This window comes from Prionailurus bengalensis, chromosome B3, assembly GCF_016509475.1.
Source record: "Prionailurus bengalensis isolate Pbe53 chromosome B3, Fcat_Pben_1.1_paternal_pri, whole genome shotgun sequence".
In the NCBI taxonomy this organism is placed as follows: Eukaryota; Metazoa; Chordata; class Mammalia; order Carnivora; family Felidae; genus Prionailurus; species Prionailurus bengalensis.
Genome location: NC_057355.1, coordinates 24,132,444 through 24,235,509, shown reverse-complemented (window position 1 = coordinate 24,235,509; position 103,066 = coordinate 24,132,444). Strand labels below are relative to the sequence as shown.

The following is a 103,066-nucleotide window of genomic DNA, read 5'->3' as shown; positions in this document are numbered from 1 at the left end:
TTCTCAGCTCATTCTAGCATTCTAGTTATGTCTGTTACACTTTTGTTCAACAGCTCTTGGATGTTATGATCTGGCTTTCCATTATTTTCTTCTCTTTGCATTGCATTTTGTTAAATTTCTATTAATTATTATTCAAGCCCACTGATTTTTTCTTCTACAGTGTTGAGTCTAGTGATGGGCCTGTTAAAGCATTCTTTATTTAGGTTACAGTGGTTTTGAATTTTTTTTATTCGTTTATTTATTTTTGAGAGGCACAGAGAGACAGCATGAGCTGGGGAGGGCCAGAGAGAGAGGGAGACACAGAATCAGAAGCAGACTCCAGGCTCCAGTCTCTGGGCTGACTCGAACTCATGAACAGCAAGATCATGACCTAAGCCGAAGTTGGGCACTTAACCAACTGAGCCACTCCTAGATTACAGTTATTTTGATCTCAAGTATTTACTTTTGGTTCTTATAGTTTTCATCTCTCTGCTTACATAACTTATCTGTTCTTCTATTTTGTCTTTTTCCGTAAGAGCCCTTAACATATTAATCATAGTTATTTTAGGTTCCCTATTTGATAAATCCAACATATGTGCCCTGAGTCTGGTTCCACTAATTGCTTTGTCTCTGCAGACTGTTTTCTCCCCTCATCACATGGAATGAGTTGTATTTTTGTTGTTGCTTCTTGTTTTTGAGTTGTATCTGGTATCAGGGATTGAGATAAATAACCCTTTAGTATGATATTTATTGTAATCTGACTAGGAGTTTTTCTGTTTAATGGTTGCTGTTGGTAGAGGTATCAATAATGTCAAACTCCTTTAGTGTGTTCTTTCTTTCTCTCTCTCTCTCTTTCATTCTGGGCTCCTCTGCTTTTTCTGAGAGAGTTATTTTTCAGTTTTTTCAACTGTAATCCACTGTTATGCTGAAAACTGTGGGATGGTAAACTGTGGGGGAATTTAGTAATCCGAAACTTTTTTGAATAAGTCTGTTTTTGTGCACCTGTGTGTTTTGGTTGTGGCCTTCATGAGTATTTCTCCAGTATCATATCTGTTTTTCTTCTTGTCTTCTGTTTTCCCTGACTCTAGTGTCCCCATCCATTTCCTCAAAGCACTAACCTCTGTTGACTTGTGTATTTGTGTGTGTATGCATTTTCTGATTGGTAAGATAGGATGGCTAGAATAAGATGGAGTGAGAGGAATACCCTTCCCTCAACTGGGATAAGAGTTTTCCCAAGTCTTTCTCCTGGATATTAGACTTTTGTTGTGGAAAATTCTCTGGGTATATGTCACAATAATTACTCTTCTCTTCATCCCAGAGTCATTAAGGGGTCTTTATCAAATCTTTACCATTGTAAACTTGTGGGGTTCTTGTAGGTAAAGTCCCCAGAAGTGTGGAAATTCCCAAAAGTCTTTCCTTTTAATTCTAGTCCACACTCAGTCCACCTACTTATCTAAATTGCCATTTAAGTTTTCTTATCAATTTGTGGCTTCCATTTTGACAAAGAATACCTCACCTATATCTCAGAGGGTGACTGTATCTCCAAATTTTGGGGTGTTGGTTTTCCCTGCAGCCTCAGGTCTCTGATAGATCCAAGGGAAGTATTGGTTTTTCAGTTTGTTCACCTTTAACTGGTTGCAAGGACAGAAATGGTGGCTTACAGCTCTTCACATGTTAGAGTTGAAACCAGAAGTCTTGAATAATTTTTTTAACATTAAGGAAATATTTCATTACTTAAGTAAACCCAAAATGGCTCTGATGCATTTAAAAATATTTTATTTAATTAATGTGTAATATTATTGCATTTCAGATGTTTGCTTCTGTATTCATAGTAGCCATATTCTATAAATTTAATTTTAACAGTGTTATTTTCTGGTTTGGTTACTAGAATTAAGCTAGTCTGAGAAAATGATAGTTAATATAGTTTTTCTTGGGGAGCCTGAGTGGCTCAGTCGGTTGAGCATCAGACTTTGGCTCAGGTCATGATCTCACAGTTCATGAGTTCCAGCTCCACCTCAGGCTCTGTGTTGACAGTTCAAAGCCTAGAGCCTGCTTCGAATTCTGTTTCTTCCTCTCACTTTTCCCCTCCCCTGCTGGCTCTCTCTCTCTCTCTTTCTCCCCCTCAAAAATAAATAAAAATATTTTTAAAAAGTAAAAAACATAGTTTTTCTTAAATACTTATAAAAATTCCCTAGAGTATTTAGGTCTGGAATATTCTTGTTTGGAAAGATGTCTTTGTCTTTAACAGATATAAAATAATCTATATTTTCCATTTTTTAAAGTTTTTATTTAAATTCTGGTTGGTTAACATATAATATTAGGTTCAGGTGTATAATTTAAAGACTCAACACGTACATACAACACCTGGTGCTCATCACAACAAATGCACTCCTTAATAACCATCACCTATTTAATCCACCCCACACCCACCTCCTCTCTGGTAATCATCAAATGGTTCTCTTCCATTTCATTTTGTGATTTTTTCGCTAGTTGTATTTTAATTCCCCCCACTTTATTAATGATTTTTAAATAACTGGGAAAAATTCCTCTTCAAATTTTCTTTATGTTTTAAAATTTTTAAGTTAGGAGATTTTCCAATAATCTACAAAGACAAATAGATCATCGAGATGACTATGAACATTGTTCTGTGTTTTTTACATTTTACCAGGTTTTGATAGTGAGATGAAAATGCCACCCTTGACTAAAAGACATTATACATACGTACAAAATTAGCAAATTCTGCTATCACCCAAAAAACAGGATTTCCCAGTACTCAGGAAGCTACTAAAAAGGTCAAAACTTGTTTTAGAAAAATCCCACTGCAATCAGCAAATACTACTTTAACTGACCTACTATATAATTGTTTCAATTATCTCCATTTGCCTTCGATGAAATAAAACCAATCTAATCAGCTCCATCCTTATCTTACCTAACCAAAATACTGCTTATTATAAATTTAACCTAAATTCCACACTTTCTCAGGATTCTATATAATATTGCTTCTTTCTTCAAGAAGCAAGAAGTTGAAATTTTTCTTGCAGTTTCTCCCTTACCTGATCAATAAGTTGAACTAATTTAGCTCCTGATTTTCAAAGTTGAGTTAATTTTTATTTCTTTTGCAGAGTCAGGAAATTGGGATTCATGCAGGAAAAGTAACAGTCCAAAATCTGTATTCTAAGCATGCTTACACTCTAGTACAAGTAACCAATAAGTTAAAAATATTAAATATACTTTATACTAGATGATTAGAGTCCAAAGTCATGGAAAGACATATAAATAAACTTAGGAAATAAATAGAGGATTTAATATGCAAATAAAAACTAGAATGAAAACTTGTGACATTATCAGATCTCCTACAACTCACTAAACATATTGAAAGAGTTTTATAATACAAACAAAATCAGAGATCAAACTACACCCTCCCATTCCAGACAGTTGTAAACACTAAGTACACTGTAAAAATAATTTGTCCTGCATTAGTTGAAAATCTAAAAGAAAAAAATGAAATAGAAAATCTAGGGGCGCCTGGGTGGCACAGTCGGTTAAGCGTCCGACTTCAGCCAGGTCACGATCTCGCGGTCCGTGAGTTCGAGCCCCGCATCAGGCTCTGGGCTGATGGCTCAGGGCCTGGAGCCTGTTTCCGATTCTGTGTCTCCCTCTCTCTCTGCCCCTCCCCCGTTCATGCTCTGTCTCTCTCTGTCCCAAAAAGATAAATGTTGAAAAAAAAATTAAAAAAAAAAAAAGAAAATCTAGGTGCTTAAATCAAGAACTTAATTATCCATTGTATCTTAAAAGTCAAAAGAAACTTTATTATTAAAGTAAAAAAACACTTTCTTTAAATATTAGAGGATAAATTTACAATTTTTCCAGTTGTATGGGTGCCACAATGTTAATTTTAAAAACCCATTATTACTCTTCTTCCTCAGAAATTACAAATAATTTAGGTGGTAGATTTATCCAATAATCCTCAGCTGTTCCCCATGTCCCAGACTATCAGAAATTACCCTCAGATTTTAAATTGAATTATTTTATTATACTGTAATACCATAACTACTTACTTGATAGGTAGGTGCTTACTGTGAAAATGGAATTGCAAATTAAACACTCTGGATGGTATAAGACTTTGAAGACTCCCTTCTTCATAAAAAGTCCCTAGATAATTGGCAATTGATTTACTACTACTTTTGTATCTAAATCAATCCCAAAATTACGATCTCCAGGAACTGGGGTGCCTGGGTGGCTCAGTCAGCTGAGCATACGACTTCGGCTCAGGTCATGATCTCACAGTTTATGAGTTCGAGCCCCGCATCAGACTCTCTGCTTCAGCGCAGAGCCTACTTCAGTTCCTGTCTCCTTCTCTCTCTGCCCCTTCCCCAGCTCGTGGTTTCTGTCTCAAAAGTAAATAAAAATACCAAAATAATTTAAAAAAAAATAATGAAAAAAGATCTCAAGGAAATACTCAATATTTTTGTGCACAAAAATTTCTAATAATATAAGTAGGGTTATCTGGAATAAACACAATAAGGTTTAGATTTATCTATATAAACTGCTACCCAAACTTGCAAAACATCATCTATAACCTGGAACTAAAAGGGACTAAAAACAAAAGCCAAAAACTTGTACCAGTTCTTATAATACTTTTACTCTCCAATTTCAAAAACCCATTAGGTGGATACATTGTTCCAGACCTCATAACCATGTGCAAAAATAGTCATTTCCTGTTTCCCTACATCACACCAAAATACCATTTTATTTTCAGTCGCTCCTTGAGGCTGTACACGCTATAGTGGTAGATTTGTGTTCTACTTTTTTTGTTAGTTTCCCTTTGGATCAAAATAGTCTATACTTGTTTGTAAATCCAGGAAAATCAACAGTATATTTGTACTCAAAGGAAAATCTTCCCAGATGGCAGAAATCATTGCACTCCACAAATCTGGTCAGAGATAAGAATGTTAAGTATACTTTGACTGTAGTCCATGGTTTTGGAATGCTTTGTAAATAAACACTGTTTTTCTCTCAGGAGAAGATTCAATGAAGAATAGTCAGCAAATCTACAATAGCCAAATTATGGAAAGATCCCAAATGTCTATCAACTGATGAATGGATAAAATGAGTGGTATACACACACACACACACACACACAATGGAATACTACTCAGCGATAAAAAAAAATGAAATCTTGACATTGGCAGCAATGTGAATGGAACTAAAGTGTATTATACAAAGTAAAATAATTCAGAAAGAGAAAGTCAAATATCATGATTTCACTCATATATAATTTAAAAAACACAACAGATGAACATAGGGGAAACGAAGGAAAAATAAAAACAGGGAGGGAGGGAAACCATAATAGACTCTTGAGAACAAATTAGGAGTTGCTAGAGGGGAGCTGAGTGAGGAGATGGGCTAAATCGTTGATGGGAATTAATGAAGGCACTTGTTGGGATGATCACTGGGTGTTTATGTAAGTGATGAATCACTGGGTTCTACTCCTGAAACCAATACTACACTGTATGTTAACTAACTTTAATTTAAATAAACTTTAAAAAAGAATGGTCAGCAAAATAACCTTTTAATCCTCTGAAAGTTTCTGAAGAATTGGCTATAATAAAAAGGAAAAATTCATAAAAAGGGATACCATGAAAGCTAAAAAAAAAATGCCCCACCAGGTACTAAGACCCATTCCTCATTATTAAATATTTTGAGAGGCTCAAACGGGTTATTATAGAATACCATACATTGGTTCAAGTGTCAGTAAAGAGTTACCAGAGGTAAATTACATGAGAATAACTTCTGATGCTTAGTAGTGCCAGAGGACTTCAAATGGAAAATTGCAAAAATTTAATATAAACTTATTCCCCATAGCAAGGACAAGTTGGCTATTGTGCTCGGTCAACATTGGTGGATAAAATGTACTAAAATTACTAAAAGTGTGTGTGGTGTATGTCTCATGTGTCATTATTTATAAAACTGTAGAGGTGAGACATGGGCAAGAGCTAAATACTCCGGGTTCTTTGAACACTTGCAGATTTCATAAATACCTTCTGCAATGCATTTTGATTATATGTTGTAATTGATTCTTTGGGGGGGTGGGTGGATTAAAACCTTGTTGGAGACTTCTAGATTTGCTAGTATCAATATATTACATTGGATTTTGTGTTCCCCAAATATCCTTATAATAGTGGGCACAAGCACAACCATTTTACTGAGACTATTATTAGAGAGTTCTGTACAGCTCTACCAGTCATATAGTAACCTTATTGTCCGTACCACTCAAATCTTCATGAAAGGTAGAATAAACAGAAGTCTTAAGCTCATATTCACAAAATTCTCAGAGACTCTCAAACTCCCATTGTCTAAGATTTGCTTAAATGGCAATAAATGTAACTTCTGGACTTCATTGAAGTTTTCCTTTTGAGTTAATAACAGGACAACCTATGAGTCTTGGAATACTACCTCTGCTTCTAGACTCTGCACTATTCTAAGTAATCTTGGCCATATATCGCAGGCAACTTAGTCAACCATCCAGTTGTAATTATAAAACTTTCTACAAATTTGTAAACAAGCAATGTGGATGAAGCTCTTGGTGTTATGACAACTTTATTAGAATTCTCAGAGACCAGCTTACTAAAGTATCTGTTTTGACTCAGTGGCAATAGCCACAGTAACTAAAATAGTGAAAACTGCTGGCTTGATTTTAGATTAGGACCTCCTATAAAACCATGAGGTACAAATAGCCCTTCCTCAATATTCTCCTGAACAACGATTAAATTTTAAAGATCTGGTTTAAAACTTAGGAGAAAAAAAGCCTTCAAACTCCGAAAGGACCAATTAGGCATGGTTAAAACTAGTTCAGAAGTAAAATTTCATCAGGCTGTTAGATCAATGTCTCTCATTCAAAGAGGGATACACCATCTTAAATCATTGCTGGAGGCTTCAAGCTGAGAAATCTTAGGAAGTAGATGGTCTTTGGAGGAAAATGACTTTTACCTAAGACCTTGAAATTGAGTAGATGATTGTATGAAATGTAGACAGTTTCCACTCAAGACCCACAGAACAGTATTATAAATTGACATGTTTTAATCTGCATTCTTTCATTCTTTTCTTATTTATTTTCAGGTTACATTTAACTATGTTACTTATAAAACATTTGTTATTTATATTTTATTTATTTTGCATTTTAGTTACTTTTTAGTATAAGTCTAATGATTTATGATTTATGTATGAAGTGGTTAATGCATGCAATAAATTGACTGTTGGGTTTGTACACATTTTCCTTTGTGAGACACCTAATTTCTCTTTTTTCCAATTCCTGAAAATAAATCAGTAACTGAGGCTTAACAAATATATGGCAAGGCAAACACAACAACATGATAGACAGAAATTTAAAAATGCCTATCTTATACCTGGAAAATAAGTTTCTTGTGTCTACCTAAAAGTACTGGATGATCTCTGGTGGAAGTCAGTTTTTGTAACTAAACTTTCACAGAACTAGAACTTGCATGAGAACTTGAGAGCAGATAGTATTTATATGGAGGTATCTAAATTTCTCATTTATAAGATCCACTGCAATTTCTTTTGTTTTAGATCTACAAATGGTATTGACAAGATAAATTTTATTGTCTGGCACTAAACTATTCTTGACAAATAATACTGAAACATTACAGCTTTACAATCCATAGAAATACTTTGGTTTTAAACAGATCATTGGGTAACTCTGAAAGACTTATACTGGATTAGTGAAACAAAAGTCTTCTGGGCTATGTCCTCTACTCTAGCATATGTGCTGCTTAAGTGAGCACATATGTCCTGTACTCTGCACTGGAGCTTGTTACCTTGGTAAATTAAAGTCTGCCTTCACGGGTGCTTGGGTGGCTCCGTTGGTTAAATGACACTGGATTTTGACTTAGGTCATGATTTCACAGTTGTGAGATCAAGTCCTGCCTTAGGCTCTGCGCTGACAGCAAGGAGCCTGCCTGGGATTCTCTCTCTCTCTCTCTCTCTCTCTCTGCCTTTCTCCCACGTGCCTTCTCTTTCCCTCTCCCTTTCCATAAATAAATAAATAAATAAATAAATAAATAAAAAGTTTTTAAAAAGTCTGCCTTCATTATAGTCTCTGACATCACCAAAGTTCTATTTTGGACAATTAATTTCTCTTTTAAGGAGAAGAGAGCCTTATATAACTTAATTCTAGAGAAGGAAAAATTAGTCCTTAATGTGAGATCTGAAGACCTACCATTCAAGGGGAATTCTGTATTTTTTCTTTTCTCTTCAAGCCCCTCCATCCCTGCACCCCAAATGAAAGACCCGCCTTCAGTGAACCTTCAAACTGTGCATTCTTTTTTGATATACTGTTGGGACTCTGCCAAGGTGGACTTTCTCTTGCTATCAAAAGACAGCATTGTACTTTTGATGATATTTTTCAGGAGCCAGCATTTGAAATACATAACATAAATAATTATTTTTAAATGTATGTTTCCACAAAGAGTCACAAGTAATATTTATTGAACACATAATGCACCAGATACTGTTCTAAAATAAATCTTTCACCAACAGACCTCATTTAATTTTGGTAATTGTTAACAAATCTCACCTCTCACCACAGAGACAACAAGGAAGAGATGGTAAATGGGATTTTGAATCTAGACAATGCATTCTAGTATCCATTTCCTTAAAAGTATGCATTTGCATCTATTAATACATTTTATTTTCATGATTACAGAGAGTCTTACCCTTTTGCCCATGCTTTTTTCTCCACTGACTAAAAAAATTTCTGTCTCATACTACAGTATCCACAAATACTTTAGGGTGAATAGATTTAAAACATATTCCATGTAGGTACACTTAGTGATATCTGAGAACACAGATTTGAATCCAGTAGACAAAATTAGACTAATACGTATGCTACTTAGTAATTATCTTGTTTTTCTTATATTTTTAATGAAGGAAACATTTAGGTTCATGCTAAAGTTTATATGGCAGAATTACACAAATCAGCAACCACAAGTACTAGAATAGACTTGCTACCATAAAGTTGTCGTTGATGATAATGATGATGATGATGATATTATTCTTATATCACTTTCACCCCAGTTCTTTTCTTTCCTGTATGATTTATTAAGTGGTATATTCCCTAACTTTCTTCAGCTTGTTCCTGGTTACTTAGTAACATAAAAAAAATCTGTATTATGGTTTTAGTTTTGTTTCTTTTTTTTTTTAATGTTGAAAGTTGTTCTCTGAGTTTCTGGAGCTTATAAATAAACACTAAGTGTTTAATACATCTTACCCAGAAGTAGAAATTAAAAGGGAAAAGGAAAAGTAGGTAGAGTTTATGAGGGAGTAAAATCATATTATTATTCTAATGGGAATTCTTCTCAAATGTTGGAGGTAAGCTTATCTGCCACTAGGTCAAACTATGTTCCAGATCAACTTTTTTGATCTCTAAATATTGGAGTTTTTCTTTAATTAGATGAATTTAAGCCCTGTGTGTGTGTGTGTGTGTGTGTAGATAGATAGATGATAGTGGATGATAGATAGATGCATATTAGAAAGATGACAGATGGGGATAAAGTATGTGGCTGGTACAGGACCTCAACAAATGGTAATAATAGGATAGTTAGTATTATCACATTTACCTCTGCATCTATTTGCTTATTCAATATAGAATATAAACCAAACAATAATCAAATTAATAATAATTAAACAATAGCAAAAATAAAATAATTGCGTCAGTTTAAGCACACATAGTATTATGTTTTCAACTTTCTTAACTTATAATTGGTTAAAAAAGATCCATTTTTGGCTTAAAAATCAAGTCTCATCATGATTTTAGCTATGGTCTCTCTCCTGATACAATTCTTTCTTTCATAATTATAATAAATATGAGAAACTTCAAGCGGAAGGTAGGCAAAAAATTATTTTGCCCATTTATTCAATCATTTATATATTTTTGGTGATTAATTGAACAGACAAACATTGCTGTAGCATCTCTTCTATGTCTGGTATTGTACCAGACACAGGAAGAATACAACTCTTTCTCTGGCTGCTTCCATGGAATTTAGAATAGTGTTGATAGCCAATATGAAGCTGTTGATGCCCTTTTACTCTATACATCACTTGCATCTCTGATACTCACTCCAGGTAAGTTTTTTTATTCTATCTTTTGAACTTACACTTTTATGCATACTCACTAAAACACCAAAGAATGGAATATATATATATATATATATAGCAATTGCACATTTATGAATTTCTATACAGCTTTTTATTTGTTTGTATGTATAATATATATTACTGAATATATATATTATAAATAATTTTATATATATAATTATGTGTATGCAATTGCCCATTCCTTCAATTATTCAATAATAAATCATCCAAAGTACTGAAGTTGCATTTATTAAGAACATATCATGATCACAAAATGTGGGAAGCACTTAGAATGAAAAAAGAATATAAAGAAAGCTTATAGATTACCTAAGATGATAAAAATGTTGACAGTAATTTAAATAAAAAAATGACAACTGGGTGAAATTACAAACAGCTCTAAAAATAATGATTTGAATTTTTCCTGAAGTTTTATTTACAGGATATATTTCTAATTTTTAAAAAAAGTTTTATTTGCTTATTTTGAGAGAGGGAGCATAAGCAAGGGAGTGGCAGAGACAGAGGGAGAGAGAGAATCCCAAGCAGGATCCATAATGTCAGCCGGAAGCCCAACATAGGGCTCAAACTCATGAAACATGAGACCGTGACCTGAGCTGAAATTAAGAGCCACTTAACCGAGTCACCCAGGTTCCCAAATATTTTTTTTAAATTTATATCTTTAATTTTGTTAATAATGAATGTAATTTTTCTCCAAACCAGAGTAGAGGAAGGTTAGTCCTTCCCAGAAGAGTGTGGAACATGGTGAAGTGAGTTTCCCATGGTCTCACAACAGATATTGATGTCTTTTACAGAATTTTCAGGAGAGGAAACAGAGACAAAAAATACTCAGCAATACCACTTTTAATTGTATAAATAAAACATTCAATAATGCCATTTCCCATGTGGCCAACCCAGGACACAAGTAACTCCTTCAAGTTGAAACTTGCTAATGTTGCATTTATATGCCTGCCACTAAAATTTTAAAACCTATACTCTACAATTAGAGAAATGGATGAGGCCCCAATATTTTTCTTTAATTGGTACTGTTTTCATTTATATGTATGAAACCCTTCCATTTGTAGTACAGGCTAATAGAATAGCCTATTTATTTTTTAAAAATTTTTAAATATTTATTTCTCTTTGAGAGAGAAAGAACGTGAGTGGGGGAGGGGTAGAAAGAGAGAGGGAGACACAGAATCTGAAACAGGCTCCAGGCTCTGAGCTGTCAGCACAGAGCCTGACATGGAGCTCGAACCCAGGAATGGAAAGATCATGACCTAGGCTGAAGTCAAATGCCCAACCGACTGAGCCACCCAAGCACCCCACTAATAACCTATTTCTATATCAGATATGTGGTTTCCTTCTCAAATTCTTTCATTTTAAGTGTTAGAATATGAAATGGTAATTTAATTTTACACACACAATTCTACAACTGCCTGAAGAGTATCACTGAAGTGGAAAATGGGGAGATATCGGGGCTCACATAATTAAATGCAAAATAATCAAAGGACAGAATAATAATTTATGTGTCTCATACACATTATTTTCTTCACTCCTCTCATTCAATTGAGGAAGTTCTACCATATTCTAATATCCTATGTCTAACTGAATAGCCTTTCCAGTGGAAAACTGGTAATTATTTTGAAATAATGCCAAGCAGTGCATTAATATAGCTTTTTGGATATTCATGGATTGGGGCCTTAGAGTCTTTATCAAAATATATAATGTTATTAAGGGTATGTTAACTATTCATGAGGGTGCTGACATGAATAAATAAGTGTCATTCCAAGTTGCTTTTCTAAATTCAGACAATAGCATACAAATTTCTGGAGAAGCCTTTTCTTTCTACAAAATGTAAGAAGCCTGAGAACCAAATGGTCATGGAGATAGAAAACTTTCAGTAGACATATTCTTCCCCAAAAGTGAGATTAGAAATATTTATCAATATCTCCCTATACATGATCCTTTCTTTAATGGAAGGTATACATCACTAGCCCTTAAAACAGTCCACTTAGTAGGTCATTGCCCCAGAAATAAAGTGATGTTTAAATACTATCCTTTATTACCCATTTCTGCACCCTGAGACCAAGGCAGAAAGAACCACTTTCTCTCTAAAGATGGAGTCATAATTTAAGCACCATCATTGGTAGTGGTGCCTAATGATGTTTTCTATCCCAAGGTGTTCCCTCAATCAAACCACCCATTAGCCTGGAGCTGTAAGGGAATTGTATATACAAATTAGAAACCTAAAGCCTAACCACAAAAGAATATCAATTCCTTGATTCATTGATAAAATGAATTTCTAAGTCATTATAGTACACAAAGAAGGAACTCTCTACCACTGTCACTATACATCTTCTAAGCCCACTAGAAAACTAAGTTCTTCCCCCAAGGCAAGACAGGGACATCTAGATTAATTGACCAATTAATTCATTTCAGTTGAAATTCATTGCTGTTGTCCATCAGGCTATAATGAATATTTGGTGGTATGTGGATTTGTTTGATCATGTAAGCTGGTAGTAATTATTAATGTAATGTATATGGTCACAAAGGCTTGTATTGAGCACTTGGCACACTAATGGTTGGTGGTGGCACTTATACACTATAGTTGCCCGATCATGTTTACAACTCACTTCCTTTCCTTTTCTGTTAGGGAACATTCTTTTCCAGACTATGAAATACTGCTAGAGAGCTGATAATCATGGGGTGCCATACCTCTGCTGGGGTTATGACCAAACTACGCAGAGTCAGTAAATATCTTTCTGAATCAATCTAGGTCCATTCCTCCATTCTTGGACTTCTATATAGTGAAGGGAAGAGAAAAGTTCACATTTTACTATGCTTACAAAGATAACTAAACCTAGAGCTTCAAATTGCTTTTCCAATAAGATAATTAAAAAAAATACTGTAGGATTAAGCAAAGCCAAGAAACATAGAACTAAGAAATGGAAAGAAAGCACAAGGCCAGATTATTCTTTAGATCAAACTCCTGTATTCCTCTGAGACTGAAGATAGACTCAGTATGGTTAGAAAAACTTATGAGCTCCCTTGTCCTTCTTTAAGATACTGGGTTGTATATCTTTCATTAATAACTGAGAGATATGAATGATAAAACAATTATGAGAAAAAACAAAGTGGTAAAAATATTAAAGCTTAAGAATGTGTTATTTCCAGAGTTCTCCTTGAACAATTTTTACTTAGAACATCATACTGGTAATAGAGAGAGAGAGAGAAAGAGATAAAATAGTGATATGAAGGTGGTACCATAGAGCAAGAGGAGACAATCAAATTCTCTTTGATATGTAATTAATTGTTGATCATATGGTATCTAGTGCTGCGAAACAGAATCAGATGAAATAATTTTAATAATTTAACTTTGTGTAATTTAATGTAGTTGTACAAATAACTGAATAAACTTGTACAAATATAATATGTGACCATGGGATTAAACTTTCTATTTATGCCAACAAAGAGAAACTAGAGTGTGGACAGCATCAAGGTATAATGATTAGGTCAATAGTTCTTCAGTTAAGATATATATAGATAAAAATATTGCCTCAACCAGTTACTATAATAACTATCATTATTGCTGCCATCCCCAGCATCTGTTCGCAGCCGCATTATGTCCCAAACTTTCTAAGCTGCTTTATTTACATAAAGTAATTTACTATTTAAAAGAGCAAATGGTGGTATGAGTGTCCTCATTATTTAGCCATATATAAAAACATGTATATGGTATCAAATGTATAGTATTGTAATATATATCTTCTGGGATAATTGGAAATCTTTTTTTAGTTTTTTTAACTTGTATTTATTTTCACTTATTGATTTTATTATTACATTACATACACCAATATTCAATTACAAATAGTGATAATGTCGATATCTTTGTTTAGTTTTTTAGTTATTTTTACTTATTCAACTTCTGCCTAGTTATGAGTCACAAAAGACAATTATGTTTTTAAAATTATATTTAATGTCCTTTGTTCTCTAGAGCTTGAAACATACAAATGTACTCAAAAGTTTCTGTAGCATCCTCATGCAAATATTTAATTTAGAAACATCTTTGTGGATTCACTTTTTTTTAAGTGAAATTTATTGTGAAATTGGTTTCCATAAAACACCCAGTGCTCATCCCAACAGGTGTTCTCCTCAATCCCCATCACCCACTTTTAAAATGCAAGTTTTATAAACATTTAAAAGCAAAGAATCTACCAGTTTTAAGTGTGCCACAAAAACATTTATCATACTCATTATTACATAAATAAGGAATTTGTAGACATGTGCTATTTCCTTCTTTCAAACAAGGAAGCCTCTATGAAGTTGATCAACTAAAAAATTTGTACAGTGAAGGAAACAATGAACAAACTAAAATGTAGCCTATGGAATGGGAGAAAATATTCGCAAATGACATACCTGATAAAGGGTTAGTATTCAAAATCTATAAGGAACTTATCAAACTCAACACCCCAAAACCAAACAACCCAGTTAAGAAACAGACTGAAGACATGAATAGACATTTTCCATAGAAGCCATCCAGATGGCTAACAGAGACATAAAAAGATGCTCAGCGTCACTCATCATCAGGAAAACACAAATAAAAACCACAATGAGATACGACCTCACACGATTCAGAATGACTAAAATTAACAACACAGGAAAAAAAATAACTGGTGTTGGAGAGGATAGAGAGAAAGAGGAGTCCTATTGCCCTGTTGGTGGGAAGCAAACAAGTGCAGTTACTCTGAAGAACAGTATGGAGGTTCCTCAAAAAAAAAAAAAAACACCTAAAACTAGAACTACCCTATGATCCAGAAATTGCACAGTTAGGTGTTTACCCCAAAGATACAAAAATACAGAGTCAAAGGGATACATGAACCACAATGTTTATAGCAGAATTATCAATGATAGCCAAACTATAGAGAGAGCCCAAATATCCATGGACTGATTAATGGATAGAGAAGTTGTATATATATACAATGGAATATTAACCCTCACAAAGAATGAAACCTTGCCATTTGCAATGATGTGGATGGAGGTAGAATGTATAATGCTAAGCAAAATAAGTCAATTAGAGAAAGACAAATACAATATGACTTCACTCGTATATGGAATTTAAGAAACAAAACAGATGAATATATGTGAAAGGGGGACATAAAAAAGACTAGAGGGAAACAAATCACATGTGATGATTAACAATAGAGAACAAACTGAATGTTGATGGAAGGTTGTGGGTGGGGAATGGGTTAGGTGGGTGATGGTTATTAAGGAGGGCATTTGTTGTGATGAGCACTGGGTATTGTATATAAGTGATGAGTCACTGAATTCTACATATGAAACCAATATTGCACTGTATTTTAAGTAAATGAAATTTAAATTAAAAAAATAAAATAATAAAAAAGGAGCAAACAAACATTGTTTCACCATATAATTTAAAGGCATGTAAGCAGCCTAATCAAAACACACAAGCAACATATTTTCTTTTTTATTTTTCAACGTTTATTCATTTCTGAGAGAGAGAGAACGTGAGCAAGGGAGGAGCAGGGAGAGAGGTTAGACACAGAATCTGAAGCAGACTCTAGGCTCTGAGCTATCAGCACAGAGACCAATGTGGGGCCTAAGCCCACAAACCTGAGATCATGACCTAATCTGAAGTCGGATGCTTAACTGACTGAGCCACCCAGGTGCCCCAAGGAACCTATTTTTTAAATGAATAGAATGGAGGAAACGTAAGTTATATAAAAATAATCAAAGTGAAATGAAATATCACAAACCACTTAAAAATAATTATAAAATGGCAAATGCAAATAAAAATAATATCCCCTATTACATAAGAATAATAAGTTATGTAAAAATCATATTAAATAAAAAAACACAAAAAATGTTTTATTAAAAAAAGACAAGTCTGAGACTAACAGGATATTTAAACAGAAAAATAAGATACTCTTGATAAAAGGTATAATCAAGAGTTGCCATCTTGTGTCCCTGTAGGTGTGCACCTAATCTCAGCTAGTCTGCCGGTGACACACTGAGCATCAATCCTAGCCCCTTCCTCAGTTCCATTTCCACTCCAAGATGAAAGAAACTATCATGAACCAGGAGAAACTCCCAAACTGCAAGCACAAGTGTGCATTGGTGGGAAGGGAACTGCTCCCCCAAAGAAGAAGGTGGTTTGTAGAACAGCTACAGCAGATGATAAAAAACTGCAGTTCTTCTTACCTTTGTTAAGGTTAAGTCATTATGTTCACAACCTAAGGATCCACTTTAACAACCCTAAAGTTCAGGCATTCCTGACAGCAAACACTTTCACCAATACATGCCATACTGAGACAAAGCAGCTGACAGAAAAACTACCCAGTATCTTAAGCCAACTTGATGCACACATTCTGTCTAGTTTAAGAAGACTGGATGAAACTCTACTCAAAAAAAATCCATGGATGGAAAAGCAACACTTGCTGCCAGAAAGGATGTTGATAATGAAGTTCTAGATCTTGTGGAGAATTTAGATAAACCTTCTAAGAATGAAACAAACTGAATTAAGTCGCCTTCTGAAGAAGATAAAAGTTGAAGAAGTTACTGGGAGCTGCTATTTTATATTATGATTGATTTTTAAATTTTTATTAATGAATCTGATAAAATCTAGATCTTGAATATTTTTAAACCCACACCCCTTGGACACTGCAGCTCATGGCAGTTTTTGCTTATACACATTTCATTCTTCGTAGGTACTTAAGCTGAAGAAGCCTAGGAATAAAGCTTGAATCAAGGTTAATAAAGTTCTTTGCCTAGCATATAGTTTTATTTTTTAAAATTTCATTGACACTGATTTGTGCAGAGATTGCAAAGTTGTTTATAGGAAGCTAATCACAGCATGCAATATGTCTAGTAAACTTTGGTGACATTTGATTAAAGATTTTATAACTTATTTTTAAGTTTATTTATTTGAGACAGACAGAGAGAGTGCAAGCAGGGGATGGACACAGAGAGAAGGAGAATCCCAAACAAGTTATTCACTGTCAGCACAGAACATGTGGGATTCCCTCCCATGGACCATGAGTTCATGACCTGAGCTGAAACCAAGAGTCAGTCACTTAACTGACTGAGTCATCCAGGCGCACCTAATTAAAGATTTTGAATGGCAGTATAATGTAACAAAGGTGGTATAAAATTCTCATATTTTAAAACTTCTCTCCAGAAGTCCTCAGGCTATTGTGGTTTATCTAATGAGTATAATTATAAAATGACAAAAAGGTATGGACAAAAAGGTATAATACACACACACACACACACACACACATACACACACACAAAATTACTGACCCCATTAAAGATAAATATTATACCATCAAATTCTATAGAGCAAAAATTGCAGAAAATCCATGGTATTTAAGTAAAACAACAGAGAAAATTTAAAACACTACTCAGTTTTTGACCAATCAAGGAAATTACAAACAAGAGTATAGTTAAAGTAATTATCACTATAGTTTGCTTTAGGGCCACCATGTTGCTATTTGTTTTCTATAGATCCTTGTATATTTTGTTCCTCCCTTTATTATTTTCTGATTTAGTTTTGGTTAATAAATTATTTTTATCCTTATATTTTAATCCTGCTATTGGCTTTTTAGCTATAGTTCTGTACAATTTTTTGTATTTGTTTATGGGTATAGTATGCATATTCAGGTTATCAGGGTCCGCATAGAGTTTATGTAGTACAGCTTTATGTAAAGTATGAGAAACATGCATTACTATAGTTACATCATCCTTGCTCTATCTTATGTACTATTGTGATGCAGATTGTATTTATATATTTTACAACACCCACAAGCCATTATTATAATCTTAGGTTTTAATGATAGTAATAACATAGTTTTAAAATATTGAAAGAAAAGATAAAAACATGTATTTTATTAACCAACATATATCTTAAATTATTTTTCTCCTTCCTTTTCCCTTTTCCCAAGATTCCAATGACATTTATGTCAATAGTAAAATATCTAAGATGGCTCAGATGTGGTATTAACAGATAAGGACTTTAAGCAACTCACTAAAATGTATTTAAATATTTGAAGGAAAAGATTCTCATAATGGATTAATATATAGGAATATAAGCAGAGAAATGGAAATTACAAAAATGAACAAAATTAATATTCTAGAACTAAAAAAGAAAAATACAGAAGTAAAATATTTAAAGTAAAATTGGAAAATGGATAATAAATAGACTTTTATTTCTAGTGAAGCAGAGAATAGTGAACCAGAGGCCAGATCAATAGAAATAACTGAGTTGGAAATTTCAAATTTTTTTAAAAAATGAACACAATATTTTAAATTCAAAATATTTAAATTCAAAATATTTAAATTCAAAATATTTAAATTCAAAATATTTTAAAAAATGAACACAATATCACTAATGTGTGCAAAAATAAAGTAATATTCTAACATAGACATAGTTGTAGTCCACAATGAGAAGAGGGCCTGGTAAGGGGGAAAAATACTGGAAAAAACAATGGCTGAACGTATCTCAAATTTCAAGAGGAATATCAGTCTACAATCAAAAAGTTTGGTGAACACCAAACAAGATAAATACAAAGAAACCCACACTTAAATACAAAGATAAAGAAAAACCTTAAACAGATACACAGGAACACAGATACAATAAATAAACATAAATAATGATTCAAGGATGAATGAATTCTCAAAACATCGGAGGCCAGAAAGCAATAAAATGCCATGCTTAAGGTGCTAAAAGAATAAAAAAATGTCCAACTATAACTGTATATTCAATAAAAATGATATTAAAATATTTTTCAAACAAATAGTAGGTGAGAAAATTTGTTGTTAATACACTACCACTGCAAGAATACTAAAAGAAGTTCTTCAGGCTGAAGAAAAAGAGAAGATGGAAACAGAAAAAAAAAGAAAAAGTAGAAATGACAATCATATAAGTAATTACAAATATATTCTCAATTCACTTAAAATACTGACTGCAGAAAGGAAAATTTTAATATATAGATTTGATAGCATATGTAGACATAAAATATGGTGAGAACAAAGGACAAAGGAGTACTAAGTATAACTACTTTGCTGAAAAGTTTTTTATACTTTAAATTATACACTTTAAATATTATACAATATTAACTCTAAGACTAACATAAGTTAAGCTACATATTATAATCCATATGGGAACCCCTAAACAAAAATACATAAAAGTAGAGCTAAAATATAAGAGACTCATGTCATCTATGAAGAGTGAAAGTTTGACTTATTTACCAATTTGTATGCCTTCTATTTCTTTTTGTTGTCTGATTGCTGAGTCTAGGACTTCCAGTAATATATTGAACAACAGTAGTGAGAGTGGACTTCTCTGTTATGTTCCTGCCCTGCTAGAACTAATATATGAATTCAGCAAATTCACAGGATATAAAATCAATGTACAGAAATTGGTTACATTTCTATACACCAATAATGAAGCGGCAGAAAGAGAAATCAAGGAATCAATCCCATTTACAATAGAACTAAAAGCATAAGATACCTTGGAATAAACCTAACCAAGGAGGTAAAAGATCTGTATGCTGAAAACTATAGAGAGTTTATGAAAGAAATTGAAGAAGACACAAAGAAATGGAAAAACATTCCATGCTCATGGACTGGAAGAATAAACATTGTTAAAATGTCTGTACTACCCAAAGCAATCTATACATTCAATGCAATCCTATCAAAATAACACCAGCATTATTCACAGCTAGAACAAACAATACTAAAATTTGTATGGAAACACAAAATACCCTGAATAGTCAAAGCAATATTGAAAAAGAAAAACAAAACTGAAGGCATCCCGATTCAAGATTTCAAGTTGTATTACAAAGCTTTAATCATCAAGATAGTATGGTACTGGCACAAAAACAGACACATAGATCAATGGAACAGAATAGAAAACCCAGAGATGGATCCACAACTGTACAACCAACTAATCTTTGACAAAGCAGGAAAGAATACCTAATGGAAAAAAGTATCTTCAGCAAATGGTGCTGAGAAAAGTGGACAATGACTTGCAGAAGAATAAAAGTGGATGGTTTTCATACACCATACACAAAAATACATTCACAATGGATGAAAGACGTCAGTGTGAGAAAGGAAACTATCAAAATCCTAGAGAAGAAAATAGTCAGCAACCTCCTTGACCTCAGCTGCAGCAACTTCTTACTTGACATGTCTCCAGAGGTAATGGAACCAACAGCAAAAATCAAATATGAGACTTCATAAAGATAAAAGCTTCTGCACAACAAAGGAAACAATCAACAAAACTAAAAGCCAATCGATGGAATAGGAGAAGATATTTGCAAATGACCTATCAGATAAAGGGTTAGTATCCAAAATCTACAAAGACTTTACCAAACTCAACATGCAAAATTCCTCCAAATAATCCAGTGAAGAAATGGGCAGAAGACAAGAATAGACACTTTTCCAAAGAAGACACCCAGATAGCTAACAGACACGTGAAAAGATGCTCAACATCATTCATCATCAGAGAAATACAAATCAAAACCACAATGAGATACAATCTCATACCTGTCAGAATGTCAGCATGTCTAAAATTAACAACTCAGGAAACAACAGATGATGGCAAGGAGTTGGAGAAAGGGGAAACTTTTGCACTGTTGGTGGGAATGCAAACTGGTGAAGCCACTCTGGAAAACAGTATGAAAGTGCCTCTAAACATTAAAAATAGAACTAGCCTATGATCCAGCTATTGCACTACTAGGTATTCAAAGTATACAAAAGTGCTGATTTGAAGGGGCACATGCACCCCAATGTGTATAGCATCACTATCAACAGTAACCAAAGTATGGAAAGAGCCCATGTGTCCATCAACTGATGAATGGAGATATATATGTATATACGTATACACACACACACACACACACACACACACACATACACACACACATATATATATAATGGAATATTACTTGGCTATCAAAAAGAATGAAATCATTCCATTTGCAACAATGTGGATGGAACTAGAGAGTATTATGCTAAGCAAATTAAGGCAGTCAGAGAAAGTCAAATATCATATGACTTCACTCACATGTAATGAATGTAAGAAACACAACAGTTGAGCATAGGGGAAGGGAAGGGAGAGGGAGACAAACCATAAGAGACTCTTAAATACAGAGAACAAACTGAAGATTGCCAGAGAGGAGGTGGGTGGGAAGATGGGCTAAATAAATGATGGGCATTAAGGAGGGCATGACACTGGGTGTCATATGTAAGTGATGAATCACTGGGTTCTACTCCTGAAACCAGTACTACATTGTATGTTAACTAACTTGAATTCAAATAAATAAATTTTAAAAAGAAAGAAGTAACAGGTAAATAGAGAAGTTGATATAGAATACTAATATACATTCCATTAGTTCAATAATTTTGTAATTATTTAATTATTTGCAAAAAGAAGGAAGCAAAGCAGGGAGAAAGGTGTAAACTAAAAGGGACAAATAGGGGAGAAAAGTAGGTAAATAATAGGCATAAATCCAAATATATCAACAGGCATATTTAATGTAAATAGACCAAAAGATTTCAAAAGATTTAAAAGACATTGATGGTTAAACTAGATAAAAATTAAGACTCAGCCATATGCACTCTACAAGAGTTACACTATAAATATAAAGACACAGATTAAAAGTAAAAAGGTGGAAAGACATATCAGACAAGTGATAATCATAGGAAAGTTTGTATTACTATTCTAACACAAAGCAAACTTCAAGACAATGAATATATCTAAAATAAAGGGAAACATAATAACAAGAAAAAATACATTAAGAAGTCATGATAGTCATAAAAGTGTAATAAATAAAACGTCTTCAGATACATACGAAGCTAATGAGACTTCTTACTATAAAACGTCCCCTGTGGCAAGGGAATTAGAACAAAAATAAACTATTGGGACTTCATCAAAATAAAGTGTCTGCACAGCAAAGGAAAAAATTCAACAAAACTAAAAGGCAACCTATGGAATGGGAGAAGATATTTACAAATGACATATCAGATAAAGGGTTAGCATCCAAAATATATAAAGAATGTATCAAACTCAATACCACAAAAATTAATAATCTGATTAAAAATTAACAGAAGAGACAGACATTTTTTCAAAGAAGACATACAGATGGCCAACAGACATATAAAAAGATGGTCTCATCATTTATCATTAGGGAAATAAAAATCAAAATTACAATGAAAAATCATCTCACACCTGTCAGAATGGCTAAAATTAACAACACAATAAACAACAGGTTTTGGGAAGGATGTGGAGAAAGGGGAACACCCACACTTTTGGTAAGAATACAACCTGGTAGAGCCACTGTACCCACTGTAGAAAAAAGCATGGAGATTCCTTGGACTACCTTACGACCCAGCATTGCACTACTAGGTATTTACCCAAAGGATACAAAAACACAGATTCAACAGGACACTCTGATGTTTATAGCAGCATTATCAGCAATAACCAAACTATGGAAAGAACCCAAATGTCCATCAATGGATGAATGGGTAAAGATGTATTGTCTGTGTGTGTGTGTGTGTGTGTGTGTGTGTGATGGAATATTACTTAGCCATCAGAAGTAATAAAATCTTGCCATTTGCAATAACATTGATGGAGCTAAAGTATATTATATTAAGTGAAATAAGTCAGAGAAAGACAAACACCATATGATTTCACTCATATGTGGAATATAACAAACAAAACAGATGAATATAGGGAGAGGGGGGAGGAGAAAGAGGGAGGCAAGTAATAAGACTGTTAACTATAGAGAACAAACTTAGGGCTGATGAAGGGATGTGGGAGGGAGATGGGCTAAATGGTTGATAGGTAATAAGGAGGGTAGTTATGATGAGCACTGGGTGTTACATATAAGTGATGAATCACTAAAATCTACTCTTGAAACCTATACTACACAATATGTTAACTAACTAGAATTTAAATACAAACTTGAAAATAAATGAATAAATATAAACAAACGTGGAAGAAAAAAAATACATTAGGGGGTTAAGAAGGTGGAGGAGTAGGGAGACCCTAAGAATGTCTCATCCCTTGAACACAGCTAAATAGTTATCAAATCATTCTGAACACTTAATAAATCAATCAGATGTCTAAATGAGCAAAAACTTTGAGACTACATATAGGAAGGAGACCATCATTTGGAAGGTAGAAAGTGTAGAGCGTTTACAAGGGAATATATTACTCTGGATGCAGCTACCGGGAGGGAGCCTGCTTACAGAGGCAAAGTAGTAAAAGCATCTGAGTACTTCTACTACTTTTCTTCTGCATTTCTCTATTAGTGGGAAGTGCCAGGCATAAAAGTGTTCAAGTGGTAAAGAGGTGTAGAATACCAGGAGTGACAGCATGGTCTGAGAATCCCTTGAGTCACAAGAAAGATGGGATATGCCAACATGCTGTGCTGTTTCCAGGGATAAGAGAGGGGACTCATTCTGGCTGACAGCAGTAAGCAAGTGTGTCGGCCTTCTTCTTTGTTTTGACTTAAACTCTGAACAGCCACACAGGCCCACCACTGTTTTCACTTGGTCAGGCAAAAGTATGGCAAGACTCTTCCCAAGAGGAACAGTGTGGGTCTACACTGTGGGAATCCCTAAAATTTGGAGTTTTGAAACTCAGACATGCTCCTGAGATTTAAAAAAAAAAAAAAGCTTGGACACAGGAAAGGTGAATGTGGGGTTCTGATGAAAACTGGGGACACAAGAGGGGTAATTAATTGCTCTTCTGTGAGGACTTCCTGACTGTGGATGGTGCTAACTTCCAGCTCCAGAGATATAGAGCAGGGCACAGCCAAAGTCATTCTGCCCTTCAGAACTGAAAGCCTTCAGGGAGCAAAATGGCACCACCTAGTGTAGGCAAGAGCCACTTAAGCCAAGCCCTGCCCCACCTGCACCCAGGAGGCACATTTCCACTGATACAAGACAGCCTGAAAATCAGCATCCCACAGAAATACATCCCTCCTGCAGAAAAGCAGCAGAAATAATTTGCATTCACCAAGTCTACTGATAATAGACTTCAGCTTTAGGGGAAATAGGATCTAACTTCTGTTTTACTTTTATTCTTTATTTTTTTTTTTTTACTATTAGTTTTTCACTTATTTTCTTAGTTTTTTTATATTCCTTTTTTTTACTTTCTACTATTATTATTTTTATTTTATTCATTATTTTATTAATTGTACTTATATTTTATTATTTATTATTGTTAATATTGCTTGTATTTATTATTTCATTAATGTTGTTTTAATTTTAATTTAATTTAATTTAATTTAATTTAATTTAACTTTATTTTATTTATTTTTGGATCTAGAATCTTTTAACAAGCAGACCAAAACACACCCAGGATGTAGTTTTGCTTTGTTTTGTTTGTTTCTTTGCTTTTCGTTTGTTTCATTTTCCTTTTCTTTCTTTGCTCTTTTCTTTTCCCGAAAAAATGATCAGATGGAAAAACTCATTCCAAAAGAAAGAACAGACAGAAGAACTCATGGCCAGGGATCTAATGAACCCAAATATAAATAAGATTTCTGAACTAGAATTTAAAAGCACAATTATGGGGCGCCTGGGTGGCGCAGTCGGTTAAGCGTCCGGCTTCAGCCAGGTCACGATCTCGCGGTCCGTGAGTTCGAGCCCCGCGTCAGGCTCTGGGCTGATGGCTCGGAGCCTGGAGCCTGTTTCCGATTCTGTGTCTCCCTCTCTCTCTGCCCCTCCCCCGTTCATGCTCTGTCTCTCTCTGTCCCAAAAATAAATAAACGTTGAAAAAAAAAAAAAATTTAAAAGCACAATTATAAGAATACTAACTGGGGTTGAAAAAAAGCATAGAAGACACCAGAGAATCTCTTCGTACAGAGATTAAGAACTAAGATCTAGTCAGGTTGAAATTAAAAATGCTATAAATGAAATGCAATCTCAAATGGATGCCATAACAGCAAGGATGGATGAAGTAGAGCAGCAAATCAGTGATATAGAAAATAAACTTATGGAAAATAATGAAGCTGAAAAGGGAAACAAAGGCACAAAGGTCACAGTACAAGGCCTAGAGAACTCAGTAACTTATTAAAGAATAACATTTGTATCATAGGAGTCTCAGAAGATAAAGAGAGAGAAAAAGTGGCAGAAGGTTTATGTGAGCAAAGTAGAGCTAAAAAACTTCCCTAATCTTGGGAAGCACACAGATAATAAAATCGAAGAAGCACAGAGACCTCCCATTAAATTCAACAGCAGCTGACCATCACCAAGGCATATATCATGGTCAAATTTACAAAATACACAGACAAGGAAAGAATTGTGAATGCAACAGGGGAAAAAAGTCTTTAACCTCCAACGGAAGACAGGTCAGCTTTGCAGCAGATCTGTCCACAGAAACTTGGCAGGCCAGAAGGGAGTCACAGCATATATTCAACGTTCTGAATGGGAAATATACAGCTAAGAATTCTTTATCCAGCAAGGCTGTAATTTAGAATAAATGGAGCGGTAAAGCATTTCCACTAAACTAGCTTTGCAAGAAATTTTAAGGGGAAATCCTTGAGTGAAGAAAAAAATAAAACAAACAAAAAATACCAAAAGCAAGAAAGACAAGACCAGAAAATATTAACATTACCAGAAACACCAACTCTACAGGCAAGACACTGGCACTAAATTTATATATTTCAATGTTCGCTCTGAATATAAATGGACTAAACACTCCTATCAAAACACATAGGGTTTCTAAACTGATAAGAAAGCAAGATACATCTATATGTGGCCTACAAGAGACTGATTTTTGACCTCAGGGACCTGCAGATTGAAAAGTGGGGAGATGAGCAAACATATATCACACTAATGGATGTCAAAAGAAAGCTGTAGTAACCATACTTACATCAGACAAAGTAGACTTTAAAACAAAGATTGTAACAAGAGATGAACAAGGGCATTATATCATAATTAAGGGGTCAATATCTAACAATTGTAAATACTTATGCCCCCAATTGGAAAAGCCAAATGTATAAATAAATTTTAAAAATAACATGTAGAAATTCATTGATAATAACACAACAATAGTAGGTGACTTTAACACCCCACTTACAGCAAGGGCAGATCATCTAAACAGAAAATAAACAAGGAAACAATCTCTTTGAATGAAACACTGGATCAGAAGAATTTAAGACATACATTCAGAGCATTTCATCCTAAAGCAGTAGATTGCACATTCTTCTCAAGTACACATGGAATATTCTCCAGAAGAGATCCCATACTGGGTCACAAATCAGCCCTCAACAGGTACAAAAAGATCAAGATCATACCATGCATATTTTCAGGTCACAACATTATGAAACTTGAAATAAACCACCAGAAAAAAATTTGGAAAGCCCTAAAATACATGGAGATTAAAGAACATCCTACAAAAATGAATGGGTTAACCAGGAAATGAAAGAAATTGAAAACTCATGGAAGCAAATGAAAATAAAAACACAAAAATCCAAACACTTGGGGATGCAGCAAAGGCAGTTTTAAGAGGAAAGTATATTGAAATACAGGCCTATCTCAAGAAGTAACAAAGTTCCCAAATACACAACCTAACCTTACACCTAAATGAGGTAGAAAATGCCAGCAAATAAAACCTAAAACCAGCAGAAGAAGGGAAATAATAAAATTGGAGCAGAAATAAATGATATATAAACAAAAAAAATACAGTAGAAAGTAAGAGCTTGTTCTTTGAAAGAATAAACAAAATATATAAACTTCTAGTCAAAAAGAAAAGAGAAAGGACCCAAAAAAGAAAATAGAAAGGACCCAAATAGATGTAATCATGAATGAAAAAGGAAAGATCACAACCAACACCACAGAAATACAAACAATAATAAGAGAATACTATAAAAAATTATATGCCAACAAACTGTGTATCTGGATGAAATGGAAAAATTCCTAGAAACTCACAAATGACCAAAACTGAAACAGGAAGAAATAGACAATTTGAACAGACCCATACAAGCAAGAAATTGAATTAATTATAACAATTCTCCCAACAAACAAGAGTCCTGGGCCAGATGGCATCCCAGGGGATTTCTACCAAACATTTAAGGAAGAGTTAATACCAATTCTTCTCAAAGTGTTCCAAAAACTAGAAATGGAAGAAAAACTTCCAAACTCATTCTATGAAGCCAGAATTACCTTGATTCCAAAACCAGACAAAGACCCCACGCAAAAGGAGTATTACAGGCCACTTTTCCTGATGAAAATGGATGAAAAAATTCTCAACAAGATACTAACAAATTGAATTCAACAGTATATTAAAATAATTATTCACTATGATCATGTGGGATTTACTCCTGGGCTGCAGAGCTTGTCCAATAGTTGCAAATCAATCAACATGATACACTACATTAATAAAATAAAGGATAATAACCATATGATACTCTCCTGTCAAAAAATGCAGAAAAAAAGCATTAAAACCCTCAAGAAAGTAGAGATAGAAGGAACCTATCTCAACATCATATAGGCCATATATGGAAGACCCATAGCTAATATCATCCCCAATGAGGAAAAACTGAGACCCTTTCTCCTGTGGTCAGGAACAAGACAAGGATGTCCATTCTCACCATTACTATTTAACATAGTACTGGAAGTCTTAGCCTCATCAGTCAGAAAACAAAAAAAATAAATAAATAAAGGGAATGCAAAAAGGCAAGGAAGAGGTAAAACTTTCTATTTCCAAATAACATGATATTCTATGTAGAAAAACCAAAAGACCACTCCAAAAAATTGCTACTACTAAGAAATGAATTTAGCAAAGTCACACGATATAAAATCAAAGTGCATAAATTTGTTGAATTTCAATACACCAATAACGAAGCAATAGAAAAAGAAATCAAGGAATCAATCCCATTTACAATTGCACCAAGAACAATAAGATACCTAGGAATAAACCTACCTAAAGAGGTAAGAAATCTGTATGCTGAAAACTAAAGAACACTTATGGAAGAAATTGAAGAGGACATAAAGAAATGGAAAAGATTCAATGCTCATGGATTGGAAGAACAAATATTATTAAAATGTTTATACTACCTAAAGCAATCTACACATTTAATTCAATCCCTATCAAAATAACACCAGAATTTTCACAGTTAGAACAAAAAATCCTAAAATTTGTATAGAACCACAAAATTCCCTGAATAGCCAAAGCAATCCTGAAAAAGAAAACAAACCTAGAGGCATCTCAATTCTATATTTCAAGCTATATTACAAAGCTGTAGTCATCAAGACAGTATGCTACTGGAACAAAAACAGACACATAGATCAATGGCACAGTACAGAAAACAAATGGACCCACAACTATATGGTCAACTCATCTTTGACAGAGTTGTAAAGAACATCCAATGGAAAAAAGACAGTCTCTTCAACAAATGGTGTTGGGAAAACTGGACAGCGACATGCAGAAGAATGAAACTGGACCACTTTCTCACACCATATACAAAAATAAAATGAAAATGAATGAAAGACCTAAATGTGACAGGAAGCCATCAAAATTCTAGAGAGGAAAACAGGCAGCAACCTCTTTCACCTTGGTCATAGCAATGTCTTACTAGTCTTGTCTTCAGAGCCAAGGGAAACAAAAGCAAATATGAACTATTGGGACTTCAAGATAAAAAGCTTCTGCACAGCAAAGGAAACAATCAACAAAACCAAAAGGCACCCTACAGAATGGGAGAAGATATTTGCAATATATCTGATAAAGGGTTAGTATCCAAAATCTATAGAGCTTATTGGGACACCTGGGTGGCTCAGTCTTTTGCATCCAACTTCAAGTCAGATCATGATCTCGCAGTTTGTGATTTTGAGCCCCACTTCAGGTTCTGTGTTGACAGCTCAGATCCTGGAGCCTGCTTCAGATTTTGCACCTCCCTCTCTCTCTGCCCTTCCCTTGCTTTCTGTCTCTCTCTCAAAAATGAACATTACAACTTTTTAAAAAAGAGCTTATCAAACTCAACAACCAAAAAAACCAAAATAATCCAGTTAGGAAATGGTCAGAAGACATGAATAGACATCTTTCCATAGAAGCCATCCATATGACTAACAGACCCATGAAAATAGACTCAACATCACTCATCATCAAGGAAATACAAATCAAAACCACAATGAGAAGTCACCTCATACCTGTCAGTATAGCTAAAATTAACAACACAAAAACAATGGGTGCTGTCAAGAATTAAGAGAAAGGGGAACCCTCTTGTACTTTTGGTGGGAAGCAAACAGTTGCAGCCACTCTGGAGATTATTATGAAGTTTCCTCAAAAAACTAATATAGAACTACCCTATGATCCAGCAATTGCACAATTAGGTATTTACCCAAAGGATGCAAATACAGATTTGAAGGTGTATATACACCACAATGTTTATAGACAAATTATCAACAATAACCTAACTACAGAGAGAGCTCAAATGTCCATCGACTGATCATGGATAAGGAGGATGTGGTATATATATCAATGGAATATTACTCAGCCATCAAAAAGAATGAAATATTGTCATTTGCTATGACATGGATGAAGCTGGACTATATTATGCTAAGTGAAGTAAGTCAATCAGAGGAAGAAAAATACCATATGATTTCACTCATCTGAGGAATTTAAGAAAAAAAACAGATGAACATATGGGAAGGAGGAAATAAAAGAGAAGAAAGGTAAACAAACCACAAGTGATGATTAAAGATAGACAAAAAACTGAGGGTTGATGGAGGGATGTGGGTGGGAGATGGGTTATATGGGTGATAGGTATTGAGGATGGTGCTTGTTATGAAGAGTACTGGGTTTTGTATGTAAGTGATGAATCACTGAATTCTACTTCTGAAACCAATATTGTACTGTATATTAACTAACCAAAATATAAATAAAAAGTTAAATTTGGAAAAATAAACAGAAATTTTACCAAGAAGATTTATACCTGGCAGCTAACTTCATGAAAAATTGTTTATCTTTTTAAGTGACCAAGTTGAAAATTGAAGGCACAATAAGATACCACCTCACACCCACTGAAATAGGTAAAACTTAAAAGAATAAGAATATTTAATTTTAATAGTGATGGATATTAGCTGAAAATATCACAGACTGTCTGAAAGTCTAAAATACTTCCAAATATTTAATATACATTTTGGCAGTTCCTTATGAAGTTAAACAAAATCTATCCTGTAATCAATCACATTCCATTTTTAGGCAATTACGGAAGAGATCTGCTAATATATTCAAAGTAGCTAAAAACTGAAAAAAACCCACAAATGACCATCAACAGGAGAATGGGTATGCAAATTGAAATATGCCCATTCAATGGAATGTTTTTCTGCAATTAGAAAGAAAAATTTAAAAATCTACTGATACTGGGAATAACATGGATGAATTCCAATATGATTATGATGAGTGGATGGAGCTAGACACATACTGTGTGTTTCCATTTATATTAATCTCAAGAACAGATAAAACTAATGTATAACACTAAAAATCAAAACATTGTTTCCTATGAGAATTAAATGTGGCTAGAAGGAGGCAATAGGGGAGGTTCTCAAGTAATAAAAATATTCTACCTCCTGAATAAGGTACTAATTACATGGGTATATAATTAACATGAAGACACTTTGGCAAACTATTGATAATGGTGGAACCTGGGCTCCTGGTGCAAGTTTATCATTCTTTTCTCCTTATACTCTGCATGTTTCCCTGTGTTCACAGTGAGTAGTTTTATAAAATTCACAATAGAACATATCTTCATTACAAAAGAAAACAAGTGAATAAATGGATTATACGTGTTTAAGAATTTATTTAGAAAACGCAAAGAACTACAGAAAAATATATAAATAAATTAAAACTGTTAAAAAAACACACTGATAAGTTGTATCAACAAGCTGATTGGGGGAGAAGAAAAGGATCAACTAATGATGCTAAAAATCCACGAGTCAGACTTACTTCATTTAAAAAAAAGGCATAGCAAAACAAACAAAAACTGGAATGAAAATGGGTATCAGTTGAAATGAGAAATTAAGAGAGTGATGAAAGAACCCTTTGTATAACTTCACGTTACTTTGTTGGAAAATCTGCTTGGATTGTGATGTTCTAGGATAAACCAAGTTAAATATAAGATGCAAGACATAAAGCAAACAGTCACTATAGAAAAAAGTGAGAAAATTTTATAGATAGCCTCAGTTCTACTTCAAACCACCAGAAGAAAGGACAGTTCAGATTATTTAATTGATGTTCACTTAGCCATTCATATTAATGCTAAAGGTTTTCAACCCATTCTATAGCACAGAATATCCTCAACATTAATTTAACACAACCAGAAAATCTGATATAAAACCATGACAAAAATAGGACAGAAAATTATGGATCAACTTCATTTAATAGTATACTTGCAAAAAGTCCAAATCAAACTAAGATATGCATAATTTAGTAGTAAATTTAGAGCAAAACATTTTTTACCAAAACATTTTTACCAAATTATTAATTCAATGAATAAAATAAAGTTTCAATAATATAATTATTTCACAATAATAAAAGTTTAATTGAAGAATAATACAATTTTTTTAGGAAAAAACATTTATTACATTACCACCTGGTTTTGATGAAGTTTCTTAAAAATATAAAAGGTGGGAAACTTACCTAATATGATACACAAAAATATCTCAAATTTAAAATTCAAATATTGCATTAACGATTGAGACCACCTAAATAAAAATAACTTACCTATTAAGTTTAGGACCTGATACCACCCCTAGCAGAGTCCTATACACAAGATAGAACTACAAACCAATAAATACATTGACAGTTTTCCCATCTAAACTATAGCTCTTCTATTATTGAAAATATCTTACTCATGTAGGCAAACAGCTTATTTATCAGACAAAAATTTTGATTATCTACACTCCCATCAAGGACCTCATGTTACTCTTTTACCAATCTTAAACTATTGTATGCCAAATTTTGTCCATTCTTAACCATTTCCATTTTTTGAAAAACCCACCTCAAACCACATCAACCCAGACCCCAAAGCTTACTTTTAAAACACTACTAAACGTTGTCAAAGTGGTGTTTTCCCTTGCTGCAGTAAGTTTACTTAGTCACTCAGCTTTTCTTGATCATCGTTCTTTCTTGCAGTCTTTTTGGTTAATAGACCAGCAACAATATACTGGTCAAACCCAAGGTTTGATTAAATCAAGGGTGGGTAAAAGTTCCACATTTGTTTAAGTGCTCTGAAAGTACCAGTCAGTGAACATTATCAACATAATTAAATCAAGATCACTTGGAAGGAGCAAATCAAAATGATCAGTATTTGCAAATGATTTGGTATGTACTTTGACAAAATCTGAAAAGTCATGAGAAGAGTAAGGTGACCACCTTCCCCCCCAAAACAAAATTTTCAGATTTAGAAAAAATATCAAGTAAGAAAGTAAACTTAAAAAAAAAATCACAAATTGAAAATGCTAACAGTAATTAAAATTGCTGAATAAAAAGAAAGACATACCTTGTCCTTGGATAGGAAGACTTATATTACTAAAAACCAATTCCCCCTAAATTAATTTACTTAAGTTGATGAAACTGCAGTCTAAACTGTAATTTCTTCCAACGAGAAGACACGTGAGACAGGAGGCAGAAGAAGAGACACACATATCCACAGAAAAAAAATGGTGCCAGTCACAGATGAAATACAGCATATGTGCAAGATGGCATTACATATAAATGGGCAATTATTGGCAAATAATCGCAAGTAATGGCAAATAACTTGGCAACTTTAAGATTTCAAATCAAAAAAATTTCTCATGATTTAAGAATTTGAATAAAAGAAACACAAAAGAATAAGAAGTTAACATAGGTGAACGGTTTTATGAAATCAGTATAAATATTTTTTCCAAAATGACATGAAACTCAGAAGCCATAAAAGCAAACATGGTTATACTTGGACATATAACAATCATACACATTCTTACAACAAAAATGAAGTATAAAAGTGCATAAAAATATCTATAATGCTTCACAATCCAAAGCTTATTCTCCCAGTAATAAATGAGCTCTTCAAAACCAGAAATCTAAACCCCCACCCCCAAAATTGGACATAAAGAGGAAATTAAAGAATACAGATGGCTAATAAACATGAAAAAATGATCAAACTCAAAAACAAAAGAAATACAGTTTAAGACAATAGTTTGGGCTATCACATTGGCAAAAAAATTAAATATTTATAAAATCCATTATCTGTGAAGTTGTGGGGAAAGCTGTCAATCTCATTCATTGCCATTTGAGGATAAAGTTGTCACCACATTTTAAGGAAATCTTGTAATAATTTGAAATGTGCATATCCTTAATCCCAGTATTTGAACTGCTAAGTAATTTATTATGATATAATAGACAAGTGCAGAATTATTGATAGGGAGTTTCATTGCACAGAAATTTGGTGCTAACATAAATATCTATGAATGAGAAATGCTTATAACATTTAATTATATTTCACCTACAAAACAGTCATGCAGTCATTCAACAAATGACACAGATGTGTATTACTGAAATAGAAAAGGGTATTAAAACTGTTAAATGAAAGACAATTTGCAGAAGAATGTGTACAATATGGCCCTACTTCCAGAACCCCTCAAAATAGTTTGTGTGTATGTGTCTGTGTGACTGTATGTGTGCATCTATCCACTTAAAGAATGCACACAACTCCTTTAATAGAAGAAAACTTTGGGGGGGTAGAATTGGGAGGGAGGAGGGAACTTAATTTATATATTAGATATTTAGATACACTTTGAAGTTTTGAAAAAAAATTGTGTAGTTTCTTTTCAATATATCCAATATTTAAATTTTACCATATGGCAAATGGAAATTATAAATATATTTATGGGAGCACTGAGCAATTCCATCATTTTGAGATTCTTGTGCAATAATATTTCCTCTACTGAGGCTCCTGGGATTGAGTCAAGTGGCAGCAAGGGAAACAGTCACCATGCCCAAATTAAAGTCTCATCGATGATATCCCAACATGAGCATTTCTCAGTTAAGCATTTCTTATCTGCAGGAGGTGTCCACTGCAACACAGGAAAGAGACGAGTCTCCAAGCATAAAGAAGACTGTATCATTGTTTTGGTGAAGCTTGTAGTAGAAGTAATGGCACCCTCAGTAATAAATCCACCTCACATTTGTGGTCATCACCTGCAAGGATACAGGAGGGAAAATTGGCAAAGCTGTGGGACTTTTCTAAGGAGCTTATTGGGGGCTATGAAATTCTTATATACTCTACCTGTACATATCCTAGAATGAATCTACCCAGGGGACACACAGAAAGCCACATTTTCAGCTGCTGGGTCCACATTGGCCAGACAAATTACTTTAAATCTCCCTAAATCAAACATCAGTGCTACTTTTTCTTCCTTGCTGGGCTAAAAAGTGATAGGCACCTCCAACTATCTCAGATTTTTATCTCTTTCCCTCTGTATTGGCTTCTTAAAGTTCTAGGTCACTCATTCATTTGACCAATTATTTCAGAAGAAAATAGTTGTCTTCCCTCCAGTCTAATGGTTTTTGAGAACGACTGAATCTCATGAAACTGACTCTGTTAACACATTGGATCCAGCCAATTAGGAGCTTAGTTTATTGGATAAGAAAAGTTAAGAAAATCTTTCTTATTAACCATAACTATACTAACTGAAATGTAGAAAATCTATGAATGTATATAAGAAAAGCTGTATCTCTTAACTCACTATGCATTCTGGCCCTTGAAGTCAACTAGAATATAACCAGAAGTCAATAATCTTCAGAAAATTAACATCTAAGTTTCTGCCCAGACATGGTTGCCCCTAGAAAGCAAGGAATATTCTGAAAAAAAACCTTACCTTCAGAGGGTAGCATTTGGACAACAGCCCCTTTGTCTGAAGAGTCTTGTTTCAAGGATTTACTGGTATCATTCACTTCAAATGAACTCCCAAGAAGTGATCTTCTGAGGGGAAAAAAATGAAAAATTACACTTCCAATGAAAAAGGTAATTCAGCTGGAGGCTGGGAAGTTATTCTTTGGTACTCTTTAATGATTTTATTTGGAAGCTGCTTCTTAACTCTCACACAACTCAGAAACTATAGCTAGCTGCACCATAGCTCTATACATTTCAGTATAAGCATATTATGTCAGAGCCCTTATCTCTTGTGCATTTCCAAAATTGACTGGATTGCCTGAATCCCACTGAACATTATGTCTCTTTTTCCCCCATCATTTATTATTTTCTGCTTATTTGGCCAGGCTACTTACAAAATCACTCAGTATAATCTATTTATGTATCTATTCTCAGTAAAAGTTTATTGAGAACATATTCCATGCCTGGAAATCTATAATTACTTGTACCACAAAAGTAAACTAAAAATGTCGGGCCATAAGAAATTAAAAGCCCATTTGATGAATCAAGCACAGAAATAAAGACCTGAGAAGTAACTTAGTAAATGGTCTCATAGAGGTAGATACAGTTTTAGGACTGTTGAGGGTTTAGAGTTGTTGAGAAAGTCCTCCATTTAGGGATACCTGTTATTACCCACAGCTGTAACTCCTAGTTACTGTAATGCCCACTATTAACTGGATATTAGATGGGCTTTTAATAATATTTAGCTACAACCAAATGTTATCAAGCTTAAGAAGAGGGAGATCTATCAGATCCTATCTATCTTGGGCTTTTTTCCAGTAAACATGATGTCCCTGATAATACAGTCATACCTGCAAGGGTGTCCAAAAGACCACAGGTAGGAATGGAGAATCACTGACTTAAAATTAAGTTGTTATCTTACTCTCTGGAGATAGAATTCAAGAAAGGCAAAGGCATAGACAATTTCTCTTCCCTTTTAGGCCCCATCATTACCTGGCAGGGGGAAACAAGAGGAAAAATAACATTTTAAGACAAAATATGCATACATAGTATAAATTTTACCTATATGTACATATAAACTATATATATTTTTAAATATTACACAAACGCATGTACATGTAATCTAATTTAACAATAAAACATGCACAAATTGTGGGTATAGTGCTATACAGACTGGAAAGAGTGGATATTGCTAAGTTCTTGTGTGTCACATGCACAGCCTTCAAACATGCATTGCTCTTCCTTCCACCTGACATTGAATAGACCCAAAAAATGGCTGGCTAGTAATTATTTTATCAAGGTAAAATATTCTTTTTCTATTAAGGCTAAATGTTATCAAACATACACACACACACACACACACACACACGTGTGTATATATATATATATCTCAATAAAAACATGGTTTTTCTATTACCATCTCATGAAGTCCAAGAGAAGCTCCCACAGTTCCATTGGCAAAAGAAAATTGTTTCTAGCTTATCAATTTTCACAAGACCATCTTTAAAAGAAAATATGCATGTCAATAATATCTAAATATTTGGAAGGATTGGATTAAACTAAATATCTCTTTTATAATAACAGTCTAATATTTACTCCAAAGCAATAATCTCGTGAAAGGATACATTCCTGTGCAAGAATCATAAATGTTCTAACCACTCTTCATCTAAAAGAATTCATAAATACAATATTTTTATCTATGATTGTGAAGAAAGCTCATACTGTAAATCATCAGTTTTAAACAACTTCAATAAAACAATAAAGTATAGGTGTTATAAAATGAAGAGTACACTTCATTAATATATTCAGAGTATCCTCAAAATTGCACAGAACAATGGCTTACATTTGATTTTCTGATCTCAAATTTGCTGATTACTCAGTAAAAAATAAAGAATTGTGTGTATCCTAAAGCAATGTCCTAACAATGTCTTTCTGAAGTCATCTGCAGAACACCATATCTCAACTTTAATCAAATGTATTTAGGTTTCTTTTTCATCATGTCAACCATTAAAATATCTTGAAATACTAGCTTTATGTAAAGGTATAAAATTTTAAAATTTATATTAAAGAAAAAAGTAGGCAAAAATCATAATTGTTAAAACATGCTTTTGTCTTCAGAATATAAACATGCTGATGTAATATTGTCTTATTTCATTTTCTGTTTCCTGACAAGTTTAGAAACATTTATCATAATGTAGCAGCTTATACTTCTATTTTCAAACACATTTTCCCCAAAATAATCTTACCTAAATTTTCAATTACAGATATTTTAAAGATGCTATTTTTATAAGATCTACATATTTCATCATACATTGGCATACATGTTAGTAGCTCTAGATAATTTGTTTCCAATAGAACTTTGGCTCCTGCTGAACTAAGGTTTATAAATCCTGGGGCCAGAGTAATAGTATATCACTGTGCATACATAATTCTCTCGTCTAAGAGTAAATTTGGTCCCGAAAATTGCTGTTGGAAAATGCATGAATATGGACGTTAGAGTTTTCTTAAAGTCCTAATGGAAGACAGTAGACTTTCCCTTCAAAGGAACCATAGAGACACAGTTCTTCAAAAAGTATTAATATCTAAGTTAGGATAATGTATCATGGAAGAGAAAGATATTAGGTGAGTCTAAATGGGAAAAGAAACACAATCTTCTAAAATTACTGTCTCTGCAAAGCCTGTTACTACTGAGGGAATCTTGGCAAAGTATAGCAACTGCTCTGGCTTCTATTACACTTGATTCTTACACAGTTAGATGACAGAAATATATTAATTTCTTTAGACTTGCATGACAGTGTGTCTCAACCTTTTTTTATTATCATGTGATTGGATATCCTTTTTAGACATTTTCCCCTAGTTTTCAATCCTCCCCCCCCCCACCAATTTTAATACCACAAATATTCTGTATATCTGCTTATTTGTGTATGTGCATGGTGACTGTTTGGAGGGCCATAAACCACTATAATATTTAAGATTTCTTTTGCTCCCAAGAATTACTTTTCACCTCAGAAGTATGACATCAACTATGTTGAGAATCATGGTGTATAGTAATTTGAGAAAAATAACTAAACAGGTAGGAAGCATATAGAGTCTTCCAGCTTATCATGAAATGTGTTTGGGGTAGTTTCCCATTCTCTTCTAATGCTCATACTCAACAGGACACACTACTGAGGGCTCAGAGATGTTCTCTCAATCCCATATCTCACTTTGGTCCAATATAATCTTTATGCCCGAAAAAGGAACTATGCCTTTATGCTTTGGGCTAAGCACATAAATGTCAAAAATTCTAGAATACACAGGAATGAAAATCATGGAGGACTCACCATATTATTAATGTATACATGTGATGTGATTACAAAAGTTCTCATAAAATAGATTAAATTATTGGCTAGTTAAATATTGTCTAAAAACATAGATAAATATGAATGAGTGATATTATATTGTCAAGGGAACTTCTGGAAGATTTGCAGAGATAACCATTGTTGATGATGGAAATCTAAGTATCAGTGTTTAGTTGCTGAGTCTTAAGTGCAACTAAAACCTTGGATTCCTCCATATCCATCTCCCTTCAAGAAAACACGAGACATTTCTAATGGAGTCCACAGTCAGTAGTGATGCCCCTCTTTCATTCCTAACTCTAGTTATTTATGTCTTCTCACTTTGTTTCTTGTTCAGTCTAACTAAAGGCTTGTCAGTTTCATTAATCTTTGCAGAAATCCAACTTTTGGTCTCATGGGTTTTCTTCCTAGTAATTCTGGGTTTTGTTTTTATTTCATTGATTTTTGCCCAAATATTTATTATTTACTTCCTTTCACTTGATTTTCTAGTTTAATTTTTTTCTTATTTTTTAAAGCGAAAGTTTAGGTTATTTATTTGATGTTTTTATATTTACTCTTTTCTGATAGTCATTTAAAACTATAAATTTTCTAGGGCACCTGGGTGGCTCATTTGGTTAAGCCACCAACTTGATTTTGGCTCAGGTCATGATCTCACGTTTTGTGAATTTGAGCCCTGAATCAGTCTCTGCACCAGGCTCTGCACTGATGGCACAAAGCTTGCTTCAGATTATCTTTCTCTTCCTCTCTCTTCCCCTCACTTGCTCGTGCTCTCTCAAAATAAATAAACTTAAAACAATTTTTAATGTTTATTTTTGACAGAGAGAGAGGCACAGAGTGTGAGCAGGGGAGGGTTATTTTTGACAGAGAGACAGGGAGACACATAATCCAAAACAGGCTCCAGGCTCTGAGATGTCAGCACAGAGCCCAACGTGGGGCTCGAACTCATGAACCATGAGATCATGACCTGAGCCAAAGTCCGAAACCCAACTGACCGAGCCACCCAGGCACCCCTTAAAATTTTTTTTAAAACTATAATTTTCTTCTAAGCATCTCTTTTTATGTATCCCATTCAATTCTAAATGTTTTCTAGGTTTTTTTTTTTCATGATTTTATCTTTGACCAATTGGTTCTTTGAAGTATGTTAATTTTCAAATATTTGGTGATTTCCCAGATTTATTTGTTTTGATTTCTAATTTAATTCCCTTATGGCTATAGACCATACTTTACATGATTTTAATATTTTTAAATTCATTGAGTCTAGTTGTATGATGTAGCATATGGTCTATGCTGGAGAATACTCCAGATGTTTTTGAAAATAGTTTGTTTTCTGCTGTTGCTGAGTGTGTATATGTGTGTGTGTGTGTGTGTGTGTGTGTGTGTGTATCAGATCAAATTTATTGGTAAGATTGCTCAAGTATGCTATAACCACACTGATTCTCTAATTGGTCTGTCAATTATTAAGAAGAAGGTACTAAAGTGTCCAGTTATTATTACTGAACTATCTACTTATCCCTTCAACCATGTCTGTTTTTCCTTTGTTATTTGAGGCACTGTAGTTAGCTGATTATGTTTTATATCTATCTATCTATCATCTACCAATCTATCATATATCTGATTAATTAAACCATCTATCACTATATAATATTCTTTTTCATTTCTAATAATAGTTTACATTAATGTCTGTTTTCTCTGATGTCAGAATAGCCATTCCAGTTCCTTTTTAGGTATTCCTTGCGTAATACAGCTTTATCCATCATTTTAGTTTCAAACTGTTTTTGTATTTCATTCTAAATTGTATCTTTCATAAATAATATATAGCTATTTAATTTTTGATGGAATCTTTCAGTTTCTGTCTTTTAAATTTAATATAATAGTCATAGGGTGGGATTTATGTTTGCCATTTTTCTTTTTTTGATGTCTTACATCTTTTTGGTTCCTATGTTCATTCTTAGCTGCTTTCTTTTGTTTTAAGTAAGTATTTTCCTATTACACTGTTTAAATTCTTTGTACTTCTTTTAATATTTTTGAGTTATTATTGAGGACTCATCCTACTCTTTATAAAGTATATTTTAAATTATCAGAATTTCAGGTTAGCAGTAACTTCGTTATATAGCATTTATATGTCTTGAACTCAGTTTCAGAAAAGTGCTTCTGTCACTCATGTTTTCCATATATTCCAACAGATAAATTACTGATGCTATCATTTATCCAGGCATGTTTATAACCATGACTATGAGCATGAAATAGGTGACATAAACTAAACACTAAGGATTCTGACATCACTGGACACTGTGATCATGTTTTGAAGTCAGAGAGACCAGCAAACACAATCAATAGCTGGCTAGCATAGACAGAATCTCACTGTCATTTGGATCATTATAGTTCCTTAAAAGAATATCAGTATTCTTGGGACAAAATGCATACCTACTGCTTAATTTTCATACATTTGTTATCACATAACATAGAAAAGAAAGGCAAAAATCCATAATCTCTTTTAATTTTGACCATCTAACAGCCCTCAAGGAATCAATAATCACTGAGAAAATTATGCAGCTCAGACAAATGTGTAAATGGCTCATGTGTAGGTACAACCATTTCTCAAATTTTCAGAACTACCATGAGAGTGCATCATTGCATTTCTTCTCAGATAAGAGAGCTGGTAAAAGTGACAAAACCAACTGTTCTTTGGTGAGATGGCAAGAATTCCATGAAATTACTATCTTAACTTCCAACCTACAAATCACAAGGACAATCAGAGGAGCTGAAAAAGAAAAACTTTTATATTCAGTGTTTATTGATAAGAGGTTATAAGTAATTACATACATTCATTGACCATGACAAGAAAAAAGTATACTTGTTCCATGGAATAGAATAGTATACAAAGTTATTTGTGCTGAGACCTAGTCAAAGTTTCTCCAAAGAATTCTAAGCATCATTCATCAAAACTAGGATCTCCCTTTAAACAGAAATGAACAGACCAAAGTAATATGAATATTAACGATTAAAATTATAAGAACTTGAAATGCAATAATTTCACCATTAAAAATATTTAATGCAGGGGCACCTGGCTGGCTCAGTTGGTTAAGCATCCAACTTCAGCTCAGGTCATAATCTCATGGTTCATGACTTTAAGCCCCGTGTCAGGCTCTATGCTAACAGCTAGGAGCCTGGATCCTGCTTCAGATTCTGTGTCTCCCTCTCTTTCTGCTCCATTCCCTGCTTCCACTCTGTCTTTCTCTTTCAAAATATAAATAAACATTAAAAAAATTTAAAAATATTTAATGCAGTATTACTTGACTCCATCACTCAAATGTCTAGAAAAATTCTCTTTGGGTGACAAGAAATCAAACACTATGAATTCTTGTGACTGGATTAACAAGCAAATTAAGATACTCTCTGAGACATTCTCATACATAGAAACCATTGTTCAGCTTCCATTATGTTTCCTTTATCTAAAAAAATAATTGGTAACTAATGACTTAATATCTTTTGAATTGACTATCTAATTTACCTCAATGGACTATGCCTTACAAGATTGCAGCATATAAGGAAATCAGGTGAATGGCTTAAGGGTAGACAAAAACATAACTCATTGGTCTCAGTACTCATGTGCTGGTCCCCCAGTGTCTGATTATCATGAGTCTATGGTTGCTGCCAGCCAAGCATTCACAGAGTACCATGTCATTCCTAAATTAGATATTTATAGATCTCCGTACAACTCAATCAGCTTAGGTTTCAAATACCACAGACCTGGCTTGTACTACTACCTGACAAATATATGTATTTGCCTTACAGGATCCTTCAGCAGACTTCAACTCACAGAAGTGATTGTCACTCATTTTGTTCAGATTCCACATTTATAAAAGGGACGTTGATCCTAAGATATGTGGTAGACACTGAGTACTCCAGATTCCATCTCCCTGGGACACACCTATACCATTTAATCATGGAGACTGGTCATCACAGTCAATGACTCAATCTCACAACTGATTAGTACAATCAGAGTTTTACTGTCATATGAATGTTAGAATGTCCTAAGAGGAATGCCAGTATTTTCAGGACAAAATACTAATGTTAGAATTCCTGTTGGAATTCTTTCAAGAAAAGGGAATAAACTCATATGAGACCCAGCTAGTGTTCTTGTCAACCTGTGGAAACAGAGTAAAAATATGGAAAGATGTGTATACACATCCTTTTGTCAAACATTCATAACACAGAAAGGATTATAATACACCTTAATATCAAAAGAACTCATGTTACTTAACTAGGACGTTTCTGTTGTTATTCAAAAAGAGAAGTCATAAAAATCTTGGAAATAAAAGAGACAAAATATTGGATGGCTCACTGATAATTAAGAAGTCACATTGGATTAACAGCTACTTCACAAAACCAATTATCTACTTAATTACAGATAAGTATTTTACTTAAAAAGCCATAAAAGTACATTTATTTAAAATTGATTATAACCCTTGGAGTGCATTGGTTTGTTCCATTCCAGAGAAAAGGAACAGATAAAAATGACAAAATCAGCACTTCTTTGCTACAATGGTGAGTATTCTATGACATTCATAAAATTATTCCATTCTACAAAAGCACAGAGGAAATTTAAAAAGTTGTGAAATAACCTTCCCAGTTGAATGGTTACTGATGAGAGGTAGTTAAGGAATTAACCATATATTCCCTTGACTACATAACTAGAAAAATTATGCTTTTCCTCAGAAAAGGTGGTAGAGAAAGTCAAATTTCTAATACATCGGTCTCAAGGTATTAGATCCAGAGCACCCCCAGCATTACTCACTACGATTATAACTTATCTTTATGCATATAAACCCATTGATGGAATATAAACATTATCCAATTATATCAACATAAAACTTAAATAATTAGAAATTTAATAATTTCATGTTAAAATGTTTAATGAAATACCTAGTTTAATCTATCATGAAATATCTAGAAAATTTCTTCCTGAGTGACAAGAAAAAGAAAAAAAAAGTTCTAATCCCTGCGACTGGGCTAGCAGGCAAATTAAAACATATAAGATCATCCAATAAATATAATCTATTCTTCAATTTTCCCATAATTATTCTATTTAAGAGATAAATGACTAGCAAAAAATGAATAATTTCTAATTGACTATCTAATAAGGCCTAAACATGTTGATTCTCACAAATGACTATGACTAAAGAAATGGTGTAAATAGCTCATGTGTAGGCACAACTATTTCTCACAGTGTTCACTATTCATGTGCTGGTTCTCCACAGTCTGTTTACTGTGGGCTTATGAAGGCTACCAGTCAAGCACTCAGAGTTGGCATGTCATTCCATAATAGTTATTTATTGCCTCTGTACAATTCATTTCCACTAGCATTCATCAGCATGCTAGTTTTCCAATGCTATAGTCTTTTTTATTTGGTACTATGTCCTGACCAAATTGAATTCTCCTCCACATTTTTTTTTTCTGTCTAGCATTATGGTCCCTGTGCTGGACCTCAGCTCACAGAAGTGATTTTGTCATTCATTTTCTTCCGATGTCAACAAGACCCATTTTTGAAGTCATCACTGATCCAAGCACATTTGCAAAAGGGATTTTGATCCTGATATAAAAAGGCAGACATTAAGAAATTAGGATTGTCTCACTAGGACACACTGAATCATACTATTCAATTATGGAGACTAGCCACTACTGTCAAGGACCCAGCCTCATTACTAACTAACTTAGCCAAATTCTTATCATTAGAGTGTTATAATTCACTGAGAGGAATGCCAGTATCTTCGGGGAAAAATGCTTACCAGCAAGAAAATTCCCACTGACGCTTAAGGATGGGAGGCAGAATTTTTCCTAACACTTTTTTCATTTCATGTCTCAAGGGGAAGAAATAAAAGATTTTATATGAAACTGAGTTCTTAGTCCATGTTGATCTGTTAGCATAGAATAAAATTAGGGAAAAATGAGAAGCATACATATCCATCTGTATCATGTACAACACAAGAGGTTTAGTATACATAAGTATATATAATACTATCTTTCAAGTAAGATCTTCTGATATTATTTAATAGAAGAAGCATACAAATTCTGGGGGCGGGGGGAAGTACACAGAATCCTCAGATGACCAAGGTTATAAAGGCCTCACATTGTTTGTATTAACAGATTCTCAAAATCATTTGTAATTTTGTTTGCTAAAGATAAATCATAGAATGTAAATAATAATAAATAATAAATTTTATTAAACATGCAATGTTACCTCTGGAGTGCACTATTCTGATTATTCCCATAGAAGTGAGCTGGTAACAAGTAACAAAATCAGTAGTTCATTGGAGCAGTAATAGGAATTCCATCCAATTCCACTATCACCTCTAAATCTATAAAAAATATACAGGGAAATTAGAAACTTTGACAAACAAAACCACCATAATTGGAAATTTATTAATAACAAATTATAAAAAATAAACTATAGTCACATGACTATCTATGTAACAACAAAATTTATGCTCAGTACTTGAAACAGGGAAGCATTGAAGGTCATAAGACCTTGGTCTCAAAGTTTCCCCAAATGGCCTCCATCAGCATCAGGCATTAAAACTAGGATGTCCCCCCATCTTGCACTGTTGGTAGGAATGCAAACTGGTGCAGCCACTCTGGAAAACAGTGTGGAGGTTCCTCAAAAAATTAAAAATAGACCTACTCTATGACCCAGCAATAGCACTGCTAGGAATTTACCCAAGGGATACAGGAGTACTGATGCATAGGGGCACTTGTACCCCAATGTTTATAGCAGCACTCTCAACAATAGCCAAATTGTGGAAAGAGCCTAAATGTCTATCAACTGATGAATGGATAAAGAAATTGTGGTTTATATACACAATGGAGTACTACGTGGCAATGAGAAAGAATGAAATATGGCCCTTTGTAGCAACGTGGATGGAACTGGAGAGTGTGATGCTAAGTGAAATAAGCCATACAGAGAAAGACAGATACCATATGTTTTCACTTTTATGTGGATCCTGAGAAACTTAACAGAAAACCATGGGGGAGGGGAAGAAAAAAAAAGAAAAAAAAAGAGGTTAGAGTGGGAGAGAGAGCCAAAGCATAAGGGACTCTTAAAAACTGAGAACTGGGGCGCTTGCGTGGCTCAGTCGGTTAAGCATCCGACCTCGGCTCAGGTCACGATCTCACGGTCCGTGAGTTCGAGCCCCCCGTCGGGCTCTGGGCTGATGGCTCAGAGCCTGGATCCTGCTTCCGATTTTGTGTCTCCCTCTCTCTCTGCCCCTCCCCCGTTCATGCTCTGTCTCTCTCTGTCTCAAAAATAAATAAACGTTAAAAAAAAAACAACTGAGAACTGAGGGTTGATGGGGGGTGGGAGGGAGGGTAGTATAGGTGATGGGTATTGAAGAGGGTATCTTTTGGGATGAGCACTGGGTGTTGCATGGAAACTAATTTGACAATAAATTTCATATAATAATAAAAAAAGAGACCAAAAAACCCAAAAAACCCAAAAATAAATAAATAATAAAACTGGATGTTCCCTTCAATGTTAACTATGAAGCTTACTAACAAAATATGAATATTAGGCAGTAAAATCTACCTAAAACACCAAGAATTAAAAATGTAATCATTTTATAATTAAAAATGTTTAGTGCAGCATCTACTAAGGTCCACAGCCCAAATGTCTATTAGGGTGACAGAGGGAAAAATGTGCTGCAATTCTTGTGATTTCATAAGCAAGGAGATTAAAACATGCTTTAAGAAGTTTTGACAAATATAAACTACTCTTCAATTTACACATTTCTTTTACTTAAAACATAAATCAGTAAACACACATATCCTTTATGTTAATTACCTAGTTGATCTCAATCAACTTCTCCTCACTCTGAAGATTTTGGCATGTAAGAAAAATGTGTGAATGGCTCAAGGGTAGGCATAACCACTGGTCTCTCTCCTCACATTCTGGTTCTCCAGGGTCTGGTTACTATGAATATATGGATGCTGCCAGCCAGGCACTCAAAGAGTTGTCATGTTATTCCTAAATCAGAAATTGATAGATCTCTGTATAGTTCATTATCCTTAATGTATGCAATCAGGATAGAATTCAATTACTATAGGCCTATTAGTAACACCAGCTGACCAAACTGAACCCCTTCCCACATTTTTGCCTAGTATGGTGTCTTGTGCTGGACTTCAGTTCACAGAAGTGACTTTCTCACTCATTTTGTTCAGATTCCAATTAGAATCATTGTTCCAGGCACACTTAAAAAAATCTTGATCCTGACATATATGACAGACATTGAGTACCCCAGATTATTTCACCCCGAGACACACTAAACCATAGTATTTAATCATGGAGACCAGTCATCACAGTTAATGATCTGGCTTCATGGCTGACAAGCACAGGCAGAGTCATAACGTAATAGGAGTGCTACAGTGTATTGAGAGAAGTGTCAATATCTTCAGGACAAAATGCTTACTGGTGGTAGAATTCCTACTGGTTCTTGAGGATGAGATGGTAGAATTATTCCCAATACTTTGTTCCTTGTCACATCTCAAGAGGAAGGAGATACTTTTTATTCATATGAAACCAAGGTTTTGGTTCACATTAACCTGTGGAAATAGAGTAAAAATATGGAAATATTAGAAGTATACATGTCCATTTGTCAACCGTGGAAAAGACTGGATGGTTCATCATGTACCTGCATGTAAAATATACTAATTGATTACTCTACTAGGATTTTTCTGATATTATTAGAAATGAGACAGAAGCCTCAGATGACTCAGCAAGTTATTAAGCCTCACATTTGTTGGATTCATAGAGTTTTTGCAAAACCAATTACATTATTGATTAGTTAAAAAGTGTTTTTAAAGGAGTGCACTTGCTGCAATGAGCACGGGGTGTTGTGTAGAAGTGTTGAATCACTATATTGTACACCTGAAACTAATATCACACCATATGTTAGCTAACATAGATTTAAATCAAAAGTTAAAAATAAAAATGATTCATGAAAAATAAATTTATTAAAAATTGCAATGTTAACCCTGAAAATCAGTGTTCTGAACATTTCCAGAAGAGGAAATTTGTACAAGTAACAACATCAGCAATTCAAATGGTGTGGCAGGAACAATTTCAAGCAATTCCAATGTAATTTCCAACCTATTATGCTTGGAGTAAATTATGGAAGTTGAAAATAAAAACTTCCTAATTGAAAGTTTACTATTAACAGGTTACAAGGAATTAACCATAGATATGCACGTGACAACCTACATTACAAGAAAATTATAGTCACTCCTGAAGCAGAAGTCATCTTTTATTTAGAAGATACTGAGGTCAAGGTTTTGCCAATTATTCCCCTTAGGATCATTCATTATAACTATAATCCATCTTTATTTTTTAAATTTAAATTCAGGTTAGTTAACATATAATGTAGTATTGGTTTCAGTAGAATTCAGTGATTCATCACTTGCATATAACACCCAGTGCTTATCCCAAGTGCCTTTCTTAATGCTCATCATCCATTTAGCCCATTCCACCACCCAACCCCCTCCAGCAACTCTACGTTTGTTCTCTGTATTCAAGGGTTTCTTATGGTTTGTCTCCCTCTCTGTTTTTATCTTATTTTTTCTTCTTTTCCCTATGTTCATCTGTTGTGTTTCTTAATTTCCACATATGAGTGAAATCATATATTTACCTCTGACTTATTTCACTTAGCATAATACACTCTAGTTCCATCCATGATGTTTCATATGGCAAGATTTCATTCTTTTTGATCACTGAGCAATATTCCATTACACACACACACACACACACACACACACACACACCTTTATATGTTCATAAGTCTATGGATATTTGAGCTCTTTCCATAATTCAGCTATTGTGGACAGAGTTGCTATAAACATTGGGGTGTATGGGCCCCTTCAAATCAGCATTTTTGTATCCTTGGCATAAATATGTGGTAGTGCAATTGCTAGTTTGTAGGGTAGTTCTATTTTTTTAATGTTTTAAAATTTATTTTGAGAGGGGGAGGAGCAGAGAGAGAGGGAAAGAGAGAATTCCAAGCAGGCTCCATGTTGTCTGTATAGATCCTGATACAGAGCTTGATATTATGAACTGTGGGATGATGACCTGAGTTGAAACCAAGAGTCCTGAGCCACCCAGGTGCTCTGGGGTAGTTCTATTTTTCATTTTTAAAAGAACCTCCATACTATTTTCCAGAGTGGCTGCGCCAGTTTGCATTCTCACCAACAGTGCAAAAGTTTTCCCTTTTCTCTGACTCCTCGCTATCATCTGCTATTTCCTAAGTTTGTTTTAGACATTCTGACAGGTGTGAGGTGCTATCTCATTTTGGTTTTGATTTGTATTTCCTTGATGATGAGTGATGTTGAGCACCTTTCCACATGTCTATTAGCCATCTGGATGTCTTCTTTGGAAAAGTGTCTATTCATGTCTTCTGCCCATTTCTTCACTGGATTATTTGGGGGTTTGGAGGCTGATGAGTGTGATAAGCTCTTTACAGATTTTGGATACTAACCATTTATCTGATAGGTCATTTGTAAATATCTTCTCCCATTCCATCACTTGGCTTTTAGTTTTGTTGACTGCTTTGTAGTGGAGAAGCTTTTATCTTTATGAGGTCCCATTGTTGATTTTTGGTTTTGTTTTTCTTGCCTCTGAAGATATGGCTAGTAAGATGTTGCTGTGGCTGAGGTCAAAGAGGTTTCTGCCAGTTTTCTCCTCTAGGATTTTGATGGTTTCCTACCTTACATTTAGGTCTTTCATCCATTTTGAGCTTATTTTTGTGTATGTGTAAGAAAGTGGTCCAGTTTCTTCTGCATGTATCTGCCCAGTTTTCCCAGCACCATTCGTTGAAGAGACTTTTTTCCACTGGATATTCTTTCCTGCTTTGCTGAAGTTGGCCATACATTTGTGAGTCCGTTTGTAGGTTCTCTATTCTGTTCCTTTGATCTATGTCTGTTTTTGTTCCAGTACCATACTGTCCTGATGATTACAGCTTATGGTTTGCCTCCATATTGTGATGCCTCCAGCTTTGGTTTTCTTTTTCAACATTACTTTGGCTCTTTGGGGTCCTTTCTGGTTCCATACAAATTTTAGAATTGTTTGTTCCAGCTGTGAAGAATGCTGATGTTATTTTAACAGAGATTGCATTAAATGTGTAGATTGCTTTGGGTAGTATAGATATTTTAACAATATTTGTTCTTCCCATTCCTGAGCAAAGAATGTGTTTCCATTTCTTTGTGTCTTCTTCAATCTTTTCATAAGCTTTCTATAGTTTTCAGCATATATATCCTTTACCTCTTTGTTTGGTTTATTCCTAGATATTTTATGGCTTTTGGTGCAATTGTAAATGGGATCAATTCCTTGATTGCTCTTTATGCGACTTCATTATTGGTGTGTAGAAATGCAATGGATTTCTGTATATGGATTTATATCCTGTGACTTCATTGAATTCGTGTCAGTTCTAGCAGTTTTTTGGAGTCTTTTGGGTCTTCCACATAGAATGTCATGTCAACTATGAAGAGTGAAAGTTTGGCTTCTTCTTTGCCAATTTGGAAGCCTTTTATTTCTTTTTGTTGTCTGATTGATGAGACTAGGGCTTCCAGTACTATCTTGAACCACAGTGGTGAGAGTGGACATCCCTATTGTGTTCTTGACCTTAGGGGAAAAGCTCTCAGTTTTTTCCCTTTGAGGATGATATTAGCTGTGGATCTATAATCCACATTTAAATACATATAAAATTGGCTGGGGAAATATTAGCAAATGAAATCTACCTTGAATACCAAGAACTGGAAATTAATTATTTCATGATTTTAAAATGTTTTATGTAGCATATACCTGAATGCTTTACTCTAATGTCTAGAAAATTGCCTCCTGGCTGATAGCAAAAAACAACTATTCCACTTCCTGTGACTACAACATCAATCAAATTAAAACACTCTAAAACATTCACAGGAATAAAACCAACTTTAAAATTACCAATTGTTTATTTTATTTAAGAGATAAATGCCAAATAAGAGTCATAAGTTCTTCAAATAAGCTATCTAATTGACATCAATAGACTGCTTCTTATTAAGCATATTGTAACATCTAAGTAAATAGCATGAATGTCCTACATAGGCACAACCATTTTCCACTGAGATAATTACTCATGTGCTTGTTTTACATGGTCTGTTTAGTATGAGTATATGGATGCTACCTGTGAAACAAATAGAATTTTATCATTTTACCCAACAATTAGATATTTATAGACAACTATAATTAACTGCAATTAACTTTGCTTAATATGTAGTCAGGTTAGCTTTCAAGTACCCTGTTGGTACTACTACCTGACCAACTGAATTCTTTACACAGTTTTAGCCTTGCATGGTCCCTATTCTGGAGCTCAGCTCATAGAAGTGACTTGTTATTCATTTTCTTCAGATTTATATAAGATCCACTTTTTTTGAAGTCTTTATTGATATGGGCATATTTATAAAATAGATCTTTAGAATGGATATGTGACAGACACTCAAGAACTCAGGATTCTATCACCCTGAGAAATGCTTACCCAGCCCCATGGCTGACCAGAGTAGCCAGTATTATTGGAGTGTTACTGAAGTATTATGATTCCCTAAGAGAAATGTCAGCACTTTCAGGACAAAATGATTACTGATGTTAGAATTCCCACTGGCCCTTGAGGATGGGAGGCAGAATTATTCCCAACAGTTTCTCTCATGTCATACATCAAGGAGAAGGATTAAACTCATATATATGAAACCTAGTTTTTGGCCCACACCTACCTTTGGTTAAAAAGTATAAATGTGGAAATATGAATGGCATATATGACCATTTGTCAAAGTTGCATTAGGCAGGAGTACTCACTATGTACCTTTCTGTAAAAATACACTAATTTATTATTACTATAGGATATTTCTGGTTATTCAAAGTAGAAGAAAGAGTAAAATCTGAAAAATAAAGGAGACTGAAACTTCACATATTCCCACAATTATTAATGCTAATAATAGTTTGTATTAACCAACTATACACTAATTGAATTAAATTTGGATTACTTAAAAAATAATAAGACAACAGAGATACGTAAATTTGCTACAATTTTGGTGTTAAAATTAGGAGTATATTGTTTTTTCCCTTCCCAGATAAGGGGTCACTTCAAAATCAGCACTTCATTGGTGCAGTGATGAGATTCCATGGAATTCTGATACTACACTCTATCTACAAAGTATATAGGAAGATAGAGAAGTTGCAAAACAAAATTTTCCTAATGGAATATTTAGTTATAAAAAATTATAAGAATTCTTCATGGATATTCATTGGGTCATCTGATGACAATTGTTATGCTCACAATTTTGATCTCAACGGTACAGAAATAATTTTTTCTAAGATATTTGCCTAAAAATTTCCCCAGTAAATTCACTGAGAAATGATTTATTATAACTATGGTGTTTGTCTACACACATTAGAAACCCATTTATGATAAATGAAAGAGGATAATGTAATTCATGTAAGAATACAAGAATTTAAAATATGGCTTTCACATATAAAAATGTTTAATCTACCATGTAGTTGAAGCCATCACTCAAAAGTATATGAAATTTCTTGCTTAGATCATAGAAAAAAACAAAGAAAACAATATGTAATCAACTGTTCCAATCCTAGTATGTGGGTTGACAAGGAAATTAAAATATACTGTGAGGATTCAACATAGAGTGCCTACTCTTGAAACACACATTGTTTTACTTAATAGAAAATGATAAGTAAAATTTCATAATATCTTTGGATTTTGACAATCTAAGCTCATTAAAGACACCCATCATCACTCAGAAGTTTCCAGCAGCTCAAACATGTGAATAACGTAAGTGTAGTCACAAACATTTCTCATGGGACTCATTATTTATGTGGTGGTTCCCCAGGGTCTACTTATGACACATGTGTAAACACTGGCAGTCAAGTACACAAAGAGTAGTTATATCATCCCACAGTTGGTTATATACATCTTTTTACAACTCATTTCCTCTAGACTATGCCAGCATGTTTGTTTTACAATACCATAGCATTTTTTAAAATAACATTTGCTGACCAAACTGAATTCCTTTCCACATTTTTACTCAGCATGATTCATGGACTAGACCTCAGCTCATAAAATTAATTTTTGTTACTCACTTTGTTCATATTCCAACAAAATCCATTTGTGGAGTCATCATTTATCCAGGCACACTTATAAAAGGGACCATTATAATGAGATACATGGCATACACTAAGAATTCAGGATTCTGTTATACTAAGAGACATTGATCAACACTAAATTAATCATGGAGACCAGAATCACTGGTGACCACATTTCTGAGTAGAATAACCAGAGGCTCATTGTCACTGAAGTGTTACAATACCCTGAGAGGTATTCCAGTATCTTCAGGACAAAATGCTTACCGATGTGAGAATTCCCACTGGCCCTTGAGGATGTTTTGGCCTAACTATGCCTGAAGTGCTTCTTCATGTCATATTTTATATGAAACCCATCTCTGTCCACCTTGAACTATATAGTAATAAAGTGTATATATATATATACATATATATATACATATATATATATACATATATACATGTATATATATATGTATATATATATGAGATAATGACTATTTTTCAACCAAGCAAAAGATGGTAAGATTCACTGTTTACCTAAATTTAAATTTAACTTTATTAATTAATTTGCTTGGATAGTTTTAAATACTATATTAAGAAGAAAAGAGAAAAAAAATTCTGGAAATAAAAAAAGACAGCATGAATGGCTCACCAGATTATTAATGCTCCACAGTATAAATAGAATGAGAACATAAAATAAACATATACCAATAAAAGATTAAAACAAGGATTTAGTTGTCTAACAAGTATTTAAAATTAGTGATGATAAACATGTTCATATTATAACTAAAAATATGTGGAACAAAATAAAATTAAGCCAATGTCACATAAGTAATAAGAATCTTAAAAAAGAGAGAGAGAAACTTTATAAATGAAAATGATATAAAAATCTCATAGGATAGTCTCATTATTAGTCTTGACATAAGAGGAACATATTAAGTGAACTTAGTATGAATCAATAGATTTTATTCAATCTTGAAAAAAAAGAAAATAATCTAAAAACACTTGGGGTATCTGGGTGGTTTGGTTGGTTAAGTATCCGAGTTCGGCTCAGGTCATGATCTCACAGTTTGTGGGTTCAAGCCCCATGTCAGGCTGTGTCCTGTCAGCTCAGAGCCTGGAGCCTGCTTCATATTCTGTGTCTCCCTCTCTCTCTGCCTGTCACCAACTCATTCTCTCTCTCATTCTCTCTCTCTCTCTCTCTCTCTCTCTGTCTCAAAAGTAAATAAACGTTCTAAAAATTTTTTTTAAAAATGTATAAAATCACAGTGCAGAAGACGGTGGTGTAGTAGGGGGACCCAAATCTAGTCTCATCACTTGAACAGAGCTAGATCAACATCAAATCATATTGGACACCTAAAAAATTGATTTGAGGATTAAGAGAACATTCTGCACAATTTTAGGGAGACAATGTGGCAGGTATATGGTGCAGAGAAGGGAATTGGGGAAGAGAAAAGGTGTGGTGCTGTAGAAGGGTAGGAGCCATTTTTGCAGAGAGGAGAAGGAAACAGAGTGAGAGAGAGCAATGCATTGAGTTTTCACAAGAAAAGCACTCCCTCAAAACCATTGATGGGGGAATAGTGAAAAACTGACTATTACAAGCTTTTATAAACAGTGAAACTCAATTTCTGAGTTCTTAAAAGTCTGCACCATTTGTTGGAGTGTATCCAGGCTGGTTGTGGTTTTCCTGGGGAGAAAAAAGGGGAAGCCCAGGAGTGGATATCAGACAGTGTGGTGTGGGGATCCCTTTGGTTGAACTGGGGGAGAAAGTTACCCTTCTTGGAGAGCATTTGAAAGAGGGTATAATGCCTCTCCAAGGACAAAAGACTTGGCTGGTGCCTTTAAGTGACCATTCAACCACAGGGTACACAGGTGTGTGCAGAGGGCAGATAAAGTGGCTGTAGCTTTTTACTGTGTTTCACCATAATCTCCAGGTACCTGTGTGGCCATGCAACGGATTTTCTGAGACAGAACAGTGCCAAGCACAGTGCTGTAGGGATCTCCTCTGGAGGGTAGAGTGGGTCCATGTCTTTCTGGGTCCCATGCCTTGCTGGGTCCCAGATTGGGGTGTTGAACCCTACCACTGCAAGCAAGGAGGATATCTGCAGAGGACTGACCAGTCGGGAAGAGCAGCTAAAACACATCAGCAGAGCACACACAGCATGCACCAGAAACACTTCCTGAACTGACAGGCACTGGACAGTGTATAAGCCATTTTTAATATAGCAGTGCTCTCAGGTGCAGGAAACATAACAAGCATTAAAAACATGCAGACACAGAAATTTATAAAAAAATGACAAGACAGAGAAATTCTCCCCCAAAAGAAAGGTCAAGAAAAAAAAAAAACATCCAGGGACTTGCTCAAAACAGATGTAAGTGATAAATCTGAATAATAATTTATTTTATTTATTAAACAATTAATGTTTATTTTTGAGAGAGAAAGAGAAAGACAGAGTATGAGTGTGGGAGGGACAGAGAGAGAGGAAGACATAGAATTCAAAGCAGGCTCCAGGCTCTGAGCTGTCAGCACAGAGCCTGACGTGGGGCTTGAACCCATGAACCACAAGATCATGACATGAGCTAAAGTTGGACACTTAACCGACTGAGCCACCAAGGTGCCCCAAATCTGAACAATAATTTAGAACAAGTCATAAGACTGCTACCTTGGCTTGAAAAAAACATAGAGGGCACCAGAGAGTCACTTGTTACAGATATCAAAGACCTAACAACTAGTCAGGAAGAAATAAAAATTGCTAAAACTGAGATGCAAAACAAACTGAATAAAGTGACGATGAGGATTGAAGAAGCAAAAGACAGAATAGGTGATATGGAAGATACAATTATGGAAAATAATGAAGCTGAAAAAAGAGGGAATGGAAATTATTAGGTCACAAAGGGAGAATTAGAGAATTAGGTGATTCCATGAAATGAATTGATATCCATATCATAGGAGTCCCACAAGAAGAAGAGTGGGAAAAAGGGGCAGAAGTTTTATTTGAACAAATTATTGCTGAGAAGTTCCCTAACCTGAGGAAAGATACAGGCATTCAAGTCCAAGAGTCACAGAGAATTCCCATCAAAATTAACAGAAACAGGTCAACACTATGATATATCACAGAGAAACTTGCAAAATACAAAGATAAAGAGAATTCTGAGAGCAGTTAGGGACAAAAAGTTCCTTAATCTATAAAGGTAAACACCTAAGGTTACCAGCAGACCTATCTACTGAAACTTCGCAGGTCAGAAGGGAGTGGCAGGAAATATTCAATGTACTGAATAGAAAAATTATGCAGCCAAGTATTTTTTACCTAGCAAGGCTGTCATTCAGAATAGGAGCGGTAAAGACTTTCCCAGACAAATGAAAACTAAAGGAGTTTGTGATCACTGAAGCAGCCCTGCAAGAAATTTTAAGGAAGATTCTCAGTGGAGAAAAAAAAAAAGACCAAGGCAACAGAGACAATAAAGAACAAGAGAAAAGCACCAGAAACACCAACTTTATGGGCAACACAATGGCACCAGCTTCATCCTTCAATAACCATTCTGAATGTAGATGGACTAAATGCTCTAGTCAAAAGACATAAAGTTCCAGAATGGATAAAAAACCAAGGTCCATCTATATTGTACCTGAAAGAGACTCATTTTAGACCGGAATACATCTGCAGATTGAAAGTAAGGGGATGGAGAACCATCTATCATACTAATGGATGTCAAAAGAAATCATAGTAGCCATACTTATATCAGACAAACTAGACTTTAAAACAAAGACTGTAAAAAAGACAGTCTCTTTAACAAATGGTGCTGGGAGAACTGGACAGCAACATGCAGAAGGTTGAAACTAGACCACTTTCTCACACCATTCACAAAAACAAACTCAAAATGGATAAAGGACCTAAATGTGAGACAGGAAACCATCAAAACCTTAGAGGAGAAAGCAGGAAAAGACCTCTCTGACCTCAGCCGTAGCAATCTCTTACTCGACACATCCCCAAAGGCAAGGGAATTAAAAGCAAAAATGAATTACTGGGACCTTATGAAGATAAAAAGCTTCTGCACAGCAAAGGAAACAATCAACAAAACTAAAAGGCAACCAACGGAATGGGAAAAGATATTTGCAAATGACATATCAGACAAAGGGCTAGTATCCAAAATCTATAAAGAGCTCACCAAACTCCACACCCAAAAAACAAATAACCCAGTGAAGAAATGGGCAGAAAACATGAATAGACACTTCTCTAAAGAAGACATCCGGATGGCCAACAGGCACATGAAAAGATGTTCAACATCGCTCCTTATCAGGGAAATACAAATCAAAACCACACTCAGATATCACCTCACGCTAGTCAGAGTGGCCAAAATGAACAAATCAGGAGACTATAGATGCTGGAGAGGATGTGGAGAAACGGGAACCCTCTTGCACTGTTGGTGGGAATGCAAATTGGTGCAGTCACTCTGGAAAGCAGTGTGGAGGTTCCTCAGAAAATTAAAAATAGACCTACCCTATGACCCAGCAATAGCACTGCTAGGAATTTACCCAAGGGATACAGGAGTACTGATGCATAGGGGCACTTGTACCCCAATGTTTATAGCAGCACTCTCAACAATAGTCAAATTATGGAAAGAGCCTAAATATCCATCAACTGATGAATGGATAAAGAAATTGTGGTTTATATACACAATGGAATATTACGTGGCAATGAGAAAGAATGAAATATGGCCCTTTGTAGCAACGTGGATGGAACTGGAGAGTGTGATGCTAAGTGAGATAAGCCATACAGAGAAAGACAGATACCATATGGTTTCACTCTTATGTGGATCCTGAGAAACTTAACAGAAACCCATGGGGGAGGGGAAGGAAAAAAAAAAAGAGGTTAGAGTGGGAGAGAGCCAAAGCATAAGAGACTGTTAAAAACTGAGAACAAACTGAGGGTTGATGGGGGGGAGGGGTGGGAGGGAGGGGAGGGTGGGTGATGGGTATTGAGGAGGGCACCTTTTGGGATGAGCACTGGGTGTTGTATGGAAACCAATTTGACAATAAATTCCATATATTGAAAAAAATAAAATAAAAAAAATAAAACAAAGACTGTAACAAGAGATGAACAAGGGCATTATACCATAATTAAGGGGTCTATCCATCGATATCTCACAGTTGTAAATATTTATGCCCCCAACTTGAAATACCCAGATATATAAATTGATTAATAGTAAACATAAAAACCCATTTATAATAATAATACCATAATAGTAGAATACATTAATATCTCACTTATAGCAATGAACAGATCATCTAAGTAGAAAATAAAGAAGGAAATAATGGCTTTGAATGACATACTGAACAATATGGTCTTAACAGATACATTCAGAAATTTCATCCTAAAGCAGAATACACATTCTTCTTTTTTTTAAAAAAAAATAACGTTTATTTATTATTGAGAGACAGAGAGACAGAGCATGAGTATGGGAGGGGCATAGAGAGGGGGAAACACAGAAACTGAAGCAGGCTCTAGGTTCTGACCTGTCAGAACAGAGCCTGATACAGGGATTGAATTCACAAACTGTGAGACCATGACCTGAGCCGAAGTCAGATACCCAACTGACTGAGCCACCCAGGCATCCCTTGAATACATATTCTTCTGAGGTACACATGGAACATTCTCAAGAATAGATCACATACTGGGTCACAAATCAGCCCTCAACAGGTACGAAAAGATCAAGATCACATCATACATATTTTCAGATCACAACACTATGAAAGTTGAACTCATTCACAAGAAAAAATTTGGAAAGCCCTCAAATATATGGAGGTTAAAGAGCATCATACTAAAAATGAATGGGTTAACTAAAAAATTAAAGAATAAATAAAAAATACATGGAAAGCAAATGAAAATGAAAACACGACAGTCCAAACCCTTTGTGATATATCAAAGTCAGTCTTAAGAAGAAAGTACATTGCAATCAGGCCTATCTCAAGAAGCAAGAAAGATCCCAAATATACAACTTAACATTATGCCTAAAGGAGTGAGGAAAGGAGCAGCAAATAAAGTCCAAAGCCAGCAGAAGGAAATAATAAAGATTAGATCAGAAATAAATGATATAGAAAGAAAAAACAGTAGAATCGATCAATGAAAGTAAAAGCTGGTTTTTTGAAAGAATAAAATTTATAAGCCCTTAGCCAGAATTATTATAAAGAAAAGAGAGAGGACCCAAATAGATAAAATCATGAAGGAAAGAGAGATCACAACCAACACACAGAAATACAGTTATAAGAGAATACCATGAAAAAATTATATGCCAATCAACTGGACAATCTGGAAGAAAGGGAAAAATTCTTAGACACTCACACACTACCAAAACTCAAACATGAAGAAATATATAATTTTAACAGTCCCATAACCAGCAAATAAATGGAATCAGTTATCAAAAATCTCCCAACAAACAGAAGTCCAGGGCCAGATGGCTTCCCAGAGGAATTCTACCAACCATTTAAAGAAGAGTTAATATGTACTCTTCTCAAACTGTTCCAAAAAAAAATGGGGGGAAAGCTTCCAAACTCATTCTATTAAGTCGACATTAACTCGATTCCAAAACCAGAAAGCGACTCCACATAAAAGGAGAATTATGGGCTAATATCCCTGATGAACATGGATGCAAAAATTCTCAACAAGATACTAGCAAAAAAAATTCAACAGTACATTAAAAGAATTATTCACCATGATCAAGTGGAATTATTCACCATGATCAAATAGGATTAGGTCTCTCATGCCCCTATTCCATGAGCCATTCTCATGGCAATGGTTTCCCTGCTTTCCATGAGGTGGTGCCCACTGCCTTCCAGCAGAAAATCCCTTCCCTTAGGGAAGTGGATTGGGATGGCTACACAAACGAAACCCAACTCTCCCCAAAACACCTTCAGCCCCACACCAATGGGAGGCAGGTGGTGGGGAGGGAAAGGACATTTGTTCACAGAATCAACCTGCCTGTTGGATCACAGCCAGGCACCATGAAAGCAACTGCCTGCTGGTGTCATCTACACCCACAATGAAACAATTCACACCCCAAGATAATAAGCATCCTGCGTGATCGTCATTGAACCTACATCAGGGATCCTTATCTATTATGGGCCTCCCATCAGGGAAAATCTGGGACAGTGGAAGAATCACCCACCCATCCTTCCCTGAGGAGCCATACAGAAACCTTCCTGAGAAGTGTCTAGCCATATCCATCTCTGCCTCAGACTGATAACATCACCCCTGGCCATAGCCCCATGATGTCACTCCCATGTCCCTGTAACCACGATCATGGCCACCTCCTATAGGACCCTCTCTCCCAAAAGGTTCAGTCAGCTTAGTTGGTGTCAACCTCCCAAGACCCAAAGCTCCCTGAGTCTGCCCAACTGACACAAGAAGCTACCTGTCCTAATCTCAGGGAGAAGCTGTGAAGGGGGAGTTGTCTGGGATTGGCCTCATACCCTTCTCTTATCTATATAAACCTTCTGAGCCCTTAAAAGGACAAGGAAATAAAGCGGTGGGGATAGGCCCTCAATGGCTTAAAGGCAGCCCAAATGCGGGCTAGTGGGTAAGCTGAACTGTCATATGTACCCTCACCAGCTCCTCTAAGGGGTGCCAGATGTGTGCACTCTGATGGCCTTGGTTCCCCCAGATAATCCCTTATAGATGGGAGCAGGGTCTCCCCCTGCCAGTGAGCCTTTCCTGCCTAAAGGGGGCCACTTGCATACATTATACACACTCGCAGCGGCCACCAAAGCTAATGAACGGCATGTGTCCCTCCTGTGTGTTCACTGTCAGACTCACATGCTAGACATCAGTTTCAATGAGGGTGATGGTAAGGATTCCTTACTTATTTTGTTCAAATGTCCAAAGGATGCATATCATCATCAATCCAAGCACATTTAAGGGCATTGAACATTTAACATTGCTGGACTCCACCCAAGGACAGCTGAGGAGTTCAAACATGTTGGCCCTTGGGGGAACCCCAGGGCCAAGCCCCCGGGGAACAAGAGGAGTCAGGCCCAGGAATGGGTAGGCAGCTTGGTGTGCCCTGGAAAGAAAACCAGTAGGATTTGGCAGAGAAGCACTGTTTAACACCACGATGACTGTGCCCACATGACCACACAAAACATGCCCTGTGCCTACTGGGGAGTCATGGCTGGCTGGCATCACATTTTACACAGTATAGGCCTAGCTGACTATCCCTGATATCTGCATCCTGCTTATTCCACCTGTGAAGTGATGAGAAGAGACAACACAAGCTTCAGAAAGTCACACAGGTCCATAGGCATCCAGGGGAGTGACACCCACTGGGACCACTCTCTCTATCTCTCCCTATGATTCGTGGGCTCCTTCCATGCATGTGGGGCACATGTCCAAACATGGATGTATCCAGGCATGGGTTTGGGCTGATGCACCAATCCCGGGCAAAAGTGCTGTACATAGAATCTATTCCTATCCTCACACACCACATATTGGCTCCCGAACCCAATACCCAAGGCCCAATGTGGACCATGTCTACCTTGTCCTCCCATGGGATGTTCCCCAGACCAGAGCCCCTCTACCCAAAAGCAACTCCCCTCCAAGGAAGTACCTAGCAACTTGCATAACCAAACAGGAAACATTTAAACAGCTTCGGGGCATAAAACCAGTCAGCTCTTTCCCCCAATCTGAAATTTCTCATGCCACCATTTTAAGAGCCTTTCTCATGGCATTGAACTCCCTAATTTCCACTTCCCCACTGCCTTCCAGTGGAAAATCCCTACTTTAAGGGAACTGGATAGGGATTGGCAACACAAACTAAACAATTGTCTCATCAAAACACTTTCAAGTCCATGTCAATGGTAGGCATATGGGGGGAGAGGGGAAGAGTGGAGGAAAAGACATATGTCCACAGAATCAACACACTACTCAAACCACAACTGGGAACCATGAAGATGATCACGTCCTGGTGCGTATACCCACTGTGAAACACTGTACACCCCAAGATAACAGGCAGCCTGCATTATTTTCACTGAACACACACTAGAGATCCATGTCTATTACAGACATCCAGCCATGGAATGCCTGGGACAGAGGCAATTCACACAACATTCCTAATAGAGGAGCAATATAGGTATATCTTACCCAGATGTGTCTAGCAGTCTCCATATATGCCAAAGTCTAATTGAATCACCACCAACAATAGCCCTGTAATATAAATCACATATACCTGTAACCATCAAGATGGCTAACTCCTTCAGGAACCTCTTTCAGAAAATGTGCAGGCTTCCAACATACCCTCTGTGAGAAAAAAAACAAAACACTACATTTGCCCAACCAAAAGCCAGTGTAAAACTCGACTGAACCCAGGGCTCATTCCACACAGGGAACTGACATGGCCACAGGAAGCAGGTTTGGGAGCGCCAACCTGGAAGGAAACATGCAAAACCTTAGCTTCTTGGTCCACAGGAGGCTGCTCATGCCTACACCACAGGCCCCGCTAGCACTCTCCTCAAAATTGACTCCTACATTGGGGGCAGGATCCTTCAGCTAAGACAGCCACCAACACTTTGGCCTTTGCAGGGATCCAGCCTGTGGCATGCGATGTGGGCTCTGTCCTGCCAATAAGTAACATCAGCATGGCCCACACAGAGCTCAAGGGCTGCAGCCCCACAGGCGAGGCACAATGATAGGAGAACACATCTCCTTCACAAGGAAATGCGGACCTTCTCCAAGTTCCTGGTACGGCTGGGGCACTGAACCTCTCGGGAGATCACTCAGGTACCCGTCCTGCTGGTAGGCTCCCAGGAGAGACGTCTCCACCCCACCCAACAAGATGTGACACACCTGTGTCTGAGTCCAACGGACTGTCCCAGAGTAACACTTGCACCTCGCCAGATCCCTGCGTGAGGAGAAAAGATCTCCAAAGTAAAGTTTGACTGAGACACCTGGAGCAAAACCAGCCAGATATATGTTTTCAGCTAGCCCCAGTTTCAGGCATGAAGAACACCACCACTGACCACCATTCCATGGGAACACAGATGCCAGGAGCACACACAAGTCAGGGACCTCTGCTCCATACATATGCAACCTGAAGACCTGAGAAGGCACCTGAGAAGGCACCTGAGAAGGCACCTGAGAAGGGTGGAGAAATCGCATTCACGTGTGAGAAACATACCCAGGTCCTCAGCTTGCCACACCGGGAAGAATGAATTTGTGACTACACCTTGTGTCTGCCTGTCCTGTCCCTCTGTCCCTTTGGGCTGCCTTCAGATGGGCAAGAGGCCACATATACAGGGGACTATGTGAGCAGGTGCATGTGCCTGTCTGTGAGTTTGGGTGTGTGTGTGTTTGTGTGTGTGAGTGTACGGGTTGTGTCTGAGTCTGTTCAGTGGTGTGGTTGAGAGAGGGTGTTTTTGCTCATCTAGGGAGGTCTCCATGCATGCAAGAGCTTACTCGGTGTGCAAATCCATAACTTGATGTCCTGCCACAAAACAGCACAAGACATATTTCCTTGCAAATCAGAGTTCACCTTTGATCTCTAGGGGTGGCTGAAACTGGCCAGTGATTCCCTCTCTTAAAGCACTGTTGCCAGGCATAGCACACCAGTATCTACACCCCTCCTCTCCTGCCGCTGGTAACCATGACAACGTGGAATGTGGAGGCCAGCAAGCCATCACACTGGAAGCACACTTGAATGAACCTCAGCAGTCAGTGGAAAACCGAAACATCCCAAAGTAAGGCTGGCAAACCTCCGGTGCGGGCAACTAGGCAGAAGCCTAGGCATAGCCATGTGAGGCGGCCAAAGGATTATAGGCCAGGTGCCCATACTTATCCATTTTGACAAAACACCCTCTGCAGCAACGAAGCACATGCCTTCCCCACCAAATGTCAGTATACAACCCCAATGAAACCAGGGTGCAATCCCAGCCAGAGAACCGGCATGGCCAAGGCCAGTGGACTTCAGGGCCTAGAGCTGTGAAGAAACGAGAAATCTATTGGCTGCCTAGTCCAGAGAAGCCTGATCAAGCCTACATGGATAGTCTCTTCAGCACTTCCAAAAAACAGACCCACACATTGGGGGCACAATTCTTCAGTGAGGAAAACCACCAATGCATTGGTCGTTGAAAGGACACAGGCTATGGCATAAGACGTGCGCCCTCTGCCTACGACCAGGAACAGTGGAATGGCCCTCACAAAGCTCAAGTGCTGCAGCCCCGCAGGTGAGAGGTACACTGCACTTGTTGGAAGATAACATGTCTTCTTCAGAGGTGGGGGGACCTCTCCGAAGATTCCCATCCAGCAGGGGCATTGCGCCTAGCATCACAGAACATAAGCCCCCAGTGTGCTGGTAGGTTCCTGCAGAAAAGTGCCCACTCCACCTAAAAGTATGGGAGACACCTGTGCCCAAGTTCAACAGAAACTCCCAGAGTAACAGTGTCATGTCAGCAGCATTATAACAAAGGAGACATTGTCACAAAGGCAGGACTGACCAGAGATAGGTCTTCATCCAATGCCACACTTACACTCATGAAGAACACCACCAATGAACGCAGATCTTTAGGGCACAAAGGGAAAGGAGAGCACACAGCAGAAGGACTACAGTACAAAAATCATGTACACTGAAGCCGGGACATTGAGCCATGGTTTGTCATCCATATCAAAAGCCAGATTTCAATCAGGAAACCAGGAAGGAACTGGGAACAAAATGTGACACTAGTAAAGTGAAGGCAGATAGAATCACCAAGAATGTGGGACTCTGCTTTCCCTACCATTAGTATCCAGGCAAAGGGCATAACAAAGACATGACGGGAACCGGAGGCATTAAGAAGTGTGGAGAAACCTGAAACAGATTCCCAAGAAGTAACCAACGACAAGAGTGTCTAAAGACATGTCCCAACAACGGAGATGTAAGCTGCTCCGGGTACAAGAGGGAGAAAAAGGGCTCGCCCAGGGATCACGCTGGTTCACACTGTAGTTCACAGGCAACCCACGGCTGCCAGGCTTGCAGGATCGACCCTCAACACACACCGCCGGGCGCTTAGGCCCGCACAGCCATCCGGGCCCTCGCAGGCCCCAGCCCTCGACTCCCAAGGGCCGGTGCCACCAGACCCGCCGTTGAAGCCCTAGGCCTTGGGGACCGGCTGCCCCACTCGACCCCAGTCGCCAGCCACCGCCCGTGGGCCCTGCCAGCCAGGTCCCTGCCCGCGGCTCCCAGGGCCCGTGCCACAGACACGCCTGTGAAGTCCTAGGCCTTGGGCACCAGCTGCCCCACTCGACCTCAGATGCCGCTCATTGCCCTCAGGCCCTGCGAGCCGTGGAAAGCCTGCTAAGGCGGGGAAACGGCTCCCTGACCCGGAGACACCCCGCGAGCCTCTCCCAGGCGCAGGCCGTGGGTGCTGGTGCTTGAAGCAGTGCGGCCAATGGGAAGCCTGCTGTCCCTGACGCTTACCTTCCCTGGGGCGGGCAACGTGCTGGACCTCAGTTTCGATGAGAACGACGGGAGGGAGTTCTCACTCATTTTGTTCAGCTTTTCCAAGGAATGCTGTTGAGGGAGTCATCATCGATCCGAGCACATTCAGGGCCGCCTGGCCGGCTGACCCAGGCGGGGGCCGGGTGGCTCAGCGGGGCGAGCCGAGGGACTCAGGGTCCGCCCGGTGCCCGGGCCGTGCAGAGCCGCGCCACTGAGCCAGAGGAACGGACAGGCCCCTCTGGGAGCAAAACCCCACACGCCCAGCGGGCCACCTGCACTGGCGGCCTCTCGGGCAGCCCCGGGAAAGCCTAAAGCCAGGGGCACTAGCTGACACCCAGGGAAGGCTTACCGTCCGGACGCTCCCGTCAGCAAGGTGCCCGTTCCGGGCCACACTTCTTCCGGCCGTACCGCAAACCACAGGCACTCGGGGGCCGGGGAGGCCTTCTTCTCTCGGCCGACCGCGAGCCTGGCGTGGCCACTGCACCTGAGAGAGGGGGAGCAATCGCCCGCGGGCGTGACCAAGCTACCCAGGGGCTCCGCTCGCCACGCCGGGCAGAACGAGTCCGTGACTACGCCTTGCGTCTGTCTGCCTGTCCTGTCCCTCGGCCCCTTGGGGCTGCCTGCGGACGGGCAACAAGCCACGGGCGCAGGGCGCTGTGGCAGCAGGAGCGCGTGCCTCTTCGTGCGCACGGAGGGTCGCGTGGGCTGGGAGGCTGGGTGGGCTAGGGGGTGTAGGGGGCTGCTGGGCCGGGCGGCCTGGGTGGTCCCTGCAAGGGCATGCGTGCCTGGTGCGCAGGTCCTGGCCCCGGCGTCGCGCCAAGCGACGGCACAGGCCCGGAGGCCTGGCACCCCAGGGAGCCGCGCTGGACGCCCCTGGGCCACTGACGTTGGCCAGGCTTTCCCCCTCCCAAACACTCTCTGGCCACGCGGTGCCCACCGACCTCCACGCGCATCCGTTCCCGCCGCTGCCCACCCATTCCACGTGCACCGTGGAGGCCAGCACTGGATGGAACCTCAGGGGTCCCAGGAAAACCCAAAAACTGCCCACAGGGAGTCTGGCCGCCCTGGCCCGCAGCCTACGGGGCAGAGGACGAGGCAGAGCCCTCCCAGGCGGCCACGGGACAAACGGTGCCCCCACCTCTCCACTCTGCCACAAGGGCCGGGGCGGCTAGGCTGCACGGGCCCGGCCCCCAACTAACGCCGGCGCCAAAGCCCACCGAGCCGCGCGCGCGTTCTCTACCAGGGTGGCGGCGCGGCCACGGCCCCTGGGCGCCAGGGCCCCGGCCCGCGAGGGAACGAGCATTCCCTGGGCGGCCCGCTCCGTGGGAGTGTGTTCCCACCTGCATGGAAATTCCCTCCCGCGAACTCTGCCAAATGGACCCCGCCGCCGACGGCCGGAAGCTGCGGGGAGGGCAGCCGCAGACAGGCTTTGACCTTTGCGAGGTTGCGGCCCGCGGCAGGCGACGCACGTGGCCCCCGCCCACGGCCCAGGAACACCAGCGTGGCCCTCACAGGGGACACAAGGGCTGCAGCCCCGCAGGCCAGGGCCACAGCGAGAGGAGATCACGTCGCCCTCGCAAGGGGGGACGGACCTCTGCCAAGCGGCCCGCGGGGCCGAGGCACCGCGCCTGGCCTCAGGGCCCGCAGACCCGCGCCTGCCTGCCAGGTCACCGCAGAGGAATCTGCGGCCCACCCGAGAGGACGGGAGACACACTGTGCCCGACTCCAAGGGACAGTCCCTCCCGGGGTGTCACTTTCGCCTCACCAGCTCCGTGCCCGAGGGGACGGTGCCTCCGTGGCAGGCCCTGCCCGGGGCGGGGGGTAGCTTCTGTGGCCGGGGCCCTGTGGGAAGCCCCTGTTGAAAGGCCACCACCCCTGGGCGCCCTTCCTCCGGAGACCAGAGGCCAGGAGGGCCCTGAGGAGGGGGAGCGCCGTGCCACACCGGTGCACCCTGAAGCCGGCCCTGGGAGCCCCCAGCTTGGCCATCGACGGGAGGAGGCCGCAGGCCTCCGCGTAACCCACGACTGACGTGGGAACGCAACGAGGCACCGGGGCTGAGCAGGCCCGGGCACTCCCCCAGGGCGCGGTCCCCTCCGGACCGTGCCATTACCGTTCTGGCCTTCGGCCGGCACGCCATGCCGACTTCGCCCTGGCCCCGAAGCGCCGGCGCCACGCGCCGCCTTGTGTGGCCGCCGGGCAGGGCCGATGTTTCCAACCTGGCCGGTGCCGCAGCCCGGCCTCTTGCCTTGGCCCAGAAGCCCGAGCCAGGGGCCGCTCCACGTACGCCAGTGAGAGAAAGGGCTCGTCCGGGGATGGCCGCCGCCTCGGGCTGGGGCTCCCGCGCCCCCCACGGCCTGCCAGGCTTGCCACGCTCGGCCCCTCAACACACACCGCCGGGCGCTTAGGCCCGCACAGCCGTCCGGGCCCTCGCAGGCCCCAGCCCTCGACTCCCAAGGGCCGGTGCCACCAGACCCGCCGTTGAAGCCCCAGGCCTTGGGGGACCGGCTGCCCCACTCGACCCCAGTCGCCAGCCACCGCCCGCGGGCCCTGCCAGCCAGGTCCCTGCCCGCGGCTCCCAGGGCCCGTGCCACAGACACGCCTGTGAAGTCCTAGGCCTTGGGCACCAGCTGCCCCACTCGACCTCAGATGCCGCTCATTGCCCTCAGGCCCTGCGAGCCGTGGAAAGCCTGCTAAGGCGGGGAAACGGCTCCCTGACCCGGAGACACCCCGCGAGCCTCTCCCAGGCGCAGGCCGTGGGTGCTGGTGCTTGAAGCAGTGCGGCCAATGGGAAGCCTGCTGTCCCTGACGCTTACCTTCCCTGGGGCGGGCAACGTGCTGGACCTCAGTTTCGATGAGAACGACGGGAGGGAGTTCTCACTCATTTTGTTCAGCTTTTCCAAGGAATGCTGTTGAGGGAGTCATCATCGATCCGAGCACATTCAGGGCCGCCTGGCCGGCTGACCCAGGCGGGGGCCGGGTGGCTCAGCGGGGCGAGCCGAGGGACTCAGGGTCCGCCCGGTGCCCGGGCCGTGCAGAGCCGCGCCACTGAGCCAGAGGAACGGACAGGCCCCTCTGGGAGCAAAACCCCACACGCCCAGCGGGCCACCTGCACTGGCGGCCTCTCGGGCAGCCCCGGGAAAGCCTAAAGCCAGGGGCACTAGCTGACACCCAGGGAAGGCTTACCGTCCGGACGCTCCCGTCAGCAAGGTGCCCGTTCCGGGCCACACTTCTTCCGGCCGTACCGCAAACCACAGGCACTCGGGGGCCGGGGAGGCCTTCTTCTCTCGGCCGACCGCGAGCCTGGCGTGGCCACTGCACCTGAGAGAGGGGGAGCAATCGCCCGCGGGCGTGACCAAGCTACCCAGGGGCTCCGCTCGCCACGCCGGGCAGAACGAGGCCGTGACTACGCCTTGCGTCTGTCTGCCTGTCCTGTCCCTCGGCCCCTTGGGGCTGCCTGCGGACGGGCAACAAGCCACGGGCGCAGGGCGCTGTGGCAGCAGGAGCGCGTGCCTCTTCGTGCGCACGGAGGGTCGCGTGGGCTGGGAGGCTGGGTGGGCTAGGGGGTGTAGGGGGCTGCTGGGCCGGGCGGCCTGGGTGGTCCCTGCAAGGGCACGCGTGCCTGGTGCGCAGGTCCTGGCCCCGGCGTCGCGCCAAGCGACGGCACAGGCCCGGAGGCCTGGCACCCCAGGGAGCCGCGCTGGACGCCCCTGGGCCACTGACGTTGGCCAGGCTTTCCCCCTCCCAAACACTCTCTGGCCACGCGGTGCCCACCGACCTCCACGCGCATCCGTTCCCGCCGCTGCCCACCCATTCCACGTGCACCGTGGAGGCCAGCACTGGATGGAACCTCAGGGGTCCCAGGAAAACCCAAAAACTGCCCACAGGGAGTCTGGCCGCCCTGGCCCGCAGCCTACGGGGCAGAGGACGAGGCAGAGCCCTCCCAGGCGGCCACGGGACAAACGGTGCCCCCACCTCTCCACTCTGCCACAAGGGCCGGGGCGGCTAGGCTGCACGGGCCCGGCCCCCAACTAACGCCGGCGCCAAAGCCCACCGAGCCGCGCGCGCGTTCTCTACCAGGGTGGCGGCGCGGCCACGGCCCCTGGGCGCCAGGGCCCCGGCCCGCGAGGGAACGAGCATTCCCTGGGCGGCCCGCTCCGTGGGAGTGTGTTCCCACCTGCATGGAAATTCCCTCCCGCGAACTCTGCCAAATGGACCCCGCCGCCGACGGCCGGAAGCTGCGGGGAGGGCAGCCGCAGACAGGCTTTGACCTTTGCGAGGTTGCGGCCCGCGGCAGGCGACGCACGTGGCCCCCGCCCACGGCCCAGGAACACCAGCGTGGCCCTCACAGGGGACACAAGGGCTGCAGCCCCGCAGGCCAGGGCCACAGCGAGAGGAGATCACGTCGCCCTCGCAAGGGGGGACGGACCTCTGCCAAGCGGCCCGCGGGGCCGAGGCACCGCGCCTGGCCTCAGGGCCCGCAGACCCGCGCCTGCCTGCCAGGTCACCGCAGAGGAATCTGCGGCCCACCCGAGAGGACGGGAGACACACTGTGCCCGACTCCAAGGGACAGTCCCTCCCGGGGTGTCACTTTCGCCTCACCAGCTCCGTGCCCGAGGGGACGGTGCCTCCGTGGCAGGCCCTGCCCGGGGCGGGGGGTAGCTTCTGTGGCCGGGGCCCTGTGGGAAGCCCCTGTTGAAAGGCCACCACCCCTGGGCGCCCTTCCTCCGGAGACCAGAGGCCAGGAGGGCCCTGAGGAGGGGGAGCGCCGTGCCACACCGGTGCACCCTGAAGCCGGCCCTGGGAGCCCCCAGCTTGGCCATCGACGGGAGGAGGCCGCAGGCCTCCGCGTAACCCACGACTGACGTGGGAACGCAACGAGGCACCGGGGCTGAGCAGGCCCGGGCACTCCCCCAGGGCGCGGTCCCCTCCGGACCGTGCCATTACCGTTCTGGCCTTCGGCCGGCACGCCATGCCGACTTCGCCCTGGCCCCGAAGCGCCGGCGCCACGCGCCGCCTTGTGTGGCCGCCGGGCAGGGCCGATGTTTCCAACCTGGCCGGTGCCGCAGCCCGGCCTCTTGCCTTGGCCCAGAAGCCCGAGCCAGGGGCCGCTCCACGTACGCCAGTGAGAGAAAGGGCTCGTCCGGGGATGGCCGCCGCCTCGGGCTGGGGCTCCCGCGCCCCCCACGGCCTGCCAGGCTTGCCACGCTCGGCCCCTCAACACACACCGCCGGGCGCTTAGGCCCGCACAGCCGTCCGGGCCCTCGCAGGCCCCAGCCCTCGACTCCCAAGGGCCGGTGCCACCAGACCCGCCGTTGAAGCCCCAGGCCTTGGGGGACCGGCTGCCCCACTCGACCCCAGTCGCCAGCCACCGCCCGCGGGCCCTGCCAGCCAGGTCCCTGCCCGCGGCTCCCAGGGCCCGTGCCACAGACACGCCTGTGAAGTCCTAGGCCTTGGGCACCAGCTGCCCCACTCGACCTCAGATGCCGCTCATTGCCCTCAGGCCCTGCGAGCCGTGGAAAGCCTGCTAAGGCGGGGAAACGGCTCCCTGACCCGGAGACACCCCGCGAGCCTCTCCCAGGCGCAGGCCGTGGGTGCTGGTGCTTGAAGCAGTGCGGCCAATGGGAAGCCTGCTGTCCCTGACGCTTACCTTCCCTGGGGCGGGCAACGTGCTGGACCTCAGTTTCGATGAGAACGACGGGAGGGAGTTCTCACTCATTTTGTTCAGCTTTTCCAAGGAATGCTGTTGAGGGAGTCATCATCGATCCGAGCACATTCAGGGCCGCCTGGCCGGCTGACCCAGGCGGGGGCCGGGTGGCTCAGCGGGGCGAGCCGAGGGACTCAGGGTCCGCCCGGTGCCCGGGCCGTGCAGAGCCGCGCCACTGAGCCAGAGGAACGGACAGGCCCCTCTGGGAGCAAAACCCCACACGCCCAGCGGGCCACCTGCACTGGCGGCCTCTCGGGCAGCCCCGGGAAAGCCTAAAGCCAGGGGCACTAGCTGACACCCAGGGAAGGCTTACCGTCCGGACGCTCCCGTCAGCAAGGTGCCCGTTCCGGGCCACACTTCTTCCGGCCGTACCGCAAACCACAGGCACTCGGGGGCCGGGGAGGCCTTCTTCTCTCGGCCGACCGCGAGCCTGGCGTGGCCACTGCACCTGAGAGAGGGGGAGCAATCGCCCGCGGGCGTGACCAAGCTACCCAGGGGCTCCGCTCGCCACGCCGGGCAGAACGAGGCCGTGACTACGCCTTGCGTCTGTCTGCCTGTCCTGTCCCTCGGCCCCTTGGGGCTGCCTGCGGACGGGCAACAAGCCACGGGCGCAGGGCGCTGTGGGAGCAGGAGCGCGTGCCTCTTCGTGCGCACGGAGGGTCGCGTGGGCTGGGAGGCTGGGTGGGCTAGGGGGTGTAGGGGGCTGCTGGGCCGGGCGGCCTGGGTGGTCCCTGCAAGGGCACGCGTGCCTGGTGCGCAGGTCCTGGCCCCGGCGTCGCGCCAAGCGACGGCACAGGCCCGGAGGCCTGGCACCCCAGGGAGCCGCGCTGGACGCCCCTGGGCCACTGACGTTGGCCAGGCTTTCCCCCTCCCAAACACTCTCTGGCCACGCGGTGCCCACCGACCTCCACGCGCATCCGTTCCCGCCGCTGCCCACCCATTCCACGTGCACCGTGGAGGCCAGCACTGGATGGAACCTCAGGGGTCCCAGGAAAACCCAAAAACTGCCCACAGGGAGTCTGGCCGCCCTGGCCCGCAGCCTACGGGGCAGAGGACGAGGCAGAGCCCTCCCAGGCGGCCACGGGACAAACGGTGCCCCCACCTCTCCACTCTGCCACAAGGGCCGGGGCGGCTAGGCTGCACGGGCCCGGCCCCCAACTAACGCCGGCGCCAAAGCCCACCGAGCCGCGCGCGCGTTCTCTACCAGGGTGGCGGCGCGGCCACGGCCCCTGGGCGCCAGGGCCCCGGCCCGCGAGGGAACGAGCATTCCCTGGGCGGCCCGCTCCGTGGGAGTGTGTTCCCACCTGCATGGAAATTCCCTCCCGCGAACTCTGCCAAATGGACCCCGCCGCCGACGGCCGGAAGCTGCGGGGAGGGCAGCCGCAGACAGGCTTTGACCTTTGCGAGGTTGCGGCCCGCGGCAGGCGACGCACGTGGCCCCCGCCCACGGCCCAGGAACACCAGCGTGGCCCTCACAGGGGACACAAGGGCTGCAGCCCCGCAGGCCAGGGCCACAGCGAGAGGAGATCACGTCGCCCTCGCAAGGGGGGACGGACCTCTGCCAAGCGGCCCGCGGGGCCGAGGCACCGCGCCTGGCCTCAGGGCCCGCAGACCCGCGCCTGCCTGCCAGGTCACCGCAGAGGAATCTGCGGCCCACCCGAGAGGACGGGAGACACACTGTGCCCGACTCCAAGGGACAGTCCCTCCCGGGGTGTCACTTTCGCCTCACCAGCTCCGTGCCCGAGGGGACGGTGCCTCCGTGGCAGGCCCTGCCCGGGGCGGGGGGTAGCTTCTGTGGCCGGGGCCCTGTGGGAAGCCCCTGTTGAAAGGCCACCACCCCTGGGCGCCCTTCCTCCGGAGACCAGAGGCCAGGAGGGCCCTGAGGAGGGGGAGCGCCGTGCCACACCGGTGCACCCTGAAGCCGGCCCTGGGAGCCCCCAGCTTGGCCATCGACGGGAGGAGGCCGCAGGCCTCCGCGTAACCCACGACTGACGTGGGAACGCAACGAGGCACCGGGGCTGAGCAGGCCCGGGCACTCCCCCAGGGCGCGGTCCCCTCCGGACCGTGCCATTACCGTTCTGGCCTTCGGCCGGCACGCCATGCCGACTTCGCCCTGGCCCCGAAGCGCCGGCGCCACGCGCCGCCTTGTGTGGCCGCCGGGCAGGGCCGATGTTTCCAACCTGGCCGGTGCCGCAGCCCGGCCTCTTGCCTTGGCCCAGAAGCCCGAGCCAGGGGCCGCTCCACGTACGCCAGTGAGAGAAAGGGCTCGTCCGGGGATGGCCGCCGCCTCGGGCTGGGGCTCCCGCGCCCCCCACGGCCTGCCAGGCTTGCCACGCTCGGCCCCTCAACACACACCGCCGGGCGCTTAGGCCCGCACAGCCGTCCGGGCCCTCGCAGGCCCCAGCCCTCGACTCCCAAGGGCCGGTGCCACCAGACCCGCCGTTGAAGCCCCAGGCCTTGGGGGACCGGCTGCCCCACTCGACCCCAGTCGCCAGCCACCGCCCGCGGGCCCTGCCAGCCAGGTCCCTGCCCGCGGCTCCCAGGGCCCGTGCCACAGACACGCCTGTGAAGTCCTAGGCCTTGGGCACCAGCTGCCCCACTCGACCTCAGATGCCGCTCATTGCCCTCAGGCCCTGCGAGCCGTGGAAAGCCTGCTAAGGCGGGGAAACGGCTCCCTGACCCGGAGACACCCCGCGAGCCTCTCCCAGGCGCAGGCCGTGGGTGCTGGTGCTTGAAGCAGTGCGGCCAATGGGAAGCCTGCTGTCCCTGACGCTTACCTTCCCTGGGGCGGGCAACGTGCTGGACCTCAGTTTCGATGAGAACGACGGGAGGGAGTTCTCACTCATTTTGTTCAGCTTTTCCAAGGAATGCTGTTGAGGGAGTCATCATCGATCCGAGCACATTCAGGGCCGCCTGGCCGGCTGACCCAGGCGGGGGCCGGGTGGCTCAGCGGGGCGAGCCGAGGGACTCAGGGTCCGCCCGGTGCCCGGGCCGTGCAGAGCCGCGCCACTGAGCCAGAGGAACGGACAGGCCCCTCTGGGAGCAAAACCCCACACGCCCAGCGGGCCACCTGCACTGGCGGCCTCTCGGGCAGCCCCGGGAAAGCCTAAAGCCAGGGGCACTAGCTGACACCCAGGGAAGGCTTACCGTCCGGACGCTCCCGTCAGCAAGGTGCCCGTTCCGGGCCACACTTCTTCCGGCCGTACCGCAAACCACAGGCACTCGGGGGCCGGGGAGGCCTTCTTCTCTCGGCCGACCGCGAGCCTGGCGTGGCCACTGCACCTGAGAGAGGGGGAGCAATCGCCCGCGGGCGTGACCAAGCTACCCAGGGGCTCCGCTCGCCACGCCGGGCAGAACGAGGCCGTGACTACGCCTTGCGTCTGTCTGCCTGTCCTGTCCCTCGGCCCCTTGGGGCTGCCTGCGGACGGGCAACAAGCCACGGGCGCAGGGCGCTGTGGGAGCAGGAGCGCGTGCCTCTTCGTGCGCACGGAGGGTCGCGTGGGCTGGGAGGCTGGGTGGGCTAGGGGGTGTAGGGGGCTGCTGGGCCGGGCGGCCTGGGTGGTCCCTGCAAGGGCACGCGTGCCTGGTGCGCAGGTCCTGGCCCCGGCGTCGCGCCAAGCGACGGCACAGGCCCGGAGGCCTGGCACCCCAGGGAGCCGCGCTGGACGCCCCTGGGCCACTGACGTTGGCCAGGCTTTCCCCCTCCCAAACACTCTCTGGCCACGCGGTGCCCACCGACCTCCACGCGCATCCGTTCCCGCCGCTGCCCACCCATTCCACGTGCACCGTGGAGGCCAGCACTGGATGGAACCTCAGGGGTCCCAGGAAAACCCAAAAACTGCCCACAGGGAGTCTGGCCGCCCTGGCCCGCAGCCTACGGGGCAGAGGACGAGGCAGAGCCCTCCCAGGCGGCCACGGGACAAACGGTGCCCCCACCTCTCCACTCTGCCACAAGGGCCGGGGCGGCTAGGCTGCACGGGCCCGGCCCCCAACTAACGCCGGCGCCAAAGCCCACCGAGCCGCGCGCGCGTTCTCTACCAGGGTGGCGGCGCGGCCACGGCCCCTGGGCGCCAGGGCCCCGGCCCGCGAGGGAACGAGCATTCCCTGGGCGGCCCGCTCCGTGGGAGTGTGTTCCCACCTGCATGGAAATTCCCTCCCGCGAACTCTGCCAAATGGACCCCGCCGCCGACGGCCGGAAGCTGCGGGGAGGGCAGCCGCAGACAGGCTTTGACCTTTGCGAGGTTGCGGCCCGCGGCAGGCGACGCACGTGGCCCCCGCCCACGGCCCAGGAACACCAGCGTGGCCCTCACAGGGGACACAAGGGCTGCAGCCCCGCAGGCCAGGGCCACAGCGAGAGGAGATCACGTCGCCCTCGCAAGGGGGGACGGACCTCTGCCAAGCGGCCCGCGGGGCCGAGGCACCGCGCCTGGCCTCAGGGCCCGCAGACCCGCGCCTGCCTGCCAGGTCACCGCAGAGGAATCTGCGGCCCACCCGAGAGGACGGGAGACACACTGTGCCCGACTCCAAGGGACAGTCCCTCCCGGGGTGTCACTTTCGCCTCACCAGCTCCGTGCCCGAGGGGACGGTGCCTCCGTGGCAGGCCCTGCCCGGGGCGGGGGGTAGCTTCTGTGGCCGGGGCCCTGTGGGAAGCCCCTGTTGAAAGGCCACCACCCCTGGGCGCCCTTCCTCCGGAGACCAGAGGCCAGGAGGGCCCTGAGGAGGGGGAGCGCCGTGCCACACCGGTGCACCCTGAAGCCGGCCCTGGGAGCCCCCAGCTTGGCCATCGACGGGAGGAGGCCGCAGGCCTCCGCGTAACCCACGACTGACGTGGGAACGCAACGAGGCACCGGGGCTGAGCAGGCCCGGGCACTCCCCCAGGGCGCGGTCCCCTCCGGACCGTGCCATTACCGTTCTGGCCTTCGGCCGGCACGCCATGCCGACTTCGCCCTGGCCCCGAAGCGCCGGCGCCACGCGCCGCCTTGTGTGGCCGCCGGGCAGGGCCGATGTTTCCAACCTGGCCGGTGCCGCAGCCCGGCCTCTTGCCTTGGCCCAGAAGCCCGAGCCAGGGGCCGCTCCACGTACGCCAGTGAGAGAAAGGGCTCGTCCGGGGATGGCCGCCGCCTCGGGCTGGGGCTCCCGCGCCCCCCACGGCCTGCCAGGCTTGCCACGCTCGGCCCCTCAACACACACCGCCGGGCGCTTAGGCCCGCACAGCCGTCCGGGCCCTCGCAGGCCCCAGCCCTCGACTCCCAAGGGCCGGTGCCACCAGACCCGCCGTTGAAGCCCCAGGCCTTGGGGGACCGGCTGCCCCACTCGACCCCAGTCGCCAGCCACCGCCCGCGGGCCCTGCCAGCCAGGTCCCTGCCCGCGGCTCCCAGGGCCCGTGCCACAGACACGCCTGTGAAGTCCTAGGCCTTGGGCACCAGCTGCCCCACTCGACCTCAGATGCCGCTCATTGCCCTCAGGCCCTGCGAGCCGTGGAAAGCCTGCTAAGGCGGGGAAACGGCTCCCTGACCCGGAGACACCCCGCGAGCCTCTCCCAGGCGCAGGCCGTGGGTGCTGGTGCTTGAAGCAGTGCGGCCAATGGGAAGCCTGCTGTCCCTGACGCTTACCTTCCCTGGGGCGGGCAACGTGCTGGACCTCAGTTTCGATGAGAACGACGGGAGGGAGTTCTCACTCATTTTGTTCAGCTTTTCCAAGGAATGCTGTTGAGGGAGTCATCATCGATCCGAGCACATTCAGGGCCGCCTGGCCGGCTGACCCAGGCGGGGGCCGGGTGGCTCAGCGGGGCGAGCCGAGGGACTCAGGGTCCGCCCGGTGCCCGGGCCGTGCAGAGCCGCGCCACTGAGCCAGAGGAACGGACAGGCCCCTCTGGGAGCAAAACCCCACACGCCCAGCGGGCCACCTGCACTGGCGGCCTCTCGGGCAGCCCCGGGAAAGCCTAAAGCCAGGGGCACTAGCTGACACCCAGGGAAGGCTTACCGTCCGGACGCTCCCGTCAGCAAGGTGCCCGTTCCGGGCCACACTTCTTCCGGCCGTACCGCAAACCACAGGCACTCGGGGGCCGGGGAGGCCTTCTTCTCTCGGCCGACCGCGAGCCTGGCGTGGCCACTGCACCTGAGAGAGGGGGAGCAATCGCCCGCGGGCGTGACCAAGCTACCCAGGGGCTCCGCTCGCCACGCCGGGCAGAACGAGGCCGTGACTACGCCTTGCGTCTGTCTGCCTGTCCTGTCCCTCGGCCCCTTGGGGCTGCCTGCGGACGGGCAACAAGCCACGGGCGCAGGGCGCTGTGGGAGCAGGAGCGCGTGCCTCTTCGTGCGCACGGAGGGTCGCGTGGGCTGGGAGGCTGGGTGGGCTAGGGGGTGTAGGGGGCTGCTGGGCCGGGCGGCCTGGGTGGTCCCTGCAAGGGCACGCGTGCCTGGTGCGCAGGTCCTGGCCCCGGCGTCGCGCCAAGCGACGGCACAGGCCCGGAGGCCTGGCACCCCAGGGAGCCGCGCTGGACGCCCCTGGGCCACTGACGTTGGCCAGGCTTTCCCCCTCCCAAACACTCTCTGGCCACGCGGTGCCCACCGACCTCCACGCGCATCCGTTCCCGCCGCTGCCCACCCATTCCACGTGCACCGTGGAGGCCAGCACTGGATGGAACCTCAGGGGTCCCAGGAAAACCCAAAAACTGCCCACAGGGAGTCTGGCCGCCCTGGCCCGCAGCCTACGGGGCAGAGGACGAGGCAGAGCCCTCCCAGGCGGCCACGGGACAAACGGTGCCCCCACCTCTCCACTCTGCCACAAGGGCCGGGGCGGCTAGGCTGCACGGGCCCGGCCCCCAACTAACGCCGGCGCCAAAGCCCACCGAGCCGCGCGCGCGTTCTCTACCAGGGTGGCGGCGCGGCCACGGCCCCTGGGCGCCAGGGCCCCGGCCCGCGAGGGAACGAGCATTCCCTGGGCGGCCCGCTCCGTGGGAGTGTGTTCCCACCTGCATGGAAATTCCCTCCCGCGAACTCTGCCAAATGGACCCCGCCGCCGACGGCCGGAAGCTGCGGGGAGGGCAGCCGCAGACAGGCTTTGACCTTTGCGAGGTTGCGGCCCGCGGCAGGCGACGCACGTGGCCCCCGCCCACGGCCCAGGAACACCAGCGTGGCCCTCACAGGGGACACAAGGGCTGCAGCCCCGCAGGCCAGGGCCACAGCGAGAGGAGATCACGTCGCCCTCGCAAGGGGGGACGGACCTCTGCCAAGCGGCCCGCGGGGCCGAGGCACCGCGCCTGGCCTCAGGGCCCGCAGACCCGCGCCTGCCTGCCAGGTCACCGCAGAGGAATCTGCGGCCCACCCGAGAGGACGGGAGACACACTGTGCCCGACTCCAAGGGACAGTCCCTCCCGGGGTGTCACTTTCGCCTCACCAGCTCCGTGCCCGAGGGGACGGTGCCTCCGTGGCAGGCCCTGCCCGGGGCGGGGGGTAGCTTCTGTGGCCGGGGCCCTGTGGGAAGCCCCTGTTGAAAGGCCACCACCCCTGGGCGCCCTTCCTCCGGAGACCAGAGGCCAGGAGGGCCCTGAGGAGGGGGAGCGCCGTGCCACACCGGTGCACCCTGAAGCCGGCCCTGGGAGCCCCCAGCTTGGCCATCGACGGGAGGAGGCCGCAGGCCTCCGCGTAACCCACGACTGACGTGGGAACGCAACGAGGCACCGGGGCTGAGCAGGCCCGGGCACTCCCCCAGGGCGCGGTCCCCTCCGGACCGTGCCATTACCGTTCTGGCCTTCGGCCGGCACGCCATGCCGACTTCGCCCTGGCCCCGAAGCGCCGGCGCCACGCGCCGCCTTGTGTGGCCGCCGGGCAGGGCCGATGTTTCCAACCTGGCCGGTGCCGCAGCCCGGCCTCTTGCCTTGGCCCAGAAGCCCGAGCCAGGGGCCGCTCCACGTACGCCAGTGAGAGAAAGGGCTCGTCCGGGGATGGCCGCCGCCTCGGGCTGGGGCTCCCGCGCCCCCCACGGCCTGCCAGGCTTGCCACGCTCGGCCCCTCAACACACACCGCCGGGCGCTTAGGCCCGCACAGCCGTCCGGGCCCTCGCAGGCCCCAGCCCTCGACTCCCAAGGGCCGGTGCCACCAGACCCGCCGTTGAAGCCCCAGGCCTTGGGGGACCGGCTGCCCCACTCGACCCCAGTCGCCAGCCACCGCCCGCGGGCCCTGCCAGCCAGGTCCCTGCCCGCGGCTCCCAGGGCCCGTGCCACAGACACGCCTGTGAAGTCCTAGGCCTTGGGCACCAGCTGCCCCACTCGACCTCAGATGCCGCTCATTGCCCTCAGGCCCTGCGAGCCGTGGAAAGCCTGCTAAGGCGGGGAAACGGCTCCCTGACCCGGAGACACCCCGCGAGCCTCTCCCAGGCGCAGGCCGTGGGTGCTGGTGCTTGAAGCAGTGCGGCCAATGGGAAGCCTGCTGTCCCTGACGCTTACCTTCCCTGGGGCGGGCAACGTGCTGGACCTCAGTTTCGATGAGAACGACGGGAGGGAGTTCTCACTCATTTTGTTCAGCTTTTCCAAGGAATGCTGTTGAGGGAGTCATCATCGATCCGAGCACATTCAGGGCCGCCTGGCCGGCTGACCCAGGCGGGGGCCGGGTGGCTCAGCGGGGCGAGCCGAGGGACTCAGGGTCCGCCCGGTGCCCGGGCCGTGCAGAGCCGCGCCACTGAGCCAGAGGAACGGACAGGCCCCTCTGGGAGCAAAACCCCACACGCCCAGCGGGCCACCTGCACTGGCGGCCTCTCGGGCAGCCCCGGGAAAGCCTAAAGCCAGGGGCACTAGCTGACACCCAGGGAAGGCTTACCGTCCGGACGCTCCCGTCAGCAAGGTGCCCGTTCCGGGCCACACTTCTTCCGGCCGTACCGCAAACCACAGGCACTCGGGGGCCGGGGAGGCCTTCTTCTCTCGGCCGACCGCGAGCCTGGCGTGGCCACTGCACCTGAGAGAGGGGGAGCAATCGCCCGCGGGCGTGACCAAGCTACCCAGGGGCTCCGCTCGCCACGCCGGGCAGAACGAGGCCGTGACTACGCCTTGCGTCTGTCTGCCTGTCCTGTCCCTCGGCCCCTTGGGGCTGCCTGCGGACGGGCAACAAGCCACGGGCGCAGGGCGCTGTGGGAGCAGGAGCGCGTGCCTCTTCGTGCGCACGGAGGGTCGCGTGGGCTGGGAGGCTGGGTGGGCTAGGGGGTGTAGGGGGCTGCTGGGCCGGGCGGCCTGGGTGGTCCCTGCAAGGGCACGCGTGCCTGGTGCGCAGGTCCTGGCCCCGGCGTCGCGCCAAGCGACGGCACAGGCCCGGAGGCCTGGCACCCCAGGGAGCCGCGCTGGACGCCCCTGGGCCACTGACGTTGGCCAGGCTTTCCCCCTCCCAAACACTCTCTGGCCACGCGGTGCCCACCGACCTCCACGCGCATCCGTTCCCGCCGCTGCCCACCCATTCCACGTGCACCGTGGAGGCCAGCACTGGATGGAACCTCAGGGGTCCCAGGAAAACCCAAAAACTGCCCACAGGGAGTCTGGCCGCCCTGGCCCGCAGCCTACGGGGCAGAGGACGAGGCAGAGCCCTCCCAGGCGGCCACGGGACAAACGGTGCCCCCACCTCTCCACTCTGCCACAAGGGCCGGGGCGGCTAGGCTGCACGGGCCCGGCCCCCAACTAACGCCGGCGCCAAAGCCCACCGAGCCGCGCGCGCGTTCTCTACCAGGGTGGCGGCGCGGCCACGGCCCCTGGGCGCCAGGGCCCCGGCCCGCGAGGGAACGAGCATTCCCTGGGCGGCCCGCTCCGTGGGAGTGTGTTCCCACCTGCATGGAAATTCCCTCCCGCGAACTCTGCCAAATGGACCCCGCCGCCGACGGCCGGAAGCTGCGGGGAGGGCAGCCGCAGACAGGCTTTGACCTTTGCGAGGTTGCGGCCCGCGGCAGGCGACGCACGTGGCCCCCGCCCACGGCCCAGGAACACCAGCGTGGCCCTCACAGGGGACACAAGGGCTGCAGCCCCGCAGGCCAGGGCCACAGCGAGAGGAGATCACGTCGCCCTCGCAAGGGGGGACGGACCTCTGCCAAGCGGCCCGCGGGGCCGAGGCACCGCGCCTGGCCTCAGGGCCCGCAGACCCGCGCCTGCCTGCCAGGTCACCGCAGAGGAATCTGCGGCCCACCCGAGAGGACGGGAGACACACTGTGCCCGACTCCAAGGGACAGTCCCTCCCGGGGTGTCACTTTCGCCTCACCAGCTCCGTGCCCGAGGGGACGGTGCCTCCGTGGCAGGCCCTGCCCGGGGCGGGGGGTAGCTTCTGTGGCCGGGGCCCTGTGGGAAGCCCCTGTTGAAAGGCCACCACCCCTGGGCGCCCTTCCTCCGGAGACCAGAGGCCAGGAGGGCCCTGAGGAGGGGGAGCGCCGTGCCACACCGGTGCACCCTGAAGCCGGCCCTGGGAGCCCCCAGCTTGGCCATCGACGGGAGGAGGCCGCAGGCCTCCGCGTAACCCACGACTGACGTGGGAACGCAACGAGGCACCGGGGCTGAGCAGGCCCGGGCACTCCCCCAGGGCGCGGTCCCCTCCGGACCGTGCCATTACCGTTCTGGCCTTCGGCCGGCACGCCATGCCGACTTCGCCCTGGCCCCGAAGCGCCGGCGCCACGCGCCGCCTTGTGTGGCCGCCGGGCAGGGCCGATGTTTCCAACCTGGCCGGTGCCGCAGCCCGGCCTCTTGCCTTGGCCCAGAAGCCCGAGCCAGGGGCCGCTCCACGTACGCCAGTGAGAGAAAGGGCTCGTCCGGGGATGGCCGCCGCCTCGGGCTGGGGCTCCCGCGCCCCCCACGGCCTGCCAGGCTTGCCACGCTCGGCCCCTCAACACACACCGCCGGGCGCTTAGGCCCGCACAGCCGTCCGGGCCCTCGCAGGCCCCAGCCCTCGACTCCCAAGGGCCGGTGCCACCAGACCCGCCGTTGAAGCCCCAGGCCTTGGGGGACCGGCTGCCCCACTCGACCCCAGTCGCCAGCCACCGCCCGCGGGCCCTGCCAGCCAGGTCCCTGCCCGCGGCTCCCAGGGCCCGTGCCACAGACACGCCTGTGAAGTCCTAGGCCTTGGGCACCAGCTGCCCCACTCGACCTCAGATGCCGCTCATTGCCCTCAGGCCCTGCGAGCCGTGGAAAGCCTGCTAAGGCGGGGAAACGGCTCCCTGACCCGGAGACACCCCGCGAGCCTCTCCCAGGCGCAGGCCGTGGGTGCTGGTGCTTGAAGCAGTGCGGCCAATGGGAAGCCTGCTGTCCCTGACGCTTACCTTCCCTGGGGCGGGCAACGTGCTGGACCTCAGTTTCGATGAGAACGACGGGAGGGAGTTCTCACTCATTTTGTTCAGCTTTTCCAAGGAATGCTGTTGAGGGAGTCATCATCGATCCGAGCACATTCAGGGCCGCCTGGCCGGCTGACCCAGGCGGGGGCCGGGTGGCTCAGCGGGGCGAGCCGAGGGACTCAGGGTCCGCCCGGTGCCCGGGCCGTGCAGAGCCGCGCCACTGAGCCAGAGGAACGGACAGGCCCCTCTGGGAGCAAAACCCCACACGCCCAGCGGGCCACCTGCACTGGCGGCCTCTCGGGCAGCCCCGGGAAAGCCTAAAGCCAGGGGCACTAGCTGACACCCAGGGAAGGCTTACCGTCCGGACGCTCCCGTCAGCAAGGTGCCCGTTCCGGGCCACACTTCTTCCGGCCGTACCGCAAACCACAGGCACTCGGGGGCCGGGGAGGCCTTCTTCTCTCGGCCGACCGCGAGCCTGGCGTGGCCACTGCACCTGAGAGAGGGGGAGCAATCGCCCGCGGGCGTGACCAAGCTACCCAGGGGCTCCGCTCGCCACGCCGGGCAGAACGAGGCCGTGACTACGCCTTGCGTCTGTCTGCCTGTCCTGTCCCTCGGCCCCTTGGGGCTGCCTGCGGACGGGCAACAAGCCACGGGCGCAGGGCGCTGTGGGAGCAGGAGCGCGTGCCTCTTCGTGCGCACGGAGGGTCGCGTGGGCTGGGAGGCTGGGTGGGCTAGGGGGTGTAGGGGGCTGCTGGGCCGGGCGGCCTGGGTGGTCCCTGCAAGGGCACGCGTGCCTGGTGCGCAGGTCCTGGCCCCGGCGTCGCGCCAAGCGACGGCACAGGCCCGGAGGCCTGGCACCCCAGGGAGCCGCGCTGGACGCCCCTGGGCCACTGACGTTGGCCAGGCTTTCCCCCTCCCAAACACTCTCTGGCCACGCGGTGCCCACCGACCTCCACGCGCATCCGTTCCCGCCGCTGCCCACCCATTCCACGTGCACCGTGGAGGCCAGCACTGGATGGAACCTCAGGGGTCCCAGGAAAACCCAAAAACTGCCCACAGGGAGTCTGGCCGCCCTGGCCCGCAGCCTACGGGGCAGAGGACGAGGCAGAGCCCTCCCAGGCGGCCACGGGACAAACGGTGCCCCCACCTCTCCACTCTGCCACAAGGGCCGGGGCGGCTAGGCTGCACGGGCCCGGCCCCCAACTAACGCCGGCGCCAAAGCCCACCGAGCCGCGCGCGCGTTCTCTACCAGGGTGGCGGCGCGGCCACGGCCCCTGGGCGCCAGGGCCCCGGCCCGCGAGGGAACGAGCATTCCCTGGGCGGCCCGCTCCGTGGGAGTGTGTTCCCACCTGCATGGAAATTCCCTCCCGCGAACTCTGCCAAATGGACCCCGCCGCCGACGGCCGGAAGCTGCGGGGAGGGCAGCCGCAGACAGGCTTTGACCTTTGCGAGGTTGCGGCCCGCGGCAGGCGACGCACGTGGCCCCCGCCCACGGCCCAGGAACACCAGCGTGGCCCTCACAGGGGACACAAGGGCTGCAGCCCCGCAGGCCAGGGCCACAGCGAGAGGAGATCACGTCGCCCTCGCAAGGGGGGACGGACCTCTGCCAAGCGGCCCGCGGGGCCGAGGCACCGCGCCTGGCCTCAGGGCCCGCAGACCCGCGCCTGCCTGCCAGGTCACCGCAGAGGAATCTGCGGCCCACCCGAGAGGACGGGAGACACACTGTGCCCGACTCCAAGGGACAGTCCCTCCCGGGGTGTCACTTTCGCCTCACCAGCTCCGTGCCCGAGGGGACGGTGCCTCCGTGGCAGGCCCTGCCCGGGGCGGGGGGTAGCTTCTGTGGCCGGGGCCCTGTGGGAAGCCCCTGTTGAAAGGCCACCACCCCTGGGCGCCCTTCCTCCGGAGACCAGAGGCCAGGAGGGCCCTGAGGAGGGGGAGCGCCGTGCCACACCGGTGCACCCTGAAGCCGGCCCTGGGAGCCCCCAGCTTGGCCATCGACGGGAGGAGGCCGCAGGCCTCCGCGTAACCCACGACTGACGTGGGAACGCAACGAGGCACCGGGGCTGAGCAGGCCCGGGCACTCCCCCAGGGCGCGGTCCCCTCCGGACCGTGCCATTACCGTTCTGGCCTTCGGCCGGCACGCCATGCCGACTTCGCCCTGGCCCCGAAGCGCCGGCGCCACGCGCCGCCTTGTGTGGCCGCCGGGCAGGGCCGATGTTTCCAACCTGGCCGGTGCCGCAGCCCGGCCTCTTGCCTTGGCCCAGAAGCCCGAGCCAGGGGCCGCTCCACGTACGCCAGTGAGAGAAAGGGCTCGTCCGGGGATGGCCGCCGCCTCGGGCTGGGGCTCCCGCGCCCCCCACGGCCTGCCAGGCTTGCCACGCTCGGCCCCTCAACACACACCGCCGGGCGCTTAGGCCCGCACAGCCGTCCGGGCCCTCGCAGGCCCCAGCCCTCGACTCCCAAGGGCCGGTGCCACCAGACCCGCCGTTGAAGCCCCAGGCCTTGGGGGACCGGCTGCCCCACTCGACCCCAGTCGCCAGCCACCGCCCGCGGGCCCTGCCAGCCAGGTCCCTGCCCGCGGCTCCCAGGGCCCGTGCCACAGACACGCCTGTGAAGTCCTAGGCCTTGGGCACCAGCTGCCCCACTCGACCTCAGATGCCGCTCATTGCCCTCAGGCCCTGCGAGCCGTGGAAAGCCTGCTAAGGCGGGGAAACGGCTCCCTGACCCGGAGACACCCCGCGAGCCTCTCCCAGGCGCAGGCCGTGGGTGCTGGTGCTTGAAGCAGTGCGGCCAATGGGAAGCCTGCTGTCCCTGACGCTTACCTTCCCTGGGGCGGGCAACGTGCTGGACCTCAGTTTCGATGAGAACGACGGGAGGGAGTTCTCACTCATTTTGTTCAGCTTTTCCAAGGAATGCTGTTGAGGGAGTCATCATCGATCCGAGCACATTCAGGGCCGCCTGGCCGGCTGACCCAGGCGGGGGCCGGGTGGCTCAGCGGGGCGAGCCGAGGGACTCAGGGTCCGCCCGGTGCCCGGGCCGTGCAGAGCCGCGCCACTGAGCCAGAGGAACGGACAGGCCCCTCTGAGGAGCAAATACCCCACACGCCCAGCGGGCCACCTGCACTGGCGGCCTCTCGGGCAGCCCCGGGAAAGCCTAAAGCCAGGGGCACTAGCTGACACCCAGGGAAGGCTTACCGTCTCGGACGCTCCCGTCAGCAAGGTGCCCGTTCCGGGCCACACTTCTTCCGGCCGTACCGCAAACCACAGGCACTCGGGGGCCGGGGAGGCCTTCTTCTCTCGGCCGACCGCGAGCCTGGCGTGGCCACTGCACCTGAGAGAGGGGGAGCAATCGCCCGCGGGCGTGACCAAGCTACCCAGGGGCTCCGCTCGCCACGCCGGGCAGAACGAGGCCGTGACTACGCCTTGCGTCTGTCTGCCTGTCCTGTCCCTCGGCCCCTTGGGGCTGCCTGCGGACGGGCAACAAGCCACGGGCGCAGGGCGCTGTGGGAGCAGGAGCGCGTGCCTCTTCGTGCGCACGGAGGGTCTGCGTGGGCTGGGAGGCTGGGTGGGCTAGGGGGCATGTAGGGGGCTGCTGGGCCGGGCGGCCTGGGTGGTCCCTGCAAGGGCACGCGTGCCTGGTGCGCAGGTCCTGGCCCCGGCGTCGCGCCAAGCGACGGCACAGGCCCGGAGGCCTGGCACCCCAGGGAGCCGCGCTGGACGCCCCTGGGCCACTGACGTTGGCCAGGCTTTCCCCCTCCCAAACACTCTCTGGCCACGCGGTGCCCACCGACCTCCACGCGCATCCGTTCCCGCCGCTGCCCACCCATTCCACGTGCACCGTGGAGGCCAGCACTGGATGGAACCTCAGGGGTCCCAGGAAAACCCAAAAACTGCCCACAGGGAGTCTGGCCGCCCTGGCCCGCAGCCTACGGGGCAGAGGACGAGGCAGAGCCCTCCCAGGCGGCCACGGGACAAACGGTGCCCCCATTTCCTCTCCACTCTGCCACAAGGGCCGGGGCGGCTAGGCTGCACGGGCCCGGCCCCCAACTAACGCCGGCGCCAAAGCCCACCGAGCCGCGCGCGCGTTCTCTACCAGGGTGGCGGCGCGGCCACGGCCCCTGGGCGCCAGGGCCCCGGGCCGCGAGGGAACGAGCATTCCCTGGGCGGCCCGCTCCGTGGGAGTGTGTTCCCACCTGCATGGAAATTCCCTCCCGCGAACTCTGCCAAATGGACCCCGCCGCCGACGGCCGGAAGCTGCGGGGAGGGCAGCCGCAGACAGGCTTTGACCTTTGCGAGGTTGCGGCCCGCGGCAGGCGACGCACGTGGCCCCCGCCCACGGCCCAGGAACACCAGCGTGGCCCTCACAGGGGACACAAGGGCTGCAGCCCCGCAGGCCAGGGCCACAGCGAGAGGAGAATACATCTCCTTCCCACGGGGAGGCAGATGTCTTCCAAATAGCCCATGGGGCCGAGGTACTGGGCTTGCCCTCAGACCTCGCAGGCCCGTGCCTGACCGCAAGGCCATCGCAGAGTAGTCTGCAGCCCACCAGAGAGGACATGAGACACACTGTGCCCGAGTCCAAGTGAGAGTCCCTCCCAGAATATCCCTTTCACCTCACCAGTACCGTGACAAGGAGACAAGGTGCCTCCGTGGCAGGCCCTGCCCGGGGCGGGGGGTAGCTTCTTTGACCAGAGCCCTGCTGAAAGCCCCGAGGAACACAACCACTGAGTACCCTTCCTCAGGACTCAAGAAGCCAGGAGGGCCCTCAAGAGGGGGACCACCGTGCCACACCCATGCACCCTGAAGCCAGCTCTGGGAGCCCACAGCTTTGCCATCGTCAAGAGGAGGCCTGAGGCCTCTGCAGAACCCATGAAAGACCTGGGAACGCTATGACACACTTGAGCTGAGCAGGCTCATGCGGTCTTCCAGGGCTCAGCCCTTTCTGGACTGTGCCATTACTATCCAGGCAAATGGCCAGCACAGAAACTTGTACTTCTGCCCTGGGCACGAAGTGCTGGCGCCACGCGCCACCTTGTGTTGTCGCCTGGTAGGGCTGAGGATGCCACGCTGGCAGGTACTGTAGCCTGGCTTCCTGCTTTAGCCCACCAGCCAGAGTAGGTGCCTGCTCCACATACGTCAGTGAAAGAAAGGGCTCATCCAGGGATTGCTGCTGCCTCGGGCTGGACCTCTGCACCCCCACCCACAGGCCAGGCAAGCTTGCCATGCTTGGCCTCTCAACACACACTGCCGGGCGCTTATGCCTGTGGGGCCATCCTGGCCTACACAGGTCCCAGCCCTCGACACCCCAGGGCTGGTACCACCAGACCCGCCGTTGAAGCCCCAGGCCTTGGGGGACCGGCTGCCCCACTCGACCCCAGTCGCCAGCACACGCCTGTGAAGTCCTAGGCCTTGGGCACCAGCTGCCCCACTCGACCTCAGATGCCGCTCATTCCCCTCAGGACGTGCATGCCTTGGAAACCTTGCTCAGGTGGTAAATGCCTCCCTGACCATGAGTCACCCCGTGAGGCTCACCTAGGCAGAGGCTGTGGGTGCTGGTGCTTGAAGGACTGTGACCAAGGGGAAGCCTGCTGTCCCTGACCCTTACCTTCCCTGGGGTAGAAAACGTGCTGGACCTCAGTTTCGACGAGAAAGACGGTAGGGAGTTCTCACTCATTTTGTTCAGCTTTCCAAGGAATGCTGTTGAGGGAGTCATCATCGATCCGAGCACATTCGGGGCCACCTGCACAGCCGACCCTGGTGGGCCAGATGGCTCAGCGGGACAAACTGAAGGACTCAGGGTCTTCCCGTGGCCCAGGACGTGCAGAGCCATTAAAGGACAGGCCCCTCTGGGTTCAAAACCCCACATGTCCTGCCAGCAACCTTCCTTAGTGGCCTTTTGGACAGGCTTGTGAAAGCCTAAAGCCAGCGGCACAACTGATACGGAGATGGCTTACCGTCTTCTCGCTCCAGTCAGCAAGGTGCCCGTCGCAGGCAACACCTCTTCCAGCAGTCCCGCCAACCACAGGCACTCGGAGACCAGGGAGGCCTTCTTCTCTCCGCCAATGGTGAGCCTGGTGTGTCCACTGCACCTGAGAAAGGGGGAGCAATCACCCGCGGGCATGACCAAGCTACCCAGGGGCTCCGCTCGCCACACAGGTCAGAAGGAATCTGTGACTATGCCTTACGTCTGTCTGCCTGTCCTGTCCCTCGGCCCCTTGGGGCTGCCTGAAGACGGGCAACAAGCCACGGGCGCAGGGCACTGTGGGAGCAGGAGCGCGTGCCTCTTCGTGCGCACGGAGGGTCGCGTGGGCTGGGAGGCAGGGTGGGCTAGGGGGTGTAGGGGGCTGCTGGGCCGGGCGGCCTGGGTGGTCCCTGCAAGGGCACGCGTGCCTGGTGCGCAGGTCCTGGCCCCGGTATCCTGCCAAGCAATGGCACACGCTCAGTGGCCTTGCACACCAGGGAGCCATGTTGGATGCCTCTGGGCCACTAACGTTGGGCAGGTTTTCCCTCTCCCAAAGCCACTCTGGCCAAGCAGAGCCCTCTGGCCCAGACACGCATCCTCTCCCACCACGAGCCACCCTGTCAACGTGGACCGTGGACGCCAGGACAGGATGGAAACTCAGGAGTCAAAGGAAAACCCAACAACCACCCACAGGGAGTCTGGCCGCCCTGGTCCTCGGGCTACGGGGCAGAAGCCAATGCAGAGCCCTCCAAGACGGCCACACGACAACAGCTGCCCGCTTCTCTTCACTCTGCCAGTATGCCCTGAGTGGCTAGGCTACACCGGTCTTGTCCCCACTGAATCCAGTGCCAATCCTGACCAAACCACAGGCGCTTTCTCGCCCGGGGTGTGGGCGAGGCCAGGTCCAGTGTGCGCCAGGGTCCCAGGCACAAGGGAAATAGCATCCCATGGGCTGCCCGGTCCAGGGGAGTGTTTCCTGATTGCACAGAAAGTCCCTCTGGTGCCCTCCACCCAACACAGGCCCCTGTCAGTGGCAGGATGCTCTAGGGAAGGCAGCTGCCCACAGGCTTTGGCCTTTTCAAGGATGTGGCCCTCTGCAGGTGACGTGGCCCCTTCCCACGGCCCAGGAACACCATTATGGCCCTCACAGAGAGTGCTAGGCTACAGCCCCACAGCCCAGGGGCACACTGAGAGGAGAACACATCTTGTTCCCAAAGGGAGGCTGACCTTTTCCAAGCGGCCCATGGGGTCAAGGTACTACACCTGGCCTCAGAACTCTCATGCCCGCCTGGCTGCCAGGCCACCACAGAGGAATCTGTGGCCCACCCAAGAGGACGTGAAACACACTGTGCCCGACTCCAAGGGAGAGACCATCAAAGAGTATCACTTTTGCCTTACCAGCAAGGTGCCAAGGAGACAAGGTTTCTGTGGCAGGCCCAGCCAGAGTAGCTTCTTTGGCCAGGGCCCTGCTGAAATCCCTGAGGAACACCACCACTGGGCACCCTTCCTCCGGAGCCCAGCAGCCAGGAGGGCCCTCAGGATGGAGACCGCCGTGCCACACCAGTATACCCTGAAGCTGGCCCTGGGAGCTACACTTTGCCATCCACAAGAGGAGGCCGCAGGCCTCCATGTAACCCACGACTGACCTGGGAACGCAACAAGACACCAGGGCTGAGCAGGCCCAGGCACTCCCCCAGGGTGTGGTCCCCTTTGGACCGTGCCATTACCTTCCAGGCCTTTGGCCAGCACGGCATCCTGACTTCCACCCTGGGCCTGAAGCACTGGCACTGTTTGCTGCCTTGTGTGGCACCTGGCAGGGCTGATGTTCCCAACCTGGTAGGTCCCACAGCCTGGCCTCTTGCCTTGGCCCAGAAGCCCAAGCCAGGGGCTGCTCCACGTACGTCAGTGAGAGAAGGACTCATCCAGGGATTGCTGCTGCCTCGGGCTGGGGGTCCCGGGCCCCCCATAGCCTGCCAAACTTGCCATGCTTGGCCTCTCAACACACCCTGCCATGAGCTTATGCCCTGGGGCCATCCTGGCCTACACAGGACCCAGCCCTCGACACCCTGGGCCAGTGCCACAGACATGCCTTTCAAGTCCAACGCCTTGGGGACCAGCTGTCCCAATGACTCCAGTCATGCGGCTCATTCCCCTCAGGACCTGCATGCCTTGGAAACCCTACTCAGGTGGTAAATGCCTCCCTGACCATGAGCCACCCAGCGAGGCTCTCCCAGGCGGAAGCCATGGGTGCTGGTGCTTGAAGGACTGTGACCAAGGGGAAGCCTGCTGTCCCTGACGCTTACCTTCCCTGGGGTAGACAACGTGCTAGACCTCAGTTTTGATGAGAAAGACGGTAGGGAGTTCTCACTCATTTTGTTCAGCTTTTCCAAGGAATGCTGTTGAGGGAGTCATCATCGATCCGAGCACATTCGGGGCCACCTGCACAGCCGACCCTGGTGGGCCGGATGGCTCAGCGGGACAAGCCGAAGAACTCAGGGTCTGCCCACCGCCCGGGCCGTGCAGAGCCTTGACACTGAGCCAGAGGAATAGTCAGGCCCCTCTGGGATCAAAACCCCACACGCTCTGGGGGCAACCTTCATTAGCGGTCTCTTCGACAAGTTCCCGAAGTGTAAAGCCAGCAGCACAGCTGACGCTGGAGATGGCTTACCGTCTGGGTGCTCCTGTCGGTAAGATTCCCATAGCAGGGCACACCTTTTCCAGCGGTCCTGCCAATCACAGGCACTTGGGAGCCAGGGAGGCCTTCTCTCGACCGACGGCGAGCGTGGCCTGTCCAATGCACCTGAGAAAAGAAGAACAATCGCCCATGGGAGTGAGCAAAGTACCCAGGGGCTCCCCTCACCACACAGGATGGAATGAATCCATGACCAAGCCTTGTGCCTCTCTGCCTGTCCTGTCCTTCAGTCTTTTGGGGCTGCCCGCGGATGGGCAAGAAGCCGCAGGCACAGGGGACTGTAAGAGCAGGAGCGTGTGCCTGTTCCTGTGCATGGAGTGTCAGTGTGTGCTGGGAGTTTTGGCTAGGGGGCATGTGTGGCCGCTCTACCGTGAGGGCCTGGGGCCTTGCAAGAGCACCCGTGGTGCACAGATCTTAGTCCCAGTGTCCCGCCAGGCAACGGCACAGGACCAGTGGCCTTGCACTCCAGGGAGCCATGTTGGATGCCTCTGGGCCACTAACATTGGGCAGGGTTTCCCTCTCCCAAAGCCACTCTGGCCAAGCAGCACCCACCAGTCCAGACACGCATCCTCTTCCGCCACTAGCCACCCTGTCAATGTGGACCATGGACACCAGCACAGGATGGCAAAACCACCCACAGGGAAGCTGGCTGCCCTGGCCCACAGGCTACAGGGCCGAAGCCAACACAGAGGCCTCTGAAGTTACCACACAACAAGAGCTGCCCACTCCTCTCCACTCTGCCAGAATGCCCTCAGCGTCTAGGCTACACGGGCCTAGCCCCCACCGAATCAGGTGCCAAACCCAACTGAACCACAGGCACTTTCTTGCCCGAGGTATTGGTGAGGCCAGGGCCAGTGGGCACCCAGGCCCCGGCCCACAAGGGAGCGAGCATTCCCTGGGCTGCCTGGTCCATGGGAGTGTGTCCCCACCTGCATGGAAAGTCCCTCCAGCGCCCTCCATCCAATGGACGCCCCCATCAGGAGAAGGATACTCCAGGAAGGGCAGCCTCCCATGGGCTTTGGCCTTTGCAAGGATGTGGCCCTCTGCAGGCGATGTGGCCCCTTCCCACAGCCCAGAAACACCAGTGTGGCCCTCACAGAGAGCCCTAGGCTGCAGCTCTGCAGGCCAGGGACACACTGAGAGGAGAACACATCTCCTTCCCAAAGAGAGGCAGACGACTGCCAAGCGGCCCATGGGGCCGAGGCAAAGCGCCTGGCTTCAGAGCTAGCAGGCCACTGCCTGGCTGCCAGGCCACCACAGAGGGGTCTGCGGCCACCCGAGAGGATGTAAGACACACTGTGCCAAATAAGGGACAGAATATCCCAGAGTATCACTTTCACCTCAACAGCTCTGTGCTGAGCAGACAAGGTCTCCGTGGCACACCCAGCCAGGGTAGCTTCTTTGGCCAGGACCCCACTGAAAGGCCCAAGGAACACCACAAATGGGTGCCCTTCCTTGGGAACCCAGGGGCCAGGATTGCCTGCAGGAAGGGGAACGCCATGCCTCACCTGTGCACTTTGAATCTGGCCCTGGGAGTCACGTGTTGCCCTCTGCAATAGGAGGACTGATGCCTCCGTGGAAACCATGAATGACCTGGGAACTCAACAAGACACCTGAGCTGAGCAGGCCCGTGCGGTCTCCCAGGGCGCAGCCCTCTCTGGACTGTGCCATTACCATCCAGGCAAATGGCCAGCACAGCAACTTGTATTCCGCCCTGGGCATGGAGTGCTGGCACTGCTTGCTGCTTTGTCTGTTGCCGGGTAGGGCCGAGGATGCCAAGCTGGCAGGTGCCACAGCCTGGCTTCCTGCCTTAGCCCACCAGCCCAAGCCAGGAGCCCACTCCATGTATGTCAGTGAGAGAAAGGACTCATCCAGGGATCTCCATTGCCTCAGGCTGGGGCTCCACGCCCCCACCCTTGGACCAGGTAAGCTTGACATGCTTGGCCTCTCAACCCACACCTCCACGAGCTTATGCCCGCAGGGTCTGTTCTGGCTTAGTCTCCAGCCCTTGGCTCCCCGTTCTGGTGCCACAGACATGCCTTTGACTCCGAGGCCTTGGGGTCCAGCACCCCACTGACCCCAGACACCAGTCATTGCCCTCAGGACCTCTGTGCCTTGGAAACCCTGCTCAGGTGGTAAATGCCTCCCTGACCATGAGTCCCCCGCAAGGCTCACCTAGGCAGAGGCCATGGGTGCTGGTGCTTGAAGGAGTGTGACCAAGGGGAAGCCTGCTGTTCCTGACGCTTACCTTCCCTGGGGCAGACAACGTGCTGGACCTCAGTTTCGATGAGAAAGACGGTAGGGAGTTCTCACTCATTTTGTTCAGCTTTCCAAGGAATGCTGTTGAGGGAGTCATCATCGATCCGAGCACATTCGGGGCCACCTGCACAGCTGACCCATGTGGGCCGAGTAGCTCAGCAGGACAAGCCGAGGGACTCAGGGTCCACCCGCAGCCCGGGTAATGTAGAGCCACACCACTGAGCCAGAGGAATGGGCAGGCCCCTCTGGCATCAAAACCCCACACGCCCTGCTGGCAACCTTCACTGGTGGCCTCTCGGGCAGGCCCGCAAAAGCCACGGTACAAGCTTAAACTGGGGAAGGCTTACCGTCTGGTCACTCCTGTCAGCAAGGTGCCCATAGTGGGGCACACTTCTTCTGGTGGTCCCGCCAACCACAGGCACTCGGGGGCCAGGAAGGCCTTCTTCTCTTGGCCAATGGCAAGCCTGACATGTCCACTGCACCTGAGAAAAGGGGAACAGTCACCCATGGGAGTGAACAAAGTACCCAGGGCCTCCACTCGCCACACAGTGCAGAAGGAATCCATGACCAAGCCTTGCGCTTCTCTGCCTGTCCTGTCCCACGGCCCCTTGGGGCTGCCTGCGAATAGGCAAGAAGCCATGGGCACAGGGGACTGTAGGAGCAGGAATGTGTGCCTCTTCTGTGTGGAAGGTCAGTGTGCGCTGGGAGGTTGGGCCAGGGGTGTGTGTGGCTGCTCCGCCGTGCAGGCCTGGGGCCCTCCACGGACACACCTGGTGCGCAGATCCTGGCCCCGGAGTCCTGCCACGCAACAGCACAGGACCGGTGGCCTTGCACACCACGGAGCCTCCTTGGACAATTCTGGGCCACTAACATTGGGCAGGGTTTCCCTCTCCCAAAGCCACTCTGGCCAAGAAGCGCCCACCGGCCCAGACACCCATCCACTCCCACAGCTGGCCACCCTGGCAACTTGGACGCCAGCACGGGATGGAAACTCAGGGGTCAAAGGAAAACCCAAAACCTGCCTGCAGGGAGGCTGGCCGCCCTGGCCTCCAGGCTATGGGGCAGAGGCCAACGCAGAGCCCTCTGAGGTGGCCACATGACAACAGGTGCCCACTCCTGTCCACTCTGCCAGAATGACCTGAGCAGCATGGGCCTTGCCCCCACCAAACACTAGTGACAATCCCGACTGAACCACAGCCGCGTTCTAGACCAGCGTGTCAGCAAGGCCAGGGCCAATGGGTGCCAGGGCCCTGGCCTCCAAGGGAACGAGCATCCCCTGGGCTGCCCGGTCCATGGGAGCATGTTCCTGCCCGCATGGAATTACTCTCTGGCACCCTCTGCCCAACAGACTCCCCTGTTGGCCGCAGGATGCTGCAGCGTGGGCATCCGCAGACAGGCTTTGGCCTTTGCAAGGATGCGGCCTGCTGCAGGCAACATGTCCCCTTCCCATGGTCCAGGAACACCAGTGTGGTCCTCACAGTGAGCACAAGGGCTGCAGCCCCACAGGCCAAGGGCACAGTGAGAGAAGACATCTCTGTCACAAAGGGAGGCCAACCCCTTCCCAACTCCATGTGCTGCCATGGCACTGTGCCTGGCCTTGTAGCTCTCAGGCCCCCGCCCGGCTGCGAGGCCACCACAGAGGAGTCTCCAACCCACCAGAACAGACATGGAACAACTGTGTCAAGTCCAACAGACAGAACCTCGTAGAGTAACTCTTTCACCTCCCCAGCTCTGTGACCGCAGAGACAAGGTCTCCATGGCAGGACTGGCTGGCAATAAGTTCTTCATGCAGGGCCCACTGAAAGGCACTGCTGCTGGGTGCCCTTCCTTGGGAGCCCCAGGGCCAGGAGTGCACACAGGAGTGGGACTGCAGTGGCTAATCTGTGCATCCTGAGGCTGGCCCTGGTAGACATGCTTCACCCCCTGAGAGGAGGCCTGAACCTTCCCAGGAACCCACAACTGACCTGGGAACACCATGAGACACTACATCTGAGCAGGCCTCTGGAATCACCCAGGGTGCAGTCCTCTGCAGACTGTGCCTTTACCATCCAGTCCAATGGTCAGCACAGCATCTTGACTTCCACCCTGGGCCCAAAACACAGGCATTGCTTGCCAAATTGTGTGTGGACCGGGATTTATTCCCAAGGTGGCACGTGTTGCAAACCAGACTTATGCCTTGGCCCACCACCCCAAGCCATGGGCCACTCCACATACGCCAGCGAGGGAAGGCGCTCATCCAGGAATCCCATCTGGCTTGAGCTGGGGTTCCCCGCAAGGCTAGGCAAGCTCCCATGCTTGGCAACTCAACACTCTCGGCCATGAGCTATGCCCGAGGTGCCATCCTGGCCCACACAGGTCCCTGCCCTCGGCTCCCAGGGCTGGCATCAAAGTCATGCCATTGAAATCCTAGTAGGCCTTGGGGACCAGTTACCCCACACGACCCCAGACACTAGCCATCCCCCTCAGGACCTGCGAGCCCTGGATGTCCCAGTAAGGTGGGGAAACAGTTCCTGGACCGTGAGCCCTCAGGAAACCTCTCCCATGCTGAGGTCCTCGGTGATGGTAGTTGAAAGAGTGTGACCCAGGGGAAGCTGCTGTCCTCACGCTTATGTTCCCTGGGGCAGATAACGTGCTGGACCTCAATTTCGATGAGAATGACTATAGTGAGTTCTCACTCTTTTTGTTCAGCTTTCCACGGAATGGTGTTGATGGAGGCATCATCAATCTGAGCACATTTGGGGCTGCCTGGCTAACTGAACCAGGCAGGCTGGGAAGCTCGGAGAGATAAGACTATGGCCTCAGAGTCTTCCAGAGACATGAGCCAGGCAGAGCCACACCACTGAGCCAGTAGGACTATCAAGCCCCTCTAGGAGCCAACTCTACACACGTGGAGAAAAATCCTTGGGATTCTCTCTCTCCCTTTCCTCTTTCCCTTCTCATGTACATGCTGTTACTTTCACAAAATAAATAAATCAAGTTTAAAAAAATTAAAGATGCCCTAAATAAATGTAAAAGAGATATCATAATTATAGACTGGCAGATTCAACATAGGAAAATTGTTCATTATACCCACAGTTTTCTAAAGATCTTATGCAATAGCTATTAAGATTAGAGTAGAATTTTTTGTAGATATAGGCTGATTTAAAAAATATATATATATTTGCATATATATATATATATATGCAAAGGTATAACCAAAGCAGTTTTTGATAAGGAAGAATTATGTTAGAGAAATCAAACTATAGTTAAAAAAAATATTATAAATATACATTAATCAAGGAGTAGGCACAGAGATGTATAGGACAGATTTCAGAAACGGATCCATATAAAATGTCCATTTGTTTTTTCACAAAAATACAAGAAGAACTCAATTTGCTTATCAGCAAATGGTGTTAGAATAATTATCATACAACACCAAGGACAAAACAAAAACAAAAAATCAAAACAAAGCCTCAAACTAATCCTCACACCATATACAAAAATTAACTCAAGATAGGCATGCCTGAGTAGCTTGGTAAGCTAAGCATCCAACTTTGGTTCAAATCATGATTTCAAGGTTCATGGGATCGAGCACATCAGGGTCTATACTGACAGCTCAGAACCTAGAGCCTGATTCAGATTCTGTGTCTCCCTCTCTCTCTGTCCCTCCTCCACTTGCACTCTGTCTCTCTCTCACACACACAAATAAATAAACACTGAAAAATCAATTCAAAATGAATATAGGTCTAAATTATACACCTTTATGAAACACTAAACTATAGGAGATATCCTAAGAGAAAATCCTTATGACCTGGAGTTAGCTATTAAACATGCAACCAAAAATATAAACCTATCCTGTGAGAAATACACTGTTAGAGGATGAAAACAATAAGCCGCAGACTATGAAAAAATACTTAGAAATCACGTATCTAACACAAAAAACTTTCATGGTATATGGCGAACTCTCTAATTTCAGCATAAGAAAATAACAATCCTGTTAGAAAAAGAGCAAAAATATAAACTGAAACTTAAAGAAGATACATGGGTGAGAAGCACAAAATGAATGTCCAATATCATTATTCATTAGAATGGTGCACACATTTTTTATTTTATTCTCAAATTATTATCTAAATTCTAGTTAACATGCACTGAAGTACTGGTTTCAGGAGTAGATTTCAGTAATTCCTCACTTACATACAACAGCATAATAAGTGCCCTCCTTAATACCCATCACCCATCTGGCCCATCCTCCTCAACTTCTCTCCATTAACACTCAGTTTGCTCTCTAAGAGTCTCTTGCAGTTGCTTTACCTCTCTCTTTTTTCTTCACCTCACCTCCCAAATGTTTATCTGCTTTGTTTCTTAAATATCACATGAGTGAAATCCTGTGATACCCGTCTTTCTCTGACTTCACTTGCATAATACATTAGTTCCATCCACATTTTTGCAAATTGCAAGATTTCTTTCTTTTTGATGGCAGAGTAATGTTCCATTTTACACACACACACACACACACACACACACATTCATTCATTCATCTTTGGGCTCTTTCCATAGTTTGACTATTGTTGAAAATGCTGCTATAAACATCAAAGTGTATGTACACTTTTAAATCTGTATTTTTGTATACTTTGGGTAAATAGTAATGCAATTGCTATGTTGTAGGGTGGTTCTATTTTTTTTGAGGAACCTCCCTGTTTGAAAGTGGCTGCACCAGTTGGCATTCCCACCAACAGTGCGATAGGGTTCCCCTTTCTCCTCATCCTCGCCAACATCTGTGGTTTCTTGTGTGGTTTAATTGTGGCCGTTCTGACATGTGTGAGGTGGTATTGCATTATGGTTTTGATTTGTATTTCCCTGATGAGCATCTTTTCATTTGTCTGTTAGTCATCTGGATGTCTTCTTTGGAAAAATGTCTATTCATGTCTTCTGCCCATTTCTTAACTGGATTGTTTTTTAGGTTCTGAGTTTGATAAGCACATTATAGATTTTGCATACTAGCCTTTATCAGATAGGTCATTTACAAATGTCTTGTCCCATTCTGTAGGCTGCCTTTTATTTTTGTTGATTTTTTTTCTTGACTGTGTAGAAGCTTTTAATCTTGATGAAGTCCCAACAGTTTATTTCTCCTTTTGTCTCCATTGCATCTAGTGATGTGTCTAGGAAGAAGTTGCTATGGCTGAGGTCAAAGACATTGGTGTCTATGTTCTCCTCTTGATTTTCATGCTTTATGGTCTCACATTTAGCTTTCACCCATCTCGAATTTATTTTTGCGTATGGTATAAGAAAACAGTCCAGTTTCATTCTTCTGCTTCGTGCTGTCCAGTTTTCCCAAAACCATTTGTTGAAGAGACTGTCTTTTTTTCCATTGGATATTCTTTCCTGCTTTGTTGAAGATTACTTGAAAATATAGCTGTGGGTCCATTTCTGGGTCTTCTATTCTGTTCCATTGATGTATATGTGTCTATTTTTGTGCTAGTACCATACTGTCTTGATGACTACAGCTTTGTAATATAGCTCAAGTCTGGAATCATGATGCCTCCAGCTTTTCTTTACCTTTTCAGGATTGCTTTGGAAATTTGTGCTGTGTGTGTGTGTGTGTGTGTGTGTGTGTGTGATTCCATACAAATTTTAGGATTATCTGTTCTAGATCTGTGAAAAAATGTTGGTGGTATTTTAATAGGGATTGCATTAAACGTGTAGATTGCTTTTGGTAGTATAGATATTTTAACAATGATTGTTCTTCCAACCCATGAACACAGAATGTTTTCCATTTCTTGATCTTCAGAGAGTGTGGGTAGCTCAGTCAGTAGAGCATCCAACTCTTGACTTTGGCTCTGGTCATAATCTCAGTTCATGAGTTCAGGCCCTACATCAGACTCTGCACTGATAGTGTGGAGTCTGCTTGGGATTCTTTCCCACACCAACCCCCGCTCTCTGCCTCTTCCTTTCTTTCTCTATTAACTAATTAAAAAAATACAAAGTACAGATCTTCTACCTCTTTGGTTAGGTTTATTCTTAGGTATCTTATGGGTTTTGATGTCATTGTAACTGGGATTGATTCTTTTATTTCTTTTTCTGCTGCTTCATTATTTGTGTATACAATTCAACATATTTCTTTTTTATTTCTTTAACATTTATTCATTTTTGAAAGGCAGAAGAGAGACAGAGCGTGAATGGGGAAGGAGCAGAGAGAGAGAGGGAGACACAGAAACAGAAGCAGGTTCCAGGCTCCGAGCTATCAGCACAGAGCCCAACGCGGGGCTCGAACTCACGGACCATAAGATCATGACCTGAGCCGAAGTCAGCCACTTAACTGACTGACCCACCCAGGCGCCCCTAAAATTCAACATATTTCTGTATGTTGATTCTATATCCTGTGACTTTGCTGAATTCAAGTGTTAGTTCTATCAATTTTTTTGGTGGAGCCTTTTGGGTTTTCTACATTGAGCATCACATCATCTGCAAATAGTGAAAGTTTGACTTCCTCCTTGCCAATGTGCATCTCTTTTATTTCTTTTTGTTTGAGTACTGAGGCTAAAACTTCCAGGACTATGTTAAATAGTACTGGTGAGACTGGACATCCCTGCCTTTTTCCTGACCATAGGGTTCTTATCCTTTATTTTACCAATGTGGTGTATTACACTGATTGATTTGTGAATATTGAACCAGCCCTGAAAGCCCAGGAATAAACCTCACTTGACTTTGGTGAATAATTCCTCTAATGTACTGTTGTATTTGATTTTCTAGTATCTTGTTGAGAATTTTTGCATCCATGTTCATCAGGGATATTGGCCTGTAATTCTCCTTTTTAGTGGGGTCTTTGGTTTTGGGATCAAGGAAATGCTAACTTCATAGAAGACTTTTGGATGTTTTTCTTCCATTTATATTTTTTGGAACAATATGAGAAGAAAGGTATTACCTATTCATTATTTTTTATTAATTTATTTTTTTAAATTTACATCCAAGTTAATTAGCATATAGTGCAACAATGATTTAAGGAGTAGATTCCTTAATGCCCCTTACCCATTTAGTCTATCCCCCTTCCCACAACCCCTCCAATGACCCTCAGTTTATTCTCCATATTTCAGAGTCTCTTATGTTTTGTTCCAGGTATTACATCTTCTTTAAATGTCTGGTAAAACTGCCTTGGGAAGTCATTGGGCCCTGACCTTTTGTTTATGAGGAGATTTTTTTAAACATTTTATTTATTTTTGAGAGAGAAGAATACAAACAGGGGAGGGGCTGAGAGACAGGGAGACAGAAGATCTGAAGCAGGCTCTGCACTGACAGCAGCAAGCCTGATGTGGGGCTCAAACTCACAAACTGTGAGATCATGACTTGGGCCAAAGTCGATACTCAACCAACTGAGCCACCCAAGGGCCCCTATTGGGGGATTTTTGATTACTGATTCAATTTATTTGCTGTTTATGGGTCTGTTACAATTTTCTATTTCTCCTATTTCAATTTTGGTAGTTTGTATTTTTCTAGAAATATTCCCATTTCTTCCAAATTGCCCTTCCAAAGTTTATTTGTATATAATTTTTTTATAATATTCCCTTATGATCATTTGTATTTCTGTGGTATTTGTTGTAGTATCTCCCCTTTCATTTGTGATTTTAGGTATTCGGGTCCTTTCTCTTTCCCTTTTGAAAATTCTGGCAAGGGGTTTATCAATTTTATTAATTCTTCATAGAACCAGCTCTTAGTTTCATTGATCTGTTCTGTTTTTTGTTTGTTTGTTTCTATATCTTTTATTTCTGCTCTAATCTTTATTATTTCACTTCTTTGGCTGCCTTTAAGCTTTATTTGATGTTCCTTTTCTAGCTCTTTTAGGTATAAAGTTAGATTGTGTATTTGATACTTTTCTTCCTTATTGAGGCAGGCCTGTATTGCAATATACTTTCCTTTTAGGACTGCCTTTACTGCATTCCAAAGATTCTGGACTGCCATATTTTCATTTTTATTTGCTTCCATGTACTTTAATTGCTTCTTTAATTTCCTGATTGACCCATTCATTCTTTAGTAGGATGCTATTTTTTTATGTTATTTATTTATTTATTTTGAGAGGTGGGGGGGTTGCATAGGGAAGAGACAGATAATCCCAAGCAGTCTCCACACTGTCGGCACAGAGCCCAACATAGGGCTTGGTCCCAAAAATCACTAGTTCCTGACCGGAGCCAAAATCAAGAGTCAGGCACTTAAATGACTGAGCCATTTTAGCCCCTAGCTTCCATGTATTTGTGGTCTTTCCAATTTTTTTCCTTGTGGTTGACTTCCAGTTTCATAGTGTTGTGGTCTGAAAATATGCACAGAATGATCTTGATCTCTTTGTACTGGTTGAGGGCTGATTTGTGACCCAGTGTGTGATCTATTGTGGAGAATGTTCCATGTGCACTGGAAAAGAATGTGTAAGAATCTGTTTCTTAGGATAAATTGACTGTAGGGGAAAAGTTCTTATTTTTTCCCCACTGAGGATGATATTACCTGTGGGTCTCTCATATATGGCCTTTATGATGTTGAGGTACCTTCCCTCTATCCCTACTTTGTTGAGGGTGATTATCAAGAATGGATGCTGTATGTTGTCAAATGCTTTTCTTGAATTTTCTTGTATCTGTTAAGTACCTCTGGTCCAGTGTGTCATTCAAAGTCACTGGTTTCTTGTTAATTTTCTGGCTAGATTATGCACACACATTTTAAAATGGCTAAAGTAAGGGGTGCCTGGGTGGTTCAGTCAGGTAAGCATTTGACTTCCACTCAGGTCATGATCTCACAGTTCATGGGTTTGGGCCCCACATCAGGCTCTGAGCCATCAGCACAGCCTGCTTCAGATTCTGTCTCTCCCTCTCTCTCTGCCCCTCCCCTCACTTGCACTCTGTCTCTCTTTCAAAAATAAATAAATACTAAAAAATGTTTAAATGGCTAAAGTAAAACATATTGACTCATAAAGTGCTCATAAAGATGCAGAGCAACAGGATGTCCTATGCATTTCTGTCAGGAATATAAAATGATCCCAAAACTTAGGAAAATATTTAGGCAGTTTCTATTAAATTAAACATACTCACCACACAATATAGCAAAACTCAATAAGGAATATTTACTGTATAGAAAATGTTGGCAAAATATTTCCCAATGGCCAACTGCCACTTTTGTAAGTAAAGTTTCATGGGAACACAGCCACACTCATTAATTTAAGCTGCAGTAACTGATATGTGTACTCTGTGACAGGGACTGTATGGTCCTGAAATCTAGACAGTGTATTATCTGACACTTCAAGAAAAAGTTTGCTGATCCCTGCTATTGAAAACAACTTAGGTTTGCAGAGAAACCTATAGATGAATTTTCATAGCAGTTTTACTCATAATAGACCCAAACTGGAAACAACGCGAATGCCATTCAATGGATGAATGGATAAATAAATGGTGTACATCCACATAATGGAATATTGTTCTACAATAAAAAAGAGACTATTGATTCAAACTATAGCTTCAATGTATCTCGGGGGAATGATGCTTAGTGAAATATCCTAAAAGTTATATTAGGTATGATTTCATTTATCTAACATTCCCAAAAGACAAAACCATAGGAATAGAGAAAATTAATTACTGTATACCAGGAGTAGGATATAACTGTAAAGGGATAAGGAAATTTGGGGAGTTAAAGGACAAAATACACAACAGTTCTGTATACTGATTTTGGTCATCAATACAAAAATCCACACATGTTAAAACTCAAAGAAATATACACCAAAATAAAAAAAACCAGAATTTATAATAACTTAAAAAAGATTTTGATGTCAAAAGTAACAAGAATAAAATACCTTCAATATTAAGACTTCTGAATACCTAAGCACATTATCATAAGAGAAAAATGGATATGTAAATAAACACATGAAAAAATACTCAATTATATAAAAAATGTGAATAAATAAATACTACCTGATATTATTTGCTGAAATGCCTGTGTTAAAGAGATAACACTCTTTTTGTAAAAGCTAGCTCTATGCCCAATGTGGGGCTTGAACTCACAACCCCAAAAATCAAGAGTAGTAAACTCCAGTGACTGAGCCAGCCAGGTGCCCCAAAGAGAGACTCTTGACACACCCTAAGAAAATCAATCATCGGACCCCAGGTAACACACAATCTATAGGACAATATTCCTAGAAGTGTATTAACCAATATTTAGACTAGTTTTATTTGATATT

General features: G+C 45.6%; 1 protein-coding gene, 1 long non-coding RNA gene, 12 other non-coding genes and 1 pseudogene across 26 annotated transcripts in view; all 15 read right to left on the bottom strand.

Annotated features, from left to right (window-relative positions):
* Positions 1-32,996: 32,996 nt before the first annotated feature.
* Positions 32,997-85,053, bottom strand: LOC122468348 (collagen alpha-2(I) chain-like). 13 transcript variants are annotated; one of them, XM_043554876.1, is made up of 22 exons: positions 84,794-85,052; positions 82,330-82,464; positions 81,960-82,052; positions 79,496-79,630; positions 79,126-79,218; positions 76,662-76,796; positions 76,292-76,384; positions 73,828-73,962; positions 73,458-73,550; positions 70,994-71,128; positions 70,624-70,716; positions 68,160-68,294; positions 67,790-67,882; positions 65,326-65,460; positions 64,956-65,048; positions 46,831-46,963; positions 46,206-46,388; positions 44,610-44,727; positions 36,448-36,531; positions 35,882-36,023; positions 35,017-35,120; positions 32,997-34,336 (listed from the first exon to the last, which is right to left on the bottom strand). In XM_043554876.1, exons 1-16 carry the CDS (start codon positions 84,860-84,862, stop codon positions 46,931-46,933), a joined length of 1,698 nt encoding a protein of 565 aa, XP_043410811.1. In that variant the 5' UTR covers positions 84,863-85,052; the 3' UTR covers positions 32,997-34,336; positions 35,017-35,120; positions 35,882-36,023; positions 36,448-36,531; positions 44,610-44,727; positions 46,206-46,388; positions 46,831-46,930. The 13 variants fall into 13 exon arrangements, with proteins under 13 accessions (XP_043410811.1, XP_043410810.1, XP_043410812.1 ...); XM_043554875.1 differs by lacking the exon at positions 46,206-46,388; XM_043554877.1 differs by lacking the exon at positions 46,206-46,388 and having other exon boundaries at positions 35,017-35,117.
* Positions 60,331-60,415, bottom strand: LOC122469795 (annotated as a pseudogene).
* On the bottom strand, positions 64,980-65,073 carry LOC122469791. The gene has a single exon (XR_006293677.1). It is a non-coding gene; the product is annotated as a small nucleolar RNA SNORD116 (small nucleolar RNA).
* On the bottom strand, positions 67,814-67,907 carry LOC122469790. Its single transcript, XR_006293676.1, has one exon. It is a non-coding gene; the product is annotated as a small nucleolar RNA SNORD116 (small nucleolar RNA).
* LOC122469788 lies at positions 70,648-70,741 on the bottom strand. The gene has a single exon (XR_006293674.1). It is a non-coding gene; the product is annotated as a small nucleolar RNA SNORD116 (small nucleolar RNA).
* On the bottom strand, positions 73,482-73,575 carry LOC122469787. The gene has a single exon (XR_006293672.1). It is a non-coding gene; the product is annotated as a small nucleolar RNA SNORD116 (small nucleolar RNA).
* Positions 76,316-76,409, bottom strand: LOC122469786. Its single transcript, XR_006293671.1, has one exon. It is a non-coding gene; the product is annotated as a small nucleolar RNA SNORD116 (small nucleolar RNA).
* Positions 79,150-79,243, bottom strand: LOC122469785. The gene has a single exon (XR_006293670.1). It is a non-coding gene; the product is annotated as a small nucleolar RNA SNORD116 (small nucleolar RNA).
* Positions 81,984-82,077, bottom strand: LOC122469784. The gene has a single exon (XR_006293669.1). It is a non-coding gene; the product is annotated as a small nucleolar RNA SNORD116 (small nucleolar RNA).
* LOC122469782 lies at positions 84,818-84,911 on the bottom strand. The gene has a single exon (XR_006293668.1). It is a non-coding gene; the product is annotated as a small nucleolar RNA SNORD116 (small nucleolar RNA).
* A 2,546-nt stretch (positions 85,054-87,599) lies between the features above and the next one.
* LOC122469781 lies at positions 87,600-87,692 on the bottom strand. Its single transcript, XR_006293667.1, has one exon. It is a non-coding gene; the product is annotated as a small nucleolar RNA SNORD116 (small nucleolar RNA).
* A 2,567-nt stretch (positions 87,693-90,259) lies between these two features.
* Positions 90,260-90,353, bottom strand: LOC122469792. Its single transcript, XR_006293678.1, has one exon. It is a non-coding gene; the product is annotated as a small nucleolar RNA SNORD116 (small nucleolar RNA).
* A 2,543-nt stretch (positions 90,354-92,896) lies between these two features.
* Positions 92,897-92,989, bottom strand: LOC122469780. Its single transcript, XR_006293666.1, has one exon. It is a non-coding gene; the product is annotated as a small nucleolar RNA SNORD116 (small nucleolar RNA).
* Positions 92,990-95,517: 2,528 nt separating this feature from the next.
* LOC122469793 lies at positions 95,518-95,610 on the bottom strand. The gene has a single exon (XR_006293679.1). It is a non-coding gene; the product is annotated as a small nucleolar RNA SNORD116 (small nucleolar RNA).
* A 6,334-nt stretch (positions 95,611-101,944) lies between these two features.
* The window catches only part of LOC122468349, an 11,114-nt gene continuing 9,992 nt past the window's right edge, over positions 101,945-103,066 (bottom strand). The window contains exon 3 of the long non-coding RNA XR_006293217.1: positions 101,945-103,066. This exon is cut by the window's right edge and continues 2,169 nt beyond it. This is a non-coding gene — a long non-coding RNA (uncharacterized LOC122468349).

Coding starts and splice junctions, on each gene's coding strand:
- LOC122468348 (XM_043554874.1), bottom strand. CDS start 84,862: ATGAGTGAGAACTCCCTCCCGTCGTTCTCATCGAAACTGAGGTCCAGC. Junction 79,631..81,959: donor CGTTGCCCGCCCCAGGGAAG/GTAAGCGTCAGG, acceptor CCCCTCTCTCAG/GTGCAGTGGCCACGCCAGGC. Junction 70,717..70,993: donor CTGACGGGAGCGTCCGGACG/GTAAGCCTTCCC, acceptor CTCCCTCAACAG/CATTCCTTGGAAAAGCTGAA.